The sequence below is a fragment of the Protomyctophum bolini genome (genome assembly GCF_963924005.1).
Source record: "Protomyctophum bolini genome assembly, chromosome: 6".
Taxonomy (NCBI): Eukaryota; Metazoa; Chordata; class Actinopteri; order Myctophiformes; family Myctophidae; genus Protomyctophum; species Protomyctophum bolini.
Genome location: NC_137867.1, coordinates 30,095,502 through 30,239,680, shown reverse-complemented (window position 1 = coordinate 30,239,680; position 144,179 = coordinate 30,095,502). Strand labels below are relative to the sequence as shown.

The following is a 144,179-nucleotide window of genomic DNA, read 5'->3' as shown; positions in this document are numbered from 1 at the left end:
TTAGTGAGTGACCTCTGATTAAGAGGAGCCCATTAAGGGGATCGCCAAGATTATCCTCATCCTGTACACTAGAAATCAAACACTCCAGCATTCAGATAAGTATGGAAATGTTTAAATAAGTATTTAGATTGTTCCTGAACACAGGCGTTTATCTTCTCCCTTCCTCCTCCTCCTCTCCACCTCCCCAGTTCAATCTTGACATAACAGGGCATTCTTTTCCACAGCCCTCCATTTGAGAAAGATGAAAGGGGTCATTTTCCTTTCCTGGCTAATGCTGACATTATTCACCCCATGATGTATGCTCACCACTGCCCTCTTGCTGGGTTGTTGAGATTTCAGACCACCAGGCCTTCTGTATTTATTTAGTTTTTCAAATTGACTGAAAGTGTGTTTATACTTAACTGATGCCTTTCTGCTCTCCCTCCCTTTCTCCCTCCTTCTGGTAACAATGTTTTTATTTTCTTTAATGCTTGTTTAGACAGAAAGGAGTTAAATGGATTGTTGTGGTTATATTTTAATGTGTCATGAGGGACAAACCTAGTATCATGACTCAGCTATGCATATCTCTTTCTCTATCTCTCTCTCTCTTCCAATTTATTTCTCACAGCAAACAAGTTCCCGGAATGTAGAATAAAGCGATTTCATTGTTTATTCGGCAAATGCATTTCCATCGCTCTGTTTATTACATAATTTATTTATAGAAAAGTCTTCTTCGCAGACTTCACCTCGAGCGAACTTTTTGCAATATTGTTGAAATATGCGTTTGCTAATGCATCATAATTCACATAAAAAAACATTTTCTGTTTCCTTCTCTGTCTTTCTCCTTCTCCCTCTCACAAACTCTCTCTAGATGCCCCATGTCATTACAACTATGCAACAGCCCTTGTCTAATGGCTGTAATTAATGAAATTATGAAGCCTCTGTATTTGTTTATTGTTGAACGCCCTCAAGCAGCTGGCTTGCCAAATGGCATTACCGAGCATCTTACACTAACACCCCCACTCCCTCACCCTCGCGCTCTCCTGCCATGTCTTTGGACAAGGAGGCATCCTTAATTGTTATATGATGAAATATTGAGCTTTAATTAGACAAAGCTGTTTGCAATAAACCCCCCTGACAGGGGCCATAAATTATAGAGGCAAAGTTTTTATTTTATTATTTATTTTACAGGGCCCATAAAGAGACCAGTATTCCGCTCCTAGTGTCAGACATTAAACAGGCCAGCCCTTTAGAAGGCAGAGAAAAGCTGCTTAATGAGCTCAGAAGCCTGGCGTGGTGTTTCCTCCCCCAACAGGGGTGTCTGTGTTTGATTTGGGCCCATTATCGCCCCCACAAATTGGGCCACTGACACCACCACCACTGCAGCTACAACTGCTTTGTGCGCAGATGAGAATGAATGTGTCCTCCGCTTCACTGGACCGACCCGACCCAAACCGAGTCACTGTTTCTCTCTTGCTCTCCCTCCCTCTTACTGTCTCTTCCCCAGCAGTTTCTGGTAGCCAGAGACTTTATATCCCCTCATATGCCTTCTCTTCCTCTGCCCATGTCACAGGAGACAAACACACAGAAACATTGATTCATAGCACCCGCTCATTTTCCATTTTTCTTTTTTTTTGTAAACCACCAAAAACCTCCACGCCTGCCAAGAGGTGCTTTGTAAAAACACTCGCAAAAAGTACCTGCAAATGGTTTGTGTATTTACCGACTAGGAATGAGTTACTGTCAGTCGCAATTAGCCTGTTTCAAAATAGATTCAGGATTGGCTTACGTACAGATGCACAAAGTCCCCATTCATACAAGGGAAAATGTTCTTTCTCTCCCTCCCCAGCTCTCCTCTTTCTCAATTTACTAACTAGATTCCCATGTCTTGGCTCTCATGATCAGAAACAGCACTTCATATGAGGCTATAGTTTTTATATGTTAAATTCTCAAATGTAATTATTCTATTAGACGCAGGCTCTGGCTCAGAAATTGTTTCATTACATTGATTCAGTCCTTCAAGGTTATATCAGTTTCACGCTGTGCCGTCCTGAATTAGCTCCCAACCGTACCGAATGCAGTCTACGCCGATTCAATTTCACTCATAAAAATACAGGCTGTTCGCATACAAGGTTCTATATATTCCTTCCATGTTTTTATGCACAGAAAATTGGCCTGTATTGGACTGGAAATCTCTTTGAAGTCCTGGTTCCTAACTAAGAGAAAAATACAATACATGTCTTTCCCTCTATAGCAGTGCAAAGGGGTTGTCACTGAAAAAAAGAGAACTTTTTTGAGCCCCATAGCAGTCACAAGCAATTAGCGTCACATTTCTGCAAATTTTCCAGCTAATAGAAATATAACTCGTCGTCTGGGTTCCTGACTGAGCCGTTTTCCTGAGTTTGGTCTCTACAGTACATACCCAGCTGATGTTTGTATGGTTAATTGGAACAATCATATTTCTGCCTCGTCTTGCCAGTTCCCCTGAGTGATGAAATTGTCACTGATTAGAGCTGTCTATCTCTCCATGCGCTTTAAGTTAAACCCATAACCCAATGTGAGCCAGTTGTTTTACTCTAGGGCTTATTATGTCATATCATAACCCCCCTGCTTTATACTGGTGCCAGAGCTCAATCATATGCTCTGGGAATTCTGATGTGGAAATAATGGGGGATGTATGTTTAATGCAGGTTTTCTTTGAAGAGCTTTTGACATTGTTGATACTTTTGGTGATTTCCCCTAATACACTTCTCTCTTTTCTTTTTTAGTTCGACAAATACGCTCCCAAGCTGGACAATCCATTCATCAGACATTCAAACGTAAGTCTCGCTTACTCAAGTTCCCAGCTATTTGCATTTGGCAAATCAAATATTTGAACATGCCATGACAACTTTTTTTTCTTTTCATTTTTTTAATGGTGCGTACTGCTCTGTGTTTGTGTACCGTATGTATGCACATTGCACATACCTTATGATGTGTTTTTTATGAGTTTTGGTTTTGTCTCCTCCCCAGTTCTTCCCCTCTTATCCCCCCACCATGCCAGGCATGCCCCCGCTGCTACCACACTCAGGACCCTTCAGCTCACTGCAAGGAGCCTTCCAGCCCAAGGTTAGCCTCAGATACCTTGCCCGTCATTAGCATCCATGTGTAGTTTCTAAACCAATGGCTCCAATGGCTCTCAATTGCTAGTGGTATAGCCTTATTCTCAGTTCTACAAATTGCACCCACCTGGTTTCCCCATCCTACATTAGCCCCTGACTAGATGGCGCAGAAAAGAATATGTAATAAAACTAGTACCGGTAGTAGTAGTATTCCGGGCCCTTGCTTTGCAGTTGTGGAAACCACAACTACAAAGCAAGGCCTTCTTTACAAAAACAGACAGAAACATGACCAACAGACCAACAAACGCAAGAAAGGCCCCAGGGTCAAAACGTTGTACTGCTTGCTGCTGTGAATTAAATTAATTAATACCTGGCAGTTAATGTGTTGAGTTGCGAGCCCTCCCTCTTGTGTTTTATTCTGTCTTTGGAGTTTGACTCAGTGCCAAAAAACGGAGGATTATTGTTCATTGAACACAAACGCAAACAAACCTCAAATGCACAAACTGACTCATTATGATCACACACAGAAGTGCTACAATGTACAGAAATTATACACACACAACCTCATGTGTATGTTTTGCAAACAGAAGGGCAACGTAACATACACCTATACTCATTTGATTGTCCTGACTCCACCAAATGCAGTCTAGCTCTATTAGCTACAGCAAAATGTGAAACATGCATAATTTGATACCAGGAAAACTTTCAGCCAGGAGCATTCACAGCCCTAGAAATGTACTAATAACACATACACAAATAAACTGCACATGCAAACCAACACATATGTTTGCCTATGCAGAAACACGAAAATATACAGAAACCTGAACACACAAAACAAGCCAGAAAGCCTCTGGTGGTCTTACATGCAGGACAGCACAAACACAAACTCACTCAGCATACCCTTGCACTCTGCATGTACGCTCTATCAGTCATAGGAGAACACAAACACACACACACACACACACACACACACACACACACACACACACACACACACACACACACACACACACACACACAATTTCATACCTTATTAAACACACAGTAACATGCTTTCACGCAAAACATCACCCCACATCCCTCTTGCCATTTCACCCAGGAAATGAGGCCAGCATTGGGTGAATAGCACCAAATCCTTGCTTAACATTCAGCCTAGCAGAGGAAGCAGTAGCTGAAGGGAAACAGAACAGGATCCTATTAAACCTCATGGCTCTGCCCTCCTATTCCCTCTAAAGCTGGCTGGTTCAGCTTTGGCCTGGACTCTGCACAACGCTCCGTGCTGAGCCATGCCGGGTGGTATTGACCCGTGCCAAGTGAGATAACAATGGTTGGTGTGTGACACAATCTGGGACAAGGGGGAGGCAGTTGGGGAAGGGGTCTGGCAGGGGCCCAGTGGCTGTAACCCAGTGTAAGCCACCAATCAAAGCTGGCCTGAATCCACCGATCTGCCCTTAATTCTTCCCAGGAGGCTTTCTGTCACGGACAGGAATCCCCTTTTCTCTGTCTGGGGTCTCTCTGTCCAAATGGACAGGTAACAGGGCATGGGCTCTTTGCTGCAGTGTTCAAGGCCCATGTTAAGTATTTCGGAGGGGGGCCAGGGTAGAGGGTAACCTGGGTATTACTCTGATCCTGGACAGTGGGATGGATAGGGCTGATCTAGTCATTCAGACTCCAAAGGCTTTGGGCTGTGGTATTAATGTGGCCTTGCTCTGTGCCCAGAGTATTATTGAAGAGCTATCTATTGACGTCAGACTTACAGTAGCAGTAGGTGAGGATTAGTATGGTATACTTCCCCAGATTTGGGGGTTATTGGGCTATATTGATGCTGGCGTTGCTAGCTGGAGGGTCTCCTTGTGTGTTAGATCAACTATTCCTAGTGTTTGGAGTGTACGGTACTACATTTGTTCTAATGTATGTTCTACATTTATGTTTGTTCATGCTTCTGCACCACATGGCTAAACATGTTACTTTGAACTAGATTTGTTTTGTAAATCTAGAAAGTCTCTGCATGTTTTTAGTTCCTTTCTATCCTTCAATCCATCTCTGCTCCTTTCCCTGCCTTACAGGCGTCCAATCCTATTGACGTAGGAGGTCGACCGGGTGGAGTACCTCACACACTCCTACAGAAGGACCCCAGGGTAAGACGCTCCAGAGCTGTGTTCTTCAGCCTTGATATAGCACAGTGATTCTTAACCTCTAATTCCAAGGACCCCCAGTTTGCTATGAATTTGTCCACGGACCCCCTATTTGATCTTTATCTCTGGGACCCCAATACACGTCTCAGTGTTATTTTAACTCAGGGTTACACACACATAAATCCTTAAGGACCCCTGGGCCCCCCCCCAGACCCCATTCTGAGAACCAGTGATACCAATGAGATATCCTGCTAAGCGAAGTTCACAGGCTCGGTCAGCCTACGTGTACCCACCTGTGCCCATGTTTTCTTTCAAGTCCTGATCTCAACCCCTCTGGTAAAATAAAATCTGTCTCTGGTAGACATGGAAAGAATCAAACTCCAGTGTATTTATGACATGCTTTTACCAAAGGCCTTTGACAGAGTACTTTATGATGCTTGCAAAAAAGACAAATAAAGATAAATGATTTTACAAAACAAGGGATCAAAAGATCAAGACATAAGATGGGTACAGTACCACAATCTGTAGTGCTCTAGATAATTACAGTAGTTCACAGATAGTAGCATAGTTTTAGGGCTGTCAACATTCCATCTTTATCGGCAGCACACAGTTTATGGGTTTGCAAGTTTGACACAGCAGCGAAACTGCTGAAGAAGGCTTTCGTTGCATTTAGTTTTGCAACCTATCCTGTGCACACCACCTTGTCAGTTGTGCAAATAAATTGGGAGAGAGACTTATTTGTTTCCCAGTTAGATATGGTTCTCATATAGATATGGCACTATGTGGCATTAATCAAACTTGCATATTGCCTGTATGAAATGCAATGAAAACACTGTCTTGGGTAGTTATCGCCGGCCAAATGCATTTTAACGTCCTCAAACTAGAAGCCTATATACGTTCCTATTTGGTGAACATTATTTTTCCAAATGTATTTAAGTGAATTCATAGATTTTAAGGTGGATGAACAATGCTTACTGCAACCTTAGTAGTCATGCTCTGAAAAGACACTGGTGAAGGCTTTAAGCTGAACCGCGAGCATCCTTGACTACTGCTCTGCACCAGTAAAACATCAAAAAGGCTTTGTGAGTGTGTAATATCATGTGTGTATATTTGCAACCATTGCATTCTATAAGACTGGAGTACAGTTCTATTCATTCAGTGCCATATTCTATCTATTGAACTGCACAAAACCACATACTGTACATGATTTTCATGTTTTCAAGGTAGTGGTATGATCATAATGATGATGATATTTATCTTCTCTGTCTGTCCATACAGATATCAGATCCTTTCAGGACATCTGTCAGAGTAAGTGGCTGTCTTATCCTTTTCTTTGAAATTGCTTGACTTTCTGGCCAAGACAAAAAACATATGCTTTATAAATTGCTATAACATAATAATTAAGTAAGTGCTGATAAACAAGTCCCTACTTTAGGGTTAGCTTCAGGCATTGGGGTCTCCGTTGTAGTTTACAGTTCACAGTTCACAGTCAGATCCTAATGTGAGAAATACAACAAATTCCGGTTTAGTTCAGTTCAGTTGCAAAATGATTAAAAACACTAATCAAAGAGCACAAAACATGCAAAAACACTCAGGGTGACCAGCAAAGAAGCAACACAGCCATACTGAAACTTGGCCAGACAATTCTTGTTAGGGTCACTGCAGTCCAGCATAATTATGAAGACCAGCTGTCAAACCAGTGTTACTCTCTCTAATTCTTTAGAAACCTGGCAAGTGGTGTGCAGTGCATGTCCAGATCGCCTGGCAGATCTACCATCACCAGCAGAAGATGAAGGTGAGCCAGCTGGATGGTCACATGTAGTGTGCCCACAGTCTCTGAAAAGTCAGGGAATTCATATTTTACCAGCTTGAGAAGTTATACAATTTGTGTTATGGGAGATTGAAGTGCATACACTAAATGTATTGTTTTTACATTTATATTTTAAATATATAGTTGGCACTCGATCCTTTCCAGAGTTTACAAGTGGAACCTTGGAATAACCTTCCATTCGTAGATGTTCACAGCCATTGTGCTCAGACAATGTTCCTGTTTGCATGTTTCCTCATTTAAGTGTGTAACCATCACTGGTAGTTGATCTAGTTAAAAGACCACTTCACCCCTTTTAAACCAAAGTACTGCACAAGCGCACATAATTGGTATTCACTAATGCTCATTATATGATGGTGCCATTTCTGTCTACTTTGTCTGTGTCTCAGCCTGCCTACCAATTACATCATTGGTAGGCAGGTTTGGTCATTTCATTTATTTATTTTTTACTTTTTAATTATTGATACAAGAACAGTGACTGTAATTTCAGCATGATAACTTTCCTGGAAGAGAAAGGTGTTGTCATTGGTAGATACGGTATGCAGGTTTCTGAACTATCCACAGCCCACCAATGTGCAGACAGCCATGATTGTGCCATCTTATAATGAACATTAGTAAGGAGTCGGACCAATTATATGATGGTAAAGTTGAAAAGGGGTGTAGTGCTCCCTTTAACTTAGAAGCAATGATAATCAAAACTAGAATTATGCAATTAGCAATTGCAAGTGTGGTTGCCTCTTGTAATACATTTTACTTTATATAAGTAAAGATGCTGATGTTATATGGCATACATCATAATAATGGAATAATGGAAAACCCCATAGACCCACATGACGTCAGAAGCTAGTACTCACAATAAAGTGACAATAACAATAGTCTGGTTTCCCTCTGGCCAACCACACTATTTAGACATCATGACATTAATCTCACACAGGATAGATTTAGTGAGCCAAAACAAGACCTGAGCAAACTCAAATCTGGTTTTCAACACACAAAATTAGAATTCTCATAATGCAGAAAATCATGGAAATGGGCCAAAAATGGAAACCTTACTGTATAGGAAAATGTAAATGTACAATAGAGAACCTTTGCTGATGAGACTCTCCCCATCAAGGTAATTCCTCCCGAGCTCCCCATCCCCCTTTCCCTAGGCTTTACTGTCCCTAATCAGCTTACACATATTTTGTTATGACACAGTGGGCCAGGATTAGGGCCCGTAGAGCCTTTGTTGATGTTTGTCTGTGCCTCAGATCTTTCACCCAGTTTGGTGTGGAGATAATCCGTTTTTGGCGCTACTGTACTCAAAGTGTAGTCATCATTCACTGCTTATACTGATCTCACTCTCACTCACTTTGACTTTGGCCTTCTCTGTGTTTCTATCGCTCACTTTTTCTCTCTTCACTTTTGTCAACTTGTGTTAATGTTTCTGCACTATAAATCCCTGCATGCATTAGATTTGTTTTGAAACTAAGTTCTCTCTCTCTCTCTCTCTCTCTCTCTCTCTCTCTCTTTCTCTCTCGTTGGGTGCGTGCATGTCTCACAGCAAATGCAGCTCGACCCTCATAAGTTGGACATGAATGGGAAGCTGGACTTGTTCAGTCGACCGCCAGCTCCAGGAGTGTTGCCTGGCTTCCCGTACCCCCACGACCTGGCACGACCCCTCTTCTCCACTACAGGTCAGTAGATGAAGCCTCGGTTCTCATACAACCACAAAGAAAGCCAAATTAAATGTCCTAAAAAAACAATGTGTGTGGTGTTGTTGAGGCTTTCTAATGTTTGTTTAGAGCACTTTAAACAAACATAGTACAGAGTACGATGTTTGTTAAAAGAAGTGAGGCGCCCCTCACTTGTTTGCCTGCAAGGTCAATTATAAAAATAAATGATTGGATGTGAGGGAAAGAAATCTTGAAAAACCAAACTGTTCCAAGCCTTTTCAACATGCACACACAGGATACTTTCCCATCTTAGAAGCTAAGTTGCTAAGTTGCTAACAAGCTGTTTTTAAATGTATGGCTGTCATAATCGTTATTCTCACAGCAGCAATTAACCACATGCTTCTGCTCTTTTTTTTAAAGTGTCCTCGCCTTGTGTTCTGTTCATTTAATTGTAGTGTGGTTGTGCTAAATGTTTTGCTAAACACGGGGCTCAGATGATGTCATGTGTATGAATATGGATGGTTCTCTGTGTTTGGTAATTGACTGATGTGCCCTGCGTTGGAGGGCAACAGCAGGGCGATCGGCCTTTCCCTGCTAATTATGCAGTGGTGGCGTGTCATTAGCACTCGTGTAATTGGCTCTTTGATTAGCAATTCATGAAAATGCGGGTGAAGGGAAACACTGGGTCAACTTTGTTTCAGTAGCTGACTGCATCACTGATGTGCACCCTCTAAGCGTGTGCGTGCACACAACAGTCGCACACTGTGTACACAGCAACAAGAAATAAGAAGCTATGTGCTGTGTGTTTTGTTTTTCATCTCAGGCCATTGATGAATCATCTTGATAATTAGCTTTTAGCATGTATAGGCTTTGCTGTTGAAGATATTTTACCAGCTTGCTTGAAGAGCAGCTGGTCTCGAACAGACGATGCAACTAGTCTAGTCAACACTTATGCAACACCAATGCAAGACTTTCTTGACACTTTTTGATCATTGGCTGTCCTTTAAGCCAATGGGGAGACTTTCCCATACTCTGAACGGCGGTGTGTCATCATCGCGCCCTGTCATGCTATATGGCCTCATACTAGACGTGACTCCTCGCAAGTTGTCGCAAACATTGCCTTGTGAAAACAAAACAAAAAAATCCAATCTGTGTGTAGATGTTATTTTTCTTTTGATTTGTTTTTGTTTGTGTGTTTATCAATGGGTGCTTTTTTTCCCCATAAAATGTGGGTCATGGTCACTCATAAGGGTCCAAATGTCACACACATGTCAGATTCAGAGGGTTTTTTATGTACTGAGTCCCTCGCTGACCATCCTTTGACTGATTGGATAATGTTAACATCTCTTTCCATCTCTTCACCAATAGCATCTGGCCACCCAACACCCTCCCCCTATGGTCATTCGCCCCATCCCAGCGGCTTCCTGCCTCCTAGCCACTTGGCAGGTAAGTGTAAGTAACCCCACATTCACCTATTCTTTTTTTTACTTCTTCTTTCATCCGCTTTTTCTTCTCCCTTTATTTTGCTCTCTTTTCTGATTTACTCATATTTCAAACACATTACAAGACAAGGTGTAATTTGACAGTTTTGCTGAAGTTTAAATATTTACGGCTTTCATCTGAGGTTCATGTGGAGGTAAACTTGGGTCTCGGTTGGCCGGTGTAGCAGCCCTATGTTGCTGGCATCACACTCCCTCTCATTTCAGAGTTGTGGAGGAAGATGCAGTTGTAAAAATCGGCCCCAGTGTATCATAATATATAGCCTTGAATAACCCCCTTCCACCCCACTGTCTGGGCTGGTGGAGAAGTGGCCTAGTCTTTCCAATGTCCAGACCTATGTTTCATCCTTCCTTTTGTTCAGACAAGAAAATTCTCTCTCTTTTACTAGCGTTGCTCTGGATGGCCTTAGAGAGCAAGGAAGATGGCCACAACAATATGACTATGTTAACTTGATGCTCCTCTGTTTTTGTGTGGGCTTTTAAAGCTGAATCTGCCTTTCATAGTTTTTCCTCATTTTTTGCTCTGTTCCATCTGAGACATTGTTTGGGTTTGCAGCGGCAAGGTGATTTCACGGGATAAGCCCTTGAGTCAATCCAGTTTGAGCTTATAAACACATGGTGCACAGAGGAGAAAGACTTTGAGAGAGGGGGGAGTTTGGGCGCCTGCCCAGGAATTCAAGTGTGAGACTGGGAGAGATTTTCCAGTTGTTGTCTTTTCTGATTTATTGATGAGGCCGTTTTCATTACCAATGTCAGAAATCCTTAAATCCTGTATAACTGCTGTTTCCTGAAGCAATTTGTTTCCTCGTTTGTTTGAGTTAAATATGTGACCACATATAGTATTTTGAGTTCATCATTGTTGTAGCTTGCTGTTGTTATTTTCTTACGTACTGTAGGACTTCTCTGGTATGTTAAAGAGATAGATTGTTTGGAGGGAAATGTTATTATCTTTCCTACTTAGTCAGCTAGGCAGACCTATTAGATACGTTTTTATGTCTCTGTATACAGTTTGAATGAATGTTGAAGGTTTAGCTTAACCTATTTTAGCTCAATTGCCTGGATGTCCATGGGATCAAGTAGCATCTCAATAATACAATATACCTTCAAACCACACAGTACATTTTTATCCATGAGTTTATCTGAGGGTAAATATAGTCAACCTAGCATCCCTATTCTGTGGGGAATATTTGCTTTAAATTACAAATCTACAAGCTTGTAGATGGGCTGTTTTTGGCCAGGAGATGGTGTAGAAGAGACCAAGTAGTAAGTACAGAGCTGACCCGGGTCAGCAGAGCATTAGTTTACTAGGGGTTTTTAAGTGGTTAAACTGTTCCTTTATTATTGTTGGCCGTTGATGATTTTGGAATTTAAGTATTAGGTCGTTCATATGTAGTTCACATTCCGTCTCTGCATTGGATCAGATCATCAGCTAAATGTCTTAACATCTTAAACTAATCATTGTTTACTAATTTCTCAGGTGAGTATAGGTATGTTTTCTCCATACATACAGAGGCTGTAGTTTATCTACTGTACCGATGTATGTATGACACCCGGCAACACCCCCCCCCCCCCCCCCCCCCACCCTCCAATCCAGTCACTGTAGTCCCTTCACCCCATCCTCCATCCTCCCCGTCCAGCTATAAGTCCACTCTCGGCTCCACTCCAACTTGCACAAGCCCCAATGTCCCATCAGGCGTGTGTTGCCCCTAGTCACAGTACAGCCAGTGGGAGGGGGGCCAGGGTCTTGGAGGCTTGGCTACATACATGCAGCAGGATTATCAAGACAGAGAAGCTAAGTCGGTAGGGAGTGCCAAAAAAACGCCAAACCACAGCTCGCTTGTAAGAAAAAAGCAGAGTGAAATGGTTGGGTGGGTGTGGGTGGATGGGTGGGGGCGGGGGGCTGCTACTTTAGACAGCACCCCCTTTTTTGCTAATCCCTGTTTGGCATTTTGCAGATCCTTTCAGTCGCTCCAGTACCTTTGGCGGCCTCGGCAACCTTTCAACCAGTGCCTTCGGAGGATTAGGCAACCCCTCGCTTGGTAAGCGCTGGCCCCCCCTCGCTCTCCCTCCCCCTCCCTCATACCCTCCTCCCTTCCACCTCACCCATACCCCCCTCATACTGGGCCTGTCCCATATCATGGCCAGTAACAGAGGAGAGCAGTTCAGTCTTAGACCACAGGGAGAGCTGGGAGGGAAAGAAAAATAAGAATAAAAATCAAGGCACTTAGCTCTGCCTTTTTAAGCCAAAACCTAACCCCAGTCTAGGGAGGACCAATCCAAGCAGGCAGCACAGTACAGCTCCCTTCCCCCTCCCTCCTCTCCCTTCCTTTCCTCTACTCTCCTCTCCTCGCCTCTCTAGGCCCAAAAGCCTGAAAGCCTGGCTGTAATCTGACTGCACCACTGCCAACACGCACTCCAGGGCCTGCTGTTTGGTCGCTATTCATCTATTAATTATTCGACAAGCCTCTTCACACTACCGCCGTGGAAGACTCACTCCTTTTCTCTACCCCTCTCTCTCTCTCTCTCTCTCTCTCTCTCGCTCTCTCTCTCACTTTCTTCCCCCTTCACACTACCCTCCCCCTCGCTCCCTCCTCTTCTCGTTTCTCGCCCCTCGCTGCTATTCTCTGCCAAATCAGCCGCCCTGTAGCAAAATGGATGTCAGCGAACAAACGCTATGGAATGCTGAGGTCTCCCTGGCTTTTCACAACCCTCAACCCCACGGGGCAATTGAGTGTCTTCCCCTCCACCCCTTCATCCAATGAAGAAAAAAAGGCTCATGAGAATGAAGAGCAATGAATTGGGGGGGTGGGGGGGGGGGGGGGGGGGGGGGGGGGGAAGGGGGAAAAGCCCATTCGGTCCAGCAGCAAGTTGGAGGGGTGAAGCCATTAACCTCTAACTGGTCTTTGTACACAGAGCTTCAGCAGGAGAGCATCGAGAGACAAAAGCTGCTTTTGTGGTTGATTCTTTTTTCTACCCTCCTCTGGTTGACACTCGTCCTTCATCTCCATCAAGAGGTTTGGATTTGGGTTTTCATTTGAACTAACAGCCTCTGTGTCCCTGTCCCCCTCCCTCTCTCTCTTCTCAGGTTCCAACAGTGTGTTTGGCCCCAAGGAGGGCCCGGGGGGCCTGCCCAACTTTGGCAGCCCACACCACGACACCTGGAACAGGCTGCACCGCACCCCGCCGTCTTTCCCCACCCCGCCCCAGTGGCCCAAGTCTGCAGACATCGAGAGGAGCGGGTCGGCCAACAGTCAAGAGCGTGACCGGGAGAGGGAGCGAGAGAGAGACAGAGAGAGGGAGCGAGAGAAAAGGGACTCCTCTGTTGGGAAAGAAGAGAAAGAAAAAGACAGGTGGGTTTTGAGGTTGAGTTAGATTTGGAAAAGAAGAAGAATAATTTTAGCGTACATTTACTGTATCACAATTATATTAAATATTGAAAGTATGTCCTGATTTGCCCATTATTGCTACATATTAAAATATTAATAATAAATTATAATTATGTTTTATTAAGTTATTATTTAGGCATTTACTAATGCAGCTGTGAAATGTGCAACAATACATTGATAATCAATTGCATATACATTGAACATTTCAGTGTATATAGTAACAGTGTATACGCCCTTTTTCAGAGATTCGGTGGACCGGAACCGCCACTCCAACCGTTCGTCTCCGGCCTCTGCACCGGTCAGTTATCAGATCAGCAACCTCATCCGCTCCAACAGCCAAAACTCCAGCGATTCGGGACGACACCACAGTGGGAGTACTGGCAGTGTGGATCGGGTCCGCGAGGCTGAGAAAGAGCTGCTGGAGCGCCACCGAGAGACCTCAGACATTAAGGTGAAGGAGAGCCGCTCTCCTGGGAAGGATGTGCTGGACAGGAGATCTTCAGAAGACCCCATCAAACCCATACACCGCTCCCCCTCTCCGTACTCGAAGGTGATGCTCAACGAGCAGCCAATGAAAGGAATGATGGCCGGCAACGGGCCACACCCGCCCATGCACAAGGATGGCGAGAGGAAAGAGCCTCCACCCTCCTCAGCGGATCTCCTCCACAAGGTGAAAAACGACATGAAGATCAAGGAGGAGAGGAAGGAGGAGCAGGAAGTAGTGGTAGTCAGTTCTGAGCCTGCCTCACTGCCCCCTGCTCCTGCAGCTCCCATCATGCCTCCCGTCTCCCAGCCCAGTCATCCTCACCACCACCATCCACCTCTGACACAGCAGCCTCCTCAACCCTCGCCTCGCGGCAACGAGATGCCGGGCCATGGCCTCCATGGGATGCAAATGGCCCACTCGCTGCCCCTATCCATGAGCGCCATGCACCAGATGGGCAGCCTCAACGTGCTTGACCGAGCCCGCATGGCTCCCTTTATGGGTGTGAGTCCGCTGGCGGCAGGGAGGGAGCGCCTGCCTCACCCTGCCTTTCCCTGGGACCCGCTGAGAGAGGCATACCGTAGCCTGGACCTGCAGCGCCGCATGGACTTCCAGCTGAGGGCCGAGCAGGGCCACCGCTTCCCCACAATGTATGACCAGGAGCGGGCATACCGTGAGCGGGAGGCCCATGACTACAGCCACCACGAGCATCTCCTGGAGGTGCGGCGGGAGCATGAGAGGATGCGGCAGCAGGCAGAGGAACGCGAGCGACAACACCTGCGGGAGGAGCTTGACCGAGCACGCCTCCACCAGCTGCACCAGTCGCCCATGGAGGGCCACCTTGCCCACATGCCCCCCTTCATGTCTCCGCTGGGTGGCGGCATGTACCCCAGACTCAGCCCCTCCACAGGACACAACGGCCTGCTCAACCGGACACCCCCCACCGCTGCACTCAGTGCCCCCCCTCCCCTTGTGCCTGCAGGCAGTGCCAGGCCGGGTTCTCCCAGGCGGACTACCCCCATCACTACCACCACACAGGACCCTCGGGACTACTCTCCATCCCGCAACCCCAAAGAGGTTGAGGCACGGTAGCTTCCTGGACTAAAATGACATAAGCGCTTACACGATGAACTCACAAGCCCAACCCCCTTTACCCTGAATTTGAAATCTTATTGTGAACAAAATGCACTGCTTTTCACTAGAGAAGAGCAAAAAAGAAAATCACTCTGAGGAAAATGGTATGATTGTACAAATTAAAGGTGTGCAGGGCTGACAAAGCACATGCCATGATTTTATTTTCAGCAAACTTGCAGATCGAATAATGTCGGTGAAGAGAACACAAATTATGTGTATGTTTATATCCGACTTAAGTATTTGATAATTATTATTAATAATATATTAATCCAACCTTTTTTCGGCTTTGTGCGAAAAGAGAGATCCTGAAATGAGTTTGTACATTTTCCTATCCTTGTTCCGTGTATAGGCATCTTTTTATGAATTTTATGTATTTTGTGCATTAGTCACTCTTTTTCCGATATTTAATCCCAGTTCATTGTGAGACATAATCCATTATGGCCCACTGTAAAGACTGGATTTTGATTTTTGACTTTTGCTCAACAGTGATTTAACCTCATGGTACCAGGATATCCTCATGAATAATGCCAATGTACAATGTTACATTACCAATTTGTTTTGTTCACTTGTTTTGCCTTTTGAGATATGCAGATAAATATATATTACAAGGTCTTTGTTCGGTCTCTGTAAAGAAAATTCATGTAAATAACTTGTTGATATTCCTTTGCTGCAAAAATAACAGTGTAAATTTATTAGGCTTTTTAAATGTTTCTAGAAAAACAAAATGAAATCAAACATGGATGGATAACCACTTCCCTGTTGAAAAAACCATGGTAACAGAAAAGCCTGGCCAATGGGAGGGAAGCGTGTAGGGAGGGTGTCATATAGGGGCCTAGAAGGATCATCTGCAACCTATGCAAAGTGCCACAAAGGACCCTGATGGAGAGACCACCCCGAGAGAACAGTGGATACTGGTGACAATGGAACGAACTAGGATTATAAAACCAGTTTATAATTGCCAATGAAAACGATGGAATTAGAAAACCTAAAGACTTCCAGGTCATGAACTGGACCACAGAAGCATACAGCCCCGTACAGAAAATGGAGGACAGTTTTTGACTGAGCGGGCGGCAATAGGACTTTCTCTGTCGACCTTGTGGTGTTGTGCAGTTGTTTTTCTTAGACTCTTGTATACAAAACAAGTAGAGTTTTAGGCGTGCAAAAAAAACAAAAAAACAAAAATGAACATTCATGGTTTAAAATGTAAGGAATAAAGTTTGGACCTAATGTCTCGACAGTTTTGTTGCTTGTCTTTCATTAGCCTTTTTCATCACTGAATCCATCTAATTAATTAACTTATCACAAAGTATCACAAACCGACAATTTGTATTTGGCAATAATGTAAAAATCACTAGAAGAAACGGTGGATTATGTGTTTGCCAATAGTGCTCATGCATGTCTCGGCTTGAAGCGTTGCAGTATTTGCTCATCTCATATAAAGCTATTAGTTTGAAATTGTAGCCTAAGCCATGATGATGATGACGATGATGATGATGATGATTTGAGTCTAATATATCATACATTGGCTGCAGAGCTCTCCAGAGTAGAATCAATGAGATTGGGGCAAGGCAATAGAGGGTGGGACTAATAGGACATTGATTTTGTAAGAAAGCAGGTTTTGAGTGTTTGTGTTGCAGGTAACCGGTATCGACTGGGCAGCCCAGCGGCATATTGACCTGCGGTCTGGACTCATTAAAGGGAGCAATGCCTGAGAGGCAGACTATTGGATAGAGGTGTAGAAGAAGAGGCTCCTCTCTCCCTCATTCTCCTTCTCCCCTCCACTTGTTTTCTCATGCGCTCCACTCATCCGTTTCCCTAATGAGGCCTGAGGGCAATGCAGAGTGGACCGAGCAGGAGGCCCTGAGGCGCCCCATCCTGCTTATTGACAAGACCTATCCTCTCCTCGCTGCCTGTCCGGAGACGGCCAATTCATCCTGGTAATGCCCTCCTGAGCTCTCCCTCTCTCCACCGCACACGCTTCAAGACCAAACCAATCCTGTCCCAGGGTACCAGTGCATAATGACAGCGTGGATCAAACAGCGGCCAAGTCATTAGGGGATGTTATTGAAAATCAATGCTGGCCTTCTGTCTCACACTCTTGCACAGTTTTTTTCCCTTCTTTTTTTCCCTTTAAAAGGGCTCCTGGAAAAGACTGCCTGCCAGAAGGGGGGCTGGGTATATTGGGAAGACTTAAATCACTATCACTTTCAATTTAGGAAGACGGTAATTGAGCCACATATTCCTTCTACGGGTAGCATCTGCTGGTTTCACTTTAGCGTTGTGTGCTTTTACTCCTAATCATCTGGTCAACAGCAGGTACTTAACCTCCGTACACATTACCACATAGTGATTTTTCTCCCCCTGTAACTATTATTTACCAAGTCAGCTTTTGTGCAAGGAAAAACGTACACCTTACATTTTCTCCTGACTCCATTATTCCAGCCGGTGTTCTATCCATTTTATGGCTGAGTGTGGGAACGGCCCTCCAGAGATGAAAGGCTCCATCAATTCCACTCATTGTCTGGCAAGGTCAATTTATTTCAGTACACAGTCCATCATCAGAAGGGAATCAATTGACACATTGCCTAGCATATCCAAGCCAAGATGGGTTATTACAATGGCTGCAGGTGTCAAATCCTTTCCACTGTGATTTTTCAACGGTATAGTTGTTTATTAAAAAATTTCAGGGGATAATGTAACATGGAATTTTCTCCCTTTCATAGACTACACCAGTGATACTCAACCTCAGGCCTGCGGGCCACATCAGGCCCGCGGGACCATTATGACTGGCCCACCAATGAAAATCTAAAAAAAGAAGAAAAAAAATCTGGAAAATGAAATAAAAATAAATAAATCTGAATGAAGTTATCTTTAATTACATTATTATAAGTAATACTATTAGAGTTGTACTATTACTCGAACGAAAATAAAAGCTTGGGGGGGGGGGGGAGATGCAATGCAAATGAAAGACATATACTGTGTATCCCTATTCCCTGACATAATTTTATAGCTAAACGGACAGAATTCTATTTATTTGAATGATGAAACCCAGCTGCCATTAATAGTTGGAAATTGCGGAAATTGTAATTGCGGAAATTGCGGAAATGGTGGAAATTGCGGAAATGCGGAAATGGAAATTGCGGAAATTGCGGAAATGGTAATTGCGGAAATTGCGGAAATGGTGGAAATGGAAATTGCGGAAATTGCGGAAATGGAAATTGCGGAAATTGAAATTGAGGAAATTGCGGAAATGGTAATTGCGGAAATTGCGGAAATTGCTCTTCAGTTATAGCTATCTATTTTCAGGTAGATTGTTTTATTTTACTCAGTCAACCATATCACTACTCATTTTTTTTTCATGAAAAAGGTCATAGCTGGGTAATCTATTTTCAGGCAAATTGTGTTTATTGTATTTTATTTTACTCAGCCATAACAATTTATTTTCTGTTAACCAACTTGCTGGCTGGCAGGCAGGCAGACAGCTACTCATAGACAGGCAGACAGACAGACAGCTACTCATGGAGAATTGGACAGGCAGGCAGTCAGACAGCTACTCATAGACAGGCAGACAGACAGGAAGGCAGACAGCTACTCATAGACAGACAGACAGCTACTCATGGACAATTGGACAGGCAGGAAGGCAGACAGCTACTCATAGACAGACAGACAGCTACTCATAGACAATTGGGCAGGCAGACAGCTACTCATAGACAGACAGACAGCTACTCATGGACAATTGGACAGGCAGGAAGGCAGACAGCTACTCATAGACAGGCAGACAGTAAGACAGCTACTCATTGACAGACAGACAAATAACTACTCATGGACAGACAGACAGACAGGCAGGCAGGCAGGCAGGCAGGCAAAGAGCTACTCATGTTATGTTATTATAACAGCTACTCATGTTATGTGCAATAATTTGTGCAGTTATGGAAACAGCTCTTTGTGTTTATGCAAGAAAATGTAACACATTTATTTATTTACATAGTGTGTGCATGCACATTGTACTTTGATACATTTTGCAAAAATAAAGCAACTGTAGTACTATGTTTATAATTTTATACATATTTTAAACTTCATAAACAATATTACAGTGTTTCATGTAGCGCCTTGTAAGCACAATATTGCGTTTTTTTTAATATACTTTTCTCCAGAGTAATAATCCCAATTAATAGGATACAGCAGCATCTGAGGTAATACATTGTTTTTCATTCTGCTAATCCCCACATTTATCTGAGAGAAACCCTGACGCTGAAGGTTGTGGATTGGATTTTCATGGTCTTAAATACCTCCAAAAAATCCTCTTGGCACAGAGCTCACCACAGATCCAGCAAACAGTGGAACCGGCCTTGGGGGGCTTTATGGAGCACAATGGCAGCTAATAACACATTGCCAAGCTAATAAGATGGGCAAGGAACGAAATGAATGGTTCAATCCAAGCTGCTTTTCTCTCTCTCTCTCTCTCCCCCCAACAGCTAAAACATGTATGAAAGCCGGGTTTTCTTAAGCTGCAATGCACACTGTGTCCCTAGAATTTCTCCCCCAGCAGGAGCTAATGCATTAGTTCCCATTTTAAAGACGGAACCTTGTGAAATGGAGATTGGTAACGATGAGACAGGAGGCTCCTGTCACTGTCACATTATGGCTGGGGGGTTCTGCTGGGCCTGGTGATTTCATGGACTTACTAGGTTCCCAGTTTGTAGCTCTCAGTGGGGGTTAGCAAACAGTAAACATCCCTAATGTCGACTATTCTATAGCTCTGGTCTAAACCATATCTGAATCACAGAACTGAGAGAGAGAGAGGATAGCGCTCTCAGTAAGTCAAGGGCTTTGGCTGTGTGTCTGTCTCAGGAGGTCATGGAGCTATTGTGGAGAGCATGTTGTTTTTCACCACCTAAAAAGGCTAGCGATCTTGCGTCCTTCCATTGGGTCGGGCCAGTCGGCCATCTTTTTATAGCCCTCCATGTCAACAGAGCGGCAGCTGACACAGAGCAGGCCAGTCAGCAGTTGAGAGGCTGACATAGACACAGCCAGACGGTGTGAATTCCAGACCCTGGTGACAAAGTGCTGTCTAATGTCTTTGCACCTCTGGACCTATGGCAAATATTCCTGCTATCTCACACCAACATGACCACTGTGCTATACAGTATATGACTGTGCAGCCCAGCCAGCCAGAACGAATATGAATAAACTCTGTCTCAAAACAGAAGAGCCTCAGAAAACAAGATGTGGGATGGAGAGACGAAAAAGAAGGAAGCCTGAAAAGGGAGGAGGTCCATACCACCAGCCAAAATAATCTTTCCACTTTCATTCAAATTTTAGATTTTTTTCTACCCTTTAATGTAGACCTACAATCTCCCACACACTAACAGACATATATGGGCTAGTATACACAAACCATAAAAACGAAACTGGCTGCTGTGGTCCTCTGTCCACTCATTCAGGAAGGCCCAAGGGATATAAGCCGCAGCGCTAGACACCAGACAAGAGGCAACTTGGAAAAAGAATGGGGAGCCATTGTGGAGGACGTTCTCAAATGGTTTAGTAGTGGGGTACGTAGAATAATATATATATAAAAAAATAAGGAAAAAAATATTTCAAGGCAAATGGAAGACATACGTGCCTCATCCAATTTGGCACAGCAAATGCATATGACTAGCCGTTGAGACGCTAATCAAAAGTGGCTCAGTGTTTGAAGGGGCGGATGGAAGAAGCTGCCAGCTGGTGACAACACAGCTTGTGTGAGCTGGCCAAGAGAGGCAGTCTATTTGAATGTGGATCTTGTTGTCCTGACCGAATTTCTCTGGAGCTCAGTTATAGCAGCAGTCGCTGGCTTGTAGCTGGGATCGCCTCGGAGCCACTTGGCACTCAGTTAATACGGAAGTTTTTCCAAAACCACGGAATGAGAAGTATGATTGAGTCTGTCCCCTTTGGTGGTGTGTGGATATGCATAAGCATTTATTCTGTTTGACGCTGGCAAACATGCTGCACCTAGTACTTGGCATGCAGTACTGTGCTAGGGTTTCCTTTCCAATGAGAAATTATTAAATAGGCATTGGCCATGTTTTCATGGCATATGAATTCATTATACATATAAAAATAAATCCTGCTATCTTTCAACATGAAAAGAAACAAGAATGACTAAGTCATAATTGCCAGCTGCAGCAAGCTCTCGTTTATAGATCTATTGATCTATAATCAGTTTGTGTGCCGCAGCCTCTGCCCCGGATTCATGTTGCAGCGTTCAGAGTATGGGTTTTATGGGTAAGTCTTCCACTGGATTAAAGGAAGTCTAGAGGCAGCCAATGAGGAAAAGGTTTCTACTACGGTCGCTAGTAGAGGTATAGGTGCATGAACAGGTTGTCCAGCCACTTTTCAAGCAGCTGGAAAAAAACCCTAACCCTCTAAGAAATGTATTGATTTGTATGACCACAAAAAAGCTCTTACTGTCAAGATCTGTGTTTCTGAATATTGGATAGTGTGTTTTGTGTTTCCTGCCTTCCCTTGTAGTTGTTTGTGTCTCGTCTCACCCAGAGCCTTCTCTGCTCTCACCTACCTTGTGATTGTTAATTTGAGTCACACAGCATGTGTCCTGTCTGGCCCAGCTAATCCCTGGGTTGGACTTTTCCTGCATTTGGGTCAATTGAACTTACAAAAACCCTGACATGGGTTTAAATATAAAAGTGTATCCATAACCTGTACAGCTAAGAAAATTGGAAGGTTAGGATGCTTTCTAGAGTCTAGAACATTCACACCACCTCATCATCATCATCATCATCATCGGTTTAAAGTCCGTTTCCAGGCACCGCCGGGTTGGACTGGACTCTCGATATGGCTTTCTTCCACTGGGAACGGTGGTTGTTGTATGTCTGTCTATCTCAGTTTAGACCAATTAAGATTGTATAACTCCAACACAGTCTAATAACGGAGTGTAAAAGTTCACAGGTAGATACAACAAACAGGCTGCTAAGTGCAGTGACAAGGACAATGGACATGATAACTTGACAGCTTCCCACAAATTAATGCTGCCAGTTGTGTTTGTTGTAGTGCCCAACTAGTCAAGCTAGAGGCGCACCACTGCCACGAATTTAACCATTGAACTCTGCACCTCCTGAATAACATGATACTTGCATGAACTATTTGTACCCTAGATACCAAACATGGTAGATCTAATCTATCAATCATGTGATCAGTATAAAGGTGATGTCACTTCCTAGCTTCCTCCTGCTTGAAATGTTTGTTGTTGGCAGCATACTCTGCTGTGTTTGACTATCAACTGGAAACACTCTGCTACACCAATGGGTAAGTGAAGTGTCCTTGAGTGGGTCCCAAATGTAATGTAGGCTATGTCTGTAACTCTGAGAGTGTACAAATGTATAGTTATTGAAGGGTTCTCTGCCATCCACTAGGGGCAGTATCTCTTTAGCTTACCTGTTCTGTAGAGTGAAGAAGGGAGCCATTTTGTTTGCTATCAGTTTCATGCTTACATTCAGGGATGCATGTTTGTTGGTTGGAAGTTCCTCCCTTAATAACTGTAAGTTATATTTATCTATGGAACTCTGCTATAGTTTTTTATACACTCTTATGTGAATACTTGTTTGCTTATATGCATTTTCATGTCAGAATTAGCCTACTTATTTTAGTTAATGCTTTTCTATTGTTTGTTTGTACTGCAGGGCTTCTTCATCTTTGTAATTAAAGAAACAATTTGACATAGGAGTGTATTTCTTCAGTTATGGTGGGGTCCTTGAAATTAAAAGGTTTGAGAACCAAAGCACACTCATCAGTAACATCTGTGAAGGAAGTAGGGAAGAGTTATTCTTAGCCGCAATTTGCAACTCTAGATTTTTTTTACAATGGGCTGAATCTAGAGTTGCAATACCCTCCATCCACTTTCTATTCATCTTTTTTGGTTTGTGATCTGCTTGTCTTAAATGACGTTAAACTCCCCAACATTGCAGCTGCAGTCCAAGCTTGAATTATCCTCTTTCAATCTGCCGAGCTAAAAATAAAAATCCCCCGTAGACATGTTATGAGCTACTTTCTGTCCAAAATATTCCAAGAGTGACAATATCGAGCCACCATTTTGATTTTTGCAACGTGCCGTAAAACAAGATGTGAGGGGGAGCGCTTGTTTAATAGAATCTTACCTGCGCAGGTAAGACACCCAAAGAAGAGGCCGACGCCCTAGGGAGGGAGGGACGCTATTAAACAAGCACTCCCCCTCACGTGTTGTTTTACGGCACGTTGCAAAAATCAAAATGGCGGCTCGATATTGTCACTCTTAGAATATTTTGGACAGAAAGTAGCTCATAACATCTCTACGGGGGATTTTTATGAAAAACAAGCTCGGCAGATTGAAAGAGGATAATTCAAGCTTGGACTGCAGCTACAATGTTGGTGAGTTTAACGTCATTTAAGACAAGCAGATCACAAACCAAAAAAGATGAATAGGAAGTGGATGGAGGGTATTGCAACTCTAGATTCAGCCCATTGTAAAAAAATCTAGAGTTTCAAATTGCGGCTAAGTTATTCTATACTATTCTCGTCTCTCATGCGCCTGGCTCTACAGCATTTTCTACAGTATGTTGAAGGCCGGCTGCGTGTTGGTGCAGTCAAACAACACCATGGTTGTGGTCTATGTCAACCGTGATGGATTGAGGTCCCGTCGTCTTTATGAGATGACGCGGGAGCTCTTAGTGTGGGCTCATACCAGGGCTCACTCCGTGGCGGACATACACCTTTTTTAATCCCAGGAGACCACTCACTGCCCCAGTTAGTTTTCGTTGGCAAGTCCTCCAGGGTTTCTGGGCCTGGACGCCCTGGCACACGATTGGCCGCTGACACAGCTCTATGCTTCTCCCCTGTTTACTCTGATCCAGGCGACACTGGAAAGAGTCATGATGGGGGGGGTCATCAGTTGCTTCTGATAGCCCCACTTCCAATGTAGGCGGGTCTTTTGAAATAACATATCAAACACTTTTCCACAAAACCTCATCGTAACCATTTAAAATGCAAGCATAGCAGAAGCTTGCCAAGCTTAACCATAGCAGAAGCTTGCCAAGCTTCCGTGTGCGTAATGGAAGGGGACGTTCGGTAGGCCAATCAGACAGGCAATGTCAAAGTTTGTTTTCTCATGCCAATAAAGCTGTAATTGGCCAGTAGTCACTTGAGTGGCAGTGACACTGCGGAAGTCTTCCGCTTGACTTCCGCCTAACGCTGGAGACGCATCTATTTTCTTTAGTATCTATGGGCTGATTGATACAATCAGCTGACTGACAGCTGATTATAGCTGAGGTGTTCAGACTCGCATGTGCCTGTATGAACTAACGCTGTGCTACAAGTGTAGTGTTTGTTTGACTATGCCTTCACAACAAACCACATATTGCTCACTCACTCACATTGTGCAAGGGAACCAACCCTCTTTCAGGTGTTGCAACATGATAATGAGTTTAGTTTGTTGTTCTAGCTTGATAACATATTTGTTACCAAAACCCTTATAAGCCAATTTAGTGTGTAGTGAGCAATAGGGTAGCAACTAGGGTGATCCAAGATTCCATCCCCAGCCTGAGAAACAACTGCCTGCCTCTCCTGGCGTCTGTGGAAATCTATCTGGCAGCAAACACCCTTTGAAAAGGCTCTTATCTCCTATCTGGGCAGGGGTTTTCATGCACCAAAGATAACAATCCCTATCTTATCTTGCTCTGTTCGTTAATGTCACAGCTTAAGGGGTTAGCTCTTCCACTTGCAATGGGGCTTGCAGAGTGGATTGTTTGCAGATTAGTCAACACAGGCCTCTGGAGGTCTTTGGAGTGTGTTCAAAATGCCTTGCCTTGTCCCGCAGACGTTCTTGTGTGCACACGTAAGCGTATTGGCTGCCTCCCCTGTGCCTGTGTCAAATGGCACGAACACAACACGATGATGGCTTTTGGGCATGATTACACACAGCGGGATTTACAGTAGCACTTATCACATCAGACAAGCCAATGTTATGAGCCAAAACAAAAAGCGGCATGATAGCTACCAAAGCCAGGCCATGTTATTGTTGATGTACTGAATATTTTGGGGATAAACTGACATTATTGTGGTGGCTGATTAGTGCAGAGTGTCAATTGATGGTGCATTAGTGACCAATTTGGTTATCTAATGAAGTTTATCAAGCCACGAAAACATTCAGACAGCAATATTTCATGCATTCCGTCCAGTCTGTGCATGAAGCCAAATGTATAATTATCGCTCTGTGACACAAAAGAGACCAGGCAAAGCTCCATTGACTCCGGCCATCTGGCTATCTCTCACAACCCTTGGCTACACAGTGGCTCACTCAGCAATTGATTGGGGTGTTGAAGGCCAGCTATTTAACACATCAGAACAACAAGTACTGCTATCAGGCAGGCCCTTCTCAAGCCTCGTTTCTGTGCCGCCCAAGAATGTATCTTATCTCTCCCTCTGCTTGTTGGTTTAAGCCCAGACAGCATATGCCCACATTCCCTGTATAATACAGCGCTGTGAACAGCCCTGACAGATAGGTAACATTTGAGGAATGAGTGGGGGCAATTTAACCCTTGCTTGGTTTACTAAGGTCATCAGCCAGTTCAAGTTCAATGTTCAAGGTACATTTTTATTAGCCTCGGAGACCACACGCATTTCATTTAAAAAGAATAGGAACAATCAAAGAATAGAAGCAGTATACAGTTTGTCCATCCATTGGTCCTTGCATTTAAGGTGATTGGTGGTGCTGTGCAAGGTACCTACTTCTAAAATGTTTATTTACCTGTATGTATAGTGTAAAGTTGTAAAGTGTCCTGTCAGTGTCCTGTCGTTAGGCTTGAGGCTGATGGTGTGGAGCAAGGGTTAAACAACCCTGCAGAAACAAAGGTCTCCTAACCTGAATCTCAAACTTGATTAAATTGGTTCTTCCTCTATAATTCAACACCTGCGGAGAACATGATACTTCCAAAATATTGTGTTTTCTTTCCTAAGCTGCTGCGGTGTTGTTCTACCAGGGGAATGACAGATACAAATCATACCCTGTTTTCCATATGATTAGACCCCATGCTCTCTCACCTGATTATATTCTGATTAGTGCTCTCATTTTTCTCCCATTATTGCTACTTCTAGTGAAACAGGCTTGATAATGTCTGCTCACTCGCTGGATGCAGAACCTGCTCATTCCCATCTCTTGATTCTTTGTCATGGCAGAATGGGTTTTAAATGAAAAGTGTGAGCGTGGTGTAATTATAATTCCAAGGGCATTATGAAATCGAATATCACAATGAACATAATTTTATTTGCTTGTAATCTCACTCACCCAGGCTAATAGGCGTTTTCAAAGGCCACGCTCGGGGGGCTTTAAATGGCGTAGCATCTCTAAATGAGAATAGCTGCTCTGCTCCCTCTCTCTGCTCCCTGGCTCTGTTCTTTTGTCTTTGATATGCAGGCTGAGAGCTTGACAGCCTGGGAGACACGGGAGATTTGTCGGCCTGTGATCTCCCTGCCTCTCTGACAAATGAGTGCCTTTGGCAGGGCTGCTGGAGGTAGCTCTCCTCTGCCCTGCTGGAATCCTGATGAGAGACTGTGGAGCTGCCAGTAATAAAGTCAGGGGCACAGGGCTAACCTGCTGCCAGAAACAGACCTTTAATCTATATACACACAGGCAGGTCATTATACAGGCAATGACTAAAAACTGCACATGATCATGACCAGTGACCACTATCAAATGTATGTAAAAAAAAATCTTTCTCAAGGTGGCAGGCTACAAACCAAACGATTATTAAAAGGTGCACAGCACACTAGCTGGTCCTCAGGTTCCAGCTAACGGAATAGGCTAAACATTAATACGGTAATAAAACAAATAGGCTATAAAACAATTAGTCTACAAAACAAACGCAAAGAAGAGACACAAATGTCTTTATTGTTATCTTGCAATGTATTATTATTATTGTTGTTATTGTTAATAATTAATAATAATGTTAGTAATAAGACAATGAGAAAAGAGCCAAATTTCAAAAAAAAAAAAAAAAAAACCTAATTGGCCCCAAGAAAAGCACATTCAAATTATTGCAAATGTTCTATGCATATTGTTTAAGTGAAATAAGCATTTTTTTTTTCATCTTCATCTTCACTCTTCACCAGTGGTCATTTAGGATTGGTCCTCGGCTCACGAGTGTGCGAGGGAGGACAATGTTGTAGTAGTAGACTGTAGACAACATGGAGGTCGTCGTCCTTGTATTGAGCTTCAGCTCGTGTGGCTATGGGAACGGAGCACCGCGTTCAATAGAAGAACAAGCGCTACCCCTTGTGGCCTGGTTGGCCCAATACAGCATGGATAATGATGAGCCTCTTTCTCTGGGCCCCTCCTGATAAGTTAACCTTGTGATAACATGCTAATGCCTGATTAATGTTGCACTAATTAGACACAGCTTTTCACACTCAGTTAAGAGGACATCCTCCAGCAATTAGCCCGAGCAGGGGGAAAGATAATTTCGGAAAGCACAACAGATCCACGTTCCTAGCTGCAGCTCCCCTATCCGTTCCCATTTGGCAACATTAACGTTTATTTTCTCATTATATCATTTAATTACTCGTTTGATGTTTTATACAGCTGCCACAAGTAATGTTTGATCCAATTTAAACGCTGATGGACAGCATGAGCGTGGGATTCGTTCTGCAGCATTCAATTTAGAGTCATGACCTTATCAACATATCTACTGAGCACTTTAGTCACCACTGATTATTACGAAGATAATATTATTTCTCTAGGCTGTGTGTGTGTGTGTGTGTGTGTGTGTGTGTGTGTGTGTGTGTGTGTGTGTGTGTGTGTGTGTGTGTGTGTGTGTGTGTGTGTGTGTAGACCCTTGTCTGTTCTTGCTGCAGCAGGATGGGACTGACCGTCAACACTTATTTTGATTGATTGATTGAAATATTTATTAACAGTTTGTAGAATTACAGTACATTTCAAGCAACTCAATACAAAGACTGTTAACTGTGAGTGGACGACCCAATTAAGCGTTACACTTGTTTACAACAGGGTCCACATTGTTCAATTCATCAAAACATTTAGAGACATACAAATAGACACTTCTATGTACGTAGTTAAAGAACAGAACAGGAATTCATCATATAGGAAGCAAAAAGGGAAAAGATACATATACAGTGAGGGGAAAGGGGGGGGGGATTCAGATTTTACAGAGGCCAGTTTCGAGTGTTGTGGGTGTGGACTTCCTTTACATTAAGGAAGTATTTAGACAGGTACATGGGTATCTTAGTGGTGTATCGAATCTTGTGGACCAGACCCATTGCAAGATGCTGTACCACAAAGACGGAGGTAGTTTGCCCATCTACATTCTACTCCACCTATTGTACCATTGCTGTTTCTGGAGAACAACTATATTGTACCCTATATACCTACAGTGTACCACCATTGACAATGAGGTCCAGAACAGGATCAAGCAGGCAGCGGCTGCTTTTGGGAGACTCCGGCGACGGGTCTTCCAAAACAAGAACCTCCATCTCTCCACGAAGGTCTCTGTGTACAAAGCCATCTGCATCACTTCCCTCCTCTACAGCTGCGAAGCCTGGGTAACTTACAGCCGCCACATCAAGGCCCTGGAGCAGTTCCACATGCGCTGCCTTCAGCGTATCCCAGGCATTATATGGCGTGATCGTGTGCCTCATTCTGAGTTTCTGACATACTCTGACAAGAGGCCACGATCACTCAGCACCAGCTACGATGGCTGGGCCATGTAATAAGGATGCCCTCAAACGGTCAAACCTGCCTCTTAGAGTAACTCACTCAGTGCCACAGGACGCCTCCCCTTTATGTCCTAGTGTGCCATCCATATTTAGAAAATTCCTCTAATCTGGTGTGCAGGTGCCAGGTGATGACATGCACATGACATGCACAATAGAATTACATTTTCTTTCTTTTAGTTATAATGGGCTTCGGTGGCCACGAGGGCCAAAACTGGTGTCCACCAGATGGCACTACCATGGTCGGCGCTCTGCTGGAGGATGCAAGAAGCCATACAAAGACCAGATGAAGACTGCCTTAAGGAAGTGCAAAATCAGACCTGAGGCCCTGGAGGATGTGGCTACTGTAACACCTGGCGTCAGCTGTGCTGAGATGGCACCAACATGCTGGAGGAGGAAAGGACAGCCTGGAGAAAGAAAAGGAAGACACCTACAGTTGCTGTTGCCACTACCACCACATATCCATGTCCTACATGCAACAGGGCTTGTGGGTCCAGGATAGGACTTTTCAGACACCAAAGTACTCATCGTGTGTGTGTGTGTGTGTGAGCATGTATATATTATGCATAGCTTACATCGATCTGCACATGCTTTGTCTACTACATTTGTGTGCGTGTGTGTGTGTGTGTGTGTGAGTGAGGGAAATTGAGAGCATAAATATATGCATAGCTTACATCTACACATGTTTTGTCTACTACATTTGAGTTGGTGAGTGTGTGCGTGCGCACGTGTGCGTGCATTCATCCTTTGCTCATTCTTTTGAGTCATCCAGACAGACATCTAGCAATGAGAAATGAATGCATTAGTGAAGGAGAGGCCCTGCACTCATCAGCCTCTATGGCTCTCCATTAATAATGCACTGCCAGGGAATATGGGGGAATTGCAGAGATTATAGTCCTCCATTAAGGACTCGTTTGTACAGAAGCATGGTGGTGTTTCTCAAATAAGATAGATCAACCCACTTGTAATTGAAGTTCATAAAATCCAATATCAAAGTTTTCAGTAGCTCCCTCTTGGCCCAGCAAAATACCTGCAGCAAAATTTCACTAAGATTTGGGCAGCCCCAATGTTTGTTCCAACATACTAACAGTCCGACACGCATTAGTCCAACACTCTACCCCACTGCACGTGGAAGCTATCAGAGCTCTAAAGTCTTAAACGGCCACGCATGTGTGAGTCTTAACCCGCCATGCATGTGTCTTAACCGGCCACACATGTTTGAGTCTATTTTCTGAGTCTACAGGGAATGTTGCCGTATATTAGATTAGTCGATGGGTGGCTCTTCCAAGACAGTCTAACATGACCCAGAGGTACTTGAACTCTGACACAAGTTCAAGTCCCTCCTTTGATGACTCTAGCACAAATCTTTTGGAAAAAGACACATGCGTGGCATTTTAAGCATATTATTTTGATTATCGTTAAACGCAAGAATTTTTGCCAGAATAATCGTGACATATAATTTTCATATTGTCCCATCCTTGCCCGCAACCCTCTATCAGATCGGCACACAACAATCCACACCAAGAGAGCTAGCTCCCTTGGGGGAGCGAGTTACGACCTGGGTCTTTTTCTGGGGTCGCCCTCCCCTCAATACGAATCTAAGCGCATCCTCGTGCTTATAGTGTGTGTGTGTGTATGTGTGTGTGTGTGTGTGTGTGTGTGACACACACACACACACACACACACACACAAGTTGTCCATCTCTGGAGTGCAGTCTCTTTTTTACCGTTTATATGCCTGCTATATAGTTTGGAACTACAGTGTTATAATTTGTCATTGAGTCCTCCATTTATTATACATTTATGCGGCTGCCTGATTACTCTTATTTGTCCACTACCAGTTGACCTGTAGTAAGTCTCATGGTCGGGGGGGTAGGACCAAGGGATTTGGGATTTGTTTATAAACATTTTGGTATTTGTTTATAAACATTTGTGATTTGTTTATAAACATTTGTGATTTGTTTATAAACATTTTGGGATTTGTTTATAAACATTTGGGATTTGTTTACAAACATTTGGGATTTGTTTATAAACATTTGGGATTTGTAAGTCTCATGGGGGGGGGGTAGGACCACTACCAGTTGGCCTGTAGTAAGTCTCATGGTCGGGGGGGTAGGACCAAGTCTCATGGGTTTTGGGATTTGTTTATAAACATTTTGGTATTTGTTTATAAACATTTGGGATTTGTTTATAAACATTTGGGATTTGTTTATAAACATTTGTGATTTGTTTATAAACATTTTGGGATTTGTTTATAAACATTTGGGATTTGTTTACAAACATTTGGGATTTGTTTATAAACATTTGGGATTTGTAAGTCTCATGGGGGGGGTAGGACCACTACCAGTTGGCCTGTAGTAAGTCTCATGGGGGGGGTAGGACCACTACCAGTTTACCTGATCATGTATCCCTTACATGGGCTACTGGCCACATGTGGCCCCCACCTAGCTTCTTAATTTTGATCTCAAAGTGCACCAGATTGAAGCATTTTCATGGCAAATTTACAATTTTTATCCGGCGTGGCAAAGCAGGAGGGGGGGGGGGGCTCTGTATAATATGTTGCCTAGGGCCTCAAAAGGCCTAGAACCGGCACTGCTTATTTCACTCCTGTTTTGTCATTCCCCTATCCATCCATTTGTCAGTCTGGGCTACCCATGGTGATGACACCCATGCCCCTAGCAGCCGATAGCCAGCACAAACACACAGGCAGGGAGATTAAAGAGCCTGTCACTCATGGCCTTATCTAGGCCAGACAGGGAAGAGAGAGAGAGAGGGAATGAGAGACTTCCACAGACCCTCTGGGACCCTTCATCCAATTTGAGAGCCAGTGCAGGGAGCCAAGCATTGAAGCAGCTAACACAGATTAACCCCTGTTTCTGAACTGAAACAGGTGGCTCTTGTTGACATGATCGGTGTTGTGGCCTTTCATGCTATCATCTGATCTGGGAAACTGAGAATCGGTCTGCACAGTCAGGGAATGTGTAGGCAGTTGTAGCTTTAGTGTGTCAAATCACATTAATTCTGATTATGCCAGAATAAAAAAGAAAATAGAGTTGTATTTTTTTATCAAGTGTATGGTGGGTGGTGTACTGTAGAAGATGTAGTCTACATGTTCTGTATACTGGCCATCTGATATTTTCCATTTATTTAATTAGTTAAAAGTACAGATGACTACTAGGTGGCACTCACTATCTTGGTGGTCATGAAGTGACCCGGATTAAAGCGGCCAACCCCAGTTCGTAGGTGGTTCAGTGTGGTCGTCTCCTCCTATGGCGCCATCTCTTGGGTCCCAGATGTAGCGATGGATGCAGGAGGGCCCGGCTGACTCCAACTTCTGCTTCCATGCATTTCTGGAGATGTCCTCAGAGGTGGAATTAAGCATATCTTGTGCTGCCTTGTTTTAGGGGTGGCGGGACTTGAGTCTGCTTGGAGGCACTGGAGTTGTGGTATTGTGCAGGATGTGCCAGTCGTTCTTTTGTACTTTCCTGGCCAGGACGAGGGTGGCAGCCTCCCGCCGTAGGCCGGTCGGTGCTATTCCTGCAAGGATTAGCAAGAGGGACACAGTGGTAGACTTCAAGCATCCAGTTATGATTCGGAGTGCGTTGTTGATAGCCACGTCAACCTTTCTCGCATGAGGGCTTCTGCTCTACACTGGGGCACACTCTCTGGATGGTGTGTGTATGTTGAGAGGCATCGGCGAGAGAACCGACCACTGCGGTATCCCGTTTCTCTGTCTTCTGAGGATGTCAGGATGTCATCCTTCTATTCTGCTACTGCACAGACTGAGCATTCTGAATGGTATAGAAATAGCTCCTCTCGGGAAGAGTGAGCCCTGCAGAGGGTGTTGCACTCGGCCGAGCACACCATGGGGATTTTACTTTCCTCCCTGTAGGACTAGAATTCTAGGAGGTTCTTAAGTAGAGCTAAAAGGATCCCCTTGAAGGACTCTCATCACGCCAGCAATAGATTGTTTGTGCCACAGCAGTGAAGTAAAAGCATGGTCACAAACCACTACCCTACAGAGAGACACGGAAAGGGCTTTTCCCTCAGGCTATCAGAGCTCTGAACAATGATCCAACTGGCCAGGATAAATGTCTTTAACCACTGACCAACAGCACACAGGTTTTTCCCCTTTCCCAAACATCTTTGTACATCTCTTTGCACAAGGAGCACACTGTGAATTAGCCTATTGCAATACTGTGCACATTAATTCCTGTGCACTATTACTTTGATTATGCAGTGATAATTGATTATTAAAATATGTAAAAAATCTAAAATCAAATCTGCTTATTATTTGCGGCTTTGGGTTTGTTTTTCTGTAAAGCAATTATATGATATTGGTAGTTGTGGCGGGTTGCGTTCTTCTGAGCTTGTTTCTAAGTGTAGTTGCTTATTTGGCCTTTTCCTAATGTTGTTTCAACCAGTGGTTCTCAAACAATTTAATCTCAAATGAATATGTATGATGGTCTACACCAGTGGTTCTCAATGTTTTCTGGGTAAAGCACCCCCAAATTAATACCTGGGTCATTATTCGGTGCATTTGTGTCCCCTTGTCTTGACATAATACAGCATATCTCTAAATTGGCAACAAAAAAATATTAAAGCCTCTCTACCATAGAAAACAATGAATTGTACATAGAGGTTATACCGGTATAAAATAATAATCCCTTTGATTTGAGTAGAGGTAAGCTATAGAATGCCATATCCCCATCATGTTTATGTTTTACAAGTTGAACAAATCAAATTCATACAAAATCTAAATTTCGAATTCTTATTATAGTATAGTTCTAATGTTTCTCACCAAATGTTATTCATTGTGATTTAATGCTTCAAATCTTCAAATCAATGTTTGTCCCTGACTTGCCTGTTCCCCCTAAATACTGAATCTGATGCAAATCCACCTGTAATGTCCCCCGACTATTTCTCTACATGACTTCAGAAAGTAACATATTTTGGATAGGAAACCCAGAAGCAGTATCACTGTTCAATTTGCCTTTTTATCAATGTTTTAGGTTGCGTTACTGATGTGGTAATGGTAAAGCATAACATGCCCACCCTGTTATAGCGGAAATTGATACATTTTCATAATTCTGAAAATATGGTTGATAAATATATTAAGATTCAGTGTTCACAATGTGCTACCATATTCTTCATTACATGAGGAGTAATGGCCATCTTTTTAGCATGAAATGTCCCCCCTGTTACAGTAAATAATGGATATGGAAATAATGGGAATATAATGGATTAGGCTGGACAAATATGTTTTTTGTGTCCGCTGAACCAAAGCTGCCCTCTGGCTCTTTCAGAAAAAAATGAAAGGTCCTGTAAAAAGTATTTTGTTTTGAAAAAAGGTTAGGCTAAGACACCTGTGCCTGGGATCTCCATACAAGTTGTTAAAATGTTTGATGATGGATTAAGAGTCAAGACTGGCACATTATAAATTGAAGCGGATTATAACTAGCCTACTCTCTCCTCCTGTGTCCAACCCACTTGAACAGGAGTGTCACTCAGTGACCCCAGTATGGTCTAGAAATAAAAAATGTTTATAAACCGAATTACTGTCCCATCCATGCTTCATTCATACCCTCATTCTTGCCCCTCCTCCGTCAGCTGATGTGGGTAAATAAATGCCTCTGTTGCTTGTCAGGAAGTGAAGTAGTGCACTGCACGGATGGACCCGAGCAAAATGAGGAACCAACACGGTCTGGCTCTGGCACAAAGCAATCTGCACTGTTGATGGTAAAGCATATTGTATGGTATGAACAACACATCGTGGCAAATGTTACTATTGGCATAACAATCGTATATCTTTAACGTGAGCAGCTGACTGGTGGTAGTACCAACACCGAACTGTTCAAGATAGCGTTAAGTAGCCTTAGTACATTAGTAAACAAAGTTGTTGTTATTTGCGGCTGCGTTGCGTGTTGATCACCTAAGTGGTGGTGATAAGTGTATGTTATTTCGCTTCTGCGATTGATAACGTTGGTTGATATACGAAATACATGTCGTGTTTTTCAGCTTGACATTTAACGTTACTAGCTAACCTCGCTATCTAGGCAGCTGTAGCTATGCAGCTATCGTTAGCTTCTTCGGAAATGGTTGTTTCATTGTTATAAAAGAAGATATGTTGATAACGTTAGATGTGAAGTTCCCCTCCTTTTGAAAATAACGCGCTTTCAACAAAAAAGTGGTCGATGGGACACATGCAGTCGCGCAAATAAATGTAAGACATAATCACTAGTTGTTACTAAGTCATGTCACTGTATTTTGAACACTCGGTTAATTTGTTTGACGTGTGGCTGAGGTTAGCACTAGAATGGATGATATTGCATAATATGATTGAATGCATGCATGGGCTATGTATTGGAATTTGGAATATCAGTCATTCTATGGCAGGTTGTAGGACATTTGTATGCAATTCCTCTTCATTGAATGGGTGATTCAATCATAGTAGATCAGGTGTGTAAACAATGACTGCAACGTTTTGTTGTCACTTTTTCAGAAACATGGAAGGTCTTGGAAGAGAGCGACCGTGGGGAAAGCTGGTCAAAGTAGACTCCTGTGAGAAGAGCCAGGTGTTGCTTATCAACAGGGAATGCACGGTTGGTCGAAGAAAAGGTAATCTTATCTATTTGAATATTTGTCTTCCCTTTTTTTGTGTAAGACATATTTTATTGATATTTTAACATTTGAGGCAACATTTGATGCAAACACTACTACAGAAAAATTCCATTGGAATGTTTTATACATTATTTATAGTTTCAAACCGTTTTTCAGAAGCTCATAAAAGTCAGCACAACGCTATCCTACTACTACTGCATCACAGACATAGCTAGTCTGCCACTGCCAGTGTCTGGACCATTTACCCCCCTCCCCCTCCACCCCATTCAAGACAAGACACAAAGCCTTCTTAATTCACCAAATTTAGACACCCCCTTCTGAGGATAACAAAGGAGTCTATTGCGATCATGTGTGCCGAATATTAAGCAGTTTTTTTCTGTATGGAGTTTTACCAATGGTAAGGTTATGGTTTTGTCTACTCTGTTGTTCAGTTCAATTCAGTTTCAGAGGTCTACTGCACTATAAAGTAACTGGCCATAGTTAAGTAGTAGGCTGTGTCTGGGTAGCTGAAAATGACATGAATGAAAAATCTATTGATGAGCTTTGTCGATATACATTCTTAACATTGTGATTTCATTGATTGAAGTATTAACAGTTTGCAGAATTACAGTACATTTCAAGCACAACTCAATACAACTGAGTGGATGACCAATAAACCACTAGACTTGTTTACAAGAGGGTCCACCTTGTTCAATTCATCATAATATTTAGAGACATACATAATATACACTTCCGGGGGCACGGTGGCACCTTTCTGTGTGGAGTTTTCATGTTCTCCCCGTGTTCCATAGGGTAGGTACCCTCACAAAAAACATGCAGTAATCCTGGTCACTAAACTGCCTCCCCCTGGCCAGCCGGGGCGCCTGATGGAGGGGAAAGGAACTGGTTGGAATAACGTGTTCCTTCCACGCGCTACGTCCAACCAGGGAAACTCCTCCCTGTCAGGTTTAAAGGAGCAACTTGGACACTCGGGCATGAAGGAAGCATGAGTTCAAATCCGTTGCTCTCCCCTTGTCCCCCATATATGGGGACTAGGTTGGTGGAGGGTGTGTAGAGCCCAGGATCACATTAGATGATTGACACAGGGGTGAAAAAATGGGTTACAAAATCGTGGGATAAAAAATATATTTAAAAACAAATATACACTTCCATATAGCGGGGAAAAACAGGAAATCATCATCATAAAGGGGAAAGAAAACACAGTGAGGGTGGGTGGGGGATTCAGATTTTACGGGGGCCAGTTTCGAATTGCAGCCGTCCGTAGGTTCCCTTTGAGAGTGGTTTTGAAGGTGTCAACAGTCAAGGGATTCACAATCACATGTCTTAACACTTATTTTGCCCAGGACGTCCCCACATGTCTTTTATAATTACACCTGTAGGAGGCCCAGGACATCTGGATACGTCTTTAGGTCCTTTTTAATGATATAAAACCCAATCGCTAAAATTCATTTTTTGACAGCGAACGTTGCCAGGCAACGCCTTGCTCGGTGCTCCTGGACACGTTTTGCTTCCTTTTTTACGGGCAGACAAAACTTGCTATTATCTCTAAATCTACGGCACTCCATGTTTTTGATCAGAACGCTGATGTTCTCAACCGCTTCGAATGTTATCAGGCTATAATCAAGAATATGTGCGTGATCAGGACCTTGGAATAGAGCCAATATGTGATAATCACACTTACTAGGAAACGCGGAAGTGAAACTACTGACACGTTAGGGAGCGCTTGCTTTTTGTGACCAACCATGAGGTCCATGACGGAGGCGTGCCTTCTCTGGTGGCCTTGAGCCACATGAGGCACCAGCCGATCGTTGCATTGGCCAAATTGGCCATATTCCAACGTCTTGATAACGTGCATTTAATGCCGTGACTGACTTAACCAAGCATATCGTTTGGAATATTAACGCTTCTAAAGAGAGATACATACTTATTAGCGCGAGGTAGTAATTCAGTATTTTAGTCGTGACGTAAAGCAAAGCAAAGTTATTTGTTTACCCAGGGAAGTGGACTAAGCTTGAGATGCTTATTTACAGCCACACCCTGCTCATGGAACATTTCATGGTAGGGGTTCAATGCCTTGCTCAAGGGCACTTCAGCTGTGGTAATTTTAACGTGCCAGTCCGGGGATTCGAACTGGCGACCTTCCGGTATCAAGACTGCTCCGTAAACCGTTCGGCCACTGCTGCCTGCGTAAGCGTAAGCAGAGATAATTCCGGGTCCTACTGTTTGTGTCGCTTTTGTGTCCCCATAGAGTTATACTGTGACTAAATCTGAAACTAAGACAACCACGAAAGTCTCATTTTACCGCTTTCCTTGCAACAACAAAGCTACTGGTCTCCCTAATCTGGCGGTGACAGGCCGTCTGCCCCACACTGAATACTATCGCCATTTTATTTCATTGTGTCAACTAAATCCTCCATTAGAGTCGAGATCGTATTAATGCAAACTAGATTCAACATACCCAACCCTGCACACATTCTAAATATGCCCCCGAAATATTGAACTGAGCAAATGGACTGTTACCACCTTCAATAATAATGATAATAATAGTCTTTATTGTCTCCACATCATATATTTTCTTTGTCATGAGTTAACAGCATTATATAAAGACCCATTTTAACCCTCAATGGCTTCCTTTCTGAAAAATAACGTTATTGTAAAAAGATTCACGCGTTTAGATATTGCTATTTACAATGAGCAGCGGACAGGAGTTGGTGCCACTTGAACCCGGACGTAACGTAGGACTACAAAATTATGTCTGACTTAAATACAGAATGCAACTATACCTCCCGGTTTTAGGGGGAAATGGCACCTTGGCTGGTAATCCAGTCTGGCAGTGTGCCGCGGGTTCGACTCCCGATCTCGACGGCCTTTACTGCATGTCTTCTCCCCATCTCTCTCTCCCCATTTCCTGTCAGCCTACTGTCTGTCCCTCCATAAAACAGGCGAAAGCCAAAAGAAGATGGCTTTTTATATGGTCAGATTCACTAATACAACATTATTGTGTACTGCTGTCGGGGAGAAACCACCTAACTGCAAAAAGAAAACCTTGTATTTTTAAAACGATGCATGCAATACTGCCTCATCAAAGTTGGTATTGTGACTTTATATATTGTCAATTACTTGCATGAGAGGGGAGAGGTGGGAGTTAGCTGGTTTGCTTTAGCAGACGGCTTGCCCCAATCCCCCACCGGCGGGGCAGCGGCTGTCCACCTCATGAACAGCTCTCAGCGGGAAAATGGGGCTGGTCAAGGTCTCAGGTTCCATCTCCGATATTTTAGATTTTCCCTCCTGTACCCCCCTGGGGTTTAAGATGTTAAGTGTCCAATGGAGTTAAGAGGTTTTGTCAGAAGTGCCTTTTAGTACATTTCATTCCACAAAATTATTCATTGGTGTTCAATAGCATGGATTTATGGAAAAAAGAAGAAAAAAACGATATGTTATCAGTATGTGCTGATGGATGTTTTGTATCTTTGCCAGGATGTGATCTATCTTTTCCTGCTAACAAACTGGTCTCAGGGGATCACTGCAAAATTATACAAGATGAGCACTCAGGGCAGGTGTGGCTCGAGGACATGAGGTATGTTGAAATCTGTTCCACAGTTAACTCCACATGTGGTACATACTTTTGTACTGTACAATACTCGGGTTTAGGCCTGTTATTAAAATCAATCTAATGGTACAAAACATTTCAGATAATTCAAATGCAAGAAAACTTGATGTGCTTCACATATGATGTATGCAAACCACACCTTAGTATAGAAATTATTTCAAATTACTTTGTTTATTGGCATTGGCCCACTTTGTTTTGGTGAACAAAATGGTTTCATGCTTGCTAGTGATTGAGTTTACACATGCTGCATTTAATCAATTTGAAAAGGTTTTTTTTTTTTATTATTCCAGGAATAGTTCCAAACTATTGTTATTGAATTTCTGTCATTTTCTCTTAAATGCTGTTAGTCTTCTATGGTATATGGGACTGTTTGTTTGTCTTTCTTTAGCACCAATGGCACTGTCATCAACATGTCCAAGCTGGTGAAGAAGCAGACCCACATGCTGCAGAATGGAGATGTCATCTACTTTGTGTACAGGAAAAATGAGCCAGAACAAAGTGAGTGTATTTTGTGTTTTTAGTGGCCTTTGCAATTGACCTGTAGCCAATTGCTATTGGCAAAAAAACATTTTCAACGAACCATGCTGATAACTCCTTTTAAGCAATGGAGAGTTGTTCATTCAATGCTGACTGTGCCCACTCTTGTAGATCCCTGGAGTTATTAACTCAATAGTGCCATAGCCTCTACGCATGAGCGGATAGTACTACAGTATCATACATATTATTCATTATATACATAGTATTCATGATACAATATTCAATTCATACTAAATTAACGCTAAAGTCACAGCTTTTAATGTATTTGATGTAGTATTAAAAAACGGTGATTTTCTTTTATTTGTTCTGTAGATTTCTGAGAATTCATTGATTATCAGTTCCCAATTGGAGACACTAAATGCTTTCATATTTATATGAATGCTATTTTAACCAAAAGAAGAGTGATTTAAATTGAATCTGAAAGGAGGGTTTTGAGTGTGGTTTTAAACGTGTATCAGTCCAATGATATTTTGTCCTGTGGTCACTGGTAACAGCCACAGTAAAGGACACCCATGTTTGTTTTTACATCTTGCATGAAAACACAGCTCTTCACAATCAATGAAAATATATATTTTTTTCCTTAACTTGTAGATATTGCCTATGTTTACCATTCCATTAAACCGGAGCAACCTGATTCAGAAGATAGTGCACGTAAGTAGCCTATTCAAACTTTGCTCAACATCTAGGGTATAACAATAATTCAACAGTTATTTTTGTAATATTACAATGTTATTTTTCCAGTCTGCATGGTGGAGTATGTTAATACAATATGCACTATGGGTGGTTGTTTTTGGTCTACTTGTGGTTGACAAGTGGTACTACATTCTGGTCAAAATTAAATGTTTCCTCTGAACAAGGAGGCAGGCTCTATTGGCACAGGAGACCTGAGTTCAAACCTGGGCTAGAACTGGAAAGTTAGAGATTAGCTATAACCCATTTAGGACTGAGGCAGATTTAAAAAATCTAATAAATATCTATTCAAAATGTACAAAAATGTTATGTTGCTATATACTGTAGCAACAAGAACCCCAAAAGGGGTTCCCATCCAGAAGGTTAAAAACACCTAAAGGGGTTCCTGTCCTGAATGGGCGAGTGGTGGGAGAAAGACAAAATTCTAATGAACTAGAAGTCAAAAGACCAAATGCACACACTTTAACCTGTATTTAGCAGGTGTTGGACCAAATGCTGCAGACATGATGGAGGAGAGGGCATCTCACAGACACACTGTTCCAGTACCAAACCAGTCTTTCTCGGTGGAGACGGTAGTTCTGGCAGGACCCCCCAGGCAACAGACACAGGAGGAACCCCAGCCCTCCACTTCGTCCTCTGCCCATCTGCACATGAGTTGCCCTGCTGTAGCTGGCCCTGTTGTACATACTGTCTCCTTTGCCTCAGGTAACACTCAATCAGTTTTAATTCAACCCAAAGAGTGTATGCATAAATGTAACCAAATGGACCATTACGGCATGTGCATCTAAGTTGGCAAAAACCAAACTCTTAAAGGTGTAGTGAAATGGCTTTTTGTTTCAGCCTCAGACGGCAGGATCTTAGTTTCTGAACCAATCAGAGCGCTGCATCCCTCCAGGCTATGGGGACGTAGGTCCGTCTCATGCACGACCACATGCACGCACATGCACAGTGGTTTGTTTACAAGTGACAGAGAGACCTGCAGCAAAGCCAGGGGGTTCTAAACTGTACACAACCTATATACATATTTTAGCGTGATCATTACGTTTAAAACGAGTAACACGCTGTCTGGATGTCATCTTGAATGAGATTAAAAACGGGGTATTTCTGTAATCGATAGCAGCTGTGTTTGGACGGACGTGCAGCAATGGGAATCAAATAGGGGAGCTTCATTTGTATTTGCTTTTATTGATGTGTATCTCTACACGTCATCACGCAGCACGTTTTCGTTTTAAGGAAGTAATTACATTTTTATGGACTTTTGATATAAAAACACACATGAGTATATATATTTTTGGCATCCATTGTTATGCCCATATGATGACCACGGATATGCTCTAAAAGTGTTTCATTTCACTACACCTTTAAGTGTTAGATATTTATTATATATTGAAATTTTATTTAAAGGAGGCCCTTGAGAGCATCATCTGGTTTTAGAGGGGTCCTCTAAACATACGGTCTTGCTACAGATAATCATACAATTATCATTGATGAAGACCTTGAATCGTATCTGTTCAGTGTTCACTTAGTTAAAGTCAGTGTGGATTAAAGCTTCAGTTCACTGCTTTAAATTCACTTTTTAATTTTGACTATTCAACTTGTCTTTCCAGGTCAAGCTAACGAACCTGTCCCTGCACAAGAGAAATACACTAATATCCAGGAGCCAGAGAGGAAGAGGAGGAAAACAAACTATGGTCAGTTTATTACGTCTGAAGATTAATCGGTATGTTGTAAAATAAATGTAAGTCTGCAAAGATCCGGTTGGCATCACATTGTTTTCGTTACCCACAAATGTGACATCATTGAATGCCACAGACGAAAAACAGTCTAAGTCCACACTATTGATCCATAATGTATTAATGATAGATAAGGGTTCAGGACAACGAGGCCTTTTCGTGGAGGGGTCAGAAAGAAATTTGGACTTAGACAGTTTTTCGTCTGTGGTACTCAATTGGTTTTGTCTCGCTAGTCGTGCTACGAGTTAGAATAGAAGATGGATATACCAGACCATTATTATACCTTACGAAATTATTATACCAAACTAAACACATTTGAAACTAGAACTGCACTCTGTCGAGTGCATACTTGCTTGTTGCACACTAGTAGGCCATAAATGGCCAACTAGTGCGCAAGTACTTTCGACCGCTACAAACTGTCAACCAATTACATATACATATACTATGTATATGTATATGTAATTTGTCCGTCCCAGCCAACCCGCCACTTTTTATGCGTATGCCCGTCCCAGAAAATTGTGCCTGATACGGCAGTGGTGCCAGATTACATACATGTATACACAGGAGCATTACCTTTAATCCTCCCAACACTAAAACATATCATTACGTCACCATCGAAAACCAATTACACTCTGGCATTGGGTCCTTTAATCCACATATTTCTTACGTCATCATTGAGAGCTAGTTAGCGGTATAATGTGGTTAGCAACTTGTGCCTGATTTGCTGGGACCAGATTACATACATGACCATATTTCTTACGTCATCATTGAGAGCTAGTCATACAGATACTATATATATGTAAGTTGATTAGCGGTATACTGTGGTTACTTTGCGCCAAAAACCGTCCCAGCCAACCCGCCACTTTTGATGCGTATCATCATCATCATACTATAATTCAGCCTCTGTCTGTGTGTGTGTGTGTGTGTGTCTGTCTGAATGTCAGAACAGTGCGTTATCTCATCATTGCCTGCACCAATCACTCCCACTTTTCACACAGGCATTGACCATATGAATATGGAGGTCTTAACGGAGCCCTTTTTTCGATTAATGATTCATGGGGGGCAAATATCTCACAACGGGTAAGGGCTAGTGCAAATAAAACAGCAAATTGTGCCTGATTTGCTGGGACCAGGTTACATACATGACCATATTTCTTACGTCATCATTGAGAGCTAGTTATACATATACACACCATGTACTCTGGTCCCAGCAAATCAGGCACAATTTGCTATTTTATTTTACAAATTACATATAATTTGCGCATTGCAGCGCACTATGGGAAGAAGGTAATTGCGGGAGTTGACTCCACATGTAGTAACGGATGGGTTATTAGTTATTTTTGCATCTGCCGCTTTAGATGACCTGAGATGACTTGATTGATTGGCATCAAAAAGGGCCTGTCAGCTCAAACACACAATGCAATACTTGTTGTTGCTTACAATCATCAGTAGCAAAGTCAAATACCAACAAAAATAAAACCCTACCATTTCCATTTTTCCCCCTCTATTTCCCATTCCATGTAGCCTATGAAAGGCCCCTCAATTACATTTTGTAACTATTTTCAGCAATGGGATGATAGTTTTATTTGGTGGGTATGTTGAGCTGGTGTGGTGTGGGCACCCCTGGTATAGATTATATTTATGCAATGGGCTGTATAGGAATGAGAAAGCAATAAGCATACATTGACATTGGCAAAGCTGAAGGTGGAACAATGGCATCCCCATGCATCAAATGTCTGTTGTGTAGAATTTCTGAATGTCCATGTAATCTGTGTTTCTGTGGTAAGGCTGCTCCAATTAATTGATTAGTCGTTATGGAGTTGCTGAGTGATTCTAATGTAGTGATAGAGTAATTGAATGGGCCTGAATAGATCTGTGTAGGCTGCAACAATTGGCGTGCTTTGTGTAAATGGCCGTCGTGAGGTTCAAAGAGTACTGTTCCTTTTTAGATGGACATTCCACAGCACCAGCGCCATGGGGGAGGGAGGAGGGGCACACACACACACACACACACTGGGCCCAGCGTGTAGGCGTAGTCTACTGTAGTAAATATAGGCGACTAATAATGTGCATGGAAGCATGCAACATGCTGTGTGATTACCTGTTTCCGTTTCGCGACACACACACACACACACACACACACACACACACACACACACACACACACACAGGGCGATGTATGGATAAATCAAATGATTAAGCACGCAACATTGAGAAGCATGCAACATGCTGTGTGATTACCTGTTTCGGTTCGCTACACACACACACACACACACACACACACACACCGCCTCCTGGCCGCTGCAGACCCAGAGGCTCTGTGCAGTGAGACCCCGATATTTATTCCTATATTAGCCCAATTCCTGTGTGTGTTGCGTGCCGAGAGAGAGAGACTCCGCACGTCAAAATGAATTGGAATAAAAAACAAATGATGTAGCCGCTGCCTATATGTATCGTCTGGATCGCATGTTGGTGAACTGTTGCTGTGTGGCCGTGTGTGATCGTCGGCGCGGGGCGGAGGGGGTCCGCGGTAGTATGCGTGGTAGTCCACTGTCCGCGAATACAGTCACTGAGTCTGTTCCCCATAAAATCCTTACTGTAACATTAAATCAGCGAGTCTGCTGGCACGTTTGGTCGGCGCTCCGCTGTTTGTGTGCGTGTGTGTGGGACACGTGTGTGTGTGTGTGTGTGTGTGTGTGTGTGGGGGTAAATCCGTGTGTGTGTGTGGTGGTGGAAAGAGCCCTGGGTGGAGAGGGAGATCAGATTGTGTGTGTGTGTGGGACACGTGTGTGTGTGTGTGTGTGTGGGGGGGTGGCTTATAGGCGTGCGTGTGTGTGTGCATGCAATGAAAAGCCAATGCGAAGTTGCGAACAGTCTAATTGTTTTACTTAGGCAAAAAACAACTATTGTCAAACAACAATGTTGATGTAACTAAGACGATCGCTGAGAGAGCTATAGTTTATATACAGAGATTTAGAAGGAATAAGCGAACTGGTGAGGCTCCAATTCTTTGTCTTCTCCTGCGGGTGCGGGACTCGGAGAGAGGGGGATCAAATTGCAGGCTCGCAAGGGGAGGGGCTGAGAGCTAGTGACGGGTGAGCATGCACATGTTGGCTCTGATTGGCTAAGGCTAGTGGCCACATGTTTTCATTGGCTAGTGGCCACATGCACATGTTTTCATTGGCTAGTGGCCACATCTTTTCATTGGCTGGGGCGCACATCTTTTGGCCACGTGACCAACTTTACAATTGTTAAAATAGATATGTATATGTATGACTAGCTCTCAATGATGACGTAAGACATATGGTCATAAATGTAATCTGGTCCCAGAAAATCAGGCACAATTTGCTGTTTTATTTGCATACGCATCAAAAGTGGTGCGTTGGCTGGGACAGTGCATTCGGACCGGGCGAAAATATTACTTGCGCGCTCTGCTTGCGCAAGTAACTAGAACTGCACTCTGTCGAGTGCATACTTGCTTGTTGCAAGTACTTTCGACCGCTACAAACTGTCAAATCTCAGTAATGACTACTTGTGCCTGATACGGCAGTGGTGCCAGATTACATACATGTATACATGGGAGGATTACCTTTAATCATCCCAACACTAAAACATATCGTCATTACGTCACCATCGAAAACCAATTACACTCAGGCATTGGGTCCTTTAATCCACATCTTTTTTACGTCATCATTGAGAGCTAGTTATACATATACTATGTATGTACCGGTATATGTAATTTGTATGTTGATTAGCGGTATACTGTGGTTACTTTGCGCCGTACGCACCGTCCCAGCCGTCCCGACAATCTTTATGCGTATGCACCGTCCCAGCAAATTGTGCCTGACACGACAGTGGTGCCAGATTACATACATCTGTATAACTAGCTCTCAATGATGACGTAATAAAGATGTGGATTAAAGGACTCAATGCCAGAGTGTAATTGGTTTTCGATGGTGACGTAATGACTATGTTTTAGTTTTGGGAGGATTAAAGGTAATGCTCCTATGTATACATGTATGTAATCTGGCACCACTGCCGTATCAGGCACAATTTGCTGGGACGGTGCATACGCATCAAAGAAATTGGCGGGACGGCTGGGCCGGTGCATACGAGTCCCGGGCGAAACTAGTACTTGCGCGCTGCTTGCGCAAGTAACTAGGGTAAAACCCGAAAATGGTATTAATCCCAGACTTTGACCCGGGAAGGTGATGGCTGATGGTGATGCATACGTCGCAGCTTAACAACAGAGTTCACTTCCCCACCCAGATTCTTTTTGACGGTCTTCGGTCACAAATGTGCTTCTCTAACGTTTAAGCCAATACTACCGTTACAAAATGTGACCTGCTCTACAGTTATGAAAATGGTAATGTTTTACAAATAAACAATACAGCTGAAAATTACTGGGGGGAGAGCAAGGTAGCAGGTTTGGGGCAGCGCTGGGGGGGAATGGAAAAGGTAGAATTTGTCACTTCTTTCTTCTCCGTTAATATCTGCTCTTCCAGCAGAACTAAATTCAGTTTTGTTTTGTTTTCCAGACAAGGATTGTGATTTGAGCCTCCCACACTCATCCAGCACTGAAGCTGTAGGTCCACCCAAGGGAAGCCTTCAGGACCTGCTGGGCAAGGCTCCGGTGGAAGACACCAAGACAGACAAGATGGAGGAGTCTTTAACATGTATCATCTGTCAGGATCTACTGTACGACTGTGTCAGGTATGGCTGCAAAATCACATAAATATATACTACATGTAAGACAGTAAGACAGTAAATATTACAGATTATTAAAGTACAGAATGTAAGCTTTCATATAATGTATCATTCAATGAATTTGGACAATAATTGAAGGAGATATAACCATTTTAAAATGATTGGGGCCTTTCACCCAAAGCTGAGAAAAGTCCCTTTCAATATTCACAACATTTTTAACACCTTAGAGCTGGATAGAAGTGGGTGTGACAATGGGAGGGACACCCACCCAGAATGACCACCTTAGAACGTTTTAGCTGTCAACAGTGCAACACTAGAAACACTGACATGTTTAAGCCAGTAGAACAAACAATGCAATTTGTAAGGTGCCCCAATAAACCCTTTTGAAAGTACTAAGTATTAAATACTAAGTATAAGTATTCAAGTATTAAATACTAATTTAAGTGTTCAATTTCACTTGTACACTACCTGGTTGTAAATAGCTGCAGTAGGCTACACCATTTTATGCAGGTCTACTTTAAGCAATCAAAGTCAGACAATTGACCCAGTATTTTAAATAAATAAAACCGACGCATCAGGCTATGATGCGTTGTGCGCTTGTAGATTTGCTATTCTTAATAAACAGATCCGTTCACATGCCTGGTTTCTATTTAGTGTGCAAGGCTTACATCAGGTCTAAAGCCCACCCACTGTATGCGCTGATTTCCATACACAATACATACACGATCCGTATCCTCCCCTCACCGGATGTTGAATTAACAGTACTAACGGCCATATTTTGACGACAATCTTTTACACAAAACGATTTCCCGACATTTCCTTTTCACTTGATATCGTTTCGTAGAGACGGCCTGCACAAACGATCTATATACCAAATGAAAGCCCGAATTTCGTAGTTTATATAGTATTTTGAATTTTTTTAAATGAGCAAAAAATTAGCGAGTTATGATTTAAAGAAAAGACGAGTGATTTTGGCTCTTTGCAGGTGGAGGAGAAAAAAAAGAACAAGCAGCAACGCAACACTCTTCCATGGCTATGATGCAATATAGCACTAACGGGCAACGTTTCACATGTATTATTAGTTTTATACATTTTAGGAGTGATTTAGATGTGTTTAGATGCTTATGACAACATCTCAGCAGTTAAGACAATGTCCCTCTGTTAACACACGACACACAGACAGCTAGCTAACTAGGCTAGCTTGCTTTTAGCCTGTTGTGTGATGGTGGAAGTCTATTCTCCCGGCTGGGAAGCGTATTTGAGCGAGTAGCTACGTGGTTTTGTTTATTTTCCTGTAAAGTATAACCCAAAAGCTCCTCCATACTATAGCCATGTAGAATAATTATGTGTTTACAAACACACAAGCACGCTAATGGGCGGTGACCAGAGCGTGAAACCTCAGGACAAAGAGATCCCAGGACCAATCGAAAACAACATGCAAATCTCAGAACTGCGCTTCTCTGGCCCCAAAACATTGTTAAAAAACAAGCCTACTTTGACATATAAATGTATATGTTTAATTTGCCCAAATGAACAATCTGTTGGAATAAAAACCTTCAACATTCAAACTGTGTTAATATGAAGAAAAAAAAGAAAATCACATTAAAAAAAAAAACAATTTTATTTCGACCATTTCATTCTGGCGAGTTGAGGACCAAAGTGCTGGCCTGTGTCACATATGTGGACCTGGCCCCTTTTGTGCCCATATATGGAGCTGAGTGATTGCTGATGCAACACACTCCATATTTGGACGTATAGCGGGACAGACAGACACACACACAGACAGACACACAGACAGACAGACATGATCTGCTAGGTCTCATAGTAAGTGCTCACTGCGTTCGCAAAAACTATGGATTTCCCAGTACACTTGTAGAATGCTGGTATGACTGGAATATAGAAATATCTCACTTCATAATCACAGACAACATTTCTTCTCATTTATGCATGCTTGCTTTTCTGTTAAAAGATGGATGGATTAACGTTTTTCTTTTTTGAGGTGTGCTAGGCCCTCCTATGTCCAGCTTTTAGTGCGTGTGTAAACGCAAACATTAAATGCCATTGATAATGGATGGCCATTTTGTGTAAACACAAACATTAAAAGCTGGACATAAGATGTGAATGTCCGAAATGAGATGATGAGATGAATGAGATAATAAGAGCGCCCCTCACTTCACACGGCTGTGATGTTTTTTGAGGGGTGCCAGCACCTCCTAAACACAGGTTTAATGTTTGTCTTTAGTTCAATGTTTGTTTTGTAAAAGCCATTGACAATGAAGGGAGATTTACGTCATAATGTGCCTCATTACGTCCTATTGTCTCTTTATTGTTAATGGTGTTTAATGTTTGTGTTGGCACCGTTGGTTTTACATCGCCTAATCAACATGAGTTAGACTTTAATATATTAGCACCCCTCACTTCACACGGGTGTGATTTTTTTTTTGAGGGGCGCCTATATACAGGTTTAATGTTTGTTTTTAGTTCAATGTTTGTTTTAATAATGCCATTGACAATGAAGGGAAAATTTACGTCATCTTGTCCCTAACAAAAACATTAAATGCCATTAACAATAAAGAGAATTTAATGTTTGTTTTACATCGCCATTACATCCTCTAATCGACATGAGTTTGACTTTAATATATTAGCGCCCCTCACTTCACACGGGTGTGAAGTAAGTTTATTATCACTGTCACATACAGGTGAATGTGCTTGTTTTGTAATGGCCTACTGTTGTCCTCAGCCTGCAGCCCTGCATGCATACCTTCTGTGCAGCCTGTTACTCAGGCTGGATGGAGCGTTCGTCTCTGTGCCCCACCTGCCGCTGCCCTGTGGAGAGGATCCGCAAGAACCACATCCTCAACAACCTGGTGGAGGCTTACCTCATCCAGCACCCTGGTTGGTATTACATTATGTACTCTTTAACCACCCTATTAGTTCTACATTGCACAAATAGACAATCTACAAGCTCACGATGGGTTGCGACGTGTTTTGTTTACGTGTTGCGACGATATTTATTAAAAAAAGAGACTCTTGTGTGAAGTGAGGGGCTTTCTCTAGGTCGTCCTCAGACGAGCACTCCCATTGTCGCATCCAATCAACCCGGTTCTGGCCAGCTCGTTGCCTCGTTGGTTCTTTGTGCTCCTGTGTCTTTCTTGAGTATATCCACATATGTTAATGTGGGATGTCCTTATGACCGGTGGCCATGTTGGTTCCCACCGCACTAATTTGCTGGCTGGCAGCTCTTGGTGTCTTTGGCAGTGTCCTGCTAGTCTCATTCTCCTGGCTACTATTTTCTGGCTCACCCTTGGCATTCCATCATACATATTCTTGTTGGTAATGTGTACTCATTTTACCGCACGCACATTTTTATCATGTATTTATATCAACAAGATTTCCCGTTGTCATTACCCTTAAACATCATAATTTACCCTAAACAAACATTAAAGTTCATAGACTTTGGCTGGGACAGGAAATGTATAATTAGGCTCTCGACAAACATTAAAAGTCCATAGACTTGGCTGGCCTATGACGTAATTTGGGAAAGCGCCCCTCAAAAAGCCTTTTATCATGATAATGATGATGTATTGGCCCACATGATGTCACAGGGGCCTAAAAAATGGTACAAACAAAGCAGCAGCCACATGTTGGAGTGGTTAGCACCGCTCAACAGTGTTAGGCTAATGTTATCCCTACAATAGGTTACAGCTACAACAACATCACATTAGTGAAGATATACCACGGATGTTTCAAATGGTAAAACTAAACTTGCTTCCATTTTCTTTTCTTTTTTTTAAACAAAGGGGAAGAGAGATAAATATCATGAACATTGTACACTATGAATTTTAAGTCTAGGCCACCTATCTTGACATTGGCCAACATCCAATTGAATATATTCTTTGGGGGATTGATGTTATACATCAGTGGTTTTCAACCCTTTTAATATAAAGGCGTATTATTTATTCGGCATTTGAGCCACGGACCACCATGAGATTTAGCCTCTCAGAACCAGAACTAAAATAATATTTTGTTATCGTTGGATAAGATTTTGTCCACAGTTCCATGCTGTATTGATGTGGCACGATAGAGATAACAGGCAAACATTGATCCAAATAACAATTATTTTACATTTTCTAATTGTGTAGACTTCTTGTAAATTAAGTAATGCGGAGAGAGTAAAATTAAACCAATGCTGTTCAGCTGTTCAGCTATTATTGACTGTGTGTATGTCCGGTCACAGAGAAGAGTCGCAGCAAGGAGGACCAGAAGAGCATGGACAGCAGGAATAGGATCACTCAGGACATGCTGCAGCCGAAGGTGGAGCGTGCTCTCTCTGATGAGGAGGGGAGCTCTGACTATCTCTTTGAGCTCTCTGACAACGACAGTGACACCTCGGACATCAGGTAAACACGGTCTGTTGGCAGTGGTGGTAAAAGTATTCACATTTTTCACTTAAGTATCTATACTGCAATATAGAAATACTCCGTTACAAAATGTACTTGGAAAAAAACGTATTTGCTTCAAAATGTAACTAAAGTACCAAATGTAATAGTACTCAATGTGAAGAATAATGTATCAAATCTTTTGAAAATGGCAGATTTATACGCTGACATTGCATTGTGAGCTTGTAGATCGGCTATTGTCAAATGGCCAAAATGTATACGGGGATAAAGTGGTTAATGGATCTACAAAGTAGATGGCCAGCGGTCCGGGTCATAACAAAATCTTTGAATTTGTCACACCTGTGTGACAAATTCATTTAATTTAACAGCAAAACAAATACCAACTGCTCTGTTGATGACAATGTTACATTGTCTCACTGTTGAGTCTCTTTATATTTTAACAGTATGATATTGATTAACCAGCTCTTATCAATATATATGCAGGATTTTCAGTGTGTGGTTTTTAAATTCACAAAAACATCTAGTATTTGACTAGAATTTAGTAAAACAATACATTAGAATAAAATCACGACCCAGCTGTAGCAATTGATCACTTTGGTGTCTACATTTCAGTCAGACAACTCTTGGATTGCATAAATATATTTATTGAGCATAAATTCATAGAGCATCAATATTTAAGCATATTTAGCCTCACGGCTCTGTCCCATTGGATTCATTCCCTGTAAGCATGAATGATAATAAATGATTGCCAACTAGATCTGATGGGGAATGAAATAGACCCCAAATTAACAGGTGGATGCTGGGGGGGTTGGTGGAGCACAAAGCAGCAGCAGGTGGTTTCAATAGCCCACCACCAATCGGATGGTGTATAGGCATGTGACTGATCGCCTGGCCCTGACCAGGAATTTACCATCCTTTTGAGTTGTCTGCCTGAACTAGCTTCGCATCATTGATTTAAACGTTTTATTGTACAACTAAAGCAAAAGCACCATTTTCAGTGATTGAGCTCTGCTGATAATCTCTGTGCATGTCTTGTCCCCAGTCAGCAATTTATGATATGCAGACAGTGTCCTGGCTACAGGAAGGACAGGGATCAGCTGCTGTTCCCCTGGCTTGTTGGTCCCCCTGTCCCGCCAGCTCTCTCATTTACACCCACCATGGTGGCCACAGCCGCCACACAAGGCCTTATTCCACCCACCATGGTGGCCACAGCCGCCACACAAGGCCCAGAAGAAAGCCCTGGGAAAGTAACTGGAGAAGAGCCGTCAACCTCTTCCGAGGTCACTGCAGGTATGTTTCCTGTTGTAGGCCCGCTGGATAAACGGCATCATGATTATTGCAAGTTTATCTACTGCCAGTTACTCTTGCAGTTTTATTTGAACGTCCAGGCTATTTAGAAAAATGGCAGATAAAATGGAAGACACGATGGCTCATATTAAATACAAATTTAAGACGCCAACAATTAATAGAAAGGTCTCGGTAACGGCAAAAGTACCGTAAGCGTTACAATATTTAAATTATGGAAGACTATACAAAAACTGTTTAAAATCAGCAGCAATAAAAGTACTTGGAAGTTTACTTCATAGTTCCGAGAGAAGACCACATTCAGGGGGACGTTAGAATATTGAAATACTTTAATTTAAGTAGCTTGTAGTAGAATGTAATAAAATGCCATTAGAAAAGAAAAAAATAAAGTCACCCTGCATGCAATTTTACTTCCGTTTCCCCAAAATTCTCACAAACCACATATGGTTGGACATAGAAATCGTACTTCATGCTACATGGCAACTAGGCCTGCCACAATTATTACATAATGATCACATTTATTTGAGATAATCGCAATTATTTTTGTATAATTGTCATAAATGTTAAGTCATAAAAAAGCTTGTAGATAGACCATTTCCACAGTTTTTGTTTTCTTTTGAATGTGTAAAGTTATTCAATGTGTCAGTAATGTCTTTTTATATTGTTTATTTGTGATATCTGCCCTTGAAAATCTGCAATTTTAGTTTACAAAGCCTAAAAGCCCATCAGAAATATAATATAATTGGCGGAGGGTGTGTAGAGCCCAGGATCACATTAGATAATTGACACAGGGGTGAAAAATTGGTTACAAAATTCATTACAAAAAAAAATTATATAATATAATCCTTTTATATGTTCCAATGTTCAAAGCCAAAAGAACAATTTAATCGTTAATTGCAATCATCTGTGATTCCAACAGTGACAAAGGTGATGTTGGTCAAATCTCTATTCACTCCCAAGGGGAATTATAGCACGGCGACATCTCAGAGCATACTTTTGAGGTGGAAGATTACTCCCCTCCACCTTTTGCATATGAAATGTATTTTGAATCCTGTTTCTCGTCTGCCTCAGAAACGGCTCCTCAGGAGTACAGGTGTCCTCCTCAGGGCTGCCACGTCATCTGCACCTGCTGCCTTCAGCCCATGCCAGACAGACGTGGTGAGCTCGGCAGCCTGCAGGTCCCTGCTCAGCAATGTGAGTGTCTGGGCCAATGGCCTGAATGTGTGTGGTGGTTCAATGTGCTTATTGTCACATGCAATACAGCTGGTAGCAACATTGCAGGCAGTGACGTGGAAAGGTGTATAGCTTCCCTGTGGATCTTTGATGGGTCATATTGATATCACCAGTTTGGAGTTCCGTGTGGAACTTGGGCAAGACTGATAAGTGGTTTGTGTGAAAATAATCAGTTAAATGCTTGACCTACTGGCGGCGTGCAAAGGAAATCTAGCACAGATTGGTCTGTATCCATTCAACATTATGTATTTCTGTCTATGGACTGACTGTCTGTATCCATTCAACATACATATTTCTGTCTATGGACTGACGATCAAACATACAGTACATAGTTGTTATTACCTTCATTTCTATGTTTTTGTCTGTAGGTATGTTGTGCCAGAGGCCCTTCTGTCATATCTACTGGGGCTGCCAGAGGATTGGCTGTCAAGGTTGCCTGGCCCTTTTTAGCGGTAAGTCTATGTTTCCCCAATCAAAATTACTGCGTGCCACACAGCGCAGCTCTATGCCATGCCAGGTTGTCTACCCAGGGCTGTGTCAGTCATGTGCTGCTGTCGGAACACGAGGAACCTGTGGGGGGACATTTTTTGTACGACAGGCGGTCGACAGACAAACTATTTGCGTTTGTGGCTCACGCTATGGGCAGAAGTTAAAGAGCTTTTGGAGGTGACCTCTATAACATGGGTTCCCAAAGTAGGGGTCCTAACCAACCCCACATGGGGTCACAGGACACTGATGGTGGGGTCACAAATGTATTTTGGGACATCAAAAAAAGATATTTTTTCCCCCAGGGGGCTAGTGTATTATAACCTGACTCTGCCAGATTGCAGCAGCATCGAGTTCACAAGTTCCCTCCTCCTGCCTGCATCTGGGCTCTGTCAAGCAGAAACCATGAACCGGAAGCAGCGGGACAAAAATCTGATACCGCCATAATAATTGTAGTCTTGTTAGGTTGTGTTTACATTTATGCTGTAGCATAAGCTTCAATATGTCATCAGTCTCTCGTTGATCCCGCCTCTAGCGGCCGCATATCGCTCCGACCAGAATTGGTTCGTTGGGGTCACGAGTCAATGGCAGCATTGTTTTGGGGTCGCGGGCTGAAGTTTGGGAACCCATGCGCTATAAAGGGTCCCGTTGATTGTGGAATCATGTCGATTATACTTGCAGTTTTATGATGCAAGTAATCCATTGTCTTTTACAGAGCTCAATCTAACTGATAAATGCCTTGATGGTGTTCTGAACAGCAATAACTACGAGTCTGAGATCCTCCGGGTGAGTCAGACTTTCTTTCTGGTCGTTATCGTCATCCTGTCTAGCTGTATGGGTAGTGGGTAGAGAGGATAATGGGTAGTGGGTAGAGAGGATAATGGGTAGAGAGGATAAGGCTAACACTGTCACTGTCAAAATTAGGCTACCAATAGAATGTGGAGCTCCGTGGCTAGAGCTTAAAGTCAGCGCTGCTAACAATGCCACTATCTGAACTAAGTAATCATTATATATATATATATAGATATAGATATGTATGTACAGTATGAGAGATGTTGTGTATAAGGGAAAAAACGAATGATTGTCCTTGTAGAACTATCTGTCTTCCAGAGGGATATCTTGGAAGGACATGCTCAAGGAGGCCCTGCAGGGCTTACAGCAAGGAATCTACTATCTGTCTGGTAAGAAAGTAACACATCTTTATTCCTTAATAAAAACATGTAGGAGTCCTTGTGACATTTTAACTTGTTGATATTTAACAGAGAACCGCTATAATTTGACAAAGCTGTATAGTATACTGATGCGAAATAGGGTATACTGATGCGAAATAGGAGTGAACTGGTATGGCGAGTATATCCAATTTGAAATGATATGACATCGATATTACTTAATACTACTGTATCTTCCTCTATCTACTATATTCTGTTAATATGTATTGCTGCTACCCTGAACAGGGCTCCCTTGTAAAAGAGATCTAGTACCTCAATGGGACTTACTATGCCTGTACAAATAACCTGTATCCCCACTGGAAGCTCACAAAGCTTCATATCATATGCGTTGTTGGATTGTAGATGTGCTATTTTTTTGTATTCGCTTCTTTTATTGAAATGTATTAGTTTTGTATTGAATTGATTTGTTCGATAACTGTTGCACCCTCAAAACGGTTACACTTGTGACCTCATCTAATCTTTCAGATTACCGTATTAATGCAAATGTCACCGTGTGCTTCTGCTGTGGCCTGCGGGGCTTCAAGGAACTGGCCTACAAATACAGACAGAACATCCCCATGTCTGACTTGCCAGGTAGGAGACACCTTAACACTGTCCTGAGGCCCAGGTAGGAGACGCCTTAACACTGTCCTGAGGCCCAGGTAGGAGACGCCTTAACACTGTCCTGAGGCCCAGGTAGGAGACGCCTTAACACTGTCCTGAGGCCCAGGTAGGAGACGCCTTAACACTGTCCTGAGGCCCAGGTAGGAGACACCTTAACACTGTCCTGAGGCCCAGGTAGGAGACACCTTAACAGGCCGATTCTACAAATGCATTCTCTAAATCAGTAGTTCTCAAACCTTTTCCGTGCCAATGATGACCCCACCCCCATTTGAAAATGTTTGAAAAAGGCTTCTGGATCTTATCAGGGTTCCCACGGTCATGAAATTCCTGGAAAAGTTTTGAAATTCGAAATAACTTTTCCAGTACATGCATTTTTTGCCTAAATATTTTGTAAATAAAAAACATTTCCAATCAATTTTTACATGAAATATGTAACAAAAGTAGTAGTAGCGTGACAAAGAACAGATCTACAAGCTCACAGTTCACTTCAGCGTGATGCGTATTTAGCGTGTAGGTCTGTTCCTTTGTCACGTGACACCTTGTAGCTGCAGTGCATGAGCAACACAGGAGAATCATTATTGCTCTGACTGATTTGTTATATAGTCCTGGAAATTAGGTTAAATATCCTGGCAAAGTTTAAAATTTTCATTGGAAAAATGTGTGGAAACCCTGTATTTTTGATACGTTGCTATTCTAAATATCTTCAAAACATTTGTTTTTGAAGATATTTATTTTGCTCTCCTAAAATATTTAGGAGAGCAGCCCTAACCAGTTGCTGTTGTGTGACTATATTACTGTATCTGTCATGTTTTGAATTTGAATTCGCCACATTGCAAGCATGTGGTACTTCCTTTTTAAAATACAAATTAACATTTTAATTTAATAATATCCAGGTATTTTAAATATAAGAAGAAAAAGATTGAAAAGTCTTGAAAAACACTATTCCCTATATACAGGGTTAAACCAAAAAAACAACAACCAGAGGTCTGGTGCATAAATTCCTTTACGACTATGAATTACTTGACCTCAGGTGATTTGTTTTTGCCTTTACATGGCTGTAATATAGCCTAGGTGTCGTAATGAGCCATACACTGTCAGATTTTGACTAGAATTGAGTAATGAGTTGATCTTATGTTTTATTGCCAGCATCTGTAACATCTCGTCCTGACTGCTACTGGGGCCGGAACTGTCGCACACAGGTGAAGGCACATCATGCCACGTAAGTTCAATTCCAGATTGTTCCAGTCTGTGAATAATCACTCCATAATTATTTGGGCATTATATAATTTTAGTTTCAAGAAATTCAAAAAATATAAAATGTGTGAAAAGAAATGTATGGAGGTACTTCCTTGGCCTAATAGCAGTGTGCACAATAAACTTGAGACACATACATACATGCATACATACACATACACGGATGCTTTTAATGAATTTAATACACAGGACCACAATAGAAACATGCACAATGGAATCGATGGAACAATCTTTGTAAACAAACTGTTAAAGTATTCAATCAATAAATAGTTAGTCTAGTAGTTGGCTCACGTGATCCTACACCACACTGTGAAAGTGTGATCTTTATTAATACTTAATCTATAAGTGCAAAAGTGCATCATGCATGCAGCAGCATGCCACCATGAGCAGTGTCTAATTTCTTAGGGGACACTCCATTAAAAAAAAAAGATAATACATTATTTTAATTTAAATGGGTACCTTCAGCATGTTGCAGGGTGTTAAAGCATTTCCCCAGTAGAGGGAGGCATTGCATCAATTGGTTCTGCTTCCTCCATATACCTGCAAGCTAGTTATGTGAGCTCAAGTAGACGCTTGATTGATTGTCATTTTTATTTCACAGTATGCACTAATGGGCATTTCAAAACGAAAGTACAGGTCAATACAAAAATACTTGTTTACATAAGGGTCCTTTATTTTCAATTTATCAGAACATTAATGATGTACAAATATACACTTATATGAAGAAAAAAAATCATATATATATACACACACACACACACAGTTAAAAAAAAGTTGACATTAAGAAAGTATTTAGACAGGTACATGGGTATCTTAGTGGTGTAGCCAATCTTGTAGAGTAGACCAAGCCCATTGCAAGTTGCTGTACTCTATCTAAGGCAGGCCAAGAGATGACACACATTTGGTTATTCTGTGACAACACTGCACACGGCAGCAGGGCTCATGTTTAATGCCTCTACTGAAATGGTCTGTTGAACAATGAAAGAATATTGTAAATAATATGCATACTACTATAATAATTTACTCACAAATGTAACCTATGAATGAATCGAAGCAGATGTCACACATTCATTCAGTTCATTTGCAGTGTGTGTGTGTTACAGTAAAATTAAATTCAGAATGGAATTTATTCAAAATCAAAGTTTGAATTACAAATGCATTGCTACAGGGCAGCAGCAACATCGTCAGTTGGGGGGGAATTGACTTTCAGGTTTTCACAACAATATGGTGGCAGCGCTCGCCTCTGTCACTGTGCCCTCTAGCGGTGATTGTCAAAAAAGCACTGAAGTGCTTCTCATCTTAGTTTTCCATACTACTTTCCCCGGGGTTAGGTACACTCCAACTGGGTCCAGTAACCTCAAACATATGGAGTATTGAAGGCAAGCTGCTACTTGCATTTCAATATGAAATCCCAAAAACAATGTGTGCATTTTGGAGAAAATATAGTAGTGTGCAAAAGCATAATCACTTCAAACCTTTAATGTTCTTAACTTGAGTGCCTGCCATTGCTTTCTAAATCAGTAAAAAAAAAAGTGTATAATGGTAGTCTGCTGCTTTTGAGATTTAATTTGTGACATGCAAGGCTCTAAAATATTTCCTTTTCTTCACTTTGATTTCAGGAAATTCAACCATATATGTGAGCAGACTCGCTTCAAGAGCTGAATGGACAAGATGACTCATTCAGTGCATCTCTGCAGCTTTTGGGCACGGTTACACATACGCTTCATATATTTTTATTTGTAGCCAACGCAAGCCGAGGCTTAAGTGTCAGTCTTCCAGGCTGTGGGCAGAAGTGTCAGTTTTCGAGTGTGTAGTTCCTTTGACTTGCACGTTGTTGAGTGGTTGACTCACTGAAAGAGAACTACAAGCGAAATAGCTGCCAAGTGGGTCAACAATGGTACTTCGTTCCTGGTTGGCCTCCGGTCATATGCAATGGAAGTGAATGGGGAAGCTGACACTTTTGATGCATATATAGCGCATGTGTGACTGTGCCTGAAGGAGACAGTTAAAAATCTCCAGTATTACCCACTAATCATTGGAAGAGAATAGAGATATTTCATGTAGTTCGAAGAAGGGAAAGACGCTCAAAGACAAGAATATTTTTCACAAATGTAGTTTCAAACACATATTTGCCCCCAACTTTCTTCAGTGTTATAAAATATATGTTAAGCACTTGTTTAACTGGTGTCAATGTCTGAACCCACTCTTCTGACTAACTGTAATGCAAGGACTGTGCACCGACAAATCAAAGTGCAACGCCCTACCTACATGTATTTCCCATAGTCCATATGCTGCAGAGCAATGAGAAAATAGTTTATTTCTTTATTAAATCTAATAGATTTGTACTATAAGTAATGGTTATGCATTGACCTGTTGCAACAATTACAATCACAACCAATGTGCATACAATTTGGAGCATGTCAACTAATGCTATGGACCCTAAACAGTTAAAGCTGCTCATGATTGAGACCAGGTGTGGGGAATTAACACCAGCCATCAGTCGCCAAAGGCTAGTCTGTTTTAGCAGTGGCATGGATATATTTTTGTGCACTGTACCTCACCTTGGCAGGTATCACAGCAAATAATTTTTAAGGGATTATTTTTTGGCTAAGAAGTGGCCTATTAAACCATGTTTCTACAGGAATTTATGTTAGAACCTTTTTCATTTAAACACCATAACCATAACCAACAACTAAGTTTAAAATCAAAACTTGTCGAAGCGAGAAAAGCAATCGGTATGGACTATGGCCATATTATGTGTATTGAAAGACATGCTACTGAGTTGTTTTTATATACTTTTCTGTCTTCCTGTGCCTGAGTAGTTGAGATTATGAAAATTAACAATCTAGTAATTCTATTGTACTTGTGATGTAATAATTGTATTTGAATTTTTGATTTAGACCTAGGGCTTCCTACAATAGACATATTCCTTAGGACAAATAAGTTCAAGCACATCTCTTTTCTATGCATTTATACATTATTTTTTTGGAGGATGTTTGCAATTGAAGAGCAGTAACTCCATATTATTTCCGAAGACACAAGCTGCTTCCATCACCAGTATTGCTCACTGAAAACAATCTGTTAACCAGGAAGTGGATGTCTTGACCTTTTATGGAGTACACCCGTTTAATCGGTGGTGGCTAGAGGGACATAAGCTTTCCGAGACGAGGGAAGAAAATCCATGTTAAGCTCAAAACAAACATAATAGGATATAGACAGGCAATCCCATGTGATAGTTGTGTAGGATTTTGTATCTGTGAGAAGGGGATCAGAGTAATGTGTTGAAATGGCTGCAGTCCTATCTGAGGGCATGGGAGGCCCTCGCTTGTATGCTTTGCTCGGGATAATCAACTGCAAGCTGATTAGAGTAGCGCATTAAAAAGAGTCACTTTCTCAGACCCCAGTAGTGGTAGTAAGGGCCAGGGCTGTTAAAATGTACGGTTTTGTTTAAAGAGCATACTGTAGTATGAGGCAACTGAACTAGGCTCTTATTAGGAGGCAATTATTGGGTGAATGTGTTGATTTTCAGCTGATCTGATGATTCTTGTAGTTCCGTAGACTGCAAGGAATGGTTGTTTTGCAATGGCAGGTTGTCTTGCTGAAACTCCAGTTCAGGAATTCTTATGTGCCAATATGATAAAGTAAATAATGGTGTTCTAAGATAAAATTATGTTCAGGGGTATTTCTATGTTTGAGTGAGTTTGTTTTATTTTTAAGTAGTGCTGGTTCTTCACAAGTTTTGCTTAGGAGTAGGACCCACATTTTACCCTCTAGGTGAAGTACATGACCCAGTGTGTCCTTGTGTAAATTGCTCTTATACTGAGTTCATATGGTCCTCTGGACTTCCAACTGTGGCAAAATGTCTTGAAAATAGCCAATCTACAAGCTCAAAACATCTGTTGTGACTGAGCTTGTAGATCTGGAATAGGGATGCTTGGGCTCAAGTGGTTGATCAATTGATTGAATACTTTATTAGTAAAAAATGCAAACGGCACAGACGGCTAAAAGGATAACTGGGGACCACACTTTTCTGCATAAATCCTAAATCCTATGGTACACTATGTGAACTCTGTTAGAGGTTTAAGTGACTGTTTTGGGGGTGCACACCAAAGATCCGACATGCGGAAATCACCTGTCGCTCCCAACATGCGTTGGTCCAACATGCTAGTGGTTGTTTGCAGGATGAGAGAAATAGATGGAGATAGGCATGTAACGATTCACTCAACTCACAATACGATTCAAATCATGATGTTAGGTACAATATGATTTTTCACATTTCTTTTTTTAAACATTTCTTTTCCACACAATTGAAGGATTCTTAAAAGGATTTCTCTTGCACAAATCCAATATTTTATTCTTTTACAAATACAATACTGTTTATTTGTCCATCTGTTTGTGCAATGCAGTCTGCATCAACGCCTTCTTCAACCAGTGTTTTTTCTACCTCGGGCCGTCACTATGCATCAACACATGACAGCTAGGCTGCTGAACAAAAAAGGGAGTTTAGCCGGATTGCAAATTTGCTGTTTGGATCGCGATACATGTTTTTCTTAAATCAATATAAATTGTCACCAGTTTATATCAATATATGATATATCGTTACATGCCTAGATGGAGATTTTAAAAGCTGATGCCGGCTCCTTATCTGCATTGTTTGTATTGTCACAAAGATTACTCTGTCTTTCTGACACAGTTGATCTAATTTGTAAGGCCGTTTGTGTCATTTCCTGGAAACTTGGTTCATATTATATACCCGACACTACATGAACGCAGGATTAGTCTGTGACCCTGTGGGAATGTCTTGTGACCCACTTCTGAGTTCCTATCCACTGGTTGAGAAACACTGTACTGGATATTGGAGGTATTGGTAAATGCAACAATTTTGATGGATTTTGTCAGGGCTCAAATAAAAACATTTTCCATGGGTCTTGTATAACTATTCTACTGGGTGATGTTAGCTGGTGTTTTTTCCACGTGTCGGTGTTCGGTGTTCATACCTCAAACATTTTAGTAAATCTGTGTCCTGCTGATTTGGACTTATGCCTATTGTTTGTAGATTATTTTAGGCTAGCTAGAATGGCAAGATGTTTTAAATATACTTTACTTTATGAGGGGTGGAAAAGGATATTTACAATAAAATGGTGCTTCCTAGTAAATTATTCATGAAAGCAGGTAGATACTGGAATGTGTTGTGTGCAAGTCTATGATAGCTGTTGGGATTGGAAAAAATCACGGAACAAAGATGTCTTACATGGGATGTAGTACATTTTGTATAGCTGTATATGTACCACATGTCATGTTATAGTAAGGCTTTTTAAATATCTTGATTTTCTTGAGTCATTACGTAATTATTTTCAGATGGGGAAGTTGTAGTTAAGATCAAGATGTCTAAATTGTTTGCTAGATGTGTGTTTATATACAATGAGGGCATTTGGACATAACTCGGCTCACATACCATTCTGCATCCTAATATGATATATTTTTTGTAAAAAGCACGGTAGAGGTTTGTTTTACTGTGTGTCAACAATTAATGATCCTTTTGCAGTATATGTGAACCTTATACTCGAACGGAATGCAAAGAGTTTAATTCCGTAATTAGATCCATCTTTGTGGGTGGAGGAATTGATGGTATTGTAACAAAAGGGTAGAAGGTAACCCAAGTCCTTACTTGATAAGACAGGGTCCCCTGACTCCCCTCAACTTCAGAAAAATGTTATGAGACTTGAGGTAATTTTTATACCGCCTCTCAAAAAGGGATAATATAGCATTTTAGAAATGGAGCTCCTAAAGCCTGTATCCCAGCTGCTTGTGGAAATAATCACGACCTGATTTCTTTCTGGGGTGGCGGGTAAAAGAAGAGGTGGGGTGTAAGGGTGAGGCAAGGTGAAGTTAGTAGAGTGCGGTAGTGGGGGCTAAGAATGGGCACTTCTTTCCTGTCCCTCAGCGTGAGCTCCTGAGTTAATTTGTGGTGTTGGCTAGCTGAGGTGGTAGTGTCGTCGTCCCCCCACCCCCCCAGTTCGTGGTGGGTTCACACTGGCATTCCTTAGCAGCTCAGGCCTTCATCAACACAAGCCCAGCAGCTTTTGCTCTGCCCCCTTCCTCTCATTGCCTTCTCCCTCCCCCTTCCTCTCATTGCCTTCTCCCTCCCCTTTACTTCCAAGCAGCTGAGTTTTAATTACTCCCTACAGGAGGAGATCTGGGCACCGTAAGCCAACAGCAGTCCCCAAGCCGCCCGATCAGGAATGGGTGTTAGGAGGCTTTGGAAAGGGGTTCATTGCATTCTTCCCCTGCCCCGCCCATGGTGGAAATACACCGCATCCTGGGAGCAAATATTTACTCACTTTTGTGTGAGAAAATCTGGACTGAGCTCTGCTCCTATAACAGTAGTCTGAAATTCTACCTCATTATCATAGCTCCTTGAGGAAGACGGAGAACAATCTGATCTGAACTTTGTTCCATAGATTTCGAGTCGTGGAAAGAATGGGCACGCAAATTGACCGTAATTCAAGGCAGGGCACAGCTCTCGCAGGACTCCCAAGTCTTTACTCATTGTCTGGGGAAAGCATGGTTTATGCACTGCACTATTTGAGCAATAGTCACTCAAATCAACTTTTAATAGTTTGTCTAATAGCATTAGAGACAATGTAGAAATGCAGACTTTTTGAAGGAATTGACTTGGCCACTGGTTCGATGCCATGTTCCTGTAAACTGTATTAGCCATGCTAAAATGGCTTCTAAATGCATATGGTTTTAACATGCCTGTTTACGTGCACTAATAAAAGATTGATATAGCTTAGTCTGTGTAAATTATTGCCCTGCTTTTAGTGTGTTCAGGTGATGTGCATCAGTGTCTGATAGTGGGGTAGGAAGTTCATTATTATTTCCTGGAATTTATGCGAGTTTAAAACTGTTTTAAAATTCCTCAACCTTCAGAACTGCTTTTGCATCAACATTCTTTATTTTCAACAATATGGTTCAATACTGTCATTACTTAAAATCAACAATCAAAAGCATTGAAGACAGTCTTTATTACCAACAAGTTGACTCATTAATAGTGATCACTACTCTTTTTATACTACTGTATATTAGTAAATGCTTTTATACGATGATCAATTCCCTTTTATAATCCAGTTATTGGCTTCAGGAATACATTATCACAGCATTGAAATCAATCTATGCTCTGAAACACTTTCTCAGGTATTTAGTAATAGTATAAGTAAGTTGGCACAGGGGATCACAAAATCCAAATAATGAGCTATTGAATGGCGAAGTGCACATGTTGGGACCTCACAGCTCATTGAAATGTACCAAACCGGTTCACAAAAAAGTGCTCGTGTTGGGGAGTCATGTAGGCGTATTTACTTTACAATAGTTTTTTTTTTTTTTTTACACAATATTTTCTTCTAACACAATACCAGAGCAGTCAATGCCTTGGCATAGTAAGCAGCATGATATACCTTTGTTTGAATAAATCTCATCTCGCATGTTATAAAAAATACAGTGACTACAGTGAGGACAAGAACATTTGCCAATGGAAAGCTATACATGTAATTTCATAAAAAAGGTGATTTCAGAAATCAAGCGTAACTGTGATATTTGTTTGACAAAGTGGCACTAACTTGAGTTCATAAAGGCTTAAAAGCCCCGCCAAAGAGTCCCAATGCTCAGTCCTTTCCAGACAAGTTGCACGGCTAGGCTGATTGGCTGAGGAAATAGTAGGCGTCATTGACAGTGCTGTGCACAAAGGCAGGCTTTGACTCATCGCTGGTAGCGTTAGAAGAGTGGGAAGGCAGAGGAGTACTTGATCCTCCCGATGTCTGACTCTCCCATGGCCTCCACTCTGATCAGGCCCTCTGGGGCAGGGGCCCGTTGGCCTGGCTCTGGGAGCCCAGTCCAGTGCTTCCCACGACGAGACCTTTCCCCTCATACACGCCCCTGACCAGTCCATTCAGCATGGCGGTGGAGGAGGCCGGCCCGATGTGCTCAGCCAGGACCAGAGGCTGTCGGTCCTCCTCTTCGGAGATGGCAAATACCTGTACGCTGACATGATCACAGTCAGATGGGAAATCACGTCGCTTCCCAGCCAAGAGGGAGCCCTCCCCCTGAAGCTGACTGGAGGGATTGGAAGACAAAGCTGATGTAGTGCTGAGGGACGGCGAGGCCATGGTGTGGGGACCTCCAGAGCTGGACTCGGCAGCCCCAGAGAGAAGGCCGAAGCAGGTACCTGTGAATCGAGTGCGTCGCAGGTTGCTGGTGGAGTTGAGGCGGCGCTGCCTGTGTGCAGGCTGGGTCAGGGGGTATGAGGCATTGCTAACAGCAGAGTCTGAGACTGTGCTGGGATCAGCCTCGAGGTGGACATCAGAAAACACCCTTCTGGTGTCTCCTTGAATGTTGGCTGCAAGGCTGGATGGAGCCTAGAATGACACAGGATGTTTTATGCTCTGAAATATGGCAGATAGTAAAATATTTGATGTAATAGTGAGAAACTCCAGATAATTTGAAATAGGAGATATTGTGCCAAACATTGGGTTAGGACCCAATTGTCAGTCACACACAGTCAAATATTTATGGGTCCCTTTATTTTTGGTTTCCTAAGTCGTCGTCGTCGTCGTCGTCCCCCCCCCCGAAGCGTAATCCATCATTTATACATTATGGATAATTACTATGGATTTAGACTGTTATTCGTCTCAACTGCTCAATTATTTCAAAACATTTTCTAAAAGTATTCCCCAAAAAGAATGCAACATTTTTCATCATTCTTTTCAGTAATGTCATGAGGAAATAAAAGAAAAATCTAAGAAATTCCATAAATTAGAAAACAAATGTAGAAGTAGAAATAGCCGGTGTTGTGAGCTTGTAGATCTTCTATTTTCACTAGTTTGGGTCCTGGGCAAACATCTGATCTCTCTTTTGGGTCTCGATCTGAAAGGTTTGGGACCCACTGCCGTAAAGAGAGAGAGAGAGAGAGAGAGAGACACATGAACAGGTAATACTTCTTACGCTGTCCACCAGCTTGGTGAATGGGCTGGTGGAGTTCCAGCTGCACCACTTCTTATGGAGCTGTGGGAGAGGAGGCAGAAAGTCTTGGAAGGTGCGTACGCTCCAGGCTCTTGGTCTTTGGGCACAGCTGCCATCCTTGGAGGACCTTGTCCCTGTAGAAGAGGCGGTGTCGTGGTCTGGGTAGGGCCAGTCGCTCACTGGGCCAGTGCCGGTGTCACTGTGGTGTAAGAACCGTTCCCGTTGCTTGGTCCATACAGAACACACAGATTGATTAATAAAAATCACACCCATGTGAAGTGAGGGGCGCTCTTATCATCTTACAACAGCAAGGACAAAACAAACACAGACAAAACAAACATTAAACTCTGTTCATTGTTAATGGCATTTAATGTTTGTGTTAGTGACAAAACAAACAAACTGTCCATTGTCAATGGGGTTTTTTAATGTTTGTCTAAGGAAAAACAAAGCTGATAATATCTAACTTGCGGAGGTAACGTGCCTTGTCCACGGGCAACAGATCATTCAACGTATGGCATTGCAAATACGTTTGATAATCGCTACTCTGCGCAATATTGTTTTGGCTAAATGCAGCAAATCACAACTTCCCCCGGGGGTGGTGACTCCGCCCTGAATACGCGTAGTGGTGTCAGTCAAGTTATGAGCCACTCCCACAAGTGTGTAACTCTATAGGAAATAAACTGGGTAAAACTGCACAGCAAATGTTCACTATATGATTCAGACTGAGGTTAAATCATTTGTGTAATAAAATATTAAAATGACTTGGCTCATCAGAGGTTGCATTATGCTATTACCTCCATCCATAGGCTAATTAAACAGATACACTTTGCTCTTTGATTAATCAAGAAATTGCATGTCATACCATCATAGTACAATGTTCAGAGGTATTAGATATTCACATATCCCAGACACAAATGCAGAGTGCATAGTACACTACATCAGTGATACTCAACCTCAGGCCATTATGACTGGCCCACCAATGAAAATCTAAAAAAAAGAAGAAAAAAGAATCTGGAAAATTACATTATTATTATAAGTAATACTATTAGAGTTGTACTATTACTCGAACGAAAATAAAAGCTTGGGGGGGAGATGCAATGCAAATGAAAGACATATAGCCTACTGTGTATCCCTATTCCCTGACATAATTTTATAGCTAAACGGACAGAATTCTATTTTATTTGAATGATGAAACCCAGCTGCCATTAATAGTTGGAAATGGAAATTGCGGAAATTGTAATTGCGGAAATTGCGGAAATGGTAATTGCGGAAATTGCGGAAATGCGGAAGTATCATTAATGTCGTAATTTTATCTACTGGCCCCTGGCCCCTTGCCATTTTTGTAATGTGGCCCACAGGTAAATCTATTTGAGTATCCCTGCACTACATGGTCTAGTTCTTTAGCGCCTGCACTAGGGATGTACGATATTGATATAATTGTGGGCTCGGTGCAACAACACAGAGACCAGACTCTGAACACATTTGATGCTAAGGACGGGTATACGGATATATACTCATCCTATTAAATAATTACGTGAGGTGCGGAGGACGAGCATATTCATCCTAAGGCGTTAATATCGATACCATTTTTGACTAATTCCCGTGCCGTGGGCTCCCCGGCGCCCACCCGCTCCTCTGGTCGCGACCACACGACACTATCAAATATGAATGACTGAATGGCTTACTTTTGGCCCACAATTCTTATATGAGACGATTTAAGATGACCCCATGTTATTCTCCATAGAGAGAAACTTGAGCGATGGCGCTATACTAATAGTAAAACGCTTTTCAAACACATCAAGCACTGGACCTATATCTATATTATTATTATCTATATTATTTAGCGCTTGTTGTGCCGCTTCAGCGTTGCCTGCAGGCTGTCATGCTGCGGATTCATTTTCTTTTCTCTCTGGTCGCAGCTCGCGCTGTCATCTTGTCGAGAATGGGGAGGCGGGTGGGCACGGGGGAGCACACGGCAACTGGTAGGATAATTAGTCACTCGCATCGGAGGCACATACAAAGCCCACATTGTTTCTTCGGGAACAATAAGTTCTAGTTAATTGCTGTTAAGGCCAATTACCAATATAAACTGATATAATAACCGATATGATCTCAATCTGTATTAAAAAAATATATATAATTTTGTCCATTCTAAAAAGGCAAACACTGAATATGAAAAAGCAATGCCTCTTCATTCCAAAACTAGGGATGCACAGTTATTGAAATGGTGGTCCATATCACAACAAACAGCTTGAATGTAGTATTTTTGAGTGGTGCAACCACTCCTATAGACAGCTATGTGTGGCTGGGTCCCTGGGTCTGTCCCTGTGTCTCTGGCTGTGTCGGAGCACGAAAATAGCGTTTGTTCACCACCAAGTGTCACTGTTGCACAGCCTAACACACAGACACACAGGCCAGGGATGAGGGCTTGTACAGTACAGCACCACTCACTTCAGACGGGTCAGAAAACACTGATAGAATCTGCACCCTTCATCACAAGATATTGGTGCTATATTTGGCAACCTAAACGTTCAGTACTTGATATCGGTATTGGCACTGAAAACAGTTCATTTCTCACTCCTTTCTAACAAGTCTACTGTCCTTGGAGAATATTACAAGTGAGGATAGCTGACCAAAAGAGAGAGAAAGATAATCCATCAAGCAATGCTTTCCTAATTCCTACTCCAACCTAAATTATTCCTGTGCCAGCTGTGCTGATTAGTTTAAGTCACAGAGCCAGTCATCTTGTGAGTGTGTGGCTCATGCAACCAGCTTCATTCATGCTGTAGAATGCTTTCATTCATATTAATATTTTACATTGTATATTATTATATATATATATATATATATATATATATATATATAAGCGGATTGGCGAACTGCCGATCCGACCGATATGCCCATATAGATATTGTATTGTATAGTTAATTCCTCTCCTCCTTAAATTACTGTATGGTTGAAATACAGAACTTCCATGATGGAAAAGCTAAGTCTCTTTCAACCAAGCCAGGACTTAAAACATTGGCGTATATATGGTTCACATATCCCAGAGCAGCTTTCACACTTGGTTGTGTCAGTGTCGCACACGCACACTGACAATAGCAGATCTACAGTACAGTACAAGCTCAAGAATGCTATTTTCATTTTTGCTAGTGTGACATGGCACACTAGCAAAGTAGTATAAATCAGGTATCGGTCTCCATACTAATTTTAAGTGACATGTTTAAGGTGTGAGGGCCAAATTAGGGTCATATCACCTGCTGTTGATCAGAGGAGGTGTTAGGGTTTAGACGTTGCATCCATCCAAAATGGAGCGCGCGAGCAAGAGAGGCCAGATAATCCTTCTCAGAGAATCACTTGTGCCTAGCTTAGTCTAGACAAGAATTAGGGAGAGGGGTTTAATTAAAATGTTCTTTTGGTCATTAAAGCCCCCAAAACTACAATGGTAACTGCCTCAGACACACAAGGTGAGAACTCCTTAAACAAGGTCACTTGAAGTTGAAACACAGATTGATTAAGAACCAGGCTGGCGCAGAAGTCGCACAAGGCAGTGGTAACAGCGAGATGAGTAGATGTGAGTGTTTTTAATTGACCCTTTAAACTGTTTACCCACTCGGCCACTCCACAGTAAATGGATATCTCTCCAATGCTATTCAAACGGACTGCACTGCTGCACAGAGGGCACACTGTTGGACCACACACGGTGCACAGAAGGACGCGTGACACGCGTGCATGTGTCTACTTTCACATGCTTTTTTTCTCACACTCACTTGCACCCTCTCTTACTTTGCCTGTCTGTCTAACCCCCCCCCCCCCCCCCCCCCCACACACACACACACACACACACACACACACACACACACACACACACATTTGGAGCTGGGAATCTGGCTCCGTAGATAATACGGCCATTAGCCATGGCTGGTGAAAAGCTCTCCTTAAAAGCTGCCAGAACTGCCTTATGCCAACTCTTATTCCAAGAAAAGACAAAAGAGCACAGCAAAATAAATGCTGGGTCAAAGTCTTTGTATTTATTTGCCAATCTGATGACAGGCAATGGTCACGCCTTGTTCAGCAGTCATCATCATTTATTTAACTCACGACCATGTATGGAGCACCATCATTGCCCCCGACCTTCCTCGCTATTGTCCAACCCAGCCTCCCACAATATCTCCATAATGTTCATACATTCAGCCTGTACCTCATCAGTTTTTTATATAGTGTGTGTGGATTTGTCACGTCATTTTTATTAAGTGGTGCAACTACTTCATTAAGTAGCTTTGTGTGTGCCTGGCTGGCTGGCTGGCTGGCTGTGTCTGAGCATGGAAATAGAATTTGGTTGAACCAACCAAATGTCACTGTTGTGCAGCCTAACACACACATACTGTACATATTAACTGTATATATGATTTCAGGTGTATCAGTACAGTACAGTACTGGGGGGACCCCCACACGGTAACTCTCTCTCATTTCTCGACCGTTTCTGACACGGGGCAGCTTGCGACCCCCTGGTCGCGTTCCTGGGGGTCTGGATGTTCCGGGGACCTCCACACGGTAACTCTGTCATTTCTCGACCAGTTCGGACACGGGGCAGCTCGCCAGAACCGGGGCGGCACCCTGGCCGCATTTTCACGGCTGTTCTGAGGCCAAATTTGTCTGTGACAGACTAGTTGTGTGAACAGTTACAGTATCATTTGTCTGTGAGAGACTACTAGTTGTGTGAACAGTTACAGTATCATTTGTCTGTGACAGACTAGTTGTGTGAACAGTTACAGTATCATTTGAGTTTCTACTGCAGTGGACCTGGAATCAGGAGGACACTCCCTCAAGAAAATTTAAGAAACTAGAACTGGACTCTGTCGAGTGCCTACTTGCTTGCAAGCAGAGCGCGCAAGTACTGTCGACCGCTACAAACTGTCAAATCTCAGCTTCTCTGTGAAGGAACGTTTGAAATGTTGAATTAATTAGCTATTTGCTACCAACCTACTTAATGCATGTAAAAAAGTAGTATTATGAAGTATGGTACAAGTTTCGTGTGTCACGTGATCGGGCGTAGCCAATCAGACGAAGGAATTTGCGGCACGATGGACATGCTTTTGGTACTGTAACTATTTGAGGGAAAATAGGCAGCCCTGTATTGTCATCACAGAACTATATTGTTGCCAGAGAGGTGGATAACGGATAAAAAAAGACCTACATCATTGCCATACAGACCCTTATTGTAATGTGTACACACATTATCTAGCCTTGGATCAAGACTATTATAGATGTATTTTATCGAGTCTGACTTTTGCTTTTGTATATGATGATAGTCACAGGAAACTGTAAAGTACGTAGTATGTGCTAACTCTGTAGCCACGGATGCTAACTTGACATTCGGAACCTGTGTGCACTTTATTAGTCCGTAAAAAGGGCGCTATCCCCTCCAACATCTGGCTTTTGAAAATTACTTCATATGGCAGCAGTTTGTTGAGTATGTGGCAGCCAAGGGGGACAGACTTTTAATGTTTGTTTGAGTGAGGCGCCCCTCACTTCACACAAGTGTGATTTTTCAATAGATGATTCTGCCTGTGATTCTTTGGGAATTTCCCTGTATTCCTCAGTTGGTGGTAGTGGCGGCGTGGATGAGGTGGAAACTTAGAGACCAAGACTATCATAAATACAAATGCAAAAGCCAGACTCGATAAAATACATCTATGATAGTCTCCATCCAAGGCTAATATGTATCTATGTATACTGTATGCTGTAGTAAATGTAATTTTGCTACCCTACATTGTCTATACCAGTGATTCTCAAACTTTTACATTTCAAGGACCCCCTTAACTCTTGAGAGTTACATACCTAGAATGGTCCATTTGGAACCTCCTCAAAGAACCCTGAGGGTCTCTGGACCCCACTTTGAGAACCACTGGTCTATAGAAACCGAAAGGTGTCTTACAGTGTGGGGGGAGAAGGGCGGTCTGGTGGGAGATGGGGTAGGGGCTGATGATACAATGAACACCTCATCCGTTCCCAGGTCCAGCTCTGCCAGCCCACTGGACGAGAGCTCGAGCTCGGCATTCTGGGAAGTGTCAGCGCTGGCATTGACTGAGAACACAGAGGCAAAGACAGAGAAGTTGTAAGTATGTCAATACGTCATAGTGCTCTAAATTTAAACAATCTAATGTATCCAAGTGAAGAAAAAAGGGAGAACAAGGAAAAAGTCCAACATTTATCTCTGGTACTCTCTGGAACGTGTACTAAATTGAACAAAATGCACCTTTACGGGTCCATTTGCTTCCATTTGTAGTACAAATGGAAGCAAATTTTGTACACTCTCACAAGTTGTATTTGGGAACACCCTCAAGGAACCCTGGCACTCCTCTGACCCACTTTAAAGAGACACTGCTCTAGTGCAGCGGTTTTAACAGGTGGTCTGTGGACCACTGGTGATCAGTGAAGCTATTGAATGTGGTCCCTCACCATGCATTTAGTAATGTAGGAAAGTGAAGATATTTTATTTTATTCCACGGAACAGTGCAGTGCACTACAATTTTGTGCACTGTTCTGTGGAAGTGAATATAGTGCCAAAATGACCTGGTTGTCATGATCTGTCACTCCACAGATCATGACTCCTCCCTGGCCACTCCCTCTTTCCATTCCATCACACTGCACACCTGTCTCCAACTCCCTCGTCAGCCCACCTGTGAACACTTTGCCCATTACCTGCTCCCTTTATAACTGGACTCCTCACAAACACAAACTGTCAGAACATTTGTCTTCGTCCCTGAGCTGTACCCCTATTGTTCCTGGTTCTCCTTGAAAGGTTTGCGTTTTTGGACTTTATGATTTACTGCCTGGTTCTGTACAGTTTTGCCTTTTGGACTTACTAGTTTGTTTTGTACCTTTTTGAAATGTTTTTGAATGGAGTTTGAGTTTCCTGAGCTTACAGCTTCCTTTGTTTTTGTTACCCTTACTACCTTAATAAATCCTTGGATTTTGAATCTGGTTTGTGGCTCTGCATTTTTGGGTTCAGTCATCCTGCGTACCGTAACACTGGTGGCTTATGAGGATGCGTCAATGTTGTCAGTTACTGGGAAGTCTGAGGTCAAGAAATTCCACAGAAAAAGGGAGTTAGAATCTCAAGAAGGGGAGTGTACCAGCTTGCCTGATTGAGTCATCATTATTAGTGTGGTTGCCACTGAGACTATTGTGATTGTAACATAAACTTTGGTTCGCTAATCCTCACACAGTTTTGGTGGCAAGTACTTGAGCCATATGTAAAATCGACCGGCTTCACCGGGAATCGCGTACTTGCATTTTGCTGAGAGAAATGTTGTACAGTTTAATTGATATTAATTTATTCGTGCATTAAATTTCCCGATTGACATGAATGGGAAAACTCACATTCAAGTATTTTTCCTCAGAGACCGTAAGCACTATAGTTATACATAACTTGGAGGGGACGTTCATAATAATTACTAAAATTAATTAACTTATGATTATATCGGTCGTCCTCATGGTGGCGCTATAAAACGGTAACACCCCACTTTACGTTTTGGCGTATAACTCTTGAACCGTAGGTCGTATATCAAAATTCGCCCAGGATAGATTTTCCGCCATTTTGAATTTTCTTCAAAACACACTTTTGCAACCAATATGTAGGCCTATACTGAAAACATGCTGGAATGCTTCAACCAAAAGCCATTCCAATACCATAAAATAAATCATAGTTTGTTGGCGGTTCACTGTGACCAGTGTGCTATCATGATTGTGTTGCACTTCCATGTAAAGCTTTTTTCAATGTGAAATGTTATAGCTGTGCTATGTGGGATAGTATGCACTGCTTATGTCATGCTGTGAATTGTCATGACATAAGACGGATTCCTGTATTGCACTTGATGGCTCAATTGATTGTGAATTTATGAACTTCATTACTTAATTCAAAAATGATTGAATTTGTTTTTAATTCAGGATTAATATTATTTTTGGGAATGTTTTTAAATAATATGAATTAAACAAATGAAGAAACAAAAAATAAAGGGACCCACAAATGTGTCCAGACCCACCATTTGGGAAACAGTGCTGTACACAGAGCAGGGACTGTACTCTACCCCAGGCTGCTTTGTGGGTTAAATGCCACAACCCACTAATGTTGTGCAGAGAGAGAGAGAGAGACTCTGTGGAAGGAATTGTAGTGAATGACACCGTCAACAGAATCTGGAGGAATTTGTCCATTGGATGACCTGATCCGTTTCTTATAGTCTACAAGGAAGGGCACCAGTTTTAGTACCTTGAAGGAGTAAAGCCGAGACCATTTAGAAGAGAAAGGTGTGCCGAGATGTGCTCCAGGGCCAGGAGCCACTTTTCCATTTCTCGTCCACTGTCTCTGAGCACAGAACTTTTTCTATTGCTAGTGCAACTGTTGCTGAACACTTCAAACTCTCCATGTAATCAATAAAACACTTCTGACAATAAATCAGCATGTCGGCAATGGGAGAGATACATGGTTAGAGTGATTAGGTACTGGCTAACAATCTACTTACTTAGTCTCTTAGTTTTAAGACCTATAGCTCCGTTGAGGCAAGCCCAGGTCTTGACCATCGCCGCCATGGTTTGACCATCGCCCAGGTCAAACCACGTTGGCCATTTGGTGGTCGGTATTTGGGGGCAGCTAGTGACTATACTGTATGCTCTACAGTGAGTTGTGTCCCCCTTACTCGTAGAAGGCACCATCAGTGATTACCCATCTCTTCATAGCTTGAGACTCTCAGTGGAAGTTGTTTTAAATGAGACTGCTAAATGTCTGCAATGTGAAAGGGGACCGCTGGAATGGAATAACTCTCCCAAAATGGAGCACAGTGTTTAATTATTATGTTTCATTATGATTAAGTACGGGCTGTACACTTTGTGCTGTTTTCTGTCCAATTCTATCTGACAGTGTACGGTGGCTACAGAACCATGCAGAATTGGCTCCAGGTCTTTTTGCACAATCCAGACTATTTGTAGGATGCCAAAATCGTGTAGCATTGAGTTTTGTCTTCTGTGCCGTGACACACACACACACACACACACACACACACACACACACACACACACACACACACACACACACACACTCTGGTAGGGCCACCCTGTGTGTGTGTGTGTGTGTGTGTGTGTGTCGAGGGAACAGTAAGGTTCTATAATGAGGCTCTAATGAGTTGATGGTTCTTGATATCATCACTGGCTGCACCAATCGCTCCGACCTTTCACACAGGCATTGACCATAATATTACGGAGGTCTTAACGAAGCCCTTTTTCCAATTTCACAAATTCTTGATTAATAATTAATTTATTAGTGAATAAAAAAATCCTATAGACTCTTTTTCTCTCAGAAACCGTTACAGCACTTGGAGGGGAGGTTCATAATAATTATCACAATTATTGTAATCAATTATTACATCGGCCTCATGGTGGCGCTATCAAACATCAAAATGTCACTTTCCCTGGATTCCTTGGGTCATGATGCGTCTCACCATATAGGCCCCGCCCATTTGTGTCAGGATAGATTTCCGCCATTTTGACTTCTTCAAAACACACTTATTGCTCATCCACCTACAGCTTTTGTGACCTATCCCAGGGGGTTTCAACTGATTGTGAACCAGGGACCACCACCCTGACTTAGAATCAACCTGGGGACCACTATTGTGTTGGGTGGGGATATGGGCTAAGATTAGTGCTTTTGTAAGTTAACACTTGCTATGCATCCCATGTGTATACATCCCACTGTTTCTCAACCGTTGACTACTACTGGTAAAATGTCCTAATAATAATGACTCAACCAGACAATCCGGTGCACTTCCCCCTTCTTGAGATTCTAACTCCCTTTTTCTGTTGAATTTCTTGAACTCCAACTTGTCAGTAAATGACTACATGGATGGACTCATCATAGGTCACCAGGTCATTCAGTTCACGGTTTCTCAACTAGTGGAAAGAACATTTAAAACAAATCAACAAATCCTACATTACTAAATGCATGGTCAGGGACCACATGCAATACCTCCACGGACCACCAGTGGTCCACGGACCACCTGTTGAAAACCCATGACCTATCCGATTAAAACACCACAGGCATAATTTTCATAGTCTATCGTTCGGCTGTAATCGGCTTCCAAAGTTAGTGGGAGGGGCCTGTTTTAAAAAAAATGACACATCACAAACGGTGTCCAATCATCACAAATTTGAATCACATGTCACGGGTGGTTTAATCAACCCATAGCCTAAAGCAACTCCATTTTCATCCATAGGGGGCGCCGCAAATGCGGAATTTCTAAACATTTGTTGCAAAAACATGCTTTTTGGGGGATAAATCCCCTCCTAATTACTTACACATGAAGCGTCATGCAAGTGCATGTGCAAATTGTGCATGCATTCTTATCAATGCTAGCAACACCCAATGTGATGATCTTACATCTCTGAGTGTAGCCAACAATCAAATGTCTAGTTTATAAAAAGTCAGCGTGGAGTTGCGGTGCAATATATTCTGAGAATCTGACAGGCAACACACTTAGATATACAGTAGCTACGTATTCACTTAACATGTGTTTGTTCCCACAGCACTACTTGTGCAGTGTACATACTTTTTAAACAATTGTATCTTATCTACTTTTTCTTCAGTCAACTATTTCAATGAGACTTGACATTCTTCAGTGGATGATCTGCTGGCTCCAACATACATAAGATACATGAGGATTTTTCAGAACCGCAGGAATCACAGTGAGTGACAGGTGGGGATATTTCACTTTCAACATATTTTGGGTCATTTTAATGTCTACACAGGCTTTTGTGAGCACCACAGACAGTTTTTAAGTTGCTTGATTCAGTATTTAGATATTTTATCAGACACAAAATACTAGCAAGACGCCTGAGGTCGCGTGCACGCATCCGCCTGGGTGACAGCAGACTGCTGGGCGTGCGCTGGTGCTTTGGAATGGGGGGTCAGATCAACATATCCACCTGGGTGACAGCAGACTGCTGGGCGAGCGCTGGTGCTTTGGCATGGGGGGTCAGATCAACATATCCACCTGGGTGACAGCAGACTGCTGGGCGAGCGCTGGTGCTTTGGCATGGGGGGTCAGATCAACATATCCACCTGGGTGACAGCAGACTGCTGGGCGTGCGCTGGTGCTTTGGCATGGGGGGGTCAGATCTTAATTTCCGGGCCCGTTGAGAACTCTAGTTTATGCCGGCTGCTGGAGCGCGGCTGCACTGATAACTTTGAGGCGGGCCCATCTAGAGTTTAAATGGACAGGTATCAGTCAAAAGGGAAACATCGAAGAGGAAGGATGGATGGGGAAGGATCAACATATGGAATGTCAGCTCCATATATGGAGATCTAAGGGTTTGAGGTCAGATGTAGAGTTGCTGACCAATATTGATGACATCACGGATTTCCATATATGGGCTTAACATTGACGACATCAGGGATCTCCATCCCTGATGATGTCACGTAATGCCACGTGCCCAAACAAAACACTGACAGGAAATGCACAATTCCATAATTAACTGCGACCTTCGGTCGCAATAAACCTATTGTAAGCTATTGTAACCATTTAAGCATGTCAGATTAATTTAAACATGTCAGATTAATTGAAAAAACTCGCCCTTGGTTCTGGTGACTGATATTGGCCTGCGTGAGGGGGCCGTGTTCTTTCAATTACTTTTTTAAATGTATTTTTAGTGGTGCCCACCACTCTACATTTGACTGTGTGTATTTGTCTGTTCCTGTGTATGTATGTTGTAAACACGGTTAATTGGAATGCCATACCTGTGCCAATGCAGGTGCTCTCCAAGTTGGAGGTTTTATTTTGCATGAATTAATATTCAGAAAGTAAGCAATGACGGTGTGCTTCATGTACTAGGTGAAAAACGTTATCCCCTCATGGAAGACCTGGCAACCCCACTGTCAAACCCTGCAACAGAGCAGGAGCGCAGTTTCATGATGGTGAGCTGCTTGGATCTGCACCAGAAGACATATGACATTATTCTGGAATGTGGCGTTCTGCAGAACATTGCACAGGATAGCGTCCAGGGAGCCGTTGGATGTTCTGATGCAGCCAGAGAGCTGTGGCCAGCACAGCCCCGTCTGGGGCTCTATGAAGAAGACAGGATCTCATTCATCGCTTCAAAAATTTGGTCAGATATTTTTATGTGATGCAAGTTTCAGGTTTTCTTTTATCACTTTTTAAAGTGTTGATGGCAAGAAGTGAGCATTTCTTTTTTGCTTTACTGTATCTACACACCACTGTTGACCGCATCAGTGATTTGTTATCCAAGACCACATTCTTCTGCATTCCTTTGCCACATTTTTATTAGTTGGTGTGATTGGATTTATTTGAAATGTTAAAATATCCATCCCCACTTTGGAGACATTTCCCTTATTGTCTGTATTCCGCTTCTCCATGTCATAAACTCAAGGGGCGAGGCCTCCTAACCAAGAATATTTTTGGCTGTGATATTTAAATAACGATCATTTCCAGCCACCACATTTATCAATGCCAGACCATTCTTACACTGATTGACGAGATATAACCATTTCATAAATCATGTATGAACACTTGTAGTGAGATGATATCTGCGGTTGGATTTGTGCTGGTTTATGATTAGATTAATGACGGCCAATCCTTGTATTGCAAATCCTTGTGCTGCAAATACCATTGGTACACTGCTCCACAGTTCAGTGGAACTGCGGTTTGCGGTCTCCTCATTTACCTTTGTTCTAAAATAGGCTAATAATTAATGATTGTTGATGCCAGTAATGTGCATAGAGGAAGTTACAGTAAAGCACTTGATTTCACACAAACAATGACACTTTGTATGCAACACCAAATGGTTTGGTATGTATGTATTAGGCATGTGGAAATGAATCGATACGGATCGGAAAATCGATGCGCGATGCGAGTGCATGGGTTTATTCAGTGTGCATTGGATACAGTTGACGGGTGAGATCACGATGCATGGTTCGGAGTGTCTGCAACGGTAAAATCTATGGTCATGTTGTATTTCACCCTATTCTGTGTTTCCGAGGCGCGTTGAATGCACCATCAATAAAGGGGAAAAAAGGTCTTCATCATCTCTGCAGCGCTGCGCAGTCAGGGAACAGAAGATACCGTACGTGCAGACAACAGAGTAGTGAGCACCCGCGACTATAACGGAAGATACCGTACGTGCAGACAACAGAGTAGTGAGCACCCGCGACTATAACAGAAGTGAGCCCCACAGGTTAAACAAGAGAAGCACCACCTTTAGCTTCATAAAATCCCTGTCCGAGCTTTGTCCGTTATCAGTTGTTGACTTGTGTCACTGTAGCACGCTGAGCAGTAATGTTCCACAGCTGTTGTTCTGGCTGATTCTCAGACAAAATTAATTGCTATAATTTTGTAATTAAAGAAAGCTTCTGCACACATACAGTATAAACAACAACAACACCGCCACAGCTAGGTGTACTACTACTACTACAAAGTCGTTTTCAACTGTTTCACAACTTTTCACTGTCCAGCTTTCTCTGTCTGCTGCTGCTGTTCTCTAGGAGAGAAGTCTAATTTATACTCCACTGATGGTGTCACACGCCTAAAATAACAGACCCACAAGTTCATAGCGTGTCGTGGATGTGACGCGTTGTGAGTTTGTAGATCTGCTATGTTTTGAAAACATTTGCATAATGCTGGATTAGGACCCCTTAACTGAGAGAGATCAAGCACTACATAGGCTATTATATTATAAAACTGTTATAGATTAATCTAGACATAGACTTGTTTGACAGCACTATTGGTGTGTGACCTGTAAATTAATGTTTTGTTTGTTTCTTTTCTATTTATATGTTAGTAACGTTAATCCATGAACGATATTTAATCTCTTAAACCCTCTATACTCAAAACCTTTGGAAAATAAAAAAGGTTCTTATCACACAATAGTTGGCGTCCTCAGAATGTTGAAGACCCATGTAATAATAATAATTATATACTATATGATTAGTACAATAGAACAATTATACAATAACCAGCAGAGAGCAGACCCTTTTTTTTCTTCCAGAATAGTATAAATTGGGTTGTTAGAGATGCAGAGCCTAGTACTTAAAGTACCTACAGTAAAACAATAAATTGCTTTGAATTTAAATGTAATGCATTGTTACATGTTTTGGGAAATTAACAGGGCTTTAATATAAATCCTTTCTATTGTATTTGAATCGCCATCAAATTGCTTCGCATCGTATCGCATTGTCCAGAATTGAATCGCCATCACATCGCATCGTATCGCATTGTCCAGAATTGAATCGCCATCACATCGCATCGAATCTCATTGTCCAGAATTGAATCGCCATCACATCGCATCGGGAAGAGGGATGAATCGTATCGCATCATATCGCCAGGGATCATCATATCACATCGCACGTATTGCTGGCAGTGCATCGAGATGCATATGATCAATTCGAGATGCATATCGAATTGGCCTCAGTGATGAGATTCACACATGCACTAGTATGTATGTATGTTTGTGCATGTGTACATACTGTATAGGTGTCTGTGTGAACATGTTATATTCAGTAGATGATAGATGGAGCCTGCACACCATATACTGTAGGTACAAAATACTTTATTGGAATCATCAGGATGACCTGATGGAGATCAAATAGATCGAAACGTTCAATAAAGAAAGTCTTTTGTACCTATATGGTGTGCGGACTCCTTCCATCATCTACTGAAGTCTCTTTAGCCCAGAACCCTATGCGTATTCTACATCTGCAACACGTTATATTCACCCATTGCATGTGACTTTCCCACCATGTGTGCACTCACTGTAAAATCATTTGTAACTCATTGTTAAAATGTGTGTGTAGGGCTGCTACTCTAGGTTTACTTAGCGATTATTCTATTGATTACTTTTTTGAATAATCAAATCATATTTTTTGCCACAAAAGGGTTGAAAATAGCCAGTCTTCAAGTTCACGCTGATAGTGAAAATAGCCGATCTACAAGCTCACATCGTGTTGTGAGCTTATAGATTTTAGAAATGTTTTTAGACTATTCGTTGATAATGACATGCCCAAAAAATGGATAGATTATGAATTGTCTTATTATAATCAATTATATTCAGAAGTGTGATTAACTGTTGCACCCCTACTGTATGTGTGTGTATGATGTTGGTTATTGTATCCATGTTCAATATTGGAAAACTGTTTACTTCTCCACGTTATGGTTATGCCATGGTTTTCTCCCCACCTGTGTATGCAAGCCTGTGGCGATGGGAGTTGCTGCCGTGTTCTGGGATCCCCTCCACACCGTGGGCTGGGTTAGCAGCCACTAGCTGCAGCTCACTGGCCTCAGTCCCCCTGGTCTGCACTCTGTCTGCTGGCTGAAACACAGTGAGTAAAAAGGTTTCAATACCATTATGGAAAAACACTGTTACAAGTAAAAGTTCCGTATTAAAAATGCATTCGAGCAAAAGGTATAAAAGTATTGGCATCAAAATGTGCTTAAAGTATCAAAAGTATGCGTTGTGCAGTATGTCCCATTTTAAGTTTTAAAAATGTATAAAGATCTACAGATCTACACACACGATTAGCCGTTAGTATTTTCATATTGCGGCAGTATACGTATATGTGTGCTTTGTAATACTAATCTATATCTACAAAGTGGTGTAAAAGTACAACATTTGCCTCTGATGTGTAGTGGAGTAGAAGTAAAAGTTATAGAAAAATGTAAATACTCAAATGTGTATAATTGTGGCTAGCTGTTAGCATAAACCCCAGCTCCCAGTGGCACCATACGCATTCACTTTAAAAGATGGAGTTTGCCCGCCAAGATCCACCAAGGACAGCGATCCTGGAGTCCGACTTATGGAGGTTTGAAAATCCTCCTTCCAACTGCTTTGCACTGTGATTATATTTGCAATCCCATAGTTGGAACCGTGGGGCGTTGACATAGGAACCGGACCAATGTTAAAAGCTTCCGTAGGCCTCAACCATTATATAGACGGAGTATACGTTGGGGTACGTATATATACGATATGACGCCACCTAGCATCGACGTCCGTATATATACATACCTGGGGAAAAAATAGTTAAGTGCAGTACTTGAGTACATGTACGTAGTTATTTTCCACCACTGTGTGTGTGTGTGTGTGTGTGTGTGTGTGCGCGTGTGTGTGTGTGTGTGTGTGTGTGCGTGTCCGTGTGTGTGTCATTGGTTGCTGCAGATAGCTTCCCCATGGTCTGGCAGTAGGTATCAGCAGTGGAGGGTATTGGGTACACAGGTAGAGGATATTGAATAAAATGTCCTGTGATCCCAGGTAGAGCTTTGCCTTGGGAGAATGTCTGGGACACCACAAACAGAGAGCGACTTATCTCTTCATAAAGTACCTCATGTACCACCTCGGTACCCAGGCTTTTATTTTCGATCGCATTCGGCTCACCCGTGAATCAGACCCCTTTTCCTGTTCAATCTTAATATGCCTTACCCTTGAAGTAAAACATTTTCTCCTTAGTTGTTGCCTATTATTTATTGTCCTGGCATTAGCATTACAGTAGATCACATTTTTTGCACCTGTACAGCTTCTCTTGCTAATGTCGGCTAGATAACTACAAAGTCACATAGAAAGAACTATACATAGACAGACACACAGATATAGATAGACATACATAAACACACAGGCATAGATAGACATATAGACGCGCTCGCACGCACACACACACACGCACACACACACACACACACACACACACACACACACACACACACACACACACACACACACACACACACACACACACACACACACACACACACACACACACACACACACACACACACACACACACACACACACACACACACACACACACACACACACACACACACACACACACACACACACACGTCAGTAGCAAGATTACATTTTGTGACGTTGCTCTTAATTGTACCAGCATCATGTAAATTAATTTTGGATAGAAACCACCACAGACAGATGGCTGGATAGATACTGATTAGTAGAGTTTCCTGTCCACCAGTTTGGAAAGAGAAAGAGAAGGGAAAAACAGAGCATTTTGCATGTGTACCTCAGAGTTTGTGGAGGAAGAGGAGTTGGCTCTTTTCGGACATAGTTTGGGTCTGAAAAACAAAGAAGCACTGCATGTTAAGAATCACTGACATGTCTCAAAACCAACTTTAATCAATGTCCTGGCATGGCACTCTTTAATTTTAGACAGGGTTTTCTTAAAAGCAGCGTTTCCTCAGTCAAAAGTATGGTGGCCCCCTTCTCCTGTTTGGAAGTGGACCAATAATGTAAAAGTGGACACTGTCCTAGTTACATGTGTACACTTTGAGTTAAATTAACACTGAAGATAGAAAGCGTAGCTTGGGTTCCCAGAGATAAAGATGGTCTCAAATGAGGGTCCGTGGCCTAACGTGTATCAAACTAGGGTCCTTGAAATGAAACGGTTTGAGAAATCCAGGGCGTTCAGATCTTTGCTGTTGTCATCTTTTCCATTTTGTTAAAGTTTAACAGTAAAGATTTGCAGTACTTTGTGGCACGTGATAGGTTGAAACTAATCTTTTACAGTAGCTTACAGTATACATTCTTAAGGCACAGTGACGGGTCATTGAACTTATTTCCAAAGATAAAAAAAAAGAGAACTCTAGAATTAGAGTGGTGTTTTTCCACTTTTCTGTTATTTATTTTCAGTGTAAATCGCAAACTAAATCAGCAGTTGAAAATGTTAGTTACAAATCTTGTGAGATATCTCTTGGCCCTCAAGGCTAGCTGTTCTATGAACTCATTACAGTAATGGCTAGTAATTTGAAGAGGGGATCTAAACAGCTACTAAAGGACTTTGACATTTTTGGTGCTACATTCCCTGGCTTACAAATGACTTGTGTTGTTGTTCTTGCTAATTGAACTTTCATTTTATTGAACATGTGTTTCCAATTTCCCCGTCATTAAAAGTGAGAAGCGGAGGAGTTATTGTGCTCGACAGAGGAGTTTGAGACATTGAATATCAGTTGACTGTGGCGACTGCAGTAGACTGAGATGTTTTAAAATCATATTATGATACATAGAATGAATTATGTAATACTAGTCCATACCCGTTCAGGGATATGACGTACCCAATCCCTCCCTCTCTCGGCTCCCCTCTCCCGCTTATGTCTCTCTCCCCCTCTATGTACCACTTGTAGATAACAAAGGTGTGCCACAGGGGGACACCCGTTGCGTGATGCTCAGTCAATCACAGCGCAGAATGACACCTTCCAGCCAATCACAGTGCGCAATATCTGCGGACACATTCCATCCTCACATTTTGTGGACGTAACAGCTAAAATGATTAATTATATTAGATGTACAAAATATAACCGTGATTTCAAACGAATATAGATCATATACAGTACAGTGCCGTACACACACACACACACACACACACACACACACACACACACACACACACACACACACACACACACACACACACACACACACACACACACACACACACACACACACACACACACACACACACACACACACACACACACACACACAAACACACACACACACTGTTTAGTTTTTTTTACAATTCAAAGAGCAATTCCACCAATGTGGTTCATGAATCTCTCTTAACCTTAAAATGTGTCAGGAACTGTAAAGTAAAATAGTAATATTGTCAGAACAGATCGTATTACAATTACAACCCCTCTGACTGACTGTGTTAGTTGTCCCCGGGGGGGGACATGGGGAACACCTTTTGATGTGGTGAACTCAATGGTCTAAAACCGAACCGATTAGTATCTTTATAGAGCTCAGAGGACACATTCAGTTTTCCCTCCTCTTTGTCGCCTCCTCATTCATTCTCCTCCCGTTCTCTGTTCTTTTGGGCTGGAATTGATGCCAGGTGCTGTACCTCCTACGCCCCGCTGTCCTCACTGAGAGTTCTCCACATCAAGGAAGCCGCGCGGTCGCAGTCAAACCCAATTAACCATCAAGGGACACCACATCAGGACAGAGGCTTCCAGCTGAGTCAACATGACACACTGCTCTCTCTCTCTGTGTGTGTGTGTGTGTGTGTGTGTGTGTGTGTGTGTGTTCGTTTGCGCTGCTGGTTGAGTTCATGTGTGTGAGTGACAGAAAGAGAGTGGTAGTAATTGAGTGGTACAAAGCTCTAATTTGTATGTACTGTAGTCGTGGGCGGGTGTGTGTGTGTGTGTGTGTGTGTGTGTGTGTGTGTGTGTGTGTGTGTGTGTATATAAGCATATGTCGGAATGTTTTGTATATGTGTGTATTTTCAAAGAGCATCAGAGTGACTGATTGTGCAGTGTGTGTAGTGTTAAGTGACAGACTTACTGTAAAACTTTCTCATTCATGGGAGTCTCCTGTCATTTCTCTGGGGAAGCTGTTTGTAACGACTCCACTATAAAGGGAGCATTGGATTTCACAAACAGTACAGAGAATGTAGATCTTATCTAGATAATCTTTGAGGAAACCCCATCAAATACTTTAATTAGTGATGTATCACTTTCAATCTTTGTGTGAAACACTAATAGCTGTTGCCTTTTAACCCTATATCCCAATAGCTTTTACTTGGTTTTGCACTGGAGCTTGAATTTCATGAACATGAAGATACAATATGTATCCCAATGCAATAAATAGTTAGTTACTGTACTTGGGCCAAGGGAGAGTGTCATAATATTGGTGAGAATTGTTTTATCAAACGCGCAGCCCTTCCTGCTCTTACCTGAAGATTATGCAGAGGGCACTGGTGAGTATCATAGCAAAGAAGGCAGCTCCGCTCACAGCAGCGAGGAGGGAATCCACCTTGCTGGCCGTGATGGCATGGGTACGCCTTTCTTCCACAGCTGGCTCCGTGCGGTTATGGTAGTGGAAAAGCAGAGCAAAGCCACGGCCCCAATGGGTAGTTGTAATGAGCTCCATGATTACCTCCACCATCTCCTGGCTGGAACCAAACACCAGCTGGCTACTGGGGGGGCGGTTGGAGCCACAGAACCTGGAGGAGAAGGTGATGAGGTCTGAGATGTAGAGGACATCATGAGGGCAGGCATCCAGCACTGACTGCTGGGTTTCAGGGCTTGGGGTCATGACTGGAGTATCTGTGGGTAGTCGCAGAACTGGAGTGGTCTCATCCACAGTTGCACCAGGGTGCTGGTTGGGGTTAGGTTTTGGGTCAGGGTCTGCCCTGGGGGCAGAGGAGGAGACGGAGTTGGAAGCCTTGTCTCCAGGAGGTTGGGCTCTGGGGAGGAGGAGCAGAGGAGGTGGAGGAGCAGAGTTCAGGTCAGAGGAAGCGTCCACAGATCTTTTAGCAGAGTTGGAAACTTTGGCTATCTCCATCTTTGTGGATTGTTCTTGGACCACCACTTGCTTGACTTCGCCATTTTGGGAGGACTGCGGGATCTTTGGAACATCCCCCGCACTCAGAGAGTCTTTAGCCACAGATGAGTTTTCATTCACCGATAAATCACCAGCTGTGAAAGTCCCCTCCTCATCTACCATGTCTTCTTCAAAGTCTGAGAAAGCAACATATTGAGCAGCAGAAGGGTCGTGGCTCTCAAAAACATCAAAGTCAAATATCTCCAAGTTGAGCTGGTGATCGACAGGCACAAAGAACTGCCACACACAGTGAGTCCCAGATGAGTAGTTGTAAGGGAAGCCAGGGGACAGGATAAGACCTTGGCCATCCACTACGTCTACCTTCGCACCACAGTCAAAATAGACCTGCAATAGAAGTTAGGTCAGAAATGTATGTGAACAGTTAGTTGGTCAAAAGAAAAACAAGATGCACGTGATCCACTCTTAGTTATGGCATCCTTGAAATTGAAATGTTTGAGAACCACTGACTAGGAATAAATAAAAATCCCATTATTGTTAAAGTACAGCTATAAATTTGTAAAAATAATCTGTACAATAAGCATTGTATTGACCAGAAATGTCACCTGGATGGGGCATTTGGAGACTAAAGACTAAAACGTGTCATGCACAATCAAAGATGGCGCAGTCCACTGTCTAAGCCAACAACAGATAGCCATCCGAAGCTAATGTGAGTAGCCTTTCCACTAGATTGAATCAACGCATTTATACAACTGAATAAATGTAGGCTAAACATTTTGGCAGCATTGCTTCCCGACAAATAACAGAGGCTACGTTTTTTGGCGTGGAAACGGTTAAATACAATTTCTGACAACTTGCATTATATCCTCGGGTGCATATAAGACCCTGAAGCCTTCCTTTTTCAGCAGTACTTAATCCATACAAACGCTGTAATGAAAACATTGTTACTACCCAGAGGTGTTGCCAAGAAGTCTACCAAAATGAAAGTTACACAGTATGACTTAAAATGATCATAACATATCTGAAAAGATTGCATTTGAAAGTAATTTATTCATAAATTGAGGTGATCTGGCAATGAGCCACATGGCCTAACTATGCAGTCCAGAGTCCACTACTACATTATTTCGCCCTTGTTATTTGTATGGCTCTAGTGTAGCGCCTGAAGGGGCAGCTCTAGTGTAGCGCCCAAAAAAGGAAACTCTGTGGTGACTTTCTCTCTCAGTGATGGGATGTTACGCTGCATTTCCATGCACTGCGGGAGATTTCAGGGGGACTGACTTCGCCAGTGATGGGATGTTTTAATACACTTGAATACAACACACACGTACAGAGTATTGATACAATCGATAGTTCGATACGATATAAAGTCAAGTGATACGATAATGTTGCTGTTTGCTCCCATTTCGTTCAAAGGTTCTATTTCTACGCTATGTTGGGTATCACTTTTCCAAAGCAGCTTTCAATCCTTGCAAACCTACAATTTGCTTCAATTCTGACATGAATCATATTATTTGATAATATAACGGCTGTACCCAAACAAGCAAACATCCGAGTTGCATTCCGATTACCTCGACACAAACCAGCTTGGAGCTGAACTATTCAACCTTGCAACCTTGCCAGTATATCAAAGCTAGCGCTTGCCCTGTTGTTCGGCCTGCTTGGGTAACCCTGGGGAGGATATTTCTTCAACCATGCTGTCTGTAATTCTTCCCAGGTGTGTGGGGATGCAGAGGGGGACCTGCAGTGCCTAAGCAGAGGCAGATGTGTGGAATCGTGGAAAGGGCCGGCCAACTTGGGACCAGACCTTTGTAGGGGGCCTGTGTTTATGAGCTTTCCTGTTGGCTCCTGGTTCTGGACTGTGGGAATGACCCAGACTGGCAGACTGCACCACCAGACAGGTAACAAACCAACATCCTAAGGCAACAGTAGGACTCTTGGGGTAGACTGGGAACAGGCCATGAAAAAGGCAGTCAGGGTTGGGGAGGGGAGGGGGGAGAGAGAGAGAGAGGGCAATGGGGGCACGGCATGGGGGAAGTCAGGGTCCACAGAGCCAGACAGGCTCTTTGATTGCTCTATACTCTATAGGCCATCTCTCCCCATGTGCATGCATTTATCAAAGGCATTCCTTAGACCAGTTTATTTTAAGTAGCAGAATCGAGATGTACTTTTGAATTGTGACTGGGAGAGGCGACTGCTTGCGTGGGCCCCAAGTCCTCGGAGTCAAACCAATATCCCCCCCCCATAGTTGATACAGCTGATGGCCTCACAGCATTGTTATATGGACACATGGAAGGTGAATGAGGGCAAAGAGGGCAGTGTGACCTACATACACTATGTGCATTAGTGTGTATGTGCGTGTGTGTTTTATCTTCAATAAGAACTGTGCATACTGCTCTTCCCCTGAATCAGATCTGCACTGCCACAACTCCATCATCTACCTCTTCTTTTCTTTCTTCTTTAAAGTTTATTCCATGGTTGCAGCTGATTTAAGTTGCTCTAATAGGCCTAATGGACTGTCAGTTAACTAACATTAATTAATTAATTAATGCAATCTAAAAACTTTCTCTCTCCCTATAGAGATTGATTTTTATATATATATATAGAGAGAGATAGAGATAGATAGATAGATAGTGGTATTTTTGTTCCCCCTTATACTTGAATTCCCACAAATTGAGCGCAGACAGTTTTTAAACCTTAAAACTGAATTAGCACATTTGGCTGGAGTAAAACAGTTTTCTTGATAATTGTGATTGACAATTGTAATCACAATATCGAGCGACATATAATCAGGATTATCATTTCAGACGTAATCCTACAGCCCTGGTGGGAAACCTTTAGTTGGCCTTGTTTTCTTCTGACCGCCATTTGACCTTCAGTTTTAGTTGCATTAGTGTTTAAATTACATCAGCGCTTTTTCCGATAGTTTAAGCGAAAACACAAATACGTTTCTACATTTACAAGTGTTAAGCCAATGTATGAGTTGAGTAACAACTGCTATTGTGCAGTCAGCAACAACACTAATCCGCTTACTAGTACAACGCGGGTGTTTAAATTACACAGACTTTAAAGCTGATGTTAATGACATAACTTAGAAACATAACTTATATGTAGGGTGCACTAAACTGAGAGTGCTTATTTTTCCTTTCTACTATAGCTTACACCCTACCTACCCTCTGGAACACACATTCGCCATGCACCAACACTGGACTTTTAAAGCTTTAAAGAGACACTTGTTTACACAGGCTATAGTTGTTTTGTTTTTTTGTTGATGTAAAGCATCTTTGGGTCTCTTGAAAGGCGCTATATGAATTCAAGTTATTATTATATAAATACATACATACTGTACATACTTTTCACTACCTTCATTGTGATTATTCTGACTTAACTGCGCTACTAAAGCAGATAGTCCTTTTAGAAGTCAAATCAGACTTTAATTAATTCAGGAGACCTTTAACACACTGTGCTTTAGTTTAATGTACCCCCACTATAATTCACTTTAAGATACCTCCCCCCTTGTGTGGCATTTAGTAACAATAACCTTAGCAGGAGAAATCCATGTGTTCCAAAGAATTACACAGATGACATTTGAACTGGGCAAATGCCATTCCTCTTTCCCTAAGCCGATTTTGGGTTTCGCTCTGCGAGTAATTCAGTGGGGTTACGCAACCTGCTAGAAGGGGGAACCACTTCCCAATATGGTGGCATAATAGGGGGGGCGGGTGTCTCAGAGAGAGAGACAAGCTTTTTTGCACATTGGAGCTAGGAATAACTCACTTTCTCGGTCCTAAAATAGTGGGTTTAAATTTCAGCGGCTACCTTGTTAATACTTTTAATTTGACAATTTAAAAATAAGTTTGGAAGATAAATTAGTTGACTGTGCAGGATAGTTAAGATGATGATTAAGGAATACATACTCTTGATATGCATCATGTATCTTAATCCAAATCTTATGAAAAGACAACTGTGTCATGACAAGGACTTTCATCTTCCGCGCCGCAATAGGATGAAACCTTTCGGCACCCTGTGATGTTGTGCATGCTAGACTACACATGAAAGGGCCTCCAAAGTGCCACAGTGTCGAATGGAAATGGGACATTCTTATAATGCCAAACATCCCAGTTCTGTTACATCACAGCCAGGCCTGCTCCCACTAGACTGTCAGGCTCGCTAATTATTCAAGGATGCTTTTTCTCATGACCAAAACAATGAGGACCATGGTGTCATCTGGTGGTAGACCACTCACTCTGCGCTCTTTTAAGGTCTGATATTTTAATGTAGCGGGTGATGCTAATAAGTTCAAGGCTGAAGCTGTGGGTTTACATGACAGCATGCTGTTCATTGCACCCCAGTTGTGACCACCCCATGGGGGTGACGATGGCGGCGTCCTTCCCCTTTCCCTGTATAGAAGACAGAAGTAGATCAACGAACACACAATTGTCTGGAATGACCACCTGCAGTCATTTCTCAGAGGCGCCCCATGACAAATGGTATTGTTCTATCATTTTCACTTTGCGTCACTACCTCTACAGAAAAGCGGCATCCGGTCACATTCCTTAAGGCGGTTTGTATGCCTAATTAACATGGAGTTATGTTTTGTTACCCTCAAATAGCAATGTTCTGGAGCAATGTTGTGATCTGATATATCTATTGGTGCATCCTGTGTATAAAGGTTCTTTGAAGTATCTTGTCAAAGTTGTCAGGATAGATATGTTATAGCCCAATGTTTTGGTCAAATGGGAACATGGATTAAGTGTCCTAAATCACTGCGCTAGAGTTTTGATCTATGAAAACAAATTTTACTATCCAAAGGTTTTGTACTCTTGACAGTTTAAAAACAATTGAGCTACTGCAAATTAATTTCATCAGCTCTATCCACAAATGTCATATCCCTGACCACCACCCTCTTCCCTGAACCAGTGCTTTTTTTTCTTTTTTTTTTAACCACACAGACTGACGACACCACGGCGAAAACTGAGGCAGGCTTTTCCCAAAGTCCTGTTAACACTCTTCACACACACACACACACACACACACACACACACACACACACACACACACACACAGTCTCTCTCTGTTTCTCTCCCTCACACTCTCTCGCCCTCTCCCTCTCTCCCCTCACATGCACAAACAGCCCCTGACTGGCTCATAAACAGGCAGGCGGGCCCCTCAAAAGGGGGCAGGGATCCTCGCTGGCCCTGTTTACTGAAGAAGAAAAGTGACACTGCTTCACAGCCTAACGCTTCGCTTTCACAACACCAGCCCGCTGATGATGCAGTACAAATTACTCTCGTTCTCCATGGGTCATGTTGGCTCAAGTTCTCCTGGGTCAGTATGAGGACATTGCAGGTTGATCAACCTTGTTGTGTCACTTGTATTGATTTGAACAGCACTATGAGAGAGACAGAGAGAGGGGAGTGTGGCAAAGAGAAGATCCTTAATGTCTTTCTCCACAGCTGTGAAAGGCACTGATTCAGGAGCTTGCGACTTATCGCATATCTCCGCTGTGATGTCAGCCCCTGTCACTGTGCCGGGTTTATGTCAGTGCCCACACATTTCACCCTGGATGAGTTTACAAACAACTGGCGCACCAGGACGATTAAGCCCAGGGCATTTCTACAGTCGACCTCATTGGCCATCACTGCTACGCTGACTCGGCACATCCCTGTGCATCATGGCCCCAACTGTTGAAAAGCTCATTGAACCCATGCATGTTCAATCAACATGCTAGTAGTTAACTGGACCTCAAGCACTGGGACAGGACATTCTCTGCAGGCCCAGTTGTGGATAAGCAAAATGTTTAGGATTATTGCGGCAGTCTCCTCCACACTCACAGATATGTGACTGGGTGGGCAAGTGGACGGCTGCAGGGATGGCGTGCTCTCTTTCTCTCTCACTCACTCCCTCTCCCTCTATTCCATGTTTGTGGTACAAACCAATTAACATATTTCCTCGGGAAGAAGGAAAGCTGCTTCTGTGGCCATTAAAGAGCAGGCCTGTGGAGCCCCTGTGGGTGAAATACAGGCTTATCTCCACTGGTGGTTCCAAAGCAGTTTGGAAAAATCATTTCCAGATTGTGGAATGTGATCCAGTGAACGCATCCATGGTAATTATGTCTCTCAGCAACAGCTGAGAGACAACACCCCCCACCCCCACCTGTGTGGCTGCAATGGATTGACAGAATCATTTTTAATATGAATTAAGATGAGCATGCAGCTTTCTTTAGCAGGCTGGGCGTAAACACTGTCAAAAAAAAATTTGGAAGGTAAAAGTAGAGTGTTAACTTTTACTCGGACCTGTTGAGGGTCCATTTTTATACTCTGCATTAAATGAACACTCCGGATTTTACTGTGCATGTATTGGAATGTGATGTTCTCTAATGAGTAAGTTGATTTGTATGCCAGGGATTTCTTTCTCCAGAATCTGTTTGGTTCCATCTCTTAACTTCCACTTCCACTTCTCTTAACAAACATTGCAGTAGGAAATGTAGCAATTGTACATTTTGGGCAGACCCATTTGTACGATGACAACAACCCCTTTCTCCCTCACTCTTTCCGTTTGACCATTCATCTCACCCCTTTTAAAGTCACAGTACTGCTTATTGTTGCATGTTTATTTGTTTTAAGTTCTGTTTAAAGAATACAATTTATTATGGGGAGGAATAAGTTAATTCACTGTTCATTGGGGCTCTGCAGCTCTTCAATTAGACATGAATATCCCTCCATACAAAGCAAATAAAAACCATCCATCCTTGGGTTGTAGTTTCACACAGTGTGAAATAACAAACCAAAGGTCAAATTGTCAAATTCACTTGTCACTCTCTACACTTCTGATTTGAGGACTGTCAAAAGTAGTAGAGCAGTGTAACAAATTCCAAGCTTGTTTACGCTGTTCCAAAAATCAACTTAATACAAAAGCGGACCAGAGGACAAAGCCATCATTTACCGTGCCCCCTCAGGCAGATAATTGCAAAGATAGTGAGCACCCTATGCACACACAAACTAAAGCTGGGGACGCTGACATTTCAATATACCAAGGGCTTTTGTTGTGTAGTTCTAAGAACTGCGCTGCTGAATCCACCATTCTCCGCTGGTGGACAGGGACGACTTTTGACAGTTGGAAGCCTCCGAGTTTCTCTTGGTTAAAGTTCTGTTCTTGACACCCTGAGGGGAGGTCTGTGACAAGGGTATCCCTTTGATGTTAAGACACAGGGTACTCACACAGGGGTAACATAAGTGAGTAGATCATGGATGTTGTGTAGAAGGCACACTATGATATGATGATATCCCTGACCAAATACAATATGTTGAAATATAACAGACACTACTCGATTATTAACTTGCATATTTCATTAATGGTGGTTATGGTGGTGGTGGTGACCCAATAAACATTTGTATGGAAAACTCACTAAATCTAGACCAGCACACTAAAGACTTCAACATAGTCAACATAGAGCCAGTAAAACCTGGTGGTCTTATAATTCTTATTTCTCTAGTTTCTTTATTTGGTAGAAAGCTGTTGGAGCCTGGAGGAGTGACATACTGAACAGGATTACTTGGATAGACTTGTCATATTATTTCCTCCATATCTGGAAGGCTGCGGTAGAATGCTAAGGGCTTTCCCTGATACAGCTATAGATCAACATTGCCAAATCACACAACTACTTATGAACTGTGAAACCAAGTTATAGACAAGACATACACAGGAAATGCAGATCGAATCCCATTTCAAGAAGAGCATTATTTCTTAACCATATTTTTAAATGAAACATGTCTGGTATAATTGATCAATTATACAATTTATACTGCACAAACAGGTACGGCTGCTATGAATATCATACAAAGTTGATAAGCAATATCATAAGCAATGCATTTAGTGAAAATCACATCTGTTATATTGTTCATAAGGATATAAACGCATGCTTATCAAACTGAATAACAGTGAATTATATATATAAAATATTTTTTTTAAACAATAAAACTCGTCAGATTGGTCATTTTATAGTGATGTTCAATTAATTAAATGCGACCCACCCAGGAAGTGTTCATCAGAGTGTACAAAATGTACACTCTCAGTTACAAATGCATAAATTAACAGTGAGGATTATACTCTGCACAACAGAGCAACATACTAAAATTCTTCATTTGTGCAAACATTGCCATTTTTATGCAGATTCTACACCACGTGAGAAAAAAAGTCATCATAATGAATGAAGCATTCTCCAGACATGTGGATTAGGTAGTCTGGGTCACATCAGGAGCAGAACATGGGTGAGCATGTTCGCAATATGGTTTTCATTTCACTAGTTGTGACTGCATACCATTCCCAACTCTGAGGTACATTAACATCAAAACATACGGAAGCATCTGGGGAAATGTTTTTTTCCCCCTTTTTAACGCTGAATGAAAGACTGGTCAACTTCAAGCCAAGTACAATGATGTAATAAATATGAACATAATGTAAGATAATACACGGTGTGAATTACTGTACATTGATACGTGTTTTCCTCAAGTGAATTGCGACACTAGCAGAAATTCGCCCTTTCAAGATGCAAATCGACTTTCAAAAATAATTGAGTTAATTTACAGTAGTTTGACCAAGGGGCGCACAAGTACAAAAACAAGCTTCTGTAATGTTAAAGTATTATTTTACACGAATGTTGTATGGGCATGTTTGCACTTTGCAATGCTTGAAAATTACAGGCACGAGTTACCAAGTTGCAATTTTATTTATTTGTTCCTCAATCATTACTTTCGCCTCCCCAGAAGTTTCGCAATTTCATAAGCTGCTAAAGAAACTGAGCTGACGGCGAAAAGCTTCCAATGCGCGTTTTCAGGAGGTCGTCTGTGAATGATTTAGCCGTGAACAAAGATCAGTCACATTACTTACTTTCTGCGCGACACATCCCGTCCCGACGAGCAGACACACTGTCAACAGAACACGGGCCCCGAGCGATGTAATGCAACGCATTTTGTTTATTTGTTCCTTTTCTGCAACGCTCGCACACTGAACCGTAAACCCGCTCCTCTTCTCTCTCTCTCTCTCTCCATTCACCTGAAGTCTCGGGAGCGCGCTTCCATCGTTCATGGGCAGAACGGCAAACCCGCGTGCACGAGCAGTCCACTGGAGTTTCAAAGTGTTAACACATCATTTGACAGCCCTTGTTTACAAGTTGTTTTACTGATAAAAGTAGGCTATATAATTTAAAATGCGTCAACTGAAAAGAAGAGAATAAATAATCCAATCAATAAGGGGTTTATTTGCCACAATCATGCAGTAGGCTACAAGCAGCGAAATGTTGGTGCTGGTGGGACCTGTTCTGCAAAGAATGGGCTAACAATCAAACAATGTAATGTTAAAAATGTCAGAAAATAATAATAATAGAAATGTTGTATTTGCCTACAATTGTGCTGAAAACCAGGGGTATAAGGTATAAGCGTTATCCGTTATGTCAATTATACATCATTCGATCAGCGCTCTCTCTTTCTCTCTCTCTCTCGCTCTCTCTCTCTCTCTCACACACACACACACACACACACACACACACACACACACACACACACACACACACATTGAAATTGAATGTTGGGTGGGAGGACAGAATGAACAAATTAAATATGCAATTAAGCAAACGACACATATTCTTTTTTATTTTGTAACAATTTCAGCTATTAAACTAAATCTAATCTATTATTTAAAAGATGTAATGTGAGATACAAGTATTCTTAGTTAAACTAAACGTGTCGAATGATAATCCCATTCCCACATAATCAAGTAGATTTCTGCAGGAATAATCTTTTTTTCCCCCCAGAAAAGTAGGGCGCAGCTTTACAATATATCCACAAGAGTGCAGCACTGGGCCATGTTGATGCTTTGCTATCACAAGTCCACAAGTACAACACAATTTAAATTTCTATTCCATTTCAGCATCATGTTCAGTTGTTGCATATAGATTTGAAAGAACGAATTGTGTCATGAAATGAATGTGAGTTGCACCACGACTGTCTGGAAAATATATAGTACCAAATAACGTATCCGTCTATTCTGGCGGAACTGTAATTATTGGCAGCAACCGTTCTGTTTCTGACCGGAGAAGTACACGGACGGACTCAAAATAGCCACGTAGAGAGAAGAAACCGAAGCGTTTGTAAGGTTAGCGTTTAAAGCTCAATTTACCACTTTAAACAAATTGTCATTTCGTGATTTGCACGTAAGATTTGTAACGTACACACATGCCATGTAACAAAATGTGTTGATTTCGTTAGGATGTTTGCAAAAGGCCACACAAACCTGAGATCACGACTTCACGAGATCAGTGGCGAGTCTTCGAATCATCTATTCTAGATAGCCTGAGAGCTTATCTTGGCAGGACCGGACGTATAGGTGGTGAACACAGCTCGATAACAACACAGCTAGCTAGCTGTTATGATCTACCAACCAGTCCGTTTTGAAAAGACCACGTTCGGACGACGACCGTCTTCCACCAGAGCTAACGTCAGGGGAGGGAAGCAACCTAGTGTTAGCTAGCGCAGCGAATGTTCTATACGAGCTAGCATAACGTACAGCTAATGCTAATAATAAGCTACTTTGCAACTGCAGAGCTGACAACTTGCTAGTTAGCTACTACCCTATAATTGGCTAAACACCGCAATCCACTTATGATTGGCTGTTTACTTTGTTGCGTAACGTAAAATACAGGTTAAACACGTTGTTCTTGTGGTTGTGTACTGATTTGCCAGGCCTGGGAAGTTGAATTCCCAATGGTTAGTATTAATTCTGCTTAAACTGACACTTGTCTTGTGACTTGTGTACCCTGTTCACACTTCACACACGTCATGCCTACGTCTGTCATTCATTTGAATCCTGCTGCAAAACGAGCCTTATACTGTAACTGAACTACCATCTTAATGTTTTAGTTCATCCATCTGGCATCTGGTGAGTGGTGACACCACTTGAAGAAGATGCTCTGATACGTTCTTTCCAAAACGGACACCGGCTCTACAGCGAGTGTTCATTTTACCAATTGAAATGGATAACCACACAGGAGCAATTGAAATGCAGCCTCAACAACAAGATATGGTTATAAAATCCAAAGAGTTTGAAGCGGGTATTGTGGACAGTGGAACACCGTTGAAACCCTTGGAGGAGTTTACATCTACAGCAGGGGACGTTCATAATGGTTAGTGTTGATACGTCTGTTTGACTGGGTTGCTTTGTTTATAATTTAACCCTAACACAGCTGCACAGCTAGAAGGTGTATGAGACATATTATAATGCGTGATAAATAATAGTGAGGGTCATAAACATTGCTGTAGAGTTTCTCTGAACAAGTGTCTCCACAATTAGCACTAACAGAGGGATTTCTTTCTCCTTTAACCTTTTGTGTTGTGGTAGACTTCTCAGTGAGTCTGAAAATTAAAAACCGACTCAAGTGAGTTGAAGCCAGAGCTCAGTCATCAGTCACATATGATATTGAGACCGTCACCTGACCAACCAAAATCCCAAAACAAGTCTGTTATTGCCAGAAAAGGCTGCCCAATTTATTTAGGCGGTGGCTCAATTCACATGGCACAATGGAATGGGGCTGGGAGAGTGACAGAATAGTTGGTGATGCTTGTCATCACGTGTTACATTTAATCAACCTCTCATGCCAGACACCGCTTCTTCTAGAATCTAGCATGTGAGATTATTCATGATGGAGCACAAACTGCAGGCTGCGTGCACACTAGACATTCCCTGCTCAGTTATGTTGATGCCAAGTAGTTAATCAAACTTGCTGTTATTATGCTCTTCCTTTCAAAGTTTCAGTAGCACAACCAAGGGTGCCCATTTTGTAATTCTATTTCCATTTATGCGTAGGTTCACTGACTGGCTTTTGAAATAGAACCCCACAACTTACATTATTAACAGAAAAATGGCAAAGACGCATACTGTTGCACTGTACAGGGCTAGCACTGTACAGGGCTTTTTTGGGTCCTTAAGCGGCTTCTCATGCTTATGGACATAACATTGTTTGTTTGTCAACTTAAAAAAATCGTTCAGTGCTTGCAATTGCATTCATTTTCTTTTTACCAACAAATTAGCATACATTTCGGCCTGATACTGTCCTTAACCTACTGGCTTTTTTCGTGCAATTTTATTGGGCTCAATTTTAAACAAAAAATTCAACTTCCTCTGCCCCACTATAGAGGGTATGCGCATGCATAAAGTCAATGGCAAATAGAGTGGCAAATTGGGTGGCAAAGCAACAGGCAAAGTGAATTTAACATTGTTTAATGTTGTTTAATGCAATCAGAAAGGACTTTTCTGTTCGGATGCATGGGATGTCAAGACCAGAAAGTAGTTTTTTGCCACTCAGGCATTCCTGCATAACTTCCTGGTTTGATGATGTCACGCGCATACCCTCTATTCCAAGGTGTAAAAATACATAATACAACATAATCCTAATTAACCTTTTTTTTTGGTACATTTTTAGGATTAGGCTATGCCCTGTTAAAGTGGTGGCACTACGCTGTGATCAGTTACATAGTTTTCGCTACATGACCCTTTGCATTTGAAATAGTTTAAATCGGAAGTTAGCTCTGGTAATTCAGCACCGTGGTTTTGAGAATAGGAGCAACTATAGGGACACGTGGCTACTGAATTGTCGCCAACCACCCTTTCCTTCTTACATAGAATAGCCATTGTAGCTTGACAAAGTTGTTGGACCAGTTTACCAAGAACATCACAAGAGCTTTGCAACCATGCTAACAGGATCCTGAATGTTTTACCTTAATGTTAGGCATATCACTATCCTTTTTTATTGTGCAGTGAAATGTAAACCCAAACAATACTGTTAAACCTCCTAAGAAGCCACAGTCCTTCGGACATTAAATTTGTTTAGTTTTTTGAGTGGAAATGTCTTTAAATTCACGTCTTTTTTGTCTCACCTCTGCAAATTATTTGAAAACAATACAACCAGGTGCTTATATGAGAAACAATTACTGTAGGTTAAAAGTAGTGAAAAATATCGGAGGTGCTCCTGGATCAAACAGGATATAACGGAGGATCCGGGCAGGCAGGCATTCGGTGGTAAAAGGAAGAAAAAACCAGGCAAAAGCCATTAGGGCACAATACATATCCAGGTCATATTTGCCCATATGAAGTCCTGTGGTCGAAACATGTTGGTGTTTGCCTTGTTTTAATAAAGGCTGTTTTCCTCCTTTTACAATGAGCGCCCGGATCCTCAGATAGTTCAAGTACAAATTTAATATGTATTTACTTCTTGGTTTTGTGTGTTCTTATAATTTGATCACTGGAATTCTGTCATGTTGCTTCTATATTTTGTCATTGTCCTGGGTATATTATAGAAAAAGTGAACAAATTAAATCTCAGAGAACAGAAATTCAAATTCCTCTCCCATCAGGTCCTGTTCATGGAGATTTGGTGCCAAATGGAGACGGTGCAATGGATTGCCCGGGCGGTGCAGGGGACAGTCACCTGAATGGCCCCTTGCCTCCCCAGAGCACCAGCACCCCTGTCCCTGTCCAGTCTCTGAGCCACGAGCGCTCCCTCCCAGGTGCTTTCCCTTCCATGATGCTAGAGAAGTCTGACGAAGCTAGTGATGAGGGCACGGTTCACAAGGGTGGCCCGTTGCTATCGCTCAGAATAAGTATGCCTATGCAGGAGACTGAATTGTGTAAGCATAAAAAATATATATATATAATGAGACCCCTTTTTTAACCCTCCTTTTGCTGTTGGATGTCTAATGGTTGATGTGTACAGTATTTTCTTTAAACACCATCGCCTGTGCATTCTCTGACCAGATGGATTTGGCTTTACTTGTTTGAGCCAACCTGCTTTGTACTGTCCAACTCCCTGAGGTGTTTCATTGCTTGATTAATTAGGCATCGGTGTGGGTGCTTTTTTTGGAATAGTAGCTGGACTAATGGCTGTGTTTTAGTTTTTTAGAACTAATCTCTGTGTTATGTTGTGTTCTGGTGGTGTTTGAATATCGTGAATAACTAGATTATCAATATTCTGTCCCTTGTGAAATGTGATGTTTTCAAGCCTGTTCCCGAGAACTGTGGGTGTGGTTGGTCAATTTGAGTTGTTGTGATAGACTTAATACTATGCTAATACCACTTTATGTTTAATGTGTTGCTGTTGTCAAGAAGTTATGATTGTAACTTCTTGTACTGACTGGCACCTGGTTGAGGCCAAGATTGCCAACGACACAAATGTCACAGAATGTAATGGTGGATTCTACTGGTTATAAGGGACATGCCACCATGTTGAAAGAATGACAACATAATGGAAAGAGTAGACCCTTAACATAATTTGTAAACAAAAGAAAATGCTAAGGTTTCATCCACTACAAATCAGATTAGAAAGGAGGAGTCTGTAATGTTTTCTTTTATCGTTACTGTTTCTATGTTGGTGTGTCCTTGTAATCACTCCACTCCAAACATTCAGTGACAGGTGTCTTTTGTGTGCAAAATAACCAGATTAGCTGACGCTCCCTTTTGAATCTTAACTGGTTAAGGGACCAGGGCTAGAAATGAACACCATGTTGATTTGTATCTGTTTGAGGGCTGGGTTGCATCATTGCATGCAGCTTCACTCTTGTTGTAAAAACACAGTTATACATGCGTCCACATTATGGCTTATGGTTGTGCCTGATCTAGGCGTATTCGTAGCATATTGTAGGATTTTTCCCTAACCTGTGCCTGGAATGTTTTGGGGGCTGCACAATAATTGGCATATTTCTTTGGATATCAATTTTAGTTGCCACAATGTATTATCATAGAATTCAGATGCCATTTAAAATGATCTGAAATGTGTATTTAGATGCAAAAACTATAAAGGCGTTTTGGTCTTCAAATTGTAAAGACACTCGTGGCCATTTTATTAGGTACACGGTACACACCTCACCTACTGATGTACCAGCTGGGTAGGACCCTGATCTGTCCACTTCCGTTTGCACGTGTCTTTGTTTACATTGCTAACATTCCTACACGTTGTAACGGGAGTTGCCGACAGATTTAGCTGCGGAGCTCTAAATCTGTCTTGAGAGATTAGTGGAACTGTAATTTAACCTCTTTGCCTTTCTGCATCAAACGTTCTATACTGAGTTGCAGCCACATCACTCTATTTGGAGGAGTAGCTTGTTTATATTAGTTAAACAACGGGTGTACATAAGTAAAGTAAGTGGCCACTGAGTGTAATTGAATTCACATTAGCATAGCATTTGGCATCATGACTGACTGTCATCCATCATTGTGCAGCCCTATATCTACGGTCCAAGATGGCAGAGTATAGGAAGATTCCTCTGTTTTGTTCTAAAAAAAATCTATCCCCTGTAGCCAACAAACAACCTTCGTTGGAAATGGAGAATGAGGAAAAGATTCGCCGGGACGCTCGTCGGCGCCTAGAGGAGCAACTCAAACAGTACAGGGTGCAGAGGCATAAGGTGAGTGGATGCAGCTATTTGACCAGGTGCCTTCATCTGGTCATTGCAGCAGCCAAGAAAGTATAGCATGCTTTGGGCCACATTATCACAGGTGCTTGGGTTCACAGCTTCTACATTGTGAAATAAAGCACATAAAAAAGATATGAATAGAACTGCTGTCTGGTTGAGTAGAATCCCCAAGATACTTGGGTAAAGCAGCTTGGTTTCATTCAGTTCACCAAAAGTAAACCCCTTAATGTTAAAGGCTTACTGTTTCAGTCAGTAATGCTAAGCAATTGTATTACCAATGTGTGTAAAGGACATTATTGTTTCTAGGTTAGTGCATTTGAGAGTAGTAAGGATCTCTTATAATGGAGAGCCGGACAGGACATCAGTACAACATTATATACAGTATGAATTGAAAAGAGCATTGGAAGTCTCCTTTAGTACTAACGATCTCAGAAAAAGTGAAGAGCCAGAAAAAGTGAGAAAATCCAAATGTTGAAAGGGGAGAAACAAAGGTACATTATATTGTAATGTATGGTCATCCTTTTCCATTGTCTCCATTGTCCAGTCTCATCGCACCATCCCAAAGAGCAGGAGGTTCAGCACTCTGGACCCAGAGTTGATGCTGCACCCAGAAGCTCTTCCACGGGCCAGCACCGAGGCCATGACCACAGAGTACTCCTTTATGAGGACCAGTGTTCCCCGGGGGCCCAAACTGGGCAGCCTGGGCATCCCCCCTCCCAGAGAGAAGAGAACCCGCTCGCCCCGCTCCAGTAAGATCCACTCCCTAGCTGACTACAAGTCTCCAGAGAACGGTGGAGGAGGTGGAGGCGGGGACGATGGGAGGATGACAATGGCGTCGGATGGCAGTCGCACCTCTTTCCAGTCCACCATCAGCTCTGTGTCTACCCTGTCCGAGGTCAGCGTGACCTCCGACGTCGGCTCATCTGAGGTCGAGGGTCAGCTTGCTGTCGCCCCCCTCCAGATTTCTGGCGATAACACGTCAGAGATTGATGGCAGCGAGTCGGGGGCCAGGCTAGGAAATGATGGCACCGACAGTGACAGCTCGTCATACAGCAGCGTGTCCACGCGCGGGACGTACGGCATGCTGTCCACTGTTGTGGGCAGGCAGAGGGGGGCGCACTACACAGTGGAGGGCAGAGAGATCGCCCCTGAGGCCATGGGCCAGTTCCCCTCCCTACGGCAGGTCCTCCAGGCAGCCAGCGATGAGCAGCAGCTCCTGGAGCTAGAACAGGCAAGGGAAGGAACCACTGAGCCGCGCAGCCGAAGGGACAGCTTCTCTAGCAGGTTTGGATCAACATAGATTAGATGGATATTATTGCATTCTCTTTGTCCCACTGTATTCATGTCTATTCATTCAATCTTTTTAACTATTCAGAATTAATTTAGATCTAATGTTGTCTAATGTTATTTGTGATCGTAAGTGTAACCAGTAGTTTATTACACCCTAATATTCAGTATGTATTTGATTGCAGTAGGGCTTGATGATATTGGGAAAAGTTTGACTGCAATACATTTGTTTCTTGCAATATTATAGCAAAAAACAACATGATTTACATACCTGTAATTTCACCAGATATATATACACAGCGCTTTTACCTGCTGTTGCTCTAGTTGGAAAAACTATCAGGCTCTAGCAATAATTAGGATAATTGTAGTGGGGGAAGTACAGCAGTTCTTCAATACTTTGAATCAACATGACATTATATTCAGTTACTCTGCAATCAACCGAAGCTAAAGTACATGATAAACACAAAAATAGTAATTTGAGTCCTAGGCATTATTATCTATAATGTCTTTGTTGTTCCTAGGTAAGGAGATGCAATATTGCTAATATTATTGCTAATGTCTTTGTTGTTCCTAGGAGATGCAATATTGCTAATATAATATTGATGATGTTTGTGACCTTGACATTCTGATTCCAGTATTTCTTTGGAGAGTTCAGTGATGGGCCATGATGAAACGCTTCAGGTGTTGAAGGAGAAGATGAGACTGGAGGGCCAGCTGGAGTCACTGTCATCTGAGGCCAATCAGGTTAAAGAGCATGTTGTTTTTAAACAGGCTTTAATAATGAAAAGCCTTCTAATAGTGTACAGAAAAGTACTGTTTAGCCTAATTCAGACTGCGCCACTACGAAATGTTTTATTATGTTGCAAACCACCTTTTGGGGATTCTGTTGCAACTTGTTATAAGTGGCAACTTAGCTTGTCACAAATCTCTAGTCTGCAACTAGACTATACATAAAAAATAAAAATAAATCAGACTGCTTCCATCACTGGTTCTCTCTGTATTTGGGGTTGATTTTCTGTTATGAGCATTCTGTGTTAAGAAAGATATGTGATATTATTATAAATATTGCCAATGACACAGTGAAGACATACTTGATGTTAACCAAAATTAGTTCAGTCCTTGGTTTACAGTTAGCATGTCTCCCTTTTAAGTACTGGTACTTTACTTGTAAAAACTGCTCCACAGTTTTTCTACAGACAAAGGCCATGATATTTTTCACAGCTGGGACATGAAGCAGTACTTTCTGCTATTAAAAAATGGAGTGTGACACTGTGGTGTTTCTGACCTGCTTTGCGTCCAGGCACTCAAGGAGAAGACGGAGCTGCAGGCTCAGCTGGCCACTGTGAACGCACAGCTGCGGGCTCAGGAGGAGCAGGCCAGGGCCGGCCAGGAGAAGCAGAGCACACTCACCGCAGAGGTGGGCTCCCTGAGGCAGAACTGCAGCCAGCTGGAGAAGGCCATGGTGGACCTGCAAGGCAGCCTGGAGAGCAAGAACGCCAGCCTGGCCTCCCTCGGCAATGACCTACAGTTGGCCGAGGAGCAGTACAGTCGGCTGATGGGGAAGGTGGAGGAAATGCAGCAGGCTATGTCCTCCAGGGAGAGCGCTGGTGAGTGATGGAGACGCCACTTAATTCTGACACATGTGGAGGAGTTATGACATATGATGTAACATTTAAAGAAACTAACAGGTGGCAGTCTAGCATTAACAACTATTGTTAATAATTGAATACTTCGCAACCAAAAAGAAGGTAGCTAGCTTGTCCCAGAGGAATAGGCATAACAATAACATTAACGTGTTTGCTCTTTGGTACAATCGGTACAACATGGTGAGGTACGCCTTCATTACCAATGCTAACTGCTGTCCATTTGCTGAATGCACCCATTGTCTGGATCTGAATCAGTTAGAGTGGCTGACTGGCCGTTAAGACATTTGTCTTGTGATTGTCATTGATTCATCAACGCATTTGCTAAAATAAGTAAGGTCCAGGCTACTTGATGAACTTGTGACATGAGACATTGTGGCATGACTAGAATATTTCAAGGCTATGGGATGTTCTTCAGTATGAAGTAAGTAGAGTGTCATCAACCATGCATAATATACCATTCACTAACTTGATGTCTTGCTAACAGAATCCTAATCTAGACTTGAATTTAAATATTTGCCTCGGTTCGTCCGTTTGTCCTGCGCCAGGTCACGCCGCACCCGTTTGTGGCGCTCGTGCGTCTTTGCATAGACTTTGTATGTAATCGTGCCGCTCTAACCATCCATGTCTGGACGCACCTTTACACTATGCACAGATTCTAAAACAATAATAAAACACTATTTATCCTTGAATATATCTGACAACAACGGCGTACAGTTGCCCGATTGCCTATGGCAAGTGAAAACTAATTTCGTCATGGTTATGTGGAATTAGCTTTTTGGTTGCCCGAATGGGCAAGTAGGTTTTGAACTTTCTGGATTTTTTTTGACTGGAATCAACCTTTCTTTGTTCACTATACATTTCTAATATAATTTGGGCAAGTGAACATGAACTTTCAGCAAGTAGAATATGACCTGTATGTACAGTACATTCATTATCTGTGACTGTAGAATGAGTCCTCAGCCAATCTGCATCCCGGATCAGAAAACACCTTTTATAATGGCACATATAGACAAGAACACAGGTTGAGGAGGCACTCAGCTCAGAACTCACCAATATCCGAACTTGGCTTACAGATAACAAACTCTCATTGCATTTAGGTAAAACAGATTCCATCCTTTTTGGGTCCAACCATTCCCTTAATAGGGTAATTGTAAAGGATTTTAAGGTCAGTATTGATGACATAGGAATAGCTAACAAAGAAGAGGTTACATTCTGGGCTGTATCCTGGACAATAAACTGACAGGTGAAGGCATGGCAACAAGAGCGATCCAAAAAGTAAATCAAAGAACAAGATTCTTGGGCAGAATCTCCTCATTTGTTAACAAGACGGCTCTCAGGACACTAGCTGGAGCTCTCATTCAGCCCTTATTTGACTATGCATGCACCTCCTGGTATTCCAACATCTCAATGTCACAAAAAAATAAGCTCCAGACCTCCCAAAACAAACTAATCAGACTTTTACTAAGATTAGGGCCCATGACCCACCTCTGTGCAACACAATTTGATAGCATAGGTTGGCTCAGTGTTGAGGACAGAACAAATATGGGTAAATTCACATTTCACAGCACTGCCACTCAAGTGTGGAATGCCCTGCCCCCTTCCCTCAAAACAAGCAGATCACTGGTTTCCTTTAAAAAGGGTCTGAAAACTCACCTGTCACTGTCATCAGGTCAAAGGGAGAGAAGGTGATTGGCTCTCCCCCCCACTTTTTATGTTTTATTAATGTATTTCTATTCCAACCTGTACATATAGATTTAGTGTGTTTGAGAAACGTATTGTTTGTTGTCATGTTGTCATTGTGAATTAATGCATGGGACCCGAATGGAAACAAGACCGCAAGGTCTTTCTTCGGTGCTGTCCTTTTGGACCAATTCTGTGCTTGACTGTACCCTGTACTGTTTGCATCTAATTGTCTAATAAAATTATCAATCAATCAATCAATCAAAAACAACAATGTAATCTGTGTTCCAACTAGGGAATAGGGATGGGAATTATCGATAATTGATATGTTTTGATAACCTTCTCAATCGATTAACCGGTTAGCTGATCATTTCTTTTATCGTCATTTCCCTCAATGTCTAACACAAAAATCTACATTTTGCTGATATACAGAAAGAATACCAAAGGCATGTTACATTCCTTTATCAAATGGCATGGCATGGTAATGGCATCTTTGTAAGAGTCTGTCACATCACATGCAAAAGCAGAGACGTTTCTGTGTTTACCAGGGTGGAGAGAGAGAGCTAGTGCATTTACCGGCAGCTGCCACAGAACACCCGCGGCAGTCTGTAGTGTTTCTCGGCGGCAACAGTCCAACACTCTACCCCAAACCCTAAACCTAACCATAACCGCAAGCACGACGCAACGCATGGCATCAGCTGCGGCAGGCGCCAGTATTTCTTGCCGGCGGTGGTATCAGTCCGACACTCTACCCCAAGCCCTTACCTTAACCATAACCACAAGCACGACGCAACGCATGTTGGACCAACGCACTGCCGTGGAAGCGAGCAGCAGTGGAGTGTCATAATCCCCCCAGTTTCCCCGGCAGCTGCCGCCCCTTCTCCCGACAGTTAACGGCCAGGAGATGGAGCGGCAGTGGAGTGACATAATCCCCCGGCACATGCCGGTTCTGCCCCCGGTAGTGCCGCGTCTCATGCCGTTGGATTATGCACTCTCTGCTTCTGACACCCAATGATGGAACTGCAGAATTTTTTATTAATTGTTAACCTTTATGTTTAATTGAACAATTTCTTAACGGTGTCATTATTAACATCCCTTCCAACTTTTTGAAAGCCCAACTGATGCCAATCTACTGTAGTAGTAGTAGTAGTAGTACGGTAGTCGTCATTCTAGTAGTAGTTGTGTTCCTTGGTTTTGGACTGTGTGTTTGACCCATGTCTTGGTTTTGGACTGTTTGTTTGACCCATGTCTTGTGTTTCTGATCTTCCGCTCTTCCAGTCCAGGAGCTGCGTCAGCAGATGGGTGGGCTCCAGGGCCAACTCCAGCAGGTCCAGCTGGAGCGCAGCACCCTGCAGAGCCGGCTGAAGACGGCCCAGGCTGAGATTGACTCACTACAGCAGGTCCGACAGTGGTACCAGCAGCAGTTGGCGCTGGCACAGGAGGCGCGTGTTCGGCTGCAGAGTGAAATGGCTAACATGCAGGTAAGGTTACTGTTGTGTTTTTCATGTCTTCTTGTGTCTTTTTTTGTTGCTTTTCTTCACTTCTAGATTTTGCATTATGAACTAAATACATTAGTGAGCATTTTGTCTCATTAGGTATGCATTCTGCTTTCAGATTGACTCAAAAGACAAGCCAAGTGGTTAGAGCAGAGAAGTGGATAACTGGAAGGTTACCAGTTTTAGTCCTACTGGCCTATCAGCTGGGAAAAACTGAGTTGTATGAGTGTGAGGCAGGCAGGTTGTTGCTGTGAAAGACCATAGAGGTTAAAGAGAGCAGGTTATTTACATAAAATGCATACTCTAGAGATGTAAACAATGACTTCTAATGGTATTTCAATAGAGTTGACATGCATTTTCTATGTTGTTTTTTTTGCAGGCTGGACAGATGAACCAGATAGGTACTCTGGAACACCTGAAGTTGGAGAATGTTACTCTTTCCCATCAGCTGACTGACACACAACACCGCTCCATTAAGGAAAAGGAACGCATCGCTGTCCAGCTGCAGAGCATTGAGGTATAAAGTCCTCTTAAAGTGACATTTCACCACCGGAAGAAACTGCAGTCACTCAATGTTAATAGTATTGTAGTAGATAACACTAGCACAATTTGAAATCTCTGAATTTCCCTGTCGATGTTGTAGTCTGACATGCTGACCCAGGAGGCAGCTTACCAGCAGATTCAGGATGCAAAGATTATGGTGGAGGACGACCTGCAACATAAACTGGAGGAGTTTGAGGAAGAGCGTGATCGTTTACTGAAACTGGCCAACACAGCCAGCTCCCTGGAGAGGGAACTAGAGCAGGTAATCAATCGTGCTCATTTCCTTCACCTCTGCCAAAGGTTTTTCTGTATCTACGGTATGTATGTCTGTGTCCCCTCGAAAGTAGACCAGGCACAGAAGACGTGCATGATATCATGAAACAGACCCACCTCCAGGCATAAACAAACGTAGCATAAACAGGGTGGAGACTAAGGGACATGCCAGGAGCATCTACTATAAGACATGATGGAAGTGGTTATGTTTAGGCTTGGGTTTTGGTGTGGTTAACGTTCAGTGGTGTTGTCACATTATAGGCAGTGACATTTTATTCTGAATCTGAGTCTGAATTAAGTTTGCTGTTCCATTTCATACAATACTTCACCATACAATTCCTCGCTTCTACTCTAAATTACACTTCATTGGTCTGCTTTTCCCAGATGAAGTTGTCCCTCTCTCAGAAGGACGTGCAGCTGGAGTCCCTGCAGAGGGAACACCTGGAGCTGATGCGCCAGTTGACAAGCACCCAGGAGAGCCTTCAAACCAAAGAGCAGTCCATCAACCAGCTAGAGGCCCGCTACCTGGAGCTGGAAACCCAGCTCAGTGAACTGCAGACAGATGGCAGTGCTAAAGACGACACCATTCAGTTCCTCCAGAATGAGAAGATCGTCCTAGAGGTGGCACTGCAAGCCGCCCGTGCCGATAAAAGTCAGCTGGACGAGTCGGCAGAGCGGCTGAGCGAGGGCGTGCTGGTGGCAGCGGACGTCCTTGACCAACTAAAGCAGGAAGTCCAGGTCAAAGCATCGCAGGTCAGAAACGAGTCTAGTTGCCAAGAGGGTCAATAATTAATCATAATTATAACAAGGATTCATATATTTTGTTCCTATTGACTTTGTTGTCAATATTGCTGTGTGGACCCAGTATTTATAATTTATGAAGTCAATTACAGGTTGGAATGTTGACAGTAGAAAATGACCACTGGTTTTTGCTTTGTTTTTAGATTGAAACTCTACAAAAGGAAAACAATTCCCTAAAGAAACAAGCTCAGAAATTAAAAGAGCAGTTCCAACAGCAAAAGGTAAGATTGCATGTCTATCAGGAAGATGGTGTTCACATCCCATTCCCTGACAAAAACCCATCTTTAACAATTGTTTGTTTTTTTCCTCTTACTTTTGATGGAAAATGTTTGTTTTTATGTCTGTTTCTGTCACCACAAAGACTGATGTGCCTAATCTAAAATGTTGGTCCACCAAAGGTAATGGTTGAAGCCTACCGGCGAGATGCCAGCTCCAAGGAGCAGCTGATCAGCGAGCTGAAGTGCTCCAAGAAACGTCTGCTGGCAGAGGTGAAGGAACTGAAAGAGGAGCTGCTGAACATCCAGGGAGAGAAGGTGAAAGCTGAGCTAGAGCAAGCACGTCTGCAGAGGGAGGTGGTGAAGGTCCAGGAGCAGATGAACAGCCTCGAGGCTCACCTGCAGGGTGTGCAGAAGGAGAGAGACCAACTGGAGACCCATTTACAGGTATAGAATGTTTTCAATGTTAGGAAATCCTTGCCGTCCTCCACTGACATTACCAATAGGAAATGTGACCTATCGTATGTTTATTTATCCGTATGAGTCAGTTTCTTCTTTACTGCCCATATCCTTAGTTACAAACAGCAAGTTTCCAAATTTAGAATTTCAGGACAGCAGTGTTATTGTTTACAGCCTGTAACCCACATCTGTACAGTAAAAGTTATGTGACTGCTGCTCTAATGAGTAGGTGTAGATAACATACAGTGGCAGAAAATACAGCATAAGACAAATTCTTGCCCAAATCTCAATAGCTGTGTGTATTTAAGCACTGCATTTAAAAAAACGTATTCATCCATTTTGGAAGGTTATTGTTTAGTATTTGAAATATTGAGTGTAGCTATTGTGTTGTTATTTTCCTCATTGGTGTAGACAAACTCATAATAACATTATGTAGTGACAACAGGACCTTTCTGTTACTATAGTAGTACTGTACAGGACATGAACAGACACACCTATCACTGTGCATATATACACTTCAGCCTCTCACTGTGCATATACTGGTATGCACTTTTGCATTGTGTTTACGGTAGTTTTCTATCTGCCATTTTGTATGGAGTGTGATGTGGTTTGTTGGATTTGTTTCCTCTCCCTAGACTGTACAGTTTGACCAGAGCCAGCTAGCATCCGTGACTGAAGAGAACGAGGGATTGAGGAAACAGGTGGAGCAAATGCAAGCTGATGCCAAAAAGTGAGTCACAGGCACCATGGACTTTTTTTTTGGCAACTAGAATTGTTCCCAAACCCAGCCTGATCTATGCAGAACATTTCTGGAGTTTGGTTTGTTTTCTTTTCATCCCAATAGTGGGATAAAAGCCTAACATAATATCTACTCTTCAGCAATAATATTTGTCATGAAAATATAGCACATCAATGAGCACTATTAACTTTGCATTATGAGACTTGCTTATAAATTGGTTATACTTGTAAGAAAATGACTACCAGACCAAGTAACACGCAAGATAAGATGACAACATACAGTAATCACTAATCAGCCTACTGTAATCAAAGCTGTAATCAAAGCTCTTCTGCTTTGAAACAGGGCCATCTCAGAGCAGAAGGTACGCATGAAGCGTCTGGGGACCGATTTGACCAGCGCACAGAAGGACATGAAGGCCAAACACAAGGCCTATGAGAATGCGGTGGGCATCCTGAGCAGGAGGCTCCAGGTGGCCCTGACAGACAAGGAGACCACAGAGGCAGAGCTTGTCAAACTCAAGGCCCAGGTCTCGAATGGAGGGAACAACCAGGCTCTACAGGTAACGGAGAGGGCACTCCCAGTTTACGCATTTCCTGAAAGGCACATTGAATTTCTCTGTGTATAAAATGTGCTGTAACGTATAGAGCTTGAAAATAACATCCAAATTACTATTCACTGACTATAGGATAGTAATATACTATAATACTGAAACGGAAATACTGGAGTAACTCTGACTGTACATTGAGGCTGTCTGGAATGTGTTTGAATTAGGCCTTTGAAACCCTCTATGTGTTTGTCTGTGGTCCAGGATAAGATCTCAGCCTTGCAGGCTGAGCTCCAGGCTGTGAGCCGCAGTAAGGCCATGCTGGAGAAGGAGCTTCAGGAGGTGATAACCCTCACCTCCACAGAGCTGGAAGAGTTCCAGGAGAAGGTCATGGAGCTGGAGGATGAGGTGTGGAATAAAAGATAATGAGGATTACGTCTGATTGCTTTTCCATTCATTTCTGTCGCTGCGTCCTTATCTTTGACCATCTGGTTGTCTCTTTGTATTTTCTATCTCTTTAGATCTGTCTCTTGTTTGTTTGTTTGTCTACATTTAATTTCTGTTTTATTCCCACTGCTATTTATTACTGGTCACAACAATGCATCAGACTTATTATTTTATCCATTCACATACCATACCTTTTTCCAGCCTTAACCATTACCAAATTCTTTCACAGCTTCAGGAATCCCGGTGCTTCAAGAGGCGGATTCGGAAGTTAGAGGATGCCAACAAAAAGCTTGCCCTAGAACTGGAGCACGAAAAGGGGAAACTGGCCGGACTGGGGCAATCCCACAATACACTGCGGGAGCACACAAACATTCTGGAGACAGCCTTAGCTAAGCGAGAGGCAGATCTTGTCCAACTCAACTTGCAGGTACTTTTTATACTTTTTATACGTTGAAAGGTTTAGCAAATTGTGATATGACATAAAGTATAAGATAAAACCCCTGGTTGAAGATGATATGGAAGTTGAATGTTTTGGGTCTAATTTCTAGATTTTGGTCATGGAAACTGGAAACAGCTCTTTTGGGACATTTTCAACCAATTAGTGTACATACTTAGTACATACAAGCTCTGTATCTGAATCTGGTTTAGGTTTAATCTATTGTTGGAAGGCTTCTGTTTCATCTCTTGTCACAGTACCACCAAATGCATGGAATTGTGATTAGTATGTTGATACATTTTGTAGTACTGAACTCCCTCTGTTACCTTTCTAACCTTTCTCTTCAGGTTCAAGCTGTGTTGAAACGCAAAGAGGAAGAGGATAACCAGATGAAACAGGTGGTTCAGTCTCTGCAGCTTGCCTTGGAAAAGGAGAAAGCCAAAGTTAAGGACCTCAAAGAACAGGTAAGGGCTCACTGCATCACACATGATACTCTTTAATTCAATTCAATGTAATGCTAAATTAGTTTCTAGTTACATCATTTTATTATTTATTTTGTAGTAAATAATTATTAATACAAATTATTATTTGTTGGGTCCTCTGGGCTCTTATTACAAGATTCCACCAGTGCTCCTTTGAACTTGAATGGTATAATGGCGTTTTGTGTCCTCTAGGTGGCAGCAGCAAAGGCTGAAGCCGCCCACAACAGAAGACACTACAGGGCAGCAATGCTGGAACTATGTGAGATCAAGAAAGACCTGCAGACCAAAGAAGAGCTGGTGAAAGCCCTGCGCAATGAAGCAAAACAACTACAGTATGTTCACATTTACAGTTTTCTTACAGGCATGTCCACATGCACAAGCCCATTTCATCTGAGATTTTGTCTGAGAACATTTTGCAATATATTTCCGCCAGAGGGGAAAAATGTCAAATTCCTGGTGTTTACGATTATGATGAAGTTTAAGAGAATTTGTCATTGTCATTGAGAATTTGTGATTATAATTTATAATTGCATCTACTGTTTGGTGTGTGTCTCCCTGCAGGACTCAGGATGAGCAGCATTCTCAGGAGGTGTCTAGGTTCCAGCAAGAACTGTCTGAGGCTCACTTCCAGCTCCAGGCCCTGCAGAAACAACTTGATGAGGAGCTGTCCAAACAGCCCCTCACCAACCAAGAGGTATGGACAGTACTTCTGGTAGGGTTTGGTTTTAACTTTTGACGGCATTTTGTAGAATCTAAGTCTGGATCCAAATCCATGTATCAAATCTGAATATGTTTGAGTGACTTATCAAATGTTATGGGTAAAAGCTTGATCTACCTATATGGAATATATATTTGGAAGATTACATTTTTTAAGACCATGCACTTTAAAGGTGTTTGACATAGTCTTGAATGTAATCTGAAATGAGTTTCTTGAAATCCTTGCCTTGCCTCTGTGACCAACAATCTGTCCGGTAGGTGGAAGACTTGAAGTGGGAGGTAGAGCAGAGGCAGAGGGAGATCGAGACCCAGAAACAGCAGCTGGAGATGATGGAGCAGTGTCACCACAGAGAGCTGGACAACACACACACAGCTCTACAGGTATAATGTGTTGTGTATTTCTTTACATATTTTATTATTTTTGTATTCATAGGTATTGTCTATTGCCCCTTTAATGTTTATGCTGAGGATTAACTATACGCACAGTGCCGAGCACGAGTTAAAAGTAGCACGTACACATTAACAGTACACAATATATATTCTTCGCATTGATCAAATATGATTTTGTTGTTATATTTAATCAATAAAGGGTGTGTCCATTTGGCCCTGTTTTTACTTCTTACTTGTGTATTGTCCCCTTTTTTAATTCATCTTATCTTTATTGTATTTCATCTTTGGGTCCTTGGTGAGATGCCAATAAACTCACTTAGGTTTACTATTTTGCTGTAACATAAATAAATAAGTATTTTAATTTTAAAAAGACAGATGTAATTGATGTGCCCCCAGTGTAGTGTAGTGGTTAAGGCCCACTAGCCTGCCCTAAACAAATATACCATGTAAATTAGTGCAACCTGGTTTCTATATCAGAGATGTGTGTCTGTCTCAGATTATTAAGTTAGAGCTGGAGTCTGTCCAGGAGGAGTTGAACGGCACCAGGAAGGACAAGTTCATGCTACAGGCCAAAGTGGGCGAGCTGAGGAACAGCATGAAGACAGTACTGCTGCAGAACCAGCAACTGAAACAGGACCTCAAACAGAATCGGCTGAGGAAGGTAAGTCGGCATTTATTTATTATTTGATGATTCAAGTTTCTTTATTAGGAAAGAAAACCTTGAGATGTACCATCTCCTTTTCGAGTGCAGTTAGGGGAGCTTAGTCACAAAGGAGATTTTAATCTCGCGGACCTGCACTGTTTTCCGGAGCTGTATGGTGACAGTAACACCCGGACACGGCACGGCACGGCATAGGACGTTCGGAAGCCGATACGGAAGCGTGGAAGCTGAGGAGGTATACAGCGGAGACTCCGACGCCTGGCTACCAGTCCCGGTCACACTTCTCACCAATGTCACTTTCAAACAAGATGGATGACATCTCTGGGAGGCTGGCTACACAGAAGTGTATCCAGGAATGTGCTCTGCTGTGTTTCACTGAGACATGGCTTGGAGAGACGACACCCAGTGAGGCTGTAATGCTAACTGGCTATTCAGCCTTCAGAGCCGATCGCAGAGCAGCGGATTGTGGCAAAATGTGCAGGGACGGATCAGTGATCTACGTCAAGGAGTCCTGGTGCACTGACTTGAAAGTAATATCCCAGTCCTGTTCTGAGGATGTGGAATATATCACTTTAAAGTGTAGGCCTTTTTTTCTACCAAGAGAATTACAGTGCATTATTGTGAGTGTTGTATACCCCCCCCCCCCCTCCTCTGCAAATGAGGAGAGAGCTCTGAAAGAGCTACATGACATGATTAGTGGACATGTACCCGGATTCTGCCCTTATAGTGTTGGGGGACTTTAATCATTGTAATCTAAAGAAGACTATGCCCAAACTCCACAAGTTTGTGAATTTCCCTACGAGAGGGAAAAACATTTTGGATCAGTGCTATAGTAACATAAAGAAAGCATTCAATGCCATTCCCAAACCTCAGTTTGGAAAGTCTGACCACCTACGTAGCAATCCTGTTAAGGCCCACTTACATGTCCAAGCTGAAAGCTAACCCAGTCACAGTTAAGACTACTAGGATGTGGACTGACTGCCTGGAGGCCACAGACATGAATGTTTTTATAGAGGCTACGGACAATATTCATGACTACACAGACTGTCAGTGGTTATGTTGAATGGTGCACATCCATCTGCATCCCCACCCGTACTACTCGTGTCTTCGCTAACCAAAAGCCCTGGTTCAATGCAGATGTACATCTGAAGATCAGGAACTGGTGTGCAGCTTTCAAGTCAGCGGACACCACAGAGTATAGGCGGGCTCGTTACGTGCTACAAAGGTCCATCAAGGCCGCAAAAAGACTACTCAAAGAAACTTGGGAGCTGCTATCTGGATAACAACATACATGGTATGTGGCAGGGGATACAAGCTGTCACTAACTATAAGAGGAGCATGAATGGGACGGAGATCCATGACAACAACATGCCGGATAACTTAAACAGCTTCTATGCGAGATTTGATAGACAAGATGGAGACATCCCTTCAAAATCTCCCCACAACCCTGGGGAGACGGCACTCCAGGTGACACAAACACAGGTCCAGCGAGCATTTGGGCAGGTCAACTCAAGAAAAGCAGCAGGTCCTGATGGAGTATCACCAAGAGTCCTGAACACCTGTGCTGAGCAGCTGGCGGGGGTGTATACAGACATCTTTAACACCTCCCTTGCACAGGAAGTTGTCCCCCTGTCAGAATATGACCCCCCAGTAAAGAAAACACTTGAAGGACAGCTAGGGCCTAATAAAAAAGTAATATCAACTTCTTAAGGGGGTCAAATTATGACAGGCAGTTATCAAGTCTTCTGTCATAATACCAGTCCCAAAAAAGCCAACACAGTGACAATGAATGATTTTAGACCAGTGGCACTGACCTCAGTGGCAATGAAGTGCATGGAAAAGCTGGTTCTACAGTCCGTGAACACTTCATTCCACACTGGAACACCTGGACAATCACAACACTTGTTTCATACACGGAGAATATAAACTGATTGTAAAGCGTCTACATCATTTCCTTGAGCGGTACTTCCGCCGAAATTCCGCAACTACAGCGTAGGTCTTGGCCAGCGTGACTGGTGATAGTGTTTGAGGGATAAGAGAGCGTTTTCATTGACTTTTGGTCCTGACAAAATCGGCAACCTGGCCTCAGGGACACCATTTCAGGGCATGCATTTCCACAACTTGAATTGTTCATTATAAGTATAAGTAATGTGCTGAATCTATTGTGTTGCAGCAGCGAATGGAGCTAAAAAGCGAGGGGAACCCATCCAACCCAGTGACTCCAGTAAAGATCCCTGACTGCCCTGTGCCTGCGTCCTTGCTGGATGAGCTGCTGAAACCTTCAGCCTCTGTCAACAAGGAGCCCCTCAATAACCTGCACAACTGTCTACGGCAGCTCAAGTAAACGGCTCCCTGCTAACGACTCATGCATTTACATTATCTTTTCATTTTCTATACCTGCTTGATTCAAGTCGGGGTCACAGCATGCTGGGTCTTATCCTGGTATTCATTGGGCAGAAAACAGGGACTGGTAGGGCTGGGCAATGTGGGGGGGGGGGGGGGAATAAACATCTCTAGATAGCCATAAGACCCATAAGCCTAGGTCCAGGTGCATGCCACAAATAAGCTCTGGCCTGACAGCACGTCATGTGTTCGAATCCTGACCTTTGCTGCATGTCGCTACCCGTCTCTCCTTCTCTCTTTCCTGTCCTTCACTTGAAAAACTTTCAATAAAGGCAGAAAAGCCTAAAGCAAATCTTTAAAAAAAAAAAAAAAAAAAAAGAACCATAAGACTTTCGATATCCCAATATCACAGTATGGAAAAACACAGAAAAATAGTTGTTCATCACAATGGACTGTATTGAATATATTATTGTTTTGTTCTTTAGGGAGGAGATGGACAGCCTTCAAAAGCAGATGGAAGAACATACTGTCACGGTACATGAGTCCATGAGTTCACTGACCAGCGTAGAGGAGGAGCTAGTGCGACTGGGCGAGAGCGATGACGTCTCCACAACACTTCTAAACAACAACGTGGTGGAGAATAACAACTCTGCAAAAGAGGAGGCACAGCCATCGTAATGCAGGAAAACATATCAGGCCAACGGACAGAGTGGAGTTTTATCCACAAGGGAACTTTAAAAAAGAAAAAGAGAAAGCCACCTTTATTATTATCATTATTTCCTTTATCTTTTCTTAATAATTGCTGCCAACATTTGGCATTCTCTGGTTGGCACAAGAGTGCTCACGCAAAGTAATACTTTATATACCACAGCTTTATTCTTTATTTTGTTTTGTTTTTTGTTTTTGTGATGCTGCTCGTTATGTTATATTTATTTACACTTCAGTTCAGCAATGGAAAATTGTCACTTTTTCTTTAAGAAAAAGAAAGGCTAGGACAGCAAATTGTCGCAATTAAGTCCATTTGGAGTGCTAGTCTTTCTTTTTCATCATTATTTACTACTTTAAAGATTCAGCACCCAATTTTCATTGTATGAATTGGTCTACCACCAAGTCCACCATTGTTGAGGTCACAATAAAAGCCTACATTGTAAACTCATCGTTGAGCTTTGATCACCAAATTGCACCATGCTATGTCGGATATTGACAGATGTCCGATAATAGTGACATTTGTCTGATGGATACTGGGATCTAATATAGTTCTATGGCCTTATATTCTAATTTGCGTATTGTTATTGTAAACGGCCTTATTACAATTTGTAATTGCTTTGTGGCTCAACTAACAAGGAAGTTGTTCAAATTCTGCTCAGTCATATGGCGTTTAAGTTGTACTATTGAAAATAGATGAGAAAAACGTTATATTTTTTGTCACTCAAACATGGTCGCATGTCCCATGGTAACCATTGGTAAGTAATCCAAGCAATTAATTGAGGGACCTATGTTAAAACCTCTAATATTAGGTGCCCCAATGCTGATTAAGGCCTGGTTGTATTAAAAAACAAAAAACATTTACATTGCAAAAATTGGACTGCACTGCAGTTGGATAATGTTTTGCTTACTACAAATTCCTAATTGATCTTGCAGATAATATTACATTAATTGCTTCCAGGCTGGTATAGAATGTCTGGCTTTATTACAAGCAGTATTCCTTCCCCACTGTTCAATTTCTTCACTATGTAGGACATATGTCATTAACTCTGTGGTCAATTATTCCTCTGCTTCTTTCAAGCAATTTGTAATGAAACATGATTTGTTTATATGCATTTCAATATTGTCATGCTCAGTGGTCTGCTTTTTATTGCCTCTTGTTGAAATGCAGTGTTTGTTTTCTTATGCTTGCTATTAACCATAACATTGTGGGTTGTTTAAACTCTATGGAAACGTTTTCTCAAGTTTTTCTGGCTTGGACTGTAATGTGTGTACATGAATAAGCCTTAAGGAATCTTTGATATGGTGTAAAGGGACAGTTTGAACAATATTTCTACTGACTGAGTGTGTGCAAGATGTAATATATGTCTATTGTAATAATGTTTATGGTTACAAGCTCATATGGAATGGTTTATTGTAATTTATATATATATATATATATATTTGGGCTGCATCAACTGACATGCAAAAAGAGTTTGCAGAACTGGGACAGAGTTATAAGAAGCAAAACTGTTACTATAGTTTGCTATCAGATGTAATCAAACCTTTAATCTTTTTTCTTCATACTTGCAGATTATTTTTTTCTTTTGCAGTTTTGTCAAAGGGGAAAATTGTACGTTTTGCAGAGGTTAATATATGAACATAATTGTTTTTGCCTTTCTTTCTACGACTGTAAATGCATTTATTGTTAGTTTAACTGTATAAAGAAGATAAATTACAACACTGTTAAAACTGTACATGAAAGTAAACTAACTGCTATACATAACTGCACTTGCAAATGTAGTTGGTTCAACTGACAACAGCTTGTAGCACATGCAATTGTTCTGCAAATGCTGTTGTGTACATTTGAATACCTTGCTTGTCTTGACTATTTTTTAACAACACTGTATGCTCGTGCAATTCCAGAGGGACAGTATGCACTATAAGGGAGAGTAGTGTGCTCACTGTCTGGGACTGAATCACACATACCAATATACTGTGTTCAATCTGAACTGTGTTTTGGGGACTTCATTTTGATAAGAAATATGTATCTTCCAAATTACTTTCACTGTAAACTACCAGTACTTAATGAGTGTGTCGGGGAGCATGAGCTCTATGCATAAACCTTGCTGTATTTGCTGTTCAATCTTTTAATCTGCTATGGTTGGAAGTTATTCATTCCAATGTTTAACGTTTATAATGGGAGATGGCGTATGTATCTCATAAAATTGCACTATTCATCAACCAGTGTGTTTTATTTTGACTATTTACACATGCATTTTTTTAAAGGATTGTGCATTACCCCAGATGAAGGAGTTTAAGTATCTCAGGGTCTTGTTCACAAATGAGGGGAGGACGGTGAAGGAGATCAATCGGAGCGGAAGGGACGGTATTGTAGTTGCTGTACCGCACTGTTGTGACGAAAAGAGAGTTGAGCCAGAAGGCAAAACTTTCTGTCTACCGAGCAATCTTCGTTCCTACTCACCTATGGTCATGAAGTGTGGGTCATGACTCATGAAAAAAAAGAGATGGGGTGAGAAGTTCAGTCACACGGGAGTAGCCTACACGGGAGAGACTGAGTAGAGCTGCTCCTTCGCCTGGAAAGGAGTCAGCTTAGGTGGTTCGGGCATCTGGTTAGAATACCTCTCAGGCGTCTCCCTAGGGAGGTCCTCAATGCATGTTCCACTGGGAGGAGACCCTGGGGCAGACCACGGTGCAGATGGAGGGATTACATCGACTCACTGGCCTTGGAACGTCTCGGGATCCCCCAGGAGGAAGTCACTAATGTTGCTCTGGAGAGGGAAGTCTGGAGCTCTCTGGTGCTGTTGCCCCCGCGACCCGACTACAGATAAGCGGTTGAAGATGGATGGATGGATTTTTTTAACCTAATTTGCATAACAAAATTGCTGCCAATTTTGAACTATTCAAATATAAACAAAGCAAGCTAAAACTGACTGTGTAACTGTTTTTGAGGGTCAGACGATGTAAGTAAAGTAAGTATTCTGTTGTTGCGACTGCACGTCGCATTTACTATGAATTCGTGCATTTCCGTGCATGTCAGTTGTTTATTGGTCCCCCGATCGTGATGGGGGACCATCCCCAATGAAGTCACCTGACATCATTGGGGATGGAGATCCCTGATGTCATCAATCAATATTAAGCCCATATATGGAGATCCCTGGTGTCATCAATATTGGCCAGCAACTCTACATCTCACCTCAAACCTTAAACCCTTAAGATCTCCATAGCCTATATGGAGCTGATCTGTTCTGACATTCCATATGTTGATCCTTCCTCTTCGATGTCTCCCTTTTGACTGATTGATACCTGTCCATTTAAACTCTAGACGGGCCTGCCCCAAAGTTATTAGTGAAAACTAGAGTTCTCAACAGGCCTGAAAATGAAGGCCCGGCCCTACCTGGGCCCTCATCAAACCCAGCTATACCTCAGTCTATGCTGTACACTCAAGACACTGCCCCCGCTGCCACCCTTAAGATCTCCATATATGGAGCAGACCTGTTCTGACATTCCATTTGTTGATCTGACCTCATCAAACCCTGTACACTCAAGACACGCTCCATATAGGGCCAGTACAGAATTAATTCCGTATGTTGATCTGACCCCCCATGCCAAAGCGCCAGCGCTCGCCTGATGCCCAGCAGTCTGCTGTCACCCAGGCGGATGCGTGGACGGGGCGAGGTCGCTCTCGCCCTCAGGAGTCTTACTGGTATTTACAACTATCGTTATCATAGCCAAAGTATTTACTGTTTTTTTTTCACTAGGTTACTAGTTGCTTTTGATTATTATTACACTATAGCCTACATTAATCACTTCAGCTCGGCCATTTGAAAATGGCAGATCTGCACAATGAGTACTTTCTACTTTTGTATTACTTTAAGTAAATTTTTATACAAACACTCTTGTACTTTTACTCAAGTACATTTTGAATTCCGGACTTGTACTTAAGTTGTAGGCTTGTAGCAGAGTATCTCTACTTAAGTAAAAAGTGTCGTTTTTCCCAGGTCCAGCACTGAGTGACAATTTCGTTCAGGCATTGTGTTTGGTGTCTTTTGGGTCCCCGCTCTGTACATTTTGAAACCGTCGCGGCGAGCAGCGCAAAGCTCAGGGCCAGGGCAGAGCACTGAGCAAGCAGAAGCAGCTATCTGCGGTAGCCAGAGGAGTGGATGTCAGGTGGGCATTATGTGAAATTCACTCAAGCTGGTAATATAATAAACAAAGCTAGTACGGCTTCACTGCAGTAGACAATGTATATATGACCCGTTCTCCAGTGACGCATTAATGTTTGCTAACGCTAACGGTTAGCTTAGCTTGCCAATTAGCCTAGATGCTAACGTTAGCATGTTCGATAAAGCCCATATTTTATAGTTGGTTGGTGCCGGTGTCGCGCACCAAAAATAGCCGATCTACAAGCTCACTGTGTGAGCGACACCCGCACGCAACTAAGCATGTAAACTAAACACAACTGAGGACATTTGGCACCGGAACAGGGCAAGAAAAAACTAATCCCAATTTCATCGGAATTTTGAGTAAAAAATATTACGAATGTTATTGTGGAGAAGATTTGTCCTCGCTCGCACGAGCCCTCCCTTGGAAGTGAGCATGCGCACAGCGTGTTGTAAACAATGAGACTATTCCAGACCGTCTTGAGCATTGTGTCTCACCCAACAGTTTATCTGCTGGCAAAATAAGACGACTTTACACCGCGTTTGGTTATCATAAGACATAAAAATGGTGCTTGGTAAGTAGTGAGACGCATTTGTCAGCCGATGTCATGATCTGTAGTTCGATTAGATCAGCATCATGTCATTGTTGTTATAGCGTGAAAATAGACCATCACTTGGGCGTGACAGCGTGCGATTATATTGTGTGACATTGTTTATTTTCCTATTCCCCGCTACGGTGTTATTATTTAGATATAAATGCTTGCCATTTGGACTGTTAGTTTTCGCTTAGAATACACTACAGTGTAACATTGTAGATTTTCAACCGCCTGCCACCTATGAGAGCTTCTCACTCCCATCCCGGCTGGCGGTACTACCGTACTTGTTGGTTAGCTACCGTGGCTAGCTCACCAAGATAATCCTCTAGTCTACATTCTAGGCGGCGTGTTTTTAAACGTAAAATGACACGTCGGCTATAGTTTTCTGAATAAATCTCTAAGGAAACCCAACTGTATGTAATTGGGCGTTGAATAGCAGCTAATAATCAATTTATGTAGCAATGCATGCTAGTTTTGGGAAACCTACTTGGACATGCTTAATGACATGGCTTTACTGGTCCATTCCATATTGGGCAACGTTGGTTAAGACTTTCCCTGAATGGAAAGCATTTATTGGCAAGGTGTGCACAACTGGCACTATTATTAGTCTATTTGTCGTGGTTGTTGAAATGTGATTTGGTTTGTACTGTAGGCAGCTGAAGTATGGAGGCGGTTCTGACCAGGTTGAGGGGGCTGAGTGCTGACGAACTACGAGGGGAGTTTGCCAAAGCGGACCTGAAGTGTGGCCCCATCACAGCCACCACCCGTGCCATCTTTGAGAGAAAGCTGGCCAGAGTCCTTGCAAAGTCAGAGGACAGCTGCAGCACAGAAACGGACAGCAGCTCAACTCCAAACGACTCGGGTAGTTCAGCCTCTTCCAGCACTGACCAGAACTCGGCACCATGTGCCACATCAGCAAGTGCACTAACTGTCAACAACACCAGCAGTACCAGCCCTCCCCAGGCTGCCAGTGAAGATGTGGACTTTGGTTATGGCATGGGACTCAACCCTCCTGAGGAAGAAGAAATCTCCGTCAAGTCAAGGACCACCTCAAACTTTTCTGCAGAGGGCAGTTGTCCTGACACTCCCTCAAAGCATGAACAAGTGTCTCAAACCTTCTTTGGAGTATGTCCGGTGTGGGAGGATGTATTTGCTCGAAATGGTAAGAGACACAGGTTGTTACTTGTCTTGTTGTGCTAGTAATACATTTGTTGGAAAACATTTTAAAGGTGTTCCTCACCCACCAAATTTGTCCCTTTTCTATCTATTACTAGAATTCTTGGAGATTGTCACATTCTTGAAATAATACAATTCTTATGTCAATAATTTGATGACCAGCAGTGGTTCTTTATCGAGACACAAAGGGATAGATATATATAGGGGGAGTCTATCCCTGGCTTTAACAACATCAAGACTATATAAAAAAATATTTTGTAAACTCCATAACAACTCTCACATTGTAATTTAGGTGTTGAAGGTTATAAACAGTTTTTTTGTTTCAATATAGGTTTGCTGCTGTTAAACTTGGGCTATCTCTGGTCAATAGTCTTACTGCTCTTGCTGCCGTACATTGCATTAAGGCTATGGAACTGATTGGCTTCCTGCCTCGCATGAAATGCAGACCAGCCTCTCTGTAGCGAAAATACAAATAATGTTTTACCTACTCACCAATACAAAGACGGGTTGTGTAATTAGAAAGCCTACTTTCCTTAGTGGACACACCACACGTACAGTATAAATGCACTTTTTGGCCAGAAAGGGATTTTTTATTTTTTTTATTTTAGTTACTCCACTGCTCCCTCTACCTATATTGCCAAGAGAAAACCCTCATTGAGAATATTTTTCCACCAGGTGAAGAAAAATCCCTTTCTGGCCAAAAAGTGCATTTATAGGTGTGGTGGAGGGCTCAAAGTGTGTCCACTAAGGAATGTAGGCTTTCTAATTACACAATCCGTCTTTGTATTGGTGAGTAGGTAGAGGTAGGGAGAGGCTGGTCTGCATTTATGCGAGCCCAGGAAGTCGACAGTAACATAGCTCTAAATGCGACGGCATTAGAGCTATGGACCAGAGCTAAGCTTGGGCCCATATTCTTCAATTAATTTAACATTCTCTTCCCATTCTATTCTCTCACACCATGAGCTTAATTGATTGGCTATTTTCATCAAATTACATACAAAGAAGTATAAATCAGGCTTTAGTCACATGTTGTTTTTGGTGCAAGGAGTTACAAGGGCAGCCATATTGCTTAACCTCTGAAATAGCACAGACGATGATGGGGATGATGACGTTTTGAGCTGGAGCCATCCCCAAGTCTCCGATTGAAAATGTCAAAATCGATTAAAATACAATAAGTCTTAATCTAAGGCTATATCAGACCACATGTTTTGCTAGCAAGTAGCAACTGCAATAACAGAAGGTCTCCTAATTACTTTTTTCTACCTAATAAGACAGTTTAAAATGAATGTCAAACATTCACTTTTGCATTCAGTGTCTTTTTGACAGCCACAAACATCAACACAATGAATAATGATATGTTCTTTGTTTTGTGCAGAGAGGGCACATGTATATACAGATAAGAAAGAGGCCCTCCAGGTGGTAAAGATGATGAAGGGAGCCCGCTTCAAAGCTTTCTCTAACCGGGAGGATGCTGAGAAATTTGCAAAGGGAATATGCGACTATTACCCATCTCCCCACAAGTCCATGTCCTGCGTTTCCCCAGTCAAACTAGGACTAGTCTGTAAGGGTAAGTATGGTCAGATGGGTGAGACAATTGTTTTTGCAAAGATGGTGGTATAGCAAAGCTAGTTTTGTAATATATTTAATCCGCATGTAGGTCCTTGAGGAAGAGCAACAAAGAGAAAACATACAGTGTATACAGTATCTGATGCAGCCTGATGGCGATTCCAGGGTTGGTTTATCGTCTGTTTTTTTCATTGGTTTGGTTTTGATTGATTGAGCTCTTCATTGAAAATTAAATAACTAGATAAAGTGCCCCTCGGGGCACAGGTCTCCTCACTGTGTTCATGATTTGAGGCTTTTTGTTCGAAACGGGCCAATCCTGCAAACTTTGAAAGTCAATGTTAGCAAATTAGGATGGAATATGAAATATCGGACAGATCCGTCTTGAACGCACACGCTATAGAGATAGTGTGTAACGATTTGCGGAGGAGTAATATATGTTTTTCAAAAGTCTGCCTCCTGGTGGCGCTATAACAGGCCGTTGTGGAAAATTTGGGGCAGAGGTTCATTGTTGGCATCCAGGGAGTGTGCGTGCAAAATTTGGCACCGACCGGGTTAACCCATTCCCCGCTTTTGACATAGATCTATGTCATTTCAAATAGTCTGGCTGCTCGCCATTGGCATGATCTACTCCAAATGGTCTTTTAGTGGTGAATATGATCGATCAGGTTGTAATGCTACTTACATTAACACTGTGTTGCTAGGTGATAGTGTAAACGGCAATGGCACGTGCCTTCTTGATCGGCGCACGCACCCGAACCCACTCTTCTCTGTTTCTTTTGATCGCCTTTATCTACAATTCCTCGTCCCAGAATGGGGTGATGGGTTAAATACAGATTAGCAATAGACTTGTCCAGGATTGTTCAGTCTAAAATACCAATGTGTGATACCAGTTTAAAAGAATGATGGAAACAATGTTTTCTTTCCCCGTTTCTTTTCTTGATGCTCCATTCTAGCTCTATAGTGCTGTTTTTTTTAATTAGTGATGGGATTTGTTACTGTACAGCACTAGATGAAACTGCTGTGAAAAGTAGGACCTACCTAGCCTGAGCTAATGTGTTAGGTTTCTGGTCTAGAGGGGCGGGTCGCGGCATAGATTTGCACCCGCCCTGATTGGATCTCACCGATCTGTCAGTCACCCCCGGCAGCTCCTCTCCCCCCAGTGCAGCGCTACGTCACATAATTTGGAGCGACGCCCACCCGGAAGGGTTGACTCCCACCTCTAGCTAAGAGCGGCTTTCATTTTTTGCACAGACGAAAATGAAAGCCTGGTACCGACTACCAAGGCTAGGACCTACCTGAACAGTGCTAGAGTTTTGGGTCCATTCTATTACTTCCATTCTACTATTTTGGATAGTTCTAGACCACCTACACCTACTGTATTAGCGACGTTGCCATGTGCCATTGGCTATTTTTGAGAATTTTAAGACTTTTGAAAACCTTCACCTATAATGACATGCCCTTGGGATACCAGGGGCCTGTTTCACGAAACTTGGATTAGGGATTAAGCCAGGATTTAACGGATATCCTGGTTTAAAATATCCTGGATCAGTGATTAATGTTGCCAGTAGGGATGCACCGAAAGGGAAATTCTTGGCCGAAACCGAATATAGGAAACAGTTGGCCGAATACCGAATAGCCGAATACTTCGTTGTAAAGCTACCTGATTATGGCAAAAGACATGATTATGGATTTTCATAATCGATTCATTGGGCGATTATTTAATTGATTAATCGGATTATGGCACCTTTTTGCAATTACCTTTAAAAAAAATGCTTCAAGTTATTGTAGGCATGTTGTAACTAACAATAAAGACAATACAAATGAATACTCATTCAAAATTAATATTTTACCCCCTTTTTTATACAATTTGATTTCATTGCCATTCCTTGTACTTGTAATGATACTGTAATCTGTAATGTTGACCGTGTATAGCTGACTGTCTTTCTTTCCATTTCCGTTTTGACTATTCGGTGATATTTTTCGGCCTATTTGAGCCGAAACCGAATAGGCCGAAAATACATTAGTTACCATGGAAACTAATGCTGTGGATTTAGCCTGCTCTCGACCAGGCTAACAGCCAGGTTTAACCTAATGCTGATGTCTGTGTTCATTAAGCAGTCAATCTGATCACAAAGTTGTACATGCCCAAAGTTGTGCATGTACAACTTCCTGGTCTCAACTGCGCATGTTTCTTTCCTTCCATGGAGCAACATGGCGTCGCCCGTACGGTCTCGTCTCGTCCTCTTTAGACAGTCTGTGGTTGAGACCAGGAAGTTCTACATGACAAATCATAGATATGGCACAAATGGCCCAGCAGATGGCGTGATGCCACTGAAAGGAGAGATGCTTACATCCAACCAACATTACTGTCTATGTGATGATCCATGCTGGTACTTACTTATCCACTTGCTGTTAACACGTTAATATAAAAGGTCAAATGCAATGACATTATATGTACAAGCTAAGGCTGTCCCCGAACATCCGGGAGTTCGAACGTTCGCTCATTAGGGTTGTCACTCTAATCTTAGTTAATGGGCGTGAACCATTCGTTTGTTTTTATTTATTTATTTATTTTATTTTATTTTCCTTTTTTTAACTCTAATATATCTCGGAGAGAATGCGATGTGCACAATAAGAGTACTATGTTCATGTTGTGTTTACATGTTACATGTTTGGATGTTATTAATTAATAATGGTGTTAAGCACCCTAAAAACAGGGCTAGGGTACAGCCTTAGTACAAGCATCTCTCCTTTCAGTGGCATCACGCCATCTACTGGGCCATATCTATGATTTGTCATGTACGAGTCCACCGTATGGTCTTTGCTTCCCGTCCTCTTTAGATAGTCCTTGGACTACATGTTGTCTCAGTAAGACAGCCCTCCCCCTATCGACAAGAAAAAGCAGTGCACCAAAGCATTATGGGAATTGTAGTCCAGGAAGGAAGTGAGCCCAGTGTCGATGACATCAGACACACTGGGCTCACTGGTAAAATCTAAAATATCTAAAACCACATATTGCATGCATAAAACCCCCCAGGAAAGTGTTCTAAATCTTCTAAACGTCGTTAACATACCCGTATATATTTTTGCTAAAAGGGTGAAGTGTCCCTTTAATTCCTGGATTAGTTGATCCAAGTTTCGTGAAACAGGCCCCAGGTTGAAAGTGGTTGAAAATCGGGACCAATAGGCTGCATTATTTACCGATGTAAAAAGAAGAGAGAAAAAAATCGGCCAAACTGATGTATCGGTCAGGCTGTAGTTACTTGAAGTTTCACACTCCTGTATTGTCATCATGTTCCTTTTGATTACAGACAACATGGAAGTGGACACTATCAATCGAGAGCGAGCCAACAGTTTCAAAAGCCCCCGAACACAAGACCTGACTGCCAAGCTGAGGAAGGCTGTAGAGAAAGGAGACGAGGGAGCCTTCAGTGAGCTAGTCTGGAGCAACCCTCGCTATCTCATTGGATCTGGAGACAACCCTACAATTGTACAGGTGAGCAGATATGTGGATTATGTACACATCTGATTCATGTTTTTCACCTAAATGTCTCTACAACACAATGAGATTGGAACCATATAATGGTAACTGCATTGTTTGTGGGAATGGCCCATCACACAGATGTCTAAATTATACAGAAGGTTGATAATACAAGAAGTTCAGAGAAATATTAGATGTTAGCGTGCAGTAATCTCCTACCACTGATGATATGGAAGCCTGGTAGATGTGTTGGATAATATACAACTAACCCCCACAACAGTTATTGGTTATCAGTTAACCAGTTAAACCTTGATTATGACAACCTTGAGGTCATGATGTTGACACAAAGGGAATTATTGTTTGTTATGGAAAATGACAGATTCCAAACTAGAGTATGAAGGTATTAAAAACATTTTGACCATTTTAAATAAAACCGTATTTAGATTTTAAAAAAGCGCTTTTTAAAATGATGTCTTCCTAGCCTATATAGTGACCAGATATGTCGTCTTATTTCTCTGTCATGCAACAAATTGTAAAGTGTGGTGAGTATACAGTCTTTAACGCTCTGAAAATACTTGGTGTGTTGTCTGAATGGAGTCAGTGTGGCAACTTCTTTCCAGTATCATTCCTGAACTTAATATCTATAAAGGCTGCCGGTAAATTTGAACAATCATGTCACGTGACGTCTTCTGTAGACTTGTCTTTGGTTTCCTTATCCTATCCTTCCTTATTGCCAGTGGATTAAAATTTTATTCATTCTTGTATGCATTTAAATAGCACTCTTATCCAGATTGAGTTCCAGTAGAAAAATGTCTACAAGACTACTACACAGTGAAGTATCTAACTCTTGAGTGTACAAATTGCTATGGCTACTCTGAAATATTAACCCATTTTAGGCGGGAACCCCTTTTGGTGTTAGCATTATGTTATGCTTTAGCTATTGAAAAATAGCAGATCTACAAGCTCATAGCGCGCCACCGAGTGTCGCTACGAGCTTGTAAGTCTGCTATTTTAGGAAAATTGAAGAATGACTGACATAGAAACATAGCTTTTTCAGAAAACTGTCAGGATGTAGAAGACATTTTTAGAATCTGATCTCAGGTCAGAATGGGTTAACACTCATTAGGCTTCTACGGTGTAATTTATTACAATCAGCCAGTAGGGAGGAGTACATGGATAATCCTCATATAAAGGCCAGTTCAGCTCAAACATTCGCAAACGATACAAAAACCCTTCGTGTAAACCCCCTTGTTGAAAGCCTTTGGCTGGCGACTCTTGGCATCTGGAAAGGCAGAACTTGTCAAGTGAGAGTTCAAGAGTTTTAGAATGTAACATGCACTTCCCCATAACACCCATGGTGGGCTCAAAGTTATAATAATATAATTTGGTTACATGCTTGAGAACTGTCCTCTTCATTTACCCATCCTATAACTAATAGGAGTAGTGAGCGATATTCACAGCACTATGGGAGCAGTTTGGAGCCAAGTCTTGTTCAGGGACCCGACCCCTGGGGATATTGTTTTGTTGTGACTTGGCCAGTTTTAAAACTGTTTTTTTTGCATTATTTTGTATGTTTCGCATTTGATTCTAAATATTTGATCAGAAATGGCCTTAAGAGAATACTAATGCATGAAATGGGAATATGGGTGGGGGTGTAGCCGCAATTTGCAACTCTAGATTGTTTTTATTATAGGATGAATCTAGTTTTAGTTTTAGTTTTAGTTTATTCGCGCAATAAAAACAGTACAAAAAGGTAACATCAATAAAAGAGAAGTGTGTGCAGGTGAGAAAAGAAACCCAGGAGGGCTTATATGTGGTTCTCACCAAAGTTAATATACAAATAGTAAGACAAAGTAATTAAACATAGGTATGGAAAATAACAAAAACTACAAGAAATACATTATTTACACTTGTGAGTGTGTGTGTTTGTGTGTATGTGCGAGCGTGTGTGCGTGTCTGAGTCAGTATGTCTGAGTATGCACAATAAGGCTACATTACGTTAGAATCAATTGGAGAGGGTAACTTCAAGAGGCTGGCCCTCAATCTATGTTTAAAGTTACAGAGTGAAGATGAGGAGTTTGCAATAAGTATGTGTGAATTCCAGACTAAAGAACCTCTGACTTTTATGGAGAATCTATAGTTGCAATACCCTCCATTGACTCCCTACTCATCCAAATTGCGTTTGCGATTTGCTTGTATTAAACAACGTTAAACTCACCAAAATTGCAGCTGTAGGCCAAGCTAGAATTATCCTCTTTCAATCTGCCGAGCTTGTTTTTCATACAAATCCACCGTAGACATGTTATGAGCTACTTTCCCGTCAAGAAAAGTGTTGCAGTTTGGAAGCACTCGTTGCGCTGCTGCCTCCTGCATTATGTGCAGATTCAAAACGGGTGGGATGCAGGGCCGTTCAGTGACTTACGACGAGTGCTTCCAAACTCCAGCACTTAGAAAAAGAATCACCTGCACAGAATGTCTTGACAAAGTAGTGTCTATGTCTACGGTGGATTTTTATGAAAAACAAGCTCGGCAGATTGAAAGAGGATAATTCAAGCTTGGCCTACAGCTACAGCTTTAATGTCGTTTAATACAAGCAGATCGCAAACGCAATTTGGATGAGTAGGGAGTCAATGGAGGGTATTGCAACTCTAGATTCATCCCATTATATAAAAATCGAGAGTTGCAAATTGCGGCTAGGTGGGGGTGGGGACATTTCAGCCCTTTTTATCTGTCTTCCAATATTTAATAGCAGTGTATTTTGATGCACTCCTTTTGATCACTATATATTTTGATGTTTCACGGATTTGATTCTAGAAATATGGGTGGGGGTGGTGACATTTCAGCCTTTTTATCGGTCTTCCAATATTTAATAACGGTGTATTTTGATACACTCCTTTTGATCACTATATAATATATTTTGATGTTTCACGGATTTGATTCTAGATGCAAAAATGATATATTGAACAGACATTTCCTAGACATCTGAAGATTATACTCCTCCTAAGGTCATTAATAATGTAATGACATTAAACAACCGTTTGCTGTTATGCTCTGCTTAGGAGGGTTGCCGCTACAATGTAATGCACGTTGCTGCCAAGGAGAACCAGGCGGGAATTATCCAGCTGCTACTGGACACTCTGGAAAACCCTGAGTTCATGCGGCTCATGTATCCCGACGACAAGGATGTCATGCTCCAAAAGCGCATCCACTACATTGTCGACCTTTACCTCAACACTCCCGATAAGGCTGTGAGTTTACACTTCACTTCACACCACTGATGCCCACACATCAGTATCCATAACCTGTCCCCTGCATTGCAGACCTACATTATACCACAACACTCTTGATGAGGTTATTAGCTCCAATTGTTTAGTAAAACTTAACATAATGCATCCACCGAATCACTAACTAAAACTTACCCATATCCCTGTAAACAGTCATTTCATTTGAATGTGAATTATGGCTGTCAGTTCTCTCATCATTTAAATCCAAAGATAATAAAGGTAAAGGCATCACTCTTCTTGGATGCCTTTTCCCGTTACAATGTGATACCAGTGATCGGACTAGTTTGGGGAGGCCCATATGAACACAATGTGGAGGTCCTGGAGGATAATAAAACTAACACTTGCATTTGAGAACCACTGTGCTAATTCCTCCAGCTTTGTGCCCTCAGCAGTACCTTCCCTTCACTGTCATAAATACAGGCTCCAAAAGAAGGATTCAAGAAAAGTAATAGCTGTGTTCATGTTTTCTGTTCTGCTCTGTCTCAGGGCTTTGAAACGGCTCTCCATTTTGCCTGCAAGTTTGGCTGTCCAGAGGTGGTTAATATTCTCTGCTCACACCCTGACATCGACAAGAACTGCAAGAACAAGTATGACCAAAAGCCCTGTGATGTAAGCTATTTTTTATTATATTCTCATTAACACCTCAGCCATAAATGGGTTAACATTCTCTTAAAACAATCTCTAGCTAAACAGACCTATATTCCTTAAAACATTATACATTTTGCCCTCTCCTCTTCAGGTCATTTGTGACAGAAGAAACAAAACTCAAGAAGTGAGGCAGAAGATCTGTGAATATTTGGAAGGTAAGCAGTCTAAGCACACTGCTTGAGTTTTTTCATGCAGAACAAATATGTTCCAAATGGGGGGGCTGGGGGGTGATATCAAACATCCCACGATTCTGGTTAAGAAGTTGAAGGCCGTTTTTAAATAACCGCTACATGAGAAATGTCTACTGGAGGTTTATTATCATTTTCCAACAATAATAATGTAAATTAAGGGGATCATTTTTCTGTGTCTGGTGCGTGAGTATTGTTTCCGTAGGAGGCGAGATGGGGCTTGTGATTGGCTGAAGCGGGGGGCCCACTGAAAACAAGCGCTCCCTTACGTCTCGCATCCTACGGAAACAATAATATCGTCTGGTACTGTACTACTGACTCCCTCCTTTAACTACGACACCATCACCATGGTGCAACCAACTGACGATTCAAAACGGTTGAGGGTTCATAAGCAGGTGTAATGGGGTTAGTGCACAGACTATGTATGTATTACTATTTATATATACTTTGTCTTTGTCTGTTGTGCCCGAACGACCCTCCGCGGTTATGGGATTCCGTGAGTGTGTGTTATAAATGAGTGTAGTTCAGTGCCCTTTAGTTTTCAATGTTTGTGATTTTGTGTGTGACTAAAGTTTTAGTTTAATTTACACAATAGTTATTTTAAAAACAATGACTCGTGTGTCTCAGACCGCTGCTATATACCATTACTGAGGGCTACAGACAACTCTGCTCAGCCTGTGATTGGTGCACCCTGGTCTCCTGCTCAGCCTGTGATTGGTGCACCCTGGTCTCCTGCTCAGCCTGTAATTGGTGCAAACTGGTCTCCTGATCCATTGGACAGTCGCTCTCGTTCATACTCGTCCCCACAAAGTACAAGAAGTCCCAAGGATCCAGTCATGGCAGTCAAAGCCTTTGCTGGCCCACTGAGCCCTTCTAAGGCAAGTTCCATCTCTCTCTTAACCCATTCTGACCTGAGATCAGTCGTTCTTTGATTTTTCAAAAATAGCAGACCTACAAGCTCGTAGCGCGCACTATGAGCTTGTAGATTGTACAAGCTCAAAAAAGCTTGTAGAAAAAATATTTTATTACTTAACCCATTCTGACCTGAGATCAGATTCATACAAGGTTTCTACTGGACACGCAACTGGTCTGATTAAACCATTCTGACCCGAGATCAGATTCTAAAAAATGTCAGTCATTCTTCGATTTTTCAAAAATAGCAGACCTACAAGCTCATAGCGCGCCACTCGGTGGCGCGCTATGAGCTTGTAGATCTGCTATTTTTCAATAGCTTAAAGCATAACATGATGCCAACACCAAAATGGGTTCCCGTTCAGAATGGGTTAAAGGTGGCTAATTTTACTTTATACGTTTATTCCATATGTAGCCCTATTCAAGTTTTATTTATTTTTGCTGTTAAATGTTTCCCTTTGCCAACCTGTAGTGCTAAACATGGATTCCAGTGGCACTATAGAAATTGTTTTTTTACAAGTGGCTTGAAAAGCCAGCTGTCAACAAACACCCAGAGCCGAGGACTAGTGGCGATTGAGAGGCAAAAGTGCTGTGCCTTAAGTTTGCGCCACTGAGGGAAAAAAAATCCTTTCATAATTTGTGTGTGTGTGTGTCACTTGTAAATTACTTTTCACTTCTTGTTTTATTGGTCTTCTAAGGACCCATTTATACTGCAGTCACATCAAGTCAAATCCGATTGTTTTCACCCGGCCTGACCTTTCACACAGACGTTTGCAACAAGTGACCGGATCCGATCTGTGTGTTCAGTTTGGCAGATATAGCCTGAATCAGATCTGTGCCACATCCAGATTGGAATCTGATTAGTTTAAATAAGTCTATACGCAAACAAGTCACATACTGTACAAGTCACATGGAATCTGATTTAGATCAGGTTGTTGCATTCAGACTGAGACGGATCTCTTCAAATCATATTTGAATTAAATTTGGAACCACCTCTGAATGTGGCTCAGGTCACAAATGTAGGCCGTAGGTGGAGCTTAGCAAAAGGTCTATTCTCCTGTTTGCTATGATTTCAAATAGGGTTGCACCGAAAGGGAAATTCTTGGCCGAAACCGAATACCGACTATAGGAAACAGTCAGCCGAAAACCGAATATCTGAATATGATTAATATTATATATCTTTTTTCCTACCATTGCTGTCATGGCCGTACCTTAAAGCTACCTGATTTATGGCAAAACGTAACTTAAAAAATAATCACTATTATGGGTCCATAAAACATTGATTCAGCTCTTTTGAATGCATTAATTGCATACACTATTCGGTGATATATTTTCTGCCTATTCGGGCCGAAACCGAATAGGCAGAAAATGATATTTTTTTGCCATTTTCTGCAAAATATTTTCTGCGGCCGAATATTCGGTGCATCACTAATTTCAAACCACAACACCGTATGCAGTTTTCAGAAAAGCAGACGGGTTAAACGCAAGAGAAATTAGTTGGAGGTCTGAAGTCCAACCTGTACTGAAATGGTGACATTTCCTCCAGGCAGAGGAGTTCCGCCGGGCATGGAAGACGCCGCCCAGAGACAGAGCACGGCATTTCCACCACATCCTCAAGTCAGACCCTGACCGTGGGGCCGAGAGAGTGGGCAGGTAGGGCCATTCACATCCATGCCTTACCAATACCAACCATACCAACCATCCAGCCATAATTCATCACAGGCTTTTCTCGTATGTCTGGTTGCTTTGGGCAGTGGTTTCTAAATGATGTGACGAAACAATGCTTTGAAGTTGAGTCAAGTCCAGGATTACCATGGGATTTTCTAATGAATTACAATCTGCTCAGTCAATAGAGCACTCGCCTTTCGACTGCAAGGTGTTGCGCTCCACCTCAGCAATCCATCTCCCAGCGGTCTAGTGCATTGAAACGGGGATAGACTCCCACACCCTGGATGATACCGACTATAAGCCTCTTTGTAATGACCTCACAGATGTACAACAAGAATCCCAATTGGGAATGAATGCCCCACTATGTAATGCATTACCTGCTGGCAAGAGTACCCGTCTGTCCTTTTTATGCCCATATACTGTATGGAGGTCCCTGATGTCATCCGTGTATGCCCAATTGCCCATATATGGGCGTAATGAATGATTGGAACTCCGGTTCTGAACAACCGTATACCCGGGCGACTCTATGCCGGGCACCTACATATGAAGACAATATACGTGTGCCATGAGAATGAGATTTTGAATTGACAATAATTGTCCCCAAAACTAATCCCAAAAGTTTGAAATACCTGGCTGGCCATGGTTAATTGCGAACGCAGTGAGCACTTACTATGAGACCTAGCAGATCATGTCTGTCTGTCTGTGTGTGTGTCTGTCTGTCTGTGTGTCTGTCCCGCTATCCAAATATGGAGTGTGTTGCATCAGCAATCACTCAGCTCCATATATGGGCACAAAAGGGGCCAGGTCCACTCAGCTCCATATATGGGCACAAATATATGGACACCATATAAGGAGTCCCCAAAGCAGCTATACGTCCAAAACCCAAATGTGTACGAGCTGCGTTCGCTTCCCGCGTTTGCGCGTCTTACTCGTGTCTCACCAGTCACCCACTATGTCACTGCTGGTGTGGGGACTGAACCAGTGACCATTTTACATGACAATTCCTCTACGACTAGGTCACCTTACTGCCCTGTTATCTTTGGAGTACCCTAGCTGTCTTGACCAAGGAAACGCAGTAAAGTACTTCTCTTTGTCCTACATAATAGACAAATTATTATAACACACTTGCCCAAACCAAAATGTTTTTACAATATAGATGCAGTTGTGACAACAAACTTGCTGAGCCTGAAACATGTTTCAATATAGATGCATACTGCTAAAAACTGCCAGATTACCACAGCTGTCTGTCTCTCGTAAATAGGCATCTGCTACTCCAACATTTTGTTCTATGCGTTTTGTTACTTAAACTGTCATCTAACTCTGTAGCCAATGAATAGTCTAAAAACGGTTTCATTTGTTCAGTTGATGTTCAGCTGATGTTGACTTTAAAGAACGTGCAAAGAATTTAGAAATTCAACATTCAGAAATATTCTATTTCTACTTTGTATAACAATGTAAGGGAAAATAATTAGCTGAAACATTTCTCTTCCCTTCCAATTTAGAAGCCTAAATACATTGTTGGATTGTTTAACTAAAGACATTTAGAATACATGGCACAGTATTAAGACGTATAGGGTCTAACTTTTTGTGTGAAGGAATACAAAACATTTTCTGACCCTGTCTTACCCTAGAGATCTGGCTCGTGAGATGGGGCACCCTTGGGCAGAGTATTGGGACTTCCTTCAAAGTTTTGTAGACCTTTCATCAGCCGAAGGCCTGCGTAAGCTTGAAGACTACCTCAACAATAAAGACTTCAGCCAGCGGGGTCATGAGGAGGCTGGGGAGAATGAGACCATCAACCGGTTCAGAACACCCTCTCCAGGTAGGCCAGGTATTTCTGTAATCCTATGACAATATCTACATTTAGGAATACTTTTTTTAAACATAATTTGGACCACAGGTGAAGGGTGTGTGTAAAAAGTATTGTAATTGGTTTGTTTTTCCTTACATGAAAACCGCAAATGATGGGATCTTGTACAAATAAGGAATTTGCCCATTTTTGTTTTACACGTGTAAACCTAACTAAAAGTGCCCAGGTTTATTCACATTCACATTACTTGATTTAGTAATTGTGTGAAGCATTTTGTAAATGTTTCTAGGTGAATGCTCTGCAAATATTACTACTGTTATTATTGTAGTTTTTACTGTACTGTATAGTGAATGTGTTCCTAAACACAGTACTTCAGTACTTAATACATCCATTAATCTCCCCTGCGGTTACAGGTAAGCCTAAGAAATTCTGCAACTCAATTTCTGTGGGCGCCTTCTTGGACGAAGGGGATGACATCACGCTGGAGGAGATGAAGAACCGGCAGAATGCAGCGCTATCCAGAACCATCACCTCCTCAGCACGCTGCAAGGACAGTGGCTCATTGAAGGGCGGCCATGAATTTCACATTTTGCCCATCGCTCCGGGGTTACACCACCACCGTGCCGACCTCATTGAGGCTGCGGCCGCGCAGGATCCGCTGTTCTGCTGCCAAGATGATGACCTCTTGTCTCCCGCTGCGGACTGTAAGAATGGATTATTCCCTTCCACCACCACCCCATTTTCCACCTCTTCCCGAGACAGGACTCGCAATGGAGACAAAGTGTCCCCCCGTTCCTCCACCTCATCCTCCTCTGCTTCCTGCCTCCTTTCTCCCATCTCCAACCTCATGGTGGAATTTGAGCGCATGTCGCTACAGGACTCACTCGATGGCCCTCCTGTCATCAGGGAGAGAAGGAGCAGTGGTGGCAGTAGGCACAGGGAAGCACGGGACGCCTCTCCCTCCCACTACAGCTCCGCTGGCATAGAGTTGAGCTCAGGGCTGGGTCGGCTGTCATTGGCTCACACTTGTCAAGACAGCGTGTTTGTCACAGGCAGCGAGGAGGCCAGTGAGGAGACTGGGTGGAGAACTGAAGGAGGAGGAAGTGAAGGGGAGGATGGGGATGTGAGTAGCATTGGAAGCTCGGAGGAGTACTTTGACACAGAAGACAGTCTGGATGGGCTGGGGGGCCAGAGGACTAGGGGGGCAGTGTCTGGCCGTACTCTCTGTGCCAGGTCCAAGTCGTGGGACCATGGAGGGCGGGATCTAAGCAGCTCTGGATCCTCTGGGTCGTCCTACAAGTCATTGGACAACTCAGAGTTCTTACCCAGGACACCGCCGCGCATTAGGAAAGGGCTTTTCCTAGATGGGTAAGTGACTCTACTTACTATACCCTAGTAAGTAAGGCTACTAGTCATTCATTCGAGAAAAACGTAGAGATAAGGGATTTTAAAACAGACTTTCGTGTATGTGTTAATTTGCTTTTCCTGTTTTCACAGAGAGTCGCCTACAAAGTTGGACAGGGATGTCTTGGTTGCAATCGAAGCCATCGACATTGACTCTCAAAAACACCCCTGCATTCATAAGTGGAAGAGCACAATAAAAAAATACTCCACATCAGACATGCAAAGGTTGGTAGCCCTTTTTGTGTTATGTGACGCATTTAGTCTTCATGCAAGTTTTATTAATTAAAATAAGCTTTGATGGCTCACTATGGGAGAGAGCGCCCTCGGGCGTGATCATAGAAGCATTATATCATGTGCTCACAGGCAAGGATTGTCTGGGCATATCACGTGGACAGGGGACGGATTTACCTCCCAAGGGCCCCCGGGCTAGACAACATCCCAGGGCCCCCCTGGGCTGCGCAGTGCGTTAAGAAATTGGGGTATTTTGTTTTAATTTCACTGTAATGTTGGGCTACCCCCCCCCCCCCCACTAGTAGCAAGTAGTGCACTAATGCAGTTTTACAGCAACATATTTCACAATGTGCTCTATAAAATCACAGTAAGAGAGATGAGCAATAAAGAAAGTGTAAAGCCACTAATAGTGCACTAATGCAGTTGCCAGTTTTACAGAAAAATATTGGGGGTATTTTGTTTTAATTTGTCTAATATTTGGCGTACCCAGCCCCCCAAAAGAGAGAGAGATATACAGACAGACAGGTAGGTCATTGTGCATGGCAGGCTTTAGGGCTTTTCACAACTACCCCACAACACAGCATCACTGTCTGAGCAGAAGCTCTCAATGTTTGGCAGTCGGGGCAGGGCTCGACAGTGCGACTAGGTACTCGCATTTGCGACTAAAAATATCACTGTGCGAGTTGTAAAATTCAATTTGTAGCACAGGTGCGACTACAGGATTTGACCATTCAATCGTGATAAAGACAAGTCTCTGTCTACAGCAAGTGTACATTCTATAGTCGTGGTTCTATACCTAAATTTATATTTCTGAACGGCGGTGTCGTTCGCCAAAAAGAGAAGAGCTACAAGCTAACAACGTTCATTTGAAGATCTGTCCCCTTTGCTCCCACTGCACCTCCCCTCCCTGTGTTGCTGCTCCGTGCTCTTCCCTGTCAGCGGCAGACAGAAAAGAAGTCAGAGCGAACTCAACGGGATAGCATTAGCATGATAGCACAGATTCAGAAGGAATTGCTTGGACTCCGACACGTTATTTGCAAAGTTTGTTTGTAATGTTCAAAGTTCAAACGTATCTTACTTTTAACCAAACGCGGGTGAAACAGCGTGCAGCCGTGCACGCACGCGCGCGCACACACATGGAGTGGACGCATTGATGTTTATCAAAAACAACCCTTGTTTAGCGTTTGCTTACAAAAGCGTGTGCCCAGCGTAAATGATAATGTGAATGACCGAACTGGCTGGATTACCGTATTAATATCAGTCAGTCAGTCAAAGCCAAGGAGAATGTTACAATACTAATTCACCATCGAGCAGCCTCTGCACTGTCTGAATGTCACACTAACATGATAGAACAGCAGGATAAAAACGGATAGCCTGTCTATCCATCCATGAGCAACATATTATCTATCTAGCGCTGGTCCATAGCTCTAATGTGTTGCACGTATTAGAGGTATGGAATGGAACAGAGCTACTATCGATCTATCTACAAAGTATTAGCATAAAACAAATTGATCATATATATTATATGAAAACAAACATAACAATGATATGATGAATATCACTATTTTGTGATAATTGCTGAAAAGATAGTGATATAATATTTTGACATATTATTTCCACCCTTACCTCATCACTTCATTAAAGAAAAATCACACCCATGTTAAGTGAGGGGCGCTCTTGTCATCATACATCATCAGATATCATCTCATACTGGCCAATCAGAATGCCTGTTGCCTGTGATTGATTAGCTGATTTGCTCGTTTACATATGACATACATTTTCCCTTCAATGTCAATGGCGTTTAATTTATGTCATATTTAGCAGAATTTTGACGTAATTTCTCTGTTGATCGTCAATGGCTCATTTTGAGATGTGTGGGGACAAAGGCTGTATATAGGAGGGGCTAGCGCCCCTTAAAAATACATCATTTTTCATCGTGCTCCTAAAATAATTTGTGTGCTACTAGATTTTTCAACTTAGGCGCACACGTGCTACTTGGAAAAATCCTAAGCGTCGAGCCCTGGTCGGGGGCCCCCGGGCTGCAGCCCACCCTAGCCTAACGGTATGCCTCACTTCACACGGGTGGGATCTTTGAGGGGTGCTAGCACCTCCTATATCCAGCTTTTGGTGTGTGTAGACTGCACAAACCTTGTCGGCTTGTCCTACACAAACGTAACCAGAAATGCACTCTGTCGAGGTGCCAACTTGCGCCTTTCACACAAGTCAGCCATACATGGCCTACTTGTGCGCAAGCAGAGTGCGCAAGTGCTGCTACTAACTAATGTCTATTACAACTGCTGTTCTAAATCCTTTAGACCCATTATTGACCTTATACCAACCTTGAAACGTGCCTTAGTTACGTCACCATCAACAGCCAATAGGGGACCCCCATTCTTACCCCGACGTACATGCATACCCAGCCAGTCACCAAACGTACCTTAGTTACGTCATCAACCAATCCCTGATTGGCTGAGGGACGCCACCGACATACGCAGCCGATTACAGTACTTGCACGCTCTGCTCACGCAATTAATAACATTAAAATTCCATTGACAATGAATGGACAATTGTGAGTGTTTGTGTAAAGACAAACATTGCGTAACACAAACGTTGATGACGAAGATGAGGACGTAAATTGTGATTGGCCGGAATGAGATGCCGTACGATGATAAGAGCGCCCCTCACTTCACACAGGTGTGTTTTTTATATTCTATTTCTACTACTCAGTAATATAATCCATACGTTTCCTCCAGCTGGCCCAGCCCTGCAGTGGTGAAGCCTCCCCTCCACAGCCACACCCCTGGGTCTCCCGCAGGCAGCAGCCTGGCATCCCCAGGCAGCCGCTTCAGCCCTGTCCGCCATGCGGCTGCCTCTCCAGAGTTCAGCCGCTACAGCCCTGCCCATGCTAGCTTCAACCAGTCATGTGTCAACAGTTATGTGTCCCGTTACGTGTCCCGCAACCCTTTTAATTAAGTGGTTGCTTCTTTATTTTATACTTTATTTTGGTGCTATTTCTATATGTTGTGTGTATATAGATTCCTTTTGGAAAATAAAGTTGTCAGATTTGGGATTTTGTTTGTTAAATCTTTTCAGGTACATTGTCAACATGCATTAATATAACCATAATTAAGATTAAACACTGCAATTTGTCATTGACTACAACTTTTATTGGGGACCCATACGAAAGACCACTCCCGGGACTCATTACGCCGATGCTCCACTGCAGCCATCCAGCGTCTGTCGCGTCATCGCCAACGCATGTTGGCGATTAATCAATGAAGTGTGCTCCATTGCCGATGGTTGTGTTTGGACGGTGTCGGCATTCGCCCTGGTTCACTGTCCAAATGTAACGCAACGCACTCGGTGGAGCCCCGGCCTTACACTGAGCACCTAGCAATGTTGCTGCGCCTCAAGCACTTCAGTGAGCCGCCCCAGATGCTCCTTACCACACCTCTTATGCCAGTAAAGCCCTGTTGAGGCTGGTACGCCCATCGCCAGAGCCCAGGACCACATACCTAACAGAAATATGCACAGTGTCTGGAAAGACTTGTATCAAATGATGTATGGTACTACTATTGCATACAGGAGGTCCTCATCACTTCTCAGTTGTGATATACACAATGGTGAGGGGGGGGGAATGACAGTTTCCTTGACACTGTACTGTATGGCTGTGAGCCATGTTGATTCAATGGTAATGGTGTTATTTGTGGCAATTGTGAAATCACCTGTATCATAGCTCGAGTCTAAACTTTTTGAATATCTTTTTGTCTCCCCCCCCCCCCCCCCAAAAAAAGCTAGTTCTTGACTAAAAGTGTCTTTGTCAAATCCTCTTCAGGATTCAGGCACTGATAATAGCTGTTTTTAAAATAAGCATTAAAAATATAAATGTCAATATTTTAATGAATTATTTTTTGTATGTCAGGTCAGTAGCACAAATTATTCAATGTTTCTATTAAAACCGACTGCCAGTTCCTGTTTTCCTCAGTTTGGGAATTGCCTTAATTTCTCTGAAATGATAGACCAGTCTAAATTCAGTTTGCTACATGCTCTCCAACCCGTTTGAAACAGAAGAATCCCTAAACTCTCAACTTCTGTTTGTTTCTGTGTTGGTCACTGGTGGTGACAACTGCAAACTTGGGAAAGCAATGGTACACTGAGATCTTCCATATTTCTTTAATTTTGTTTTATTTAATATATGAATTTTACAGATATTTTTGTTCATTTCATTGAAATGTTGTTAATTTCCTTAAGTATATTTTGTACATTAAGGATGTCTTTCATTCTGCTTTTAGGTGGCCTCAGACTGCATGCATTTTCTAAAAGCACATGTGACTGTGTGACACTCAGTACTCGGACATGAATGACTAATGGGTGAGTAATAGTATACGGTAAAAATCCTCCAGTGCACATCTTGCTAAAGGAAAACCATCCAGTCTGAGATCTCAAAGCTAGATATGTTTTGTCCAAATTGGTTGATCGAACTAAATCTGTACATAACAGGTTATTGCAGTGCTTACAAAAGGCAAATTTAGTAACATGTAAACGGTCAAATGTGATGTGCAAAAACATGCTGTAGCCAAACTTGCAGAAGAAATACTTTTTTTAGAGGTTAATTCACTGCTGTATAAGAGGTCATCAACTAATCTGATGTTGGAACCCTAGCATCCCTGTTCTGGGGCCAACATTCAGTGAAAATAGCCAATGTTCACACTTGCAGATCAGCTATTTTAGGCGGGATATTTGGTGTAGAGCGAAAACCAGGTTGTCTAGTATAGAGCCCTTGGGAATCCGGTCAACAAGTCTATACATATTGACCGTATTACCATGGGCCCTATACTTATTTGACTATTACACTAAATATCGTGTGAAAATGGGTAATCTACCAATTTGCAACACGTAATGCATTGTGCTTGTAGATGGGGGATGTATAGTCACTGAATGTTTGCTCCATATTAGAGACAGTAGGGTTCCAGTGGGTTTGACTTTGCCACAGATTATCAGTGA

General features: G+C 42.3%; 5 protein-coding genes and 1 long non-coding RNA gene across 16 annotated transcripts in view; 5 read left to right on the top strand and 1 right to left on the bottom strand.

Annotated features, from left to right (window-relative positions):
* The window catches only part of fbrsl1 (fibrosin-like 1), a 400,645-nt gene extending 384,209 nt beyond the window's left edge, over positions 1-16,436 (top strand). For 4 of the 7 annotated variants that reach the window (XM_080766465.1, XM_080766464.1, XM_080766462.1 and 1 more), the window contains 10 exons: positions 2,748-2,798; positions 2,992-3,087; positions 5,147-5,218; positions 6,494-6,523; positions 6,939-7,010; positions 8,587-8,719; positions 10,067-10,150; positions 12,153-12,236; positions 13,283-13,547; positions 13,827-16,436. In XM_080766465.1, the coding sequence (XP_080622591.1) occupies positions 2,748-2,798; positions 2,992-3,087; positions 5,147-5,218; positions 6,494-6,523; positions 6,939-7,010; positions 8,587-8,719; positions 10,067-10,150; positions 12,153-12,236; positions 13,283-13,547; positions 13,827-15,159 (2,220 nt within the window). In that variant the 3' untranslated portion in view covers positions 15,160-16,436. The remainder of the gene's footprint in view (positions 1-2,747; positions 2,799-2,991; positions 3,088-5,146; positions 5,219-6,493; positions 6,524-6,938; positions 7,011-8,586; positions 8,720-10,066; positions 10,151-12,152; positions 12,237-13,282; positions 13,548-13,826) is intronic. The other 3 variants (XM_080766463.1, XM_080766467.1, XM_080766466.1) reach the window with 3 other exon arrangements.
* Positions 16,437-34,594: 18,158 nt separating this feature from the next.
* Positions 34,595-64,095, top strand: chfr (checkpoint with forkhead and ring finger domains, E3 ubiquitin protein ligase). Its single transcript, XM_080766471.1, has 18 exons — positions 34,595-34,691; positions 35,455-35,570; positions 39,051-39,150; positions 39,572-39,681; positions 40,312-40,371; positions 40,888-41,115; positions 42,018-42,101; positions 46,682-46,856; positions 49,591-49,745; positions 51,088-51,250; positions 52,293-52,540; positions 53,627-53,749; positions 54,157-54,240; positions 54,990-55,060; positions 55,368-55,455; positions 55,969-56,076; positions 57,253-57,325; positions 58,980-64,095. Exons 2-18 carry the CDS (start codon positions 35,459-35,461, stop codon positions 59,020-59,022), a joined length of 2,025 nt encoding a protein of 674 aa, XP_080622597.1. The 5' UTR covers positions 34,595-34,691; positions 35,455-35,458; the 3' UTR covers positions 59,023-64,095.
* A 627-nt stretch (positions 64,096-64,722) lies between these two features.
* LOC308317460 (uncharacterized protein) lies at positions 64,723-95,744 on the bottom strand. The gene is made up of 7 exons (XM_080766470.1): positions 95,614-95,744; positions 86,120-87,114; positions 83,453-83,504; positions 81,618-81,750; positions 72,317-72,465; positions 66,361-66,603; positions 64,723-65,774 (listed from the first exon to the last, which is right to left on the bottom strand). The coding sequence occupies exons 1-7, from the start codon at positions 95,692-95,694 to the stop codon at positions 65,205-65,207; spliced, it is 2,223 nt and encodes a 740-aa protein (XP_080622596.1). The 5' UTR covers positions 95,695-95,744; the 3' UTR covers positions 64,723-65,204.
* Positions 80,731-85,465, top strand: LOC308317464. Its single transcript, XR_013964263.1, has 3 exons — positions 80,731-80,876; positions 81,631-81,760; positions 85,280-85,465. It is a non-coding gene; the product is annotated as an uncharacterized lncRNA (long non-coding RNA).
* A 1,027-nt stretch (positions 95,745-96,771) lies between the features above and the next one.
* Positions 96,772-120,271, top strand: golga3 (golgin A3). 4 transcript variants are annotated; one of them, XM_080766242.1, is made up of 24 exons: positions 96,772-96,876; positions 97,641-97,903; positions 100,130-100,402; positions 102,069-102,175; positions 102,729-103,468; positions 104,107-104,215; positions 104,772-105,078; positions 108,076-108,278; positions 108,673-108,810; positions 108,937-109,098; positions 109,494-109,862; positions 110,054-110,131; positions 110,309-110,572; positions 111,220-111,314; positions 111,666-111,882; positions 112,132-112,275; positions 112,544-112,741; positions 113,098-113,214; positions 113,425-113,564; positions 113,794-113,926; positions 114,208-114,330; positions 114,836-115,000; positions 117,174-117,340; positions 117,829-120,271. In XM_080766242.1, the coding sequence occupies exons 2-24, from the start codon at positions 97,753-97,755 to the stop codon at positions 118,019-118,021; spliced, it is 4,593 nt and encodes a 1,530-aa protein (XP_080622368.1). In that variant the 5' UTR covers positions 96,772-96,876; positions 97,641-97,752; the 3' UTR covers positions 118,022-120,271. The 4 variants fall into 4 exon arrangements, with proteins under 4 accessions (XP_080622368.1, XP_080622370.1, XP_080622369.1 ...); XM_080766244.1 differs by lacking the exon at positions 96,772-96,876 and adding an exon at positions 96,888-97,487 and having other exon boundaries at positions 100,130-100,282; XM_080766243.1 differs by lacking the exon at positions 96,772-96,876 and adding an exon at positions 96,888-97,487 and having other exon boundaries at positions 117,177-117,340.
* Positions 120,272-122,130: 1,859 nt separating this feature from the next.
* On the top strand, positions 122,131-142,246 carry ankle2 (ankyrin repeat and LEM domain containing 2). 2 transcript variants are annotated; one of them, XM_080765442.1, is made up of 13 exons: positions 122,131-122,218; positions 123,460-123,969; positions 125,359-125,550; positions 128,861-129,045; positions 132,090-132,278; positions 132,801-132,923; positions 133,054-133,117; positions 133,778-134,032; positions 135,613-135,715; positions 137,362-137,552; positions 137,954-138,908; positions 139,038-139,169; positions 141,929-142,246. In XM_080765442.1, the coding sequence occupies exons 2-13, from the start codon at positions 123,471-123,473 to the stop codon at positions 142,146-142,148; spliced, it is 3,108 nt and encodes a 1,035-aa protein (XP_080621568.1). In that variant the 5' UTR covers positions 122,131-122,218; positions 123,460-123,470; the 3' UTR covers positions 142,149-142,246. The 2 variants fall into 2 exon arrangements, with proteins under 2 accessions (XP_080621568.1, XP_080621567.1); XM_080765441.1 differs by lacking the exon at positions 122,131-122,218 and adding an exon at positions 122,675-122,786.
* Positions 142,247-144,179: the final 1,933 nt, after the last annotated feature.

Bases quoted from the DNA above. Each gene is read 5' to 3' on its own strand.
- chfr (XM_080766471.1), top strand. From the start codon at position 35,459: ATGGAAGGTCTTGGAAGAGAGCGACCGTGGGGAAAGCTGGTCAAAGTA. The intron at 46,857-49,590 runs GTATGGCTGCAA...TGTTGTCCTCAG, and splicing joins CTACTGTACGACTGTGTCAG to CCTGCAGCCCTGCATGCATA. The intron at 56,077-57,252 runs GTAGGAGACACC...TTTTATTGCCAG, and splicing joins CCCCATGTCTGACTTGCCAG to CATCTGTAACATCTCGTCCT.
- LOC308317460 (XM_080766470.1), bottom strand. From the start codon at position 95,694: ATGCGTTGCATTACATCGCTCGGGGCCCGTGTTCTGTTGACAGTGTGT. The intron at 81,751-83,452 runs GTACACATGCAA...ACTGTGTTTCAG, and splicing joins CTTCCTCCACAAACTCTGAG to CCAGCAGACAGAGTGCAGAC. The intron at 66,604-72,316 runs GTAAGACACCTT...GTATGGACCAAG, and splicing joins CGCCCTTCTCCCCCCACACT to CAACGGGAACGGTTCTTACA.
- golga3 (XM_080766242.1), top strand. From the start codon at position 97,753: ATGGATAACCACACAGGAGCAATTGAAATGCAGCCTCAACAACAAGAT. The intron at 110,132-110,308 runs GTAAGATTGCAT...GGTCCACCAAAG, and splicing joins AGCAGTTCCAACAGCAAAAG to GTAATGGTTGAAGCCTACCG. The intron at 111,315-111,665 runs GTGAGTCACAGG...GCTTTGAAACAG, and splicing joins ATGCAAGCTGATGCCAAAAA to GGCCATCTCAGAGCAGAAGG.
- ankle2 (XM_080765442.1), top strand. From the start codon at position 123,471: ATGGAGGCGGTTCTGACCAGGTTGAGGGGGCTGAGTGCTGACGAACTA. The intron at 129,046-132,089 runs GTGAGCAGATAT...TGCTCTGCTTAG, and splicing joins ACAACCCTACAATTGTACAG to GAGGGTTGCCGCTACAATGT. The intron at 137,553-137,953 runs GTAGGCCAGGTA...CTGCGGTTACAG, and splicing joins GTTCAGAACACCCTCTCCAG to GTAAGCCTAAGAAATTCTGC.